This window comes from Primulina huaijiensis, chromosome 9 (genome assembly GCF_012295235.1).
Source record: "Primulina huaijiensis isolate GDHJ02 chromosome 9, ASM1229523v2, whole genome shotgun sequence".
NCBI classification, from domain to species: domain Eukaryota; kingdom Viridiplantae; phylum Streptophyta; class Magnoliopsida; order Lamiales; family Gesneriaceae; genus Primulina; species Primulina huaijiensis.
This window is the reverse complement of record NC_133314.1, coordinates 17,202,879-17,334,068: the sequence shown is the minus strand read 5'-3', so window position 1 is coordinate 17,334,068 and position 131,190 is coordinate 17,202,879. Positions and strand designations below refer to the sequence as shown.

Here is a 131,190-nt window from a genome sequence, read left to right as displayed (position 1 = left end):
TTATGTTCCTGATTTTGGTACATGTTTAGAATATGACTTTTTATTGATATTGATTCATGTTTCGGATTATGATACATGCGATGAATACTTTATTCATGTTTTGATTAGGATGCATGTTATGAATATCTTTTATATGCTGTTACATTGATTATATGATTGCATGTATACATGGTTTATACTGAGAATATAATTCTCACCGGAGTTATCCGGCTGTTGTCTTGTTTGTATGTGTGCATGACAACAGGTGGGACAGGATCAGGGTCAAGAAGAGAACGAGGCTGGACTAGATAGCGTGGAGATCCGGGCTCAGAATTAAATTAGGATTCAACACTGATATGTAGTTGGACCTAGTTGAATTATTATAGACAATACAAGATTTGTATGTTTATGTTTAATATGTATTTCAGATCGATTTACATTACGTTTCCGCTTTGTATTTTTAAAAAAAAATTTAGACCCTGTTTATTATAGTTGATTAATTAGTCCCAATGACGATTAAGAACATGATTAGTGTCCCGGTCCCCACAACTACTATCACTCATAGACACTTAAACCAACACAATGCATCTTGCAATGTCCGATTGGGCTATAATAATGTCTTGTTTGGTACTCCAATTATCCAACAGGAGTAATCCGGCAAGACATNTTGTCTTGTTTGTATGTGTGCATGACAACAGGTGGGACAGGATCAGGGTCAAGAAGAGAACGAGGCTGGACTAGATAGCGTGGAGATCCGGGCTCAGAATTAAATTAGGATTCAACACTGATATGTAGTTGGACCTAGTTGAATTATTATAGACAATACAAGATTTGTATGTTTATGTTTAATATGTATTTCAGATCGATTTACATTACGTTTCCGCTTTGTATTTTTAAAAAAAAATTTAGACCCTGTTTATTATAGTTGATTAATTAGTCCCAATGACGATTAAGAACATGATTAGTGTCCCGGTCCCCACAACTACTATCACTCATAGACACTTAAACCAACACAATGCATCTTGCAATGTCCGATTGGGCTATAATAATGTCTTGTTTGGTACTCCAATTATCCAACAGGAGTAATCCGGCAAGACATTATCCAGTTGAGCATTCATATAATCCAATCTTGATAGATCTGATTGTAGAAGACAATGCGGCTATATTTCTTGAACTTCGGTCTGATACCTGTAAATACATAGAAAGACACCTGGATCCTATAAGTGTTTCTTGTCACAAAAATCAAGAAATTACAATCTAACAATTTTTTTTTGGTGATGACAAAACTATGTCCCACACTCAAATATAATGCAGTATCACAATATAAAAATCTATTACACCCACATAACCTATATTAATGTTTGTTGCTGCTTCTACTTCCATCAACACTTCCACCACCATTGTCTATGCTATTGTGATATTCAAGAATTTTCTTCCTCCGGTCTTCCTCAGCTTTTCTCTTGTACTCTTCCTGCTTCTTCTTACCATCCTATGGTTTTATCTCTAGTTGTTTATTCTCTATTTCCCTATTTTTGACATCACCATGCTGCATATAATCAAGCGTTTCCTGCAGGTGGCTGCCAAAGTGTGGCGCCCCAAACCTCGCCACGTAATCATACAACATGCGACGTCATATGCATAAAAAAAATTTTCTTTTCAACGAATTAATAATATAATGCATATACGATAAAATAGTGCAATCACCACACTATCTACGTCAATGCAGCAGAAACAGTATAATAAATACACACATACAACTCAAATAAAACAATAAACTATATTTTCTCTATCTACTATCAACTACAAGACTGTTTGACTAGACACACCTACTCCTTCACCACTATCCTGTCTCACAGCATAGTCCTGTAACCTGTCCAACAGAAACAGCCCCCAAAGAGTGAGCATACACAACAATCATCATCTTAATACATAACAGTTATATTATCAACAATATAAAATATAACTGGAATGATAACAGAAATACTCCATTTGCTGTCTCTGGACAATCAAACCACCAACGATATCAACGTCATCACTCCCATACTACTGTAACAACAACATCGACGATACGTCGCACCCCAACACCGGCGACAGCAATATCGTCGAACGCATAACATCAACGATACGTCGCACCCCTACTCCGGCGACAGCAATATCGTTGAACGAATAACATCGACGATACGTCGCACCCCAACACCGGCGACAGCAATATCGTCGAACGAACAACATCAACGTGATGTCTCCCAACAAACGACAGCCAACAATATCAACGATAATAAACAACAACAGATATAATATCAAATCACCCAATACCAGTAATTTATCATCGTTCAACGCAATAGTATTCATCAATACTAAACAATAACAACATATGCTCGTACGTCAACACGTACCTGATAATCGAGTATATATAAAATCTGGCTATTTCTTTGATCCCGAGGCTTGTGATGTATCTAAATAATTCAACAACAATTATCAGATCATTGTCACCGTATCAACACAATTATAACAACCTCAATATAGCACAGCAAATAGCCCAACAACAATTAATTCAACAAAATCTACAACTCGATTATAAATTCTTATCGTTCAACAATTAATATTTCGGTGTATTTTATTTCACCATACTAACATCAAATACACCCTAATTAATTAACTTCAAATAATAGGCTATTTTACAACATCCGTCAAATTAGGAAAACTTTATATCAACATGTAGCCTATACTTCGTAGAGTCCGAATATATAATCAGAATTAATAACAACTTACAAACAACTCTCCAATCTCAATCCAACGATTAAAAATCCCTAATTATAATAAATTAGGAATAATTCAAAATAACACCACTATAATCATCTCTACTTCGTTAAAATCATACACTATTCAACAATCTTCAATTTCTGTACGATTTAACAATTTATCGGATTTATTCCAAAAATCGACGAATTTCAAACATCACCAAAACTATAAAATTTATACCTCAAATCGAAGACCTCGTGTCAACGATCCCAGAACTGAAGTCGGTTCGTCGATTGGATAAACCGATAAGTCGCACGATCGAAAAGAAAATTCAAAACTGTATTTTTCTCTCTCTCTCGTTCCTGCCTCTGTCTCTCGTCAATCTCAATCATTTTGGTGGAAATTCAATGAATTCCACCGACTCAACATTTATTTATTTTTTGTTATTATTATTTTTATTTTTAATATTATAATATATTATATTATATTAATAAAATAATATATTACATTTATAAAATATTAAACATTTTAACACCGGTATATCTTTTTAGACCAGTCAAACGATCAAATATTCCAAAACTCAAAACATGAAACTTCTATATCTTTGAGTTTTCCACGGTATATCCAAATTTCAAATCATTTGGACTTCATATGAGCAAGATCTGTCATTAATTACAATTTTACCCTTAAAATTAATTGAATATTTTTCAATTTATATATGAAAATACCATCATATTATTTTATAGTTGTAATATCACGTACATTACAAAAAGTAGATTGAACACTGTCGATTTGGGCCTCAATCTTATGTTGAGCCTAAGTTATTTGAATAGAGAAAGTTGCAGAGGTATTATTGTTGTGAGTCTTTAGAGCAGCTATCTAGTCAAAACATGAGGCCATAGGCTCATTATGGACAACAAAATCATCAAATAATTTTTTTAGAAGTTTCCAAAATTAAAGGATCTTACGATATATCATACTAAAATTTGGGATAGAATATAAATAATAATAAAATTTTAATATCAAAAATAAAATATTTTTATTATTTTATATTTAATTTATGAGAATTGATATTTACACTCTATTTTATGTTATCTACACTCTACTTCATGTGTAAAAATATGTATCAAATTTATTCACAAATAAAGTGCAAATAACAACAAATGAAGGTGAAATATCGACTCCCTTAATTTATATAAGATAAATTATGTATTAAAATTTCTTATATATTAACATTTTTAGTAGTTAACAACAAAAGTGTGTATTTGTTTTTTTAAGGGTAAATCAAAATTATATAGAATAAGGAAAGATATTATAAGGATAAGTTTGCCTAAAAATAAATTAATTAGGAAAGATACAGCGTTATTATCATTTTTGGAGTGTAAATAACACTTCCATATTTTTAAACCAAAGAAATTGTAACAATAATTTATTTTTGGTAGAAATTTAGAATTATTATTTTTAGTTGTATATTATGTATATAATTAAACTCTTTGAGTTTGGAGGAAAAAAAATTAGTATTGTCCATCGGGTCAACTTGTGGTAAGTCGTGTTGATCTGCCAACCAACCCGTGAGCCAGCCCACCTCCTGATTGTTTAAGAAATCCTCAACCCAATCCACTTATATTGGTTGGAGAGTTGGGTCAACCCGACGAACTCAATCCATATTGACGTTCTAGAAAAAAAATCTATGTATACATACATGTAAAAAAATATCTTTATTCATAAAATATAATTAAAAAAATTTATTTTTATTCTCATGAAATTTCTAAATTGCAATGACATTTATTGTGAGGTATATGATTACGTGATTATTATTTATTACAAGGTATAAGATTACATAATCAATAAATATTATTATGTATAATATTGAATGTTTACGAATTATTTAGTATTCTTTGTTTTTAAATTTCAATAATCCATTACAAGGAATTGAAATTTGTCCATCTTTAATGTAAAAAGTCAAAGTAAAGTATAATTAATCATATATATATATATGATTAATCCAAAAATACTACGTAACATCCACTTTTTTTTTTAAAGATGACTTATATATTGGGATGATATTTTGAGGGAATGGTACAAGGCATGATTACAGCAACATCACCCGACAACAGTCAAAGGAAATCAAATTTAAGATCGTTCACTTCGAATAAATTTTATATAAAATCCCATTTTTTCTTTTAAAGAAACCAAAAGTTCAAAATATCATGGCAAAGCTATTGGCCTCTTTCTTGGTTGCTATTGTGTTCTTCGCCACCGTCTCCGGTAAACAGATTTTAACTTTTACCTTTTATTTTAACGCGATCTTGAGATACTCGATGTATAAAAGGTTAGAACGAGAGAAAAAAAATTAAAAATGTTGTTTTTTTTTTTGGTAGGTTGTTTGGGTGGAGAGTGCAAGGTAGATATGGAGTATGATCAATGCTTGGTTGATGGATGCAACGACACTTGCAACAAATACACGCCTCCTGGTCTTTTGATATCCGCTCAATGTCTCAAAGCTCAGAATCACACCGATGTCTATTTCTGTAGGTGTTTAATCAGATGTCCTCCTTAGTTTTGAGATCACCACACGTCTTATAGATGGACGATCGTGGATCGTCCTATCCGCATGATGTTTTGTTCAATCATATTATTGCAATAATTTTATCATATAATTTTCTCTTTCCTTTTTTCGATTCGAATGAACACCAAACAACAGAAGGCTTATAGTTAATATGACAACAATGTCTCAAATTTGAGTGACTGGTTGTTACGTCGTTATGTTACTTAAAAACTCGACCTAGATTTGTAGTCTAAATGTTGGATTGATTATTATATTTCTATTATAATTCTTAGTATTTACATTCTAATTAGAAAATCATTGTAATATAAAATTAAAAAGATTTAGGGTTGACAACTTATTTGGTTAGGGTAAAGGATTGAGGGTTGCTTTTTTTATTATTATTAAAAATCATTATGATAAGTGAGAAATAAAATAAAATTTTGGATTATTCAGAAAACAGAAACAAATTTGAAATTTTACGAAACCATAAAAGACAAGTGTAATCATGCATTGGTAGTAGCAAAATTAAATATATTATTTCTTTCAATATACTTGTCGTAATACAAGTACCGATTGAGGTAAAGAATAAGTTTTACAAAAATTGAATTTAAAAATAATTATGAGATATTTTTAAATTTATTATCTCTCTATTATATATATATATAAGCAGAATTGTCGACAATATTTAGTAAATTCCCGCCAAAATTTTTGCTAAATTAGGAAATAAAAAAAAGAGAAAAAGTATTTCCTAATATATTTAATAATATTAAATTTTTTAATAACAATAAAATGGGTTGTCTTTTCAAAATTTCTTTTCGAAGTTCCCATACTTATTGGATAACACAATTTGAAATATTTGATAAATTGATAATTAATATGTAATTAATTAAAGTGTGAAAATTAATAAAATTGTCGTAAAACATATTGAATTCTTTTTCAAATTTCAGTTTTAAAATTGAATTTTTTGAAAATATAAATTTCACTTTTAATTTCAAATTTAAATCAAAATATCTTGAAAAAATAAATAACATTCAAAAATTTGACATCAGTTTCATCACACAATTTAATACCTTGGTTTCATCACATGGTTCATACGAACAAAGTTGTGCTGAATATAATTTGATTGGAAACAATTAATTTTAAAAATGATAATTCTAAAAAAAGAAATATATATCATTAATCTCGAAATAGGTGAACTGCAATAAATGATTGAAAACAATTAATTTATGCGATTTTTATTGATATTTTTGTAATAAAGAATTATATATTTTCTTTTTAAAAAAAATTCAAATGTGAATTGAAGAAATTTGAAAATATAAACTTCAATTATTGTTTGAATTGATTATATCAATTTTTTTTATTAGTTTAAATTTGAATTTAATTCATTTTAATATCAATTTAAATGTAATCTATGAATTATGTGTTTTTTTATGTTTTTTATTCAAACTGAAACTGAACTCAATTGAAAACATAAACTACTTTTAAATCATTCAAAAATATTTTTAGCGTTTAAACTCTGATTAGTTTGTTGACACGATCTACCAGCATATTGAAAGAACAGAAATTCAAGTTTAAAATCTATTTTTCATTATCAAAATTTTTTTCTTATTTTTTTCATATATTTTATTTTTTGATTTAAGGGTATTATTTATATTTCTTATATTTTATATAGTTCACACGCGCACACACATATATATAAACAAAGTTTTTTCAATATCTGGAAAGTTTTTCGTCAAAAATAATATGTTATAAAAAATATCATTATTAATATATTCGCATACCGTATTAATATTTGAAACAAATAGGAAATAAATACGCAAGTAAATGTAAATTATTTTCAATTTATTTTTTAAAATCAAATTTAAATTTGATGTTTGTTGAAATTATAAATTACATTTAAGTATATGCATTGATTATATCATTCTATTTAATTTCGATTATGGTCTTAAATTTTGTGTTACTTTTATAGAATTTATGTTTACTACTTTCTATCATATTAAATAAAATATAAAAGCTTTTATATAATATTGTGTTTTTCAATTTTGTTAAAATAGTGTCTGTAAATTGTTGTTATTATTGTTATGTATCTTAATAGAACTTTAAATTATGTATTTTAATAGAAATTCAATGTAAATATTTTTAACAAGTCCAAAAAATAATTACTTTTTTAGTCAAAATTTATTCATATAATAAATGACAAAAAATTTAAATTTTTAAAAAATGTTTATTTATTCTTTAAAATTTTGATAAACAAAATAATATAAGATTTTTTAAATATTTTTCTATTCTTTTTATTTATAGCAGTTCCACTTAACCAAGATAATAAGTCAATTTAACAACAAAATATTGTTATCATCATTTGAGCGTTATTTTTAATGACATTAATATTTTGATATAATATTTTTGATAATAACATTTAAAATTTAAATATATTCATTATATTAAATCAATAATTTTAAATAATCATTCAAACACTAATACTTACTAATTTTAATCATTAATTATATAAAATAACAATCTCGCACGGGTGAAATACTAGTAAATACTTATATCACGCTAGCTAAGCGGTGAACTCCGAATTAACCCAAGGGTAGCTAGGAGGGTGAGAGCATATTGCAAATTTAGACCACAAACAACTTTAGTATTGATCTCAAAAGAGAGTCTGAGTTAGTAGAATATATGAACAATTATCAATTGTTATGAGTTTGATTTCTTCTGTCTAACAATTTCTCGAACGAGCTTGTTGCATGAAGCTTGTCCAATGCAGTTTACTTATTTTGTGTGATTTGCAGTCTATTGAACTAGCCCACCGAATTGTAGAAACTCTGGATTATCATGTCATAAAAGATAATAAATACATACAGAAAATTAGCAACTTGATATTTTTACGGTTAATATTATTTTAAAAATCATGGTTTCAATTTTTTTTAAAATAAAAACAATAGCGAGTTTGAATTTAATTGGATGGTTCAATTGGATTATTATTATTATTATTACAAAATGCACTAGTTTGTTAGTTATTATTAAAATTGATAATAATACATTAAAAAACACTAATTAATTTGGATCTTTTTCAAGATTTATCAAAAACTGAATATTTTTTTAAAGGATGATTTTATACACAGAAAGATGGTTTTGGATTCATTTGATTTCTCCGAAGCGCCTGCCCAAATAAAAATGGTGTCCCTCTCCATCTCCCGTTACTTACAATTCCCTCCTATTTGTCTTTTCTCAAACACATCAATATTTAGTACTTTTCCAATGTATTGTTCTCTCTTACATGCAAAAACATGTCTTGCAACAATGATAATATTATTGCAAGAGATTTTATAAATAAAGTTGGCAATAATGGGGTTCAAAATAGTCACAAAAGTTACCAATCAAGCTCCTCGTCGGAAACCGATACTAATCACGGTCGAGAGGACTCGAGACCCTTGGATCTTTTTCCAAGAAACCATGTCCCCAAAGTAAAACTTCTCATCCAAAAATCGACCAACGGAAAATCAAGAAAAGATCGAAAGGGATCCATGTCTTTTACAATTTCCCCTGGATTAATTCACAACTCGTGTTCTCGACCCGTTTTGAATCTGGAGCAAAAGCTTCTTCCCAGAATAAGGTGTGGTGATGCAAATCTTTTCCCATCAGTGGACAAATCTCAAGCAGCACAACTGACAATATTTTACCAAGGGACTGCCAATGTGTATGATAATGTCTCCTCTGATAAGGTAATCACATTCTATAAATCTCCTGGTTTTTGTTTTGTAAAAGATGATCGACAAACACACCGAGAGTTACTTGTTTTTCTATTGGCATTTATGATAATGTCTTACTTTGTTTTAGGCAAAGGCAATAATGGTGTTGGCTGGTGAAAGTTCCGTATCAGCTCCTGTGGTTAAAAATGAAGCTGAGATCAATTTGCCAAACACAATCCTACCATCTTTTTCCATCTTACAATCAAGTAATACCCATTTCCCAGCTCATTTTAATCTCGATAAAAATGCCGTCTGATCTTCAAAATCTGTAATGTTCATATTGTTTTCCCGACCCGACGCTTACGTGTATCGAATTATTTTAGAACGAATGGTTGTTGTTTTGTAAATTCTTCGATTTTTAAAGTAAAATTAAGGTAGATAAATTGAATTGGACATATATATGTTTGTGTGTGTGAGTGATTTATGATAAATTGAATTGGTGGCACTCACCTTTTTTGTGGTTATATTCAGATCTTGCAATTGCTACAAGGAACTCGTTGAGGGTATTCTTTGACAGACGCCGAGACAGGTGCAGTGAAATTACCTTTACTCAACATTCTAATATATAATAAAAATTTGCTGCCCGTTTTTATTTTTTGAATTTGAATTATTCATAAATTTAACGGGAATTTGCAAAATTGCTACCGAATTTCGCAGGATGAAGTGAAAAGTTGGCAATGGTACTTCCTCCCCTGACCCCCCACAAGGATGATTTTGTCAGCAAGCAAAAATTTCTTTACAAGCAAAAATTTTCTTAATTTGTACGAAAACATGTATAAATTCATATATATGGGACGGGACGAAGGGAGAAATATAGATCGTATAGAATGGAGGAGACTCTTGTCGACCTTCAGCGATTAAGAGATCCAATCAAAATCAAGTATGTACAAGTTTGGAGGTAAACAAATAAGAAACTGGGGTAAACACTCCAAATGGTGTTACCTTCTCACAACCTATTCGGTTTTCTGCTGTCACGAGATGAGGCATAAGAACTTAGTGTGGCCGGTTAATCCCCATGAACAACCCACGCTCATATCCGTGTGGCTGCCTATAGATGATCTAAAAGACACGTCTGAAAGACATTATCATCGGCTATAACTTTTAATATAGTATCTTATACTCGATCCAGCAGCCTCTATCAGACATCACCATTTCCCATCATTAATATATCATCGTCTAATAGATATCGTTGTCACTTAAAGTATATCTATTCTTGTCGTCTTTCTTTTCGCCTCCCGTCGAAGAAGTAGCTGATCCTTTCCTACGCTCGACGAATCGAGTTCTAATTGGTTTACCCCTTCTCAAAACCAGATTCATGAGACTAATATACTTATTTCTCATCAGCATTAACGGGTGCATTCCAACCAACATATTCTTTCTGTATTCCTCTCTCAAAAACACAGTCTGTGTCTTTATCTTATTTGAAACATAAAAAATCCCTGGAAAATGCACCAACGCCCTCTTTAACCTCAGTCGTCCGAACCCCAAAAACTCTCCTAAACAAAAGATATTATTTCTTTCTGTTTTCCTCGACACCAGCAAGCTCAGCAGCTCATGAATCACTGCCACCGCCCACTTCTCCGCCTGATCGCTACTCGGAATCAAATGGAATGCATTTTCATATGGTGAAATGTACGGCAACTTTTGCCATTCATCCAACCATGCCATCACTTTCTTCTCCAAATCAAATCCTCTTGGTAAATTCATCGAAAACTTGGTCCTCGTACCAATTTCACCATTTTCTCGGGATCTCTTTTCCATCAGAGGAACAGCCAAATCATCTCTCCAAGAAACAAGTTCTAACCCAAGTACAAGGCTACCACTCGAATCCCGAAAGCCCATATCGCAAAGGCTAAAATAGTCAGGAAACTCCAGTAACAGCGTCGACAAATAATCATGGGGTAATCCCAGATCGTATTTAAACATATCGATCATATAGAGAGGAAGCTTTCCAGCCCTCGCAAGCATCAAAAGCCTGACCAGCCTTTCCGCTACGTCTTTGCGATAATGCGGTGTATTAAGTATCAATATTTCGTCGTGATGAAGGGAGAGCAATCTGGGGGTGAGTTTAACATGTGGAAGGGAGTTTGATTTGTGAGGGGGGAGAAATATTTTGAAAATTAGTGGGTATTTTAGGAAGAATTTCCTAGCGGAGGTGGGGATTTGGAGGTCGGGCCTCAAAGGGGAGACAGATGAAAGCGGCAGAGTTTGGGAAGGCTGGGAGAGGATGAGATTTTTGAGTGAGAGCAAGGGTTTCAGGTTTTTCTCCCTCTCAACGGCGGTGTCGAGGTAAGGATCGCGGACCCATTTGATTCTCGCGTTTACGAAGGTGCGGATGTGACGGGGGCGGCGGCGGAGGTGGCCGCGGGCAGCATTTTGGAGTGGAAGCATTGGTTTGGAAAATGATTTCCCGATGATGGTACCCAACTCAAACGCCCCACAACGGTAACAGCACGAGTTCAAGCAAAGACATTAACACGGTTCGGTTCGATTGTTAAAAAACCCGATCTTTATTTATAACATTCCATTATGGTTTCGGTTACAGTTTATCAATCAGTGGTCATGGTCGTGGTTGTGGTCCTGGTCGTGGTCCTGGTCGTGGTTTTAGTTTTAGTCGTAGTTAAACAATAATTACAGTCACGGTTCGATCTTTCATTTTAAAAATAAATTAAAAAAATGAGGAAGAATAACCTAGAAAATCTTCGAATAAGCTTTTATCGACGGATTAGTAATAAAATATCAAAAAATAAAATACGCATGAAATATTTGTTATACTTATATATATTTCACAAATACTCATATGATATCATATCACAAATCAATTTTGTGAGACGAATTTTCTTATTTAACTCATCAAAAAATATTAATTTTTACGTAAAAAAATATTGCTTTTCATTACATTTATATTAATCAAGTCGATCCGTCTCACAAATATAGAAAAATAAAAGCATATAGACATACTCTATAAAATTTTATAATATCCTATGATGCACAACGAATCTATCTACAAAATTAATTAGAATACTAGAGGTTGGATATTCATGTCCAGAATTCCACATCTACACATGTTTTTTTTTTATATAGAAAATTAAAAAGAAAACAAAAAACTATTCAGGCCGGCGTTTAAAAAACTTCGGTTAATCTCGCAAAGATGATATATTGTTTCACAAAGTTTTATTACGTTTCTGAACCGAAAATATTTTTTTATGAAAAATTGTATAAAATTCGAATAAAATAAGAATACTTATTTAAAAATATAATACACTAATTGAAAACTAGTTCGTTTTTATTATATCATAATTTTGTAGATTCTTAATATAATAATTTTATATTAATTTTAAATTTTTTTTTTTCAGAACTCTGATATTTATATATCTAACTATAATTTTATTTATTTCTTGATTTAAAATAATTAATTATAATAAAAATTTAAATTTGCGCTAAATCCATTTATTCTTGTGAAATTTTAGGAAAAAACTATTTGGGTACTATAGATTCACTCGATTTCATCTAAAATGAAGATTAATTTCAAAAGTCAAATGTATTTAGCATATTTTTTTCCCATTTTTCAAGGCATAGAGCTTTCATAAAACTAGATTATGCAACTTTAGATGTAGATTTCAAAAAAGATCAACCTTTTATAAATGATAAGTTGTGTCACTATTTCATTTGAAATGATTTATATATGGTTGATAAGTTTTGAAATATTTATAATAGTTTATGTATAATTGATTAATTTTGAAAGATTTATAATATTTATAATTGTTTATGTATGTGGTTAATGAATTTTAAAATTTGTATTTATAATTATTTATGTATGTTTTTTTTTTAAATTTTTTTATTTTGACGGGTTGGCTCGCCTAACCCATAACCCATAGCAGGTTGGTTGGGGTTTTCTCAACCCGTCTAATTGGCGAGCTGGCCTTCTCTCCCTGTTTGACGGGGGTATTTTTTTTAACTTCTGTCAACATTTTTTTTAAAAAAATGACATTGAGGAGGTAATTTTCTTAAAAAAAAGATTGATCGAAGTTATTTAACCAATTTTCTCTTGTTTGACGTCGGGCCGAGACCGAGCATAAATGTGAAATATTGCCCTATGAATTTGTGTTTCAAATCGCAGTACTTGTTTCAGCTAAATCTGTGACATGTTCTAATTTTCAGTTGTATAGAAATGAATTAAATCAGTGGATTTGCAAGCTCACGAATTGACATGTACATTGTTTTACATTTGATAAAATTTTAAATTTATCATATCTATTTTTTTCTCAAAAAAAAAAACTTTACGTTTTGTCCGGAACATCTTTTAATGCATTTTACTAACCAATTAAATATTTCACGCAATAAAAGCAATATAAAAATGTTAAACGATATCTATTGGTTCGAATACAAATAATTTGATTATCATTAATCCATATTTCAAATTCAAGCTAATGAAGAAGATATTATTAAAGAGCATCTCATATAATGAATATGTTCTATATCGACTCTAAATTAGTTTCTCGATCCAGTTGAATTAATATTTTTTAGATAAAAAAATATTTTTACTGTGAAAAGTAACTTTTTTTCCCCAAATACTATATATATTTTAGAGACCAAAAATAATTTAACTCATTCAAATATAAAATCAAATTAAATTAATATTTTATGATAACAAAGAAAAAGATTGGTACAACTGAAGAAACAATGATGTATCAATAAGTTGAAGGGGTATTTTTTTTAACATCGGACAATTTTTTTTAAGAAAATAACTATCTCATATATACTTGAAGATGTTATTTTTTTAAAAAATAAATAATCGTTGATATTTAACTAATTTTGAATCACTTGTCTAGAAGCAGACGTGTCATATTGTGATTTGTCATAAAGTTTTCGTTCCGATGGGCCAACTCTACCTTGAAACAAACTTCCAACCAAGCTCAGTTTCCATTTTCCTTGGCGAATACGTACTATTTTTTTAGTTGAACTTGTGGGGAAGATCGAAAAGCACTGATTTTTTATATATAATAATCCTATGGCAATGGAATCCTTCGCTGATGTTGAGGCGGCGATATCGCCGTACGAGGCGTTGCTCCGGGCGGCGATATCGGTGCCAATTTCTCACTATTTTTGGGCAATTTTCTTGATCGCAATTGTATTTCTGTATCGATTTTTGGAGATTCATATACTCCAAGATTTATTGTCCGGATTCAAGGGACAGCCTGTGACTTTGACTTTCAATCCTTTATCGGAAGTCTATCACGATGTAGTTTCCAAGTGTCGGATTCTTCATGGAAGGTAAGTCTACACATTTGGTTGTATTTCAGTTCAAATCCTGCGTGTTAGTTAAACCTCTAACTCGTTGTTTCGTGTTTAGTTTTGATTTTCGGATTTATTGATTTTTTTATATGTTTATTGATATTGAGGTAATATTTTTGTTTGTTTGTTTGTTTTCCAATGTGGATGATTGTAAACAGGTATTTATCTACTCCATGGTTGTGTAGTCCCCATCTGCAGACTCTGTTTATACATTATTTAGGGAATCCTCCCTTTGTCAATTATAGAAGGTGAGGTTTTGTTCTTGAATTCAGTGTTTTAAACTGATCAAATCACCTAGCTTTTGATTAGAAGCATTCTATTTTTTGTTTATAAGTACAATAGAGTTTTTGCACAACAAACATCACAGTATCGAATAGTTCAGCATATTTTTTAAACGAAGTAGCACTAATCTGATGCAGTGTCCAGACAGCTTTTTATTACTTCTGATGGTGGGACTATTGCTTTGGATTGGGTGAAGAATCCTGAAGGTAGCGGTTTCTTGCTTGGTCATCTTTGATTGTTGTGGTATGAAGTGTGTGGTTTTTCCAAATGTACATTGTTTGCTCAAAGAAATGACATTCATTATGTTAGAGTAAGCTGATTTGAGCTTAAACTCTATTCCCATAAGGATTTAAAATGAACTTAACCTTTGAAAATTACAAGTTTCTTACTACTTCTTTATTGATATTTAGGATGTAATATAGATATCCAGAAGAACATGAGAAAAGTCTACTCTAGATGGCTACAGAAAGCATTAACCTTTGGTTTAACCTTATTAGTTTTCTCTAACCGACAGAAAGGGAGTGGGAGATTTATGTAACTCTGTCTATTGGTATTGAAGTAATTTCTCAAAGTTTAGTAGTTCATACTCTCCTTGTTTTAGTTGATTCAAGATAAGGGCCTTCAATCCTAACTGCTTGAGTGTACTTTTATCAGATTTCAAGTGACCATATTTTTACCTACAATTTTTTCAGTGGTTTCAGCAAATGTATGTACTTGATCAATTAATATGCTGCATCAGACTTTAAAGATGCATTAGATCGATAGATTGCTAACTTACATTGTCTGACATCCCAATAAATTATATATTTCTGCAAGTTAAAGTTTTTTGGGTTTTTGTGTATTGCATATATCACATCCCAGTTACATAAAATTTAAACTAATTTTGTCATTTTCTCTTTAGTTAAGAAACTAGCCATTCAAGAAAATAATGAGGTGCAGCAAGATAATAAGAATCCCCTTATTATCATCATTCCAGGCTTAACAAGTGATTCAGATTCTGCTGTAAGTTATTTAGCTTTTTACAACCATGGTAATGTTCTATTTGCTTGAAATATTATGTTTGTAATCCGAAAACTGAAACCTGGTTTGCTTTTCTTATTTAGTCTTCCTCCCAAAACCATGATGCCAGTTTTCTAAGTTTACTTTGTCAGAGAGAAAAAAGTTTCTTTGAAGGTCTATTCGTTTTTATCTTTAGTTAGAGAGGAAAAATAGCATTTTTCAGATTTAGGTGGGATCCTCATTTATCCCGTGTCTCTGTTTTCCTGGCATATAATATGTAATTATGTATTGTACAGTATGTCAAGCATTTGGCTTTCAAGATGGCTAAGCATGACTGGGATGTTGTTGTGACCAATCACAGAGGACTTGGAGGTGTATCAATAACTGTGAGTATACATCCTAGTAAATGTTTCAATTAATATCTGATACAATTGGCTTTGGATAGGGATATCCTTTTTTAGTGTGAGTTTTGTGAATTTTTTTCAACTTGTATTGTTGCTTGATTAGTTGAATCAACAAATATTATGTATGGAAGATGGGTAAGATGCAAAGGAACGAAGATGACGGAACAAGTTCATTTAACTCTATCTAGTTTTCTAGGGTATCCACCATTGAAGCTGATTTTGGGCAGATTAACGTAATTAATTCGTAAGGAAATTGCATCTAAAAATATCACTCCTATTCCTCGATGTGCTTGACTTTTGCATTAATGAATTTTATACTTTACTAGTGCTCTGAGATTTACTTGTGACAATGAAACTGCTATGAATTGCTTGCAACAGTCTGATTGCTTCTATAGTGCTGGGTGGACAGAGGACGTACGAAAAATTATTGACCATCTCCATTGTCAATTCCCTGAAGCTCCTCTATTTGTCGTTGGCACTAGCATTGGTGCTAATATTCTGGTATGAGAAATCATCATGATTTATTAAATTTCCTGGTTGAGATGCATTTATAATTCTCTCATTTTGGTCATGTTAATATTGTGAAAGTACATATTTAAACATATATGTCTGTTTATTTTTTTCCCTGAGGAAGATTATCAAGTTTTTTTGGACCATCAACCATGCGTCCATGCCTTAGTACTGAGATGGAGAGAGAACTAGACATTTGGAAATATGGCTGCAGATTTTTGCCTATCTAGAGGCTCTTAGATTAGAATGATTAATATGCATTCTGGATACTTATTATGCTTAGATTGGAATACTAATTAGTACACATTCTGAATATTTTTGCTATACAACCACCAGGGTACCCGGTTTAATTCTTTCTTAGTTCTCTCTCTAATTTTGACTTCATGTTTGAGGTGGAAGCTGGCCAGCGAGATTCATCATTTCATCTTTATGCATGTTCATATTTTTCCTTTGTTTCGGGTTGATTTTTCAGGTTAAATATCTTGGCGAGATTGTGGGTTACTGTCCCAATCATTGGAGATTCATCAGTATGCATGTTCATATTTTTGCCTTTGTTTTGAGTTGATGTTTCAGGTTAAATATCTTGGTGAGGATGGGGTTAATGTCCCAATTATTGGAGCCGCAGCCGTCTGTTCTCCTTGGGACCCTCTGGTTGGTGCCTTTCAAATATCTTTCCTGCTACCATTTCCTTGACTTGGAACTTGGATCTCTTAAAGTAACTTTTGAATGGGAAATTGAGAATATCCATCATCAATAGATTTTCCAGACATTCTTTCCTTTTTCTAAAATCTCTGTAACAGGTTTGCTTTTTATATTTGTCTTCAAACTTTTTAGAAATTAGGTTGGTTATACGAACAACCTTGATTTAACATTTGGAAAAAAAAAATCCCAAAGTTTGGTTGTTCTCACCCTGGAATCTAGACTTGATTACAATTTTATTTGCACCCCTTGTTAAGCTTGAAACAATTTCCCCTTGATTGTGCACCCATAACTATGTTAAATTTAATCGGTTTTTGATATAGCTAATTGAAAAAGTTGGATGCCCCTCTAACAACTGCTTTCTTTGTTGGCTTGTATGGTGCGTTATTTGGTGCTCTTACAGGAATCTGTTTTCCAGATTTGTGACAGGTTTATGAACCGAAGACTTATACAAAGGTTCTACAATAAAGCTTTGGCCATTGGCTTGAAAGATTACGCAAATTTGTGAGTCTCTTGTACTTTCTTTAATTTTGTTTCAAAACTACATGCATTGATGGCCGCCCTGCATAAATAAAATTTTGTAGTTCGAGAATTACCAAATTCTCCTGAATTTTCCTTGACTAAGTCAGTTAGGAAACTTGATTTAAACATGAAATTTTGTAGGCACGAGGCTGTCCTATCTCGTCTGTCAAACTGGGAAGGTGTTAAAAAGGTAATGTATGTTCTTGCGACTGATTTGTCATTTTTGCGCACCAGAAGTTGGTCTAAAAATAATTTAAAGTTTCCTGTCATTCCAAACTTCATTTCTCATTTTAGGAACCATATGCTACCTTTTTCAGACTGATTTTTTAAGGCCTCACTTCCTTCAAGTTTCTATTTGACATGGCTGATCTTGTCAAGAAACTTTTCAGTGATATGTAGCAGATGATTGTATGCGATCAAACTTGATGAAATTCTGCCAATTAAATGTAATTTACTCTTCTGATTTTCAGTCACGTTCTGTTCGGGACTTCGATGATTGTGCAACTCGAGTTCTTGGTAATTTTGAGGTAATGATGCTTGGCTTCTTCATATGTCTGATGTACAATGATCGACTCGTTTCTTTTTCAGACAGTGGATACGTATTATAGGCGTTGTGCCAGTGCTAATTTCGTGGGAAGTGTAGCGGTACCCCTTCTATGCATTAGCTCTTTAGACGATCCGGTTTGTACAAGTGAAGCAATTCCACGGGATGAGTGCCGGTACGTAATTTACATGAGATTTTTTTTATCAATTTGTAGTAAGATTGGATCCAAATTTTGTGAGTTATTTTGAACTCTGTCAAGTGATTGTGATGATTCAAATCACCCATATTAGATGTGGCAGTCATTCAAGAAACAGTAACCAAAACCAAGTTCGAGTTGTTATTTTATGTCCTGAAGCTATTGGTTTCTCTTACGTTTTCCATACACAAGCTTGATGTTTTCAGATATGTTCCTAAGTGGGAGATTCTATTTTTAATTGAGAATGAGAGATAGTTATAACTGAACCGGCATTTATGAACCAAACTAAAACAGGACAAAATCTTGCCAGATAAAAGGAAAAAAGCAGATGCCTCACCACTTTGACTGGAAATACAATAGACAAATTTCTCAATAAGCAATATATATATTTCTGGCAACTTTAAGGATACAGGTTTCATAGTTGCTTTCATCTAGGAAATCTTGTATTGGAATGAGTGTCACAGTTGAACCACTATTTTGCCAGCATTCACTTTGTTTTTTCTGGCAGTAAAGAGAATGGATTTCATAGTGTTTAACATAGTCCTTGAGTTTAATTTCAAGGAAAAGGTTGTCCCTAAGCAGATGGCAGTGTTCTACTGACTTGAATATTTATAGTTTTCTGTTATTTTATTTGTTGAGAAGGCTTGTGGTTGTGATAATAAATCAAATAATGAAATTTTCAGGTTAAATAGCAATATAGTATTGGCTACTACACGGCATGGTGGACACTTACCATACTTTGAAGGGCTAACAGCAAAAAGTGTCTGGTAAACAACGCTCTCATACTGTAATTTGGCATTTTAATGAATTTAATGCTAGAATCTCTACATATATTATTCTATTTCCCCAGCTTCATCTTTTTTCTTTTTGCGAAATCAGTGTTACCAATGTGCAGTCGACGTTTGCTATGACCGCCTTTTAGTTCGTTTTGCATGTTATTTGGACTGACGCATGTTTCATGTTATTTGGACTGACATAAAAAAACACATAATACAGTGAGATGTAGCACATACATATATCGAATGTGAAAGAAACCAGGATACTGTAGCATGAAATATTTTATGAAAAATTAATCACACGCAATTTCATCGTTTTCTTTCGTAGGTGGGTGAGGGCTGTTGAGGAATTTTTCAGTGTTCTACAATCCAGCCCACTGAGCCATCGCAAAAAAGAGGTAAAACCAACAATAGCTCATTAATATTTGCTACACAAGATTTTCTTTTTTACCTTTTTTGCTTGACATTGAATATTCTGGTAGACTACCAGTAGCTTAAAAAGACCAATGCTTTCTCAAATCACGATTGTGGTCTGAAAGCAAGATCGAGAGAAGGAACCAATTCCTTGCACTATCGCATAACGATTTTGTCTTTAATTTAGAGTAACTAGTTGAAAAAACATTGTAGAAACTACACACCTTAAACATGTCAAGTATATATTATATAAGATAATTCTTGCACACTTCGATGATCTATCATAGACACTGATACTTTATCGCCCATCTCACTATTAAACATGCAACTACCATTCTGCCACAAATTGTAGCATCACGTACACGTTCAGGTTTTACAGACGGCTGAACTTTTTTTACAACTTGTGCAGATGCCAGATTCTTCCTTCAACAGTCCAATTCGATCATCTATAGATCACGCCCCATTTGTACATATTGTGGAGGATGGCATTGTTACTGCGGTAGGCGATGAAGTTAATTTAGGAGTTCAACGTCTAGATAATGCGGATCAAAACAAGACCCAAGATATGTTTTTTATCGAAGAAAAGCAAACTTCAGGGCTCGACCACACTCAGCCCCTAGACACGAAACATGTTGGTCCTGTCAAGAAATCATTGAATCAGATTTCTTGTCAGAACCGGAAATCTCTGTGGCTGCTTGGATACATTGCAATCGTCACCACTTGGCCACTTGTGGGCTCAGCTCTTGCAATCTTCTTCAGGAAAAAGTTTCAGAATCGACTCTCCTTAGCAACATTTCGACGGTAAGACTTTCACTTGTCACTGCAACTTTTGCTGGTCCAATGACCAACAATGTGGCAGTTGTCAGTTAGGACGTTCCAAACGTCATATCACTCTGTTTTATGTATGTGATGAGACATGCAAATTTTTTAAAAATATTGTATGTTATTTGTTACTCATTTAGCAGACACAAATGATACGACTATAGAGTCAGGACAAGTCTATGTATGGACTTGATAATATCGTACAATAACATGTATTCAGAATTCATGAGTCATGTAACGGATGGAAATAATAATGCATCTACGAGCAAAATTTTAATCCTCTCAGAGATTTTGTATATACTATTTGTTGGTTTGTCTTTTATGTACTATTTTTTGGTTTTTGTCTTTTGAGTCTGTGTGCTTGATTTCCTTTACAACACTGGAAGTTTTTTTTTAGGAATTGCTAATCATCACGAAAATAAGATGGAAAAGAGGAAATTAATAGCACAAATGTTTTAAATATAATTATATTTTCCCATTTTTTCCTTCGACGCAATCAAACTTAGTACATTATTTTAAGAATAATCTTTGTTTTTTTTAAACTTTTTTATGCCAATTCCTAGTTGAAAGTTGGAGGGGCTTCTCCACTACCACCGCCAACGTCACCACCACCACCACCATAGTCTCCACCTCCTCCACCTGCATCGCCACCTCCTGTGTCGCCCCCGCCACCACCTCCTCCACCTGTATCACCTCTGGCGCCGCCACCCCCTCCGCCATACTCACCACCTCCACCACTACCGCCGCCTCCACCGCCTCCACCAGATCCACATTCTTTGGAACACATGCACCGTAGGAACCACTCTTCACATTTGCCAAATAGAAAACCTTCCTCCTCGCAAATTGCTTTACAGTTTGGCTTGCCCTGGATTCGAGCAAATCTTCACCAACCCCAAAAATCAAAGCAAGAAAAACACAAATAAAAATACATGTAATAATAATAGCTTTTAATAATCCACATTATGATGTTTATGTTACGAAACTAAAGAAAACAATGCATGAGGATTCAAAACTTGCTGTATAAAGGATCACAGTTTTTTGTCAACTATACTGCACTAACCAAGAAAATCACTTGCAATTTTGAACTCAAATGCCGGGAATGAGACCAACTCATCTCTTCCTTTGATCCTAATACACACGGATTTCTTCATATTAGAACTAATGCTACATTCAAAAACCAAGTGGTAATGTTGAACGAAGACAACCTCGTACCAATGTTTAAGGTACACAACTAGTGACGTACAAGTAACATCTTCCCTTATTTGAAAGAGAAGTAAACCAAATAATCAAGAGGGTAAAAATGACACCAACTTGCATGAGGATATAATACCTAAGCTGGAACCTAGGATCTAACCAGCCCTACTCATCTTCATTTTCGGCATGGCTTTCTTCATTTGGCGAGCATGCTCTTTTGCCTCCTTCTTCCGAAGAGCCTCAGCACTTAGCTTTGCTTCAGCCTCCTCCAACTTCTTTCTTTGGTCGGCTTTCTTTTTCTGTAATGCTTCTTGCCTGGCATTCTGAATCTCTTTATAAATTTCTTGGGCAACTTTGGCTCTTGCTACTTCTGTTTTAGCTCGAGCCTGAAACACGGTTGCAGTTCAGAAAGTGATCGGCTACATCATACTGCTTAAATGTTCCAACTGTGTAGATGGATAATTTTACTTACATGTGAGCTGAGCTTATATCGGCCAACTAGATCAATGTAATAGGGAACAAGTGCAACCAAACGAGTCATGTCAGCCATATGATTAGCATCAGGAAGAGCAAACTTAAACACCAGCATCTTCTTGCTCGAGCCAATTTGTTGATCAGTAAAATACATCGAGATGAACAACTTTCCAAATTTCTCAAAAGCCTTCTCACCAAAAACCTTCAGAAATCCCAAAAATTATCATGACACATCCCCAAGGAAAAACAGGGTAAAGCTGTCAAAAGAATACTGAATTCGTTTTTCATAGTGACAACAGAATAGCATGAAATTCTTTGTAAACTAGATGGAGAAATAAAAAAATAAAAGAAATTATAGAGCTTCTTTCAGGTAATAGATCAATGTCAACGTCACAAATCAAACAGCCAAGTCCAGAGAATGAAGGTGGATTACACAGAATGTGACTCTGGAGCCTTAATGAAATGTCCAGAATGCAGAAGATGTCACTTGGGCAAACTAAGCCTGTAGTGGAAGGGAGAAAGAGAACCAAACAACTTCAATTTGCTCTGTCCCCTCAACAGTTTCAAAGCAGTTTAAAATTTTGGTTTTCCAAACTTGGCATGAGTTTGGTCGTACACGTTTTTTGATCCCCCGAAAATTTAAATTGCAGTATCTCCTCCCCATCCATCCTAAATTAGACCAATATAGCTTACCAAGGACAAAAGGTGACAATTCAAAGTTCAAACTCAAAAAGATGGCAACTGATTCCCCACAGGCCCCCACAAGATAAGACCATTATAAGTTAACAGGAGCAGAATGAAGTCCATTGTTTTCTAATACCCCTGTTATAAAAGAGCTCCACATATACCAATTTTTACTTAGTTTTCAACTGACAACTCTCTGCATCCACAGGAGGCTTCCAGTAGTTTCCGCCTCACACAGATGATATACAATAAGCAACATATACCAAATTGCAGTAGACTTCACCTTTTGTCTCCAGTTTCTTGCCAACTATTACTCCCTTACATACCTTAAAATATGTGTTGGAATAGGAATCATTTTTTTAATCCGTTCAAGATTGAGAATAATGGATCAATTGCCAATATCTCAACCAGGTAGCATATATACCTAGAACTAGCTAGTAGGATCATCGAAATAAAGAAGAATACAGCTAATAACAAAAACAGATGGTCCACTCTTTCGTGTTTCTTCATAAGCATATCTACATCTAGGATAATCACAGATTCCACAACCCAAAGTTCAACCAAGGTACAACAAACCCAAAATTTACTTTGAGAAACTTGAAACGGGGACCAACGAATCCAACTAAAAAAAGTAACATAAAAATTAAAGAAACATTTAAAAAGTTTGGGATTTCAAAACGAGCAATAATACGCGTATAACCAAATTTGTACAACACAAAAAATTCTATTTATCAAAATCTAATGATAATTTCAATACAAAATTATCGGTATACCATATTTTTATTTTAACTTTAGCATTATTCTTTCAAAACACCAGAAGAACGAAGTTTTAGAGCCAGTTTTCACATGTGGGAAAGTAATATGTTGACTAAACTTGTGCCAAATAACTCTTAGTCCAAACAAATCAATAACAGTCTCCCCAGCGAGTTCTGTATTCCCACCACCAATTCATTTTAGTTGTCTGATTTCACCACAAAAAAACAGCACACCTAAAACAGTTCCACTCATCATTTTCCTCAAAACCTTATAGGACCCTCATGTCAGGTACTCACTAAAACCGTATCCTATGGACCTCCAAACTATACAGGCATTAAGAATCACAATTGTTCGTAAATTTCATTAGGTTTAAAATCCTAGCACGAAAAAGTAAATTCATGCCCCGAGTTGGACCCATCAGGGGTAACCCCAACTGATTTTGGGGGCGAACCATGCAAATACATATCAAACCTTACATTGTTTCGGTATTTCATTTCACACACACTAAGTGCATAAAAGGCCGCAAGTAAGATCAACACATTACCTGATCCAGAACAACATCATTGATCAAATCCCCAGCAACCTCCTTCGACTCCGAAACAACCTGCAACTCCTCAGTTATCCACTTCTTCCCACTGGGAGGCGCCACCAACCCAGCAAACTTCTGCAAGTCCTTCATCTCCTTCTGCATTGTCTTTGCCAATTTCTTCCTCGCCAAGGCAAAAACCACATGATCCATAGCATCATCATTCATATAAACCTCAAACGTGATCTCATCCTTGCAAGGCACAACCATGTTATACAACTTTGATATCAAATCATGTCTACTCTTAAGCTCCATGGTGGCTAGCAGTCCGGAGCAGAACCTCCTACCGCTGGCATAGAACTTAAATACATTCTGCCCTTCCTGCAACAAAAGGGGAGAATCATCTGTCTCCCCAACTCCCAACAAGCTAAAGTTTTTTTCAAAAACCGAGTCCCTAGACGCAAATTTACTCGCCCACGCCAACGCCAGATTCTCATTTTCTCTTTTTCCAGTAAAATAATTTATCGTAAACATGATCAAAAACGAAACACACGCAATCTCAACCGTATAATAACTCAACTTCTTCGGAAATTTCACATCCGATTTATTGGAGTTCCCTGTATTCTCGGGATGACCCACATCAGAATCAGCGCCAGTAGAAGAAGACTCGGGTTTCACATCACTCTCCTGAGGTGGAACCAAATCCTCAGGAATCCCTTCAAATTCATCTTCATCCCAGTACTCAAACGACGACGTTGAAGGGGACTTCACGGAATTCGAACTTGGGTTGTGGTCTTGTTGAATCTGGGATTCAGGTGGGCCATGGTGGGACTCCGGAGTGGAAGTGGACAGGGAGATAGGCGGCGGAGATGAACGAAGTGGTAGAACAACTTGTTCCTGATCGGAGTCTTCGAGTGGGAAATCGTCATCATCGGCGTCGAAGCCTTCAAAGTGGGGGTGGGAGGCGGCGGCGGCGGCGGACAGGTTGTGGAGGAGGAGGGAAAAGATGGAGAGCAGAGCGAATAGATAGAGGAAGGCGTCGCCTCTGGGGTGGATGAGAGAAAGCGGAGAGATGAAGAGAGAAGAAACGGATCTCGAATTCGCCATTGTTGGATTGCTGTATTGATTGTTTGCTATGATACGAGGATTTTGCCTTATATTTGCAGCCGCACACTGCCTAGTAATTAGTACGCTTAAAAAAATGTCGAATTTTCATTATGTCTTGAATTACTTATATTTTTTAATTATTTATTTTTTTCGCAAAAACTTGTGTGAGACGGTCTCATGAGTTGTATTTTGTGAGACAGATCTCTTATTTGGGTCATCTATGAAAAATATTACTTTTTATACTAAGAATATTACTTTTATTGTGAATATCGGTAAGGTAAAGATTTGTGAGACCGTTTCACAAGAGACCTACTCTATTTTTTTTTAATCAGAGATGTAATTAATTATTTTTTATTAAAATTTATAATTATAATTTCAAACAAAAGTACATATCCGATAATTGTCATTAGATAACATTATTTTGAAAAAAATTACTAAAATTTATATTAAAAAACATAATTATAAAATATAATTGATTCAACGACTGAAACATTATCACACATCAATACATACGATACTAAAATTTATATTTTGCCTCATAATATTATACTAGTAAAAGATGCACATGTGTTGCATGTGTTGTTATTATTATTAATTTGATCAAATAATATTAAGAGTGGGTCTCATGTGAGACCGTCTCACGGATCTTAATCTGTGAGACGGGTCAACCCTACTCATATTCACAATAAAAAATAATACTCTTAGCATAAAAAGTAATACTTTTTCATGGATGACCCAAATAAGAGATCCGTCTCACAAATACGACCCGTGAGACCATCTCACACAAGTTTTTGTCTAATATTAAATAATTAACACGAAATTATTTTCAATTTAGAAGAGTTATTCGACTTAAAAAAGAAGTTTTATTTAGATTTTTATCTCCGTAAAATATGGGGTGACTTGAAGAGTTTTTTTAATAAGATAAGAAAGGTAATTATGAAATTAAATATTTTGATGTCTTCTAAATTAGTTACTCTAAAGATCTCATACTTAATAATATAGTATAGTTAAGCCAAATGCATGTATATTCATATTCAATAAATTAGTATCATATCTCTAATATACATCATTTGAACTAACGGATTCATACACCCGATGCGTGATCCGTACAAAAATAAAAAAAAATAATTTTTAAAAAGTAATTAAAATTAAAGTTATCAAATTTTAAAATTAAAACGAATATAAATATGAAATAAGATTTGTAAAATATGCAATTGAATGATTGAAATATATTTGAAATTATGAAAAAACTTTACCAACGTACGAAAAATTGATTAGTATAATGAATTTGAATTTAATTAATAGTATAGATTATATATTAAATGATTATAACATTGATAATTTAATAATTTTTTATAAAATTTATAATATACTAGGTAGGAGCACCTCAATTCTTGAGGAATCTTATCTAGGTTTGTAGTACAACATATGAGTATTTATATTTTTCTCCAGAGTAATTAGCCAGGTGTTCGTATTTATGTAGGCCTTATTTAATAATTTAATTTTAAAAGCTTGAAATATTATGAGCATAGTGATTTTTATTTTCTTTTATATATGTAGTCATACAGTTAGTATTTCAAGTTGGTACTGTGCTTAACAAAGTAAAAAATATGAAAAAATAAGGAATTTAAAAAAGTGAAAATAGTTAGGAAAAAGATTGAGTTGGTGTTCAAATGGGAAAATTTTAAGAACATGTCTCAAATTAGACATAAAGTATTCGTTCATTTTAAAATCTAATCAGGGATCTACTCCATAAATAAGTTATCATAAACTCGAAAATAGAGTGTTTATATTTAAATCATGGTAGTGGTTGTAAGAGTGCCAAACTTAATGACATGATTTACGTTAATGGATTTACGAACGTGGTAATTTTAACTTAAATGTTAGTTGTAGTTTGAGTTATTAAACAATGGATAAGAGCATTTAAAATCTTAGTGTAATAAAAGAAATTTGAAAACTTGTTAATGTGGACATGATTTCAATAGATTTAATTTTTTTTTATTTGAGAATTTAGTTGACGTATTTATGAATTTTGTAACTTCGAGGTTTTAAGATATTTAAACATGTGAGTTAATTTAATTCACAAGACAACTGAATAGATAAATACAACGAGAGACTAATAAAAGAAATTAAAGTATATAAATAAAAATTGTTTGAAACTCGTATTAAGAAGAAAGAGCTTGTAAGTAATATGTAAGAAAAGATATTAATAGGGAGGTGGTTGATGTGCTATGAGGAAAATAAAAAGTAAATACACAGAAATATACGTTGATTTGATCAAGCATAATCTAAAACTTATAATACGTTTACACACACGGACTACGACTAAGTATTTTCGATACTATAAGATAAATGTTTTACTATTCATTTAATGTACATGGTTGATTCCATGTTAAGCACTCTTCATGAGATGATAGCCCATACTGGGTTGGATTAAAATCTTCTTATTAGTTCTTCAAGTTATTTCAAAATTAGATAGTTGTATTGACATTGTACACAGTCGATACATGTACAATAATGATTGTTTTCCATTGAATTTGGTTTATATATTGAATCTGTAGTTAGCAAATGATGGACATTGACAAATTATAACATAACAAGTATGTTAAGCCTTAGGTAATTAAGCATATAAGTATATATAAGGTAAGATATAGGGTGTCAAGCGAATTTTCATATATTATATGAAATGTATTGAGTTATAGATAATTTATAATAAATGGCTTGGTTGTTTTTGTCGATTGCAATAAAAGCATATTAGTAACTTGTAACTGTTGGCAGGCGACAAATTACAAGCTATAATTTTTACTTAGAAACATGAGTCACCGCAGCATTTGGTGTATTTTTGACACATGTGATGTTCAAAAAAAGCTAGTCATCATTTGTTCGTGTCACGTGTTAATGAAATGAACATTGTTATAAACGATAGTATAATTTTGAAATCGTATGTATGTCTTCGTAATGAAAAGAATTTATGCACTTAGCTAAATTTAAAAATAACAATACATGTGTGGTTAATAAGAAAGGGATGGATGACAGACTACGAACTCGGGAATAAGCTACAAATACTATAATTCGTAAATATTTTATATAAAGAATGCATCAGTAATTAGTTACGAATAAAGGGAAAAGAAGATATTATTGTCATGTATTTTAGGAAAACAAAGTATTTTAGAGGGAAAAACGTGTCAATATGACTTTATATCATCTGGTTGAATAGTTTAATGTTTATTTATGTATAGAGATAAATATGGATTATAGTTTAAGGAATATTAATTGATATTTTTATGTTATAAGAAGCATTAATTAGAATGATTGAAAAAATTGGTAAATTTTATATATAATTAGTAATAATATATAATTTTCTAAGGTAGATTTTTGAGTTAATAGTTTTAATATAATATTACGTATATGAAAATATATAGATTTATTTAGTTTGTATACTTTGAAGATTTGAAGTTGGGAAAGTTGCACATCTACGCGCACACGCACGCACACACACACACACATATGGTATTCTGCGAAAAGTTTGTTGATTTATCCAAAAATTGATTTAGCTAACAACGTAGAATATCACGATTATTATTTTTTTGTTTGGAGCTAAATTCATTTTTTGTATATTCGTTTTTACATTTTTTCATGACCGTAGTAATGCAATTATTATCTCGGCTTGAAATTACGCGTAAAGAAATAAGTATTAAAAGAGTGGAAGGTGTTTGTGGAGGTAGAAATAACAAAAATACATGTTGATTTGAAGTAAAAATTGAAGTTACAAAGTTATTTTATATTTGACATGAAATATATGCCTGAGTTAAAACACTTATTCAATGACAATAATATACGTGGGATATCACAAATTTGCAAATAGAGTATTAATATTGAATGAATGATAACAAGTATAAGATTCCCATGTTTAACGATATTTATGTTGGTTGATTTATGAACGTCTTCGGTTTTTGACATTTGAAAATATCAAATGTGATTTAATCTATTGGATATTAAAGCTAATAACTACTGAAAGAAATTAATGAATCAAAGTAAGAGTAAGAAACGTTAAATAAATAGCCAAGTATGTTGGATAATACGTTAATAAGGTAATAGTGTCTTTACTAACTCTATCTACAATTTGATTCTGTCGCACATACATTGTTGGTACCTATTTTTATTTCAATATCGATCGTATAAGTTAGGAAATGAGAATATTATCATTTTTAAAATTAGATATTTTAAAATGATTAATAACTGTCTACAAACTTTAGAGAAAATTAAAAATAGTAGAATTATATAAATTTTTATTCAATGAATACAACAGTTATTAGTTATGAGTCGAAGGAATAAAGATATTTATGTTATGTAAATAAAATCAATAAAGTCTTATAGAGGACAAAAAACATGTTAATATGAAATCATATTATCTAAGTGAGTACTTTAATATTTACTTTTTTTTATATATATGTTAATATATTTTATAGCCTAAGTTATATTAACTAGTATTTTTTATTTTAAGAAAATTAATTAGAAACGTAAAAACACTTGACAAACGTTAGATATGATAAACAATAATATGTAATAGCAAACTTTAGATATCATAAACAATAATATGTAATTATTTAATATAGCTTTATGGGTCGATAGCTTCACTACAATGTTATATTTGGTTTTGTTAGTTAATGGATTTAGTTGTGGAATTACTTATAATTTAAAACTATGTTATACAGTTAAATATTTATTAAAAGCAAGTGCCAAGAACCCGTTTAAAATTCGAGCTAACACACGTAAAAAAAAAATTAGTTCGTGGGAGTTTTGGAAGCGAAAGTTAAGTGAGCTGTCGAAATTTATGAATATTTTTAAATAGGTCAGGTGGAATGCAAAATAAAAGTCGTGGAGCATAAAAAGGTAAAAATTCATTCGAGAAAGAAAGTATAGATTTCATTTTTGGAATCATGAGAGCCAGTTAACAATATGACTTTTCTTTTGCTGACAACATTCAAGTAACGAGAAGCACAGACGTCCGTGTTCACAAGGAATTTAATATAAGGACAAGCCAATGGTAAACAACAATATAATCGCGTACATTTTAACAAGTGTAAACTTGCCACAAGTAAAAATAAGTATTGGCACATAGGTAGGAAGAAATTTATTATTGAAGAACACGAAGCTCGCGCGTAATTCTCCAAAGGTATGAAGAAGTTAGCAATAGAAGATAACTATCGCTTGTACACCGTAAATCATTCTTGCTAAAGTCCAGCTTTCGGAGAATCTCCAATGTTGCAAGTCCAGATAGTTCATTAGTAATCATGTCAAGGTTAAAGAAATCCTAGACAAGAACAAGGCAAGAGCTGGCCGAAGAAATTAGAAAGAGTAAGAGAACCGAGGTGAAAACATTACAAGGAAGCTAACAACCCAAAACGAAGTAGCTGTGAAAGGCATACACGTAGAACAAGAACAAAAGAAGAAGAAACACAAGAATCAGGGGTAAAATATATATATAAAAAAAGGGGACAAAGTAAAAGCAGTAGAAGCTTACCAATGGCGGGAGGGGAAAGGCGGGCAGCAGAGATAAGAGCGAGAAGCTGAAAGAAGAAGAAGTCCGCCGCCGACGAACCGACCAAACCTTTTTTTCTGGACCTTGCTCGCTGCAATGGGGCAAAGACAAAAACCAAGGCAAGGTAAAAGGGCAAGGAACAATGTCAAAGAGAGCAAATCAAACGAACAAAAAACAGAACAAGGAAGCGAACCAACCAAAGACGAAGCAACTCTAAAAAACAGGCAACCAACACAAGAGAAGAGGAAGAACAAACCCAAGATTTCAAGATAAGCTCGCGGGAAAAAGGGAAAGAAAGCAAACACAGTAGAATCTCACCAATCTGTACAAGCCTTTTTTTTTTCTGGGATCTGTTTGCTGTAACCGAGGCAAAACGAGAACCAAGGCAAGAAAAACAAAGGAGGACGAGGGATATGAAGAGACGAACAAACAGCTGTGCAACCGGAAGCTACGGGTGTGGTGGAGAGAAGAACACATCCCACCTGATATCGTCCTGGGCTGTGGTGTGGTGGAAGAGACACGTGTTTAGGGGTGTAACCTGGTACCGTGACTAAACTGATCATTTCACTCAACTTCACGCTTTAATATAAGTGTATAATATATATATATATATATATATATATATATATAACTCTTCGATCCGATTGGTGGAAAAAATAAGTGTATACTTATGCTAATGATCTCGATATATTGAATATTAGTAATAAAATATAGTTTTCTGTACAGTAAAATTTTGTGTGAAAACATATAACTACGTAGAAATATTTTCACTCAAGTTATGTGTTATTTGTTTTATTTTTTTTCTATTTTTATGAATTATGAAAATCAATAAATAGTTAGGTTCTCGTAAGTCGTGGCTGACATATCACACCAACGTAACTAATTTAAGCAAATGAGTTGTGTATTCACTTTTTGACAGAATAAATTTAATGTGAAAATTTCACAAATATCTTATTCGTTCCATGAATCAACACCTAATTATATTTATAATAAAATAAAAATATTTTTGATATTAAAAATAATATTTTTTATATCAAAAAATTGACATGTAAAACTGGTTTACATGAGTTTTTGTGTTTAAAAAATTACATTAATTGTTGATTGACAGTCCATAATAAATTGATATATCTTTTTTGACTCAAAATTTGAGAGATCTTAAAACTCTAGAATTTTTGAGAGATCTTAAAACTCTAGAATTTTTCATATACTTTACATTTTCATTTTAAATTTTTCGTTGACAAAAAAAGGTAGATTTTGAGTATATAATTTCCAATTAATCAACTGCATACTGAAATGTGAAACGGGCACAGCACATAAGCTCATCTGAAATATGTCAGAAAAATTAAAAATTTTCCCTTTTGTCAAAATAATAAATGCAAAATTTTATTTTTATCAAAATAATACGTGAGATACATTAAAATTTTCACAAAATGAGAAAATTCATATTTTATTAAATTTCTCTCAAGGAAAAATTACAAAGGGATGAGTTATCGAAATTGAAATATGATTTACGAGGTAGGCTGGGAGGGTTTTTTAGGTCCTTCAATAATTATATCAATACTCCATCACTCCTAAGCTAGCTGCAAATTGTGAAATACTTGATAATATTTCTAGTTTAAAAACTAAACAAACTTACCAACTCAACTACTCAAGGCATAAAAGTCGAATCGTTTATTTGCGGATCTACCAAATAGGCTATGTTCCTTATTCTTGAGTGAATCTAATGTAGGGTATCCCAGGATTATTCCATCCTTTCAGAGATGAATGATGTCTGAAAGGGACAACAACCTATTCTTATGTATCAAACGATTTTGTAACAGAAATAACACTGCTTACTTTGAGTCATCTTGCTTAAATCTGCAACAGATGAGGATTGAACAAAGTCAAGGGATCGGTTTATCCTCTTCCAGGAACAAGTGAATAATAGATCTCATAACTTCATTATCCGCCATGGACGAATTCTGCAGAAACAGAAAGGGAATTAGTGGAAAATCATTGATTCAAATACAATCTCCCAAAATTCGTCTCAAATAATCACCAAACTTTTTTTTGAAACCATTCGTTACCAAACTTCATCTTCATACTTATGGTTAAAAAACGAATGACTCGTCGTTCAAAAGTTCATCACTGGCAGACTTTAAGTTGGAAAATTGGCACAAGTACTAGAAAAGATACCGACAACAAATAATATTATGAACAAGACAATGTCAGTAAAAGGTAAACTTTTTTATGAAGTTCAACTGGGCTGGAATATTCTATGAGTGACTGGTGCATGGGCATGAGCATGAGCTACGGCTCATGTTGGACCATCCTAACAACCCATGACCAGTAGTGGCGCATGGGAATGGGCCAAGGCCCATGTTGGTTCAGCCTAATGGCTCATGATCGTTACAAAAAAAGTGCACTTTCTAGCAAAGCAATACATATATGTGCGGAGGATGGAAATTAGGTCTAGCCATAAATCATATTAGGATGTCTTGGAAAGGAGGTTCAAGGTCAAGTGAACATTCGGCATCATTTGCAACTAGAAGGATCATATAGCAATGCACAAATATGGTACCTGTGGATTACTAATGAGCCCCTTTAGAATAGAATGTAGAGTTGAGCGAAGTTCTTTGAAGAGGACCGCAGTTTGAGCCGGCGCTTCCATTGTCAGCCAATTATCTACAATGATTCGTCCAGTCTGTAATATCAAGAGAAGACACCATTACAAACCATTAGTAAATTAGTGTACATAAGAAACAACAATGAAATCCCAATAAAATCCTTGAGTTAAAGAAAAAAGATACCACATGCTGAACACTTATTGATCCCCCAAACAACAAAATAGAGTAGGGGGAAACAATTGTTGTGTCTCGCAGGAATACTTTCTTGGTCTCTACCTGAAATTATGATTTATAAGAAGGTTATACATATAATTGTAAAAACAAAATTCCCTTAGAAAAATCAGTGTAAATTTTTCTCCATCGGAAAATATGATTTATAAGAGGGTTTATAAATCAATGTAGAAAAAAATTTCCCTTCTATTTTTTCTTTTATTTATTTCTTTCATTAATTTTGTTTTACAGTAAAAAATTTATGTTCTTTGGTGGGCAGTGGGTTGGGGTGTCAGCATCCATCCACAGAGTCAAAAAGCACGAACCTTTTCGAGAAAGACAAGAAATGGATATTCAAATGCTTTCTGGTTACTGTTAACAGAAGAAGGGTGTATGTGAACTTCTCTTTTTCCATCATAGCATACTGGACGACCTATTGCATTGCTTCCTTCAATTTTGGCCACATTAGGATAGAGACCCGCACAAATTATTGCCTGAATATGTAACTTGAGGATCAGAAGAGCCAAAAAAATTTCCACAGTCCATGAAAGAAAAGACATCATAAGTTTTGGTTTTTCAACTTTGTCTATTTACAATTGTTCTAACTGCCAATTAATGTTGGATGGTGGGTCAATACTTATCCATAACATCTACAGGCTAATACAAAATCTATCAGGTTTGACCGCTTTTTCTAGTAAACCATGCATTGACTCCTTCACAGGGTATTGAATAATGACACTCTCATTTCTTGTGTAGGTAAACTCGATGACATGAGATAAGATAACTAAAAATGTAACACACACTATTGTGTTATAGTAGTGTCAGGTAAGTTAAAATAACATGATGATGGATGTGATCCAATAATTCCTGGGCAGGCATAAATCACAAGTCAACCGCTAACAAGACATCGGAAGCAAATCTACTGACAAAGAAGAAAATACATTAATAATGCACTCTAACTATGATGTTTAAGCAGATTTTGAGACCCAATGGCACATGATAATCAAGTTGATGGAACTTGAGGATGGCGAAATAATTTTACCTTTACTACAACAAAATGACTTGAGTGTTTATTGAATGGTTGTGAGAAATCTGAAAGCCAACTGTCGAGTTTTTCTTTCTTTTTACGGCCAAACTGCTTCGGAAAAAATATACTAAATTAAATGCAAGCTGGAATGCAAAGTTTTCAGAACAAAAGTCAATGTCAGAAATACGGGGAAATATCGGTCTCACCAAAAGAACTCGTACAGTCATCAAGATCTTTACACATCAAATGTTTTATCAATTTACCTGGGACCCTGGTGTCAGATCTGATAACCCAAAATAATATGCAAAAGACTCCAAACAAATATGGGAATCAATTTTTTGTGGCCAAAGTCCCAGGATTAGAAAAATAACTACGGGATTTCCACAGGTAGCATTCCAGTAAGGAAAATTACTAACACAGATCAACAAAATCTCTGCTGAAATTTTCGAACCAATGTGAAAATGGGTGTTCGAAACATGATACTTTTCTGTCATCAAATATGACAAATATAATTGTTATATATTGTCTCAGTCAAAATTAAATGGAAAGTCATTAAACTCAGGAAAACAAGCATCATGAAGAAATGTCTACGAATTACTGCCAGAAGGTCAGAATTCCATGCACTCATATTGTGTGAATCATGATATCTAAGTTGACAAAAATCTGTCTTCCGAACTGTCTTCATTCCATCCTTCAACCACTTTTCAAAAGAATCAAGATCCAAATGAATCAAGATAGAACACAAATTAATGCTAATAACAGTTTCTCTGGCTTTTCTAGATTATCTGCAACAGCAGGTAAATAAGACTAGATAAGAATATATTTTTAATCGCTTGTACACAAGATTTTTTTCTCAGTTTGGAGTTGTGTGTTCGTTATTACTCAGTAACTGAAATATATAATCATGCAGAGTGTTCATTACAGTTATCCGAGGGAAAAATAATCTCTAGTACAGAAAGCAAACACATGAATGAATCCCAAGAATTGACAACCATGGCTTGTCTTGGTAACTTAAACAAAAGTACCTGATAATCTCTTGGAATATTTATCAGCCCAATGTCAGCAAGCAACGTACCAAATTGTATTCTCATATCCCTAGAATAATAGCATGCTAGTTTAAATGCAACATTCACTTTATATTCCTAGAAGATGTAAGTTAAGCTATTTTTATATTTATGCAAGCTTTTTATAGCACAAATCTTAAGAGAGACTCTCAACTACAAGTTCCAGAGAGAATATAATTAACCATGGTTGTATACAAGTCAATACCAACAGGAGACAGACATTATACCTTATCATGTACATGACAGAGCTGCTTAAGAAATGTGAACTGCAAAATTTTTGAGCTGCTTGAACTCCATGCTGAAAAACATTACAAGTTATCACCTTCATAATTTATGTGAAATAAATAAGGACCTCCCATAAACTGAGATAGCAACAACCACAGTACGAATAAGACCATAGATGTTCAATCTATAGAGAAGCGACAAGGCAAAAAGGTAAAGTTGAAATTAATCATGTCGGGTGGTATGATTTACTAATTTTAAGTGGATTCCCTTATCAAACCAACAATTACATAAATATGAAAAAACTGCTGGCGTCTCCCAAAACATGGGGGATCTCCACCAATTTTGGGCAGCTAGAATATTTAAATTAGATTGGCAAACCAAACCAGCTAGCGAAAGAATATATTTTAGAAGTTTTATCACATCTTTAGGCCAACAATCAGGCACTGTATACCATTAAAATGATAGTTTCAATTCAAAGTGTTGAAACATTTACAAAAGCAATATAGCCACCAAACTGGCCTAGTAACAAGAATGCTGCATGCAAGAACTCAATTTGTTGTCATGTAACTATGAAATTGGGAAAAATAAATCAAAGCTTAGTATGGTGGTGGGCCAAACGGAATAACAGATATGCCCTTCGGCAATATATAGACAGACCAACCTCAGTCAGAATTTTATCCCATTTTTGATACGCAATCAGCATGACTAGATGATCTGAATGCCGGATAGTGTCAACTGGAACAGCCGTATCACCTACCTTATCAGTCAGCAAAGCCAATTTTGCTTTATCAACATTTTCTCTCTGCAAATTGTTTTGTGTACATTACGTTGTAAATTCATTCCCTCAATGAACTCAAGGAAAAATCTACAGAGCCTTAAAATAACTACCTCATCTCTTGGATGTACAAATGGTGACTTGTAACTCAAAAAAGCTGAAATGGTAAGAATTGGTGACAAACAACTAAATATTCCGCCATATAACATCATCTGCAATTCAAACAAGAACACAAGATTAAGGCTTCCAAAAAATTTTAATGCATAGCAGAGCATCCAATGGGTGTTTACCATATAAAAAACAAAGGGAAAACCATCCATCAGCCTCTTTTTCACAAAGGGAAGAAAGTGATATGAGGAAATCAAACTGCCAATAATTCTTAAACTAAACTAACCAATCAAAGTGTGAAGACCATTTAAAAAAATTACCTAGGCACTATGAAAATGTTGAAATGTCATGACAAAAAACACTAGGTAAAAATTGATGTTTAAAGATGGGACACCTAACCCACGTTCTGCTGTCAACAGCTCGCTCTTGCTAAACTATACCTATATGAATGAACTCTGGGGGTACTTGAACTTCGTGCTCGAGTGGATTTCATCTATACCAAATCGCAAACAAGAAAAGCATATTTAGAGAGAACTTAAGTGAGATTCTCATCTTGTATTCCCTCCACCCCCATCCACGAAAATAGAAACCTCCCCCTCATCTATTTCGGTCCTAGCTAGGGTGGAGGGAATACAAGATGAGAATCTCGCTTAAGTTCTCTCTAAATATGCTTTTCTTGTTTGCGATTTGGTATAGATGAAATCCACTCGAGCATGAAAATAGAAACCTCCCCCTCATCTATTTCGGTCCTAGCTCAACTGTAATTTCATCTACAACCAATAATTCTTTTTAGGGCAGCTGATGGGACAGTAAAATTTGGAAGTAAACATTGTCGATATTGGAGTTTGTTCGATGCACGGGAGTGCAAAAATATGTTTGCCGTCTCAGATACAGTCACTGGTAGTACAGTATTGGGGTTTCTCATGTCCGAAATTGAGGAAAAACTGATGCCTGTGATATGATAGAAACATGAGTTGTGCTGCACAAAATAAGTTTTCCTCATTCAGTATATATTTCAGGTGATTGTAAAATCGGGTTGCACTCGGTGAACAGCCATATGTAACGAAACTCCGATGGGAGTCATGGGACAATGGTGAAGGAAAAATTGGCTTGATTCAGCTGCGTTCAGCGTGAACAAATTCTCAACCCGTCGACTAATATTCAGTACCATAACTCTCTATGTTAATTCATTGAACAATTCATCTACCTAATGATCCAACTAACAGGTAAATTCATATCACAGTCAAATACTTTACCAAAAGTTACCACTGAAAACTAAAGCACCAGCATGGCACATAAAATCAATCTGTCATCTTTTCCTTGAATCTGGCAAGATGACACTTCAATATTGAATTCTTAAGATTTTGGGTAGTATTAAAAAGAAGTTTGATTATGCATGCCTTTCCAATCAGTACATCGACTGGGAGTCTCGCCAGATGATGGCCAAGAGGTGTCAACTCTTCATTTCCTTCAATGGCCCCAACCTATGGAGATAGTTCAACTTCAGCATGACAATTGAAGCACAGAAATCAAATGCCATAAAGACAAATTATAGGAAGTTTTTCCCCGGCGTGAACGATAAGAAAAAATAACTCTACAACATTAGATGATATCAAATATCATTACCATAAACTTAGCCTGAAACCATGCGTAGGTAAGGAAAAAATATGTTTGGGTGAAGTCGGAAAAATCTCTGTTCATAGTTCTGAAAAACATTGGTAGGTGCAATGAAATAAGTGTTATGTTATAATAAAATCCCAAGATAGTAGGTTAGCGATTACACTAGTTGCAATGTATTTTTGCATTTGCATCAATTTAGTAGATATTCTAGGATTTGATCACTAGATTCAGGGGAATTAGTTGTTCCAACTATTCTTATATAGATACTGTGTATTTTGATTGTAACAAATTTAAGGAATCATCCACTTAGAATGGCAAGTTTATAACTGGTTATTTCACCAAAATCTAGGGAAGGTGAATCTGGTTACATGGAGAAGCAAAAAACAATAAGTAGTTACCTAAATAGTGCATAAACAAAATATAGCTAACAAAATATAGAGCTATAGCAAGGGGAACATGCGAGCTAATTTTGGATACAGAGACTGAAGACGAACTTGAATGTGGCTTCGAAACAGGTCCATTAATATATTAAGTGATAGTACACCAACAATCACATGTTCCACAATCCAGTCAAATTAAGATGCAAAATATAATATTTTAGCCAGGATTTCATCAAAATTAAAATAGAAAAAGAAAACCTGCAACTTGCCCAACTTCCAACTGTGTTTTGAGATGTAGATTTTCTTACAAAGACATAAAAGTGGATTTGATCCTTGTGGAAACAAGACCGGAATAACTAATTTGTACTCAATGGTTTGAGGGAGAGTTTTTGGAAATTCGGGAAAAAAGACCTATGATAATATGTTAGGTAGTCGATTATCCATAACTTATTTCCGTATCTAAATCAATTAGTAGATATTTGGGATTCCGTGCACATATTCAAGGATTTTGGCTATTTCCTATAATCCAATAAAGCATTGGACAAAGACAGGTTTCTGTCTGGGGTCTAAATAGTGGTAAAAATGAATTTAATAATAAAAAAATTGTTTTCCAAAATTGAAATCAAGCATTCTCTATCCAGTATTATGACATGTATGGACCTGAAAATTTTAATGCAAGTTACTTCAAAATTGAAGATGGAAGAAGTCTGTTAACCTACAGAGACATGCATGATTTGGTTTCATACTCTTATTTATCTTTCAGAACATGTGATGTTGCTCTTCCATTCTCTATATATATATATGGGTGATGTGCATATATGTATCTAATATTAAAAGGTGCCAAAAATCAGCAATTTCAGTTTTGTTTATCAATTGAATCAAGGCCTTGTAATCAGCCCTAGAGAAGTAAAACTGTGCCTTCGCTAACATATTGGTCATTCTGGCCTCAATTCAGAAAAAATGGAAAACAATTACCTCATACAGAGAAGAAATTGCCGAGGCAATGGCCTCTTCCCTGGGAGGTTCCAAAGCCTGAAAATGGTAATTTGGACCAAATAAACTTAGTGACAAAAGGCACATGCTGTTAGATTAGAACTTTGCAACAAAATCTAAAAGATGAGTAAACAAACAACTGGTTTATAGTACAATATTAGAAGTCACCTCAAGTAAAAATTGCTTTATGCCACCAAGAGAGAGAATCTTTACTTGCAGACACAACTCAACCAATGGCATTCGCTTCATCTCTGGTATCTAGATTGCCAAAACACATTAACACACATTCGGAATAAATTTGGTCAAAGTGAGTCAAGTACAGTAACATAATCTACATAGATACTCGTCCATTTATTTATTCTTTCTTACTAGAACAGTCATTACCTGATATGGGCGCATTAACTTTTCATATCTATGGCGAGTATACAAACAAAAGCAAATTCCCGGCTTCACGCGTCCAGCTCTTCCTCGCCTTTGCCTAGCATTTGCTTGAGATATCCAATCTTCCACCATGCTTGATAGTTTCTTTTTGCATCAATCACAGTACGTAGTGTATGTATTGAGAGATAGATATCAAAAGTTACGCAAATTCAACATATTTCCAAATCAACAATTCATACACACTCACAGAGGTCATAACATATCCTAGATAAAAAGGAGTCAGCAGTTGTAAAAGAAAATTAACTAATATTATATGGAACATTATTACACTTGTGTAATTTAAATGTTGTCACTTCATAGAGCATCTTTTTGCACCCCATTGTATACCTAGATAGATCTAGGTTTCTAGGATGGTTACATCACTTTCCAACAACCGTAATAAAGTTTTCGAAACATTATGAATTGTCGCTTCCTGTTACGGTATTCCCCAAAAGGAGGAAAATTACAACTAACACCAGAACAAACCCGGTGACTTTTGAGACAAAGGACCATGTAAAATATCTAGCATTCATTAGTGGAAAATAGTGGTGGCTGAAACCGCTTTGTTCCACCAAATCAAGAAACCCCTCGATCAGCATAAAAAAGTCATTTCATATTCTATTTTTAAGAAGATAAAAGATCCTAGTTCAGTTTCTAACCATCCAACAAAGGCCAACAGAACATTGAAGTTAACAAGAAAAGTACGTTCTGGAATGTGCATCAGTGATGCAATGTAGTAACTAGCTTAAGTAACAAGGAAAACACATTCTGGAACGTGTATCAATGATACAATGAGGTAACTAGCTTAACTACCATAATGCAAGATCAAATTATAGTATTCTCTCACTTGAAAACTGAAAAGCTTCTTCTTTTGGTGAAATATTCTTAAGCATATAATAACCAAATAAGAATTCATCCAAACTGCAAGTTTGTTAGGACAATTCGTCACAAAAAACATAACTTATTTCTAAAGGAAATACATGAAGACATGAACAGACCTTTTGAGGATTATAGTGATACTCCTTATGCTTTCCACAATCTACCACATACACCACGTCATCTACAGTTATACTCGTTTCTGCAATATTTGTGGCAATTATAACCTGGAAATAAGAGCAAAAGAAAATATTCAGTATAATGAATATATTTTACACATAAAACGAGATCACTCTTATAAAACACTGAGCAGAAGATCCATGTCTCTCATTTCCCACTGATATTTTATGAACAAGATAACAGCAAAAACACTAAGCATACCTCTTTCAAAACCACAATACTCAGGCACCATGCATTAGTATAAACTACTATTTCTAACGATTAGGGGTGGGCATTCGAGTATGAGTACCCGACACCTAACCCAACCTGATCGGGTGCCCGCTGTTTATAAAAAAAAATTAAGTAGCCCTAAACTAATTCAATCTATTTGGTCGTTATATTTTCTGCCACTAGTTTGTATCAATCGGCAAAATAATGATGAATGGTAGGTATGCATTATTTATGAGGAAAAAAGTAAGGTCATATTTTGCAGTGGAAAAAATGGAATCGACATCGTGAATTCAGATGATGAAATTGCGCAGAAATCTCTTGCGTTCAGACAAGGAAGAACACCTATAATTAGGTGCATAAATTCACCTCATTTCTCTTCTCATTCTCAGTTCTTTTCTCTCATGTCATAGAATTTGAGTGCTTAGTTCTATAATATTTGTGAGGTGTTAGAGAGTGTGTGTTCTCTTTGAAAACACAGTAAGTAAATGTACACTATAAAATATTATAATGAAATTATTTTCATCTTACCCGTGGTTTTTACCCTGATATTTTTAGGGGGTTTTCCATGTAAATCTCGGTGTCCAGTTTTATACTTTATTTTCATATTATTATCTAAAGATGCCGCACTTAGGACCAACAAATGGCCCAATCATGGTGGAACCACGCGGAGTTTCAAGGTTGGGAGGGATATAGATTTATGAGGAAACTCGAGGCAATGAAGGGTGAAATTAGAAGATAGAATGAAGAGCTTTATGGGAGAGTGGAAATGAAATCAGCAGAGTTAACAAATAAAATCAGCAGACTGGACGAATTAGAGAGTAAGGGTCGGGGATCGGAAGATGTATCGAATGAAAGAAAACAAACGAAATTTTTGTTAGAAGAGATGATATGTCGAAAGAATCAAATCAACTATCAAAAAAGCAAGGCCAAATGGATTACAGAGGGGGATCAAAACACAAAATTTTTCCATTCACTTTTAAACCAACGGAAGAGTAAGACTACCATTGATAGGATGGAAAGAAATGATGGTTCGATTACGACTGATGAGGATGAAATTGTTTCCATTATTCTTCAGTTCTTTAAGGATTTGTACAGCTTGACAGACGCGAGGTGTTGGGGTATTGAAGGAGTGGAGTGGTGTCCCATTGAAGGAGATTTAAGTCGAGAGTTAGAAAAACAATTTTCGGAAGACGAGGTCAAGCACGCAGTCTTTCAATGTGACGGTTGTAAGAGTCCAGGGGCCGACGGATTTACTTTGGCTTTTTTTCAAGAGTGTTGGGATATAGTCAAACAAGATCTAATGAAGGTTTTTGATGAGTTCTTTAACAGCGGAATCATAAATGGAACAACTAATGAAACATATATTTGTTTGATACGAAAGAAAATTGAATCGAACAAAGTTAAGGATTTTAGACCAATAAACCTCACAACAAGTTTGTATAAGATAATAGCAAAAGTCTTAACAGCAAGGATTAAGACTGTGATAGCAGATACTATATCCGAATCTCAGAATGCTTTCGTTAAGGGAAGACAAATCCTAGACTGTGGTCTTATAGCGAACGAACTGCTCGAGAAGGGAAGGAGAAAGAAAAAGAGAGGATGGGTTTTGAAGGTGGATTTCGAAAAGGCTTACGACAATGTGAACTGGGATTTTCTGGATTTTGTTTTGATGAAAAAAGGGTTTGGAAGAAGATGGAGAAATTGGATCAAAGGATGTGTGTCGAATGTCTCATTTTCTGTAATGATTAATGGGAGGCCGAGAGGAAAATTTAGGGCGTATAAAGGGCTTAGACAAGGAGACCCATTGTCTCATTTTTTGTTCAATTTGGTAGTGGATGTGCTGGGGATATTGATTGACAAAGCCAAGGAAATGAATCTCATAAGGGGGATCGAGGTGGGTAGAAACAAGATAGAGATATCTCACATTCAGCTTGCGGACGATACACTTTTCTTTGTCAGGAATGAACTATGAAGATCATATTAGGTTCTTGGTGCAAGTGGTGAGATCATTTTGTGAAATGTCTGGATTCAAAATCAATTGAGAAAAGAGTGTTTTGCTGGGTATATACCGTGAACAAGGAGAAGTAGAAATATTAGCACAACAATTGGGATGTGGTAAGGAGATATGGCCGATTAAGTAATTGGGAGTGCCTTTGGGTGGAAATCCGTTACAAGCCTCGTTCTGGGATCTCCTTGTGGCTAAGATGTCGAAAAAATTGGCAAGTTCGAAGAAAACTTTCTTGTCAAGAGGTGGAAGATTAACATTGATATCATCGGTTTTAAATTCGATTCCGATATATTATATGTCTTTATTTAGGGTGCCTAAAGGTATAGTGGAAACAATGAAGAAGATTTCAAGAAACTTTTTATGGGACGGTGCGGATGGAGATGTACATAATCACTTGGTCGTGTGGGATCATGTGTGCAAACCGAAGGAGAAAGAGGGATTGGGTATTGGGAATATTATATTGAGAAACAAGGCCATGTTAGGAAAGTGGTGGTGGAGATTTTTTGTGGAAGATGGGACATTGTGGAAGAAAATCATTGTAAGCAAATATGGGTTACAAGAAAATGGGTGGGATGCGGGGTTGGAAAAAAACGTCACGTTCAGGTGCCCATGGAAGTTTATTTCCCGATTGTACCTGACTTTTAAGCAGAGAGTTTCAATTAAGGTGAGACAAGGAAACAAGGCTAGATTTTGAGAGGATAGATGGTGGGGGAATTTCCTTTTAAAGATCTTTTATTTCAGTTATCTACAATTCACAATCTACCTATATTACATTTTGTCCGTTTTGATTATGTCAAGTCTACCCAATCCTGGGATTTTCATTTTAGAAGGGATGTGAGAGATGAAGAGATTGCTCAGTTGTCTGAGTTATTATGTGTGTTAGACTCGATTAGGTTAGTTGAATGGGTAGATGATTTTCTTGAGTGGATGAGGGATTCTTCGGGTATTTTTTTTGTCAGATCTTTCTTCAAGTCATTTTTCACACATTCTCATTTTCCAGTTTTTCCTCTTTTCCATGTTATTTGGAAAGTTCCCATTCCAAAAAAGATTCAGCTATTTTCTTGGATAGCAACTCAGGGTAAGCTACCGACCTCGGAGATGATTCAAAAAAGATGGCCCGCAATTGCTTTGTGTCCAAACTGGTGTGTGCTGTGTAGAAATGAAACAGAGACTCAGGATCATATGCTCATCCATTGTCCATTCACGATCTCATTATGGGCTAGAGCTTTGCAAGAGTTTCGATTGGTTTGGGTTATACCTAAGTCAACAAAGGAACTATTCTCTATGGATTTAGGACAACTAACTGGTATCAGGAGAAGAATTTTTTGGCAAGTTGTGGTTCATTGTATTTGCTGGATCGTATGGTTGGAAAAAAATCGTAGAATTTTTTATGACAATGAAGAAACTACAGAAATATGCTCGGAAAAAATTAAGATCAAAATTGCAATGTGGATCGGCACTCATAAAGACTTCAAGAATGTCTCGATATTAGATTTATTGAGAGATTGGGATTATGTGTATCGTTAAGATAACATTGATATTGTGAGCTTCATGATGAAAGTGGATCACTAGTCCACTGATGTACTCTTTCTTATATTATTATTAATAAAATATCGTTTCTTATAAAAAAAAAAAAAGGGAAATGACGGGTGAAGGAAAGTGGAATAGATGAATGATAATGCTGTTGTCAATACACTTGACTATAGCAGACGAAGTACGTTCAAGTATCTCTGAGATAAAAACGACAAAAATTATCTGGGATACTCTGACAAAAATGTACGAAGTCAAGTCACTACACAACAAGATTTTCTTAAAGAGAAGACTTTATACTATTCGGATTACGGAATCCTCATTAATGACCGATCATATCAACAATCTAAATACTCTATTTGCCCAACTCACATCTATATGGCATAAAATAAAAGAAAAAAAACGTGCGGAGCTTCTACTTCAAAGTCTACCATATTCATATGATCAACTTATCATCAATTTAACCAAAAATATCCTCACAGACTTTTAAACTTCGACGATGTCTTAACTGCGGTTCTCAGAGAAGAAATTCAATGCAATAATAAGGAAGAAAGTTGGTAACTTCAAAGCAGACAGAGGCTTTACTGATGATAAGATGGAGATGCCAAAGACGATATAGATCAAAGTCAAGAAGTAAGACGAAAAATATTTACTGCTTTAAATGTGGTGGTAAAAGGGCACTTCAAGAAATAGTGTATGAGTATTGAGTAGGGTTCTCAAGGCCCAGGGGAATGTGGCCAGTACCTCATACCGTGGTGAAATATTATTCAGGAAAGCAGCAACAGTTGAAGAAGGCAGACACAAATTTGTGACACATGGATTATGGATTCAGGTGCGATGTGGCATATGACATCTCAGAGAGAATGGTTTGATCAGTATGAATCAATCTCAGGAGGATCCGTATTCATGAAAAATGATCATGCTTTGGAAATCATTGGAGTCGGTACTATCAAAATAAAAATGTTTGATTACACCATTCGCACCATATAGGATGTACGACATGTGAAAAGGCTGACGAAAATCTTTGGTCCTTGGACCAATTGGACGATATTGAGTGCAAAACTCGTATCGAGAACGAGATCATGAAAATTGTGAAGGGTGCGCTTGTGGTTATGAAGGTGGAAAAAGTTGCTACAAATCTGTATGTACTTTTGGAAGAAACACACAAAGAAGCGGAACTAGATATTGCACCGATTGATTCAGGAAAAGAATTAATTGCGTTATGACACAAAAGTTTGGCCATATATTAAAACGAGGGTTGGAAATTCTTTTAGAACGGAAGTTGTTGTCGCGTCTTACAAAAGTGTCACTAGCCTTTTGTGAGCATTGTGTTACCAGTAAACAACACTGATTAAAGTTTGACACTTCTACTGCCAAAAGCAAAAGCATATTGGAGCTGATTCATTCGGATGTTTGGCAAGCACCGGTTGTGTCCCTAGGAGGAGCGAGATACTTTGTCTCGCTCCTTGATGATTTCTCTAGGAGATATTGGCTGTATCCAATCAAGAAGAAATCAAATATTTTCCAGATCTTCAAAGATTTAAAAGCACGAGTTGAACTTGATTCTGAAAAGAAAATCAAGTGTTTGAAGACTGACAATGAAGGAGAATATACAAGTGATGAATTTGATGTATTTTGTCAACATGAGGGCATCAAAAGATAGTTCACGACGGCTTACGCACCTCAACAGAATGGATTGGCAGAGCGGATGAACAGAACTTTGTTGGGCAGAACAATAGCCATGTTGAGAACTGGGGGTTTGGCCAAGTCATTTTGGGAAGAAGCAGTCAAAACCAGTTGTTACATCATCAATCGTTCTCCTTCAGTGGTGATTAATCTGAAGACTCGGATGTAGATGTGGACTGGGAAGCCGACTGATTATTCTCATTTGCATACATTTGGAAGTCCTTGTACGTTTTGTACAATGAGCAAGAAAGATCGAAGTAGGATTCAAAATCAAGAAAATGTATATTTTTGGATTATGTTGATGGAGTAAAAGAGTTTCGCTTGTGAATCCTACTGTCCACAAGCTTGTCATCAGCAGATATGTTATCTTGGAGAAATATAAAGTAAAAAGAGACAAAGACACAATGAATTCAGAAACTACAATAATTCAGGTGGAAAAGAAGACATGCGAAGATCAAATTTCTAGTGAAGCATTACCAGAGCACGAGGAACAAGAACATGTTGAGTCTGAGGTTTTCAAAGTGAGGCAGTTAACTCGAGAGAGAAGACCACCGAGTTGGCTTTCAGATTGTGTCACTGAAAGCAATATTGAGCTTGTTACACTACCACAAGGGAGGAAAGTTCATTGATAACAGATGAGTCAACAAGATCAAGCGTGATGGCACGTGCTAGATTGGGGGCAAAAAAGTATGCTCAGAAAGAAGACATTGATTTCAGTGAGATATTTTCTCCTGTAGTTCAACTTACAACAGTCGGAAGGTGTTTGACCTACATCTAGAACAATTTCTTCATGGAGATCTTGAAGAAGAAATTTATGTGCTCCAGCAAGAAGGTTTTGCGGAAAAAGTCAAAGAGAACTTGGTTTACAGGTTGAACAAATCTTTGTACGATCTCAAACAGACATCGAGCTGTTGGTACAAGAGATTTGATTCCTATATCATGAGTCTTGTACACAACAGACTTAGTGCAGACCCTCGTACATATTTCAAGAGGTCTGATGATGATTATATCATTTTGCTGTTATATGTGGAAAACATGTTGGTAACAGGTCCAAGAATTAAGGCACAGTTGGCTAGGGAATTTTATATGAAGGACTTAACTGACAATCAAGATACTAAGGATAGAAGTTTACCGAGACAAGAGTAATAGAAAAATTTGGCTTTCCCATAACAAATATTTGAAGAAAGTCTTGCAACGTTTCAACATGCAAGATAGTAAGTCAATCTCAACCCCTCTTCCTGTTAATTTCAAGTAATCCTCCGAAATGTGTCATAATAGTAAAGCACAGAGGATGGAGATGTCTCGAGTACCATATGCATCAGCAGTGAGAAGTTTGGTGTTCGCCATGATTTGTACAAGACCGGACATTGCTCAAGCAATGAGAGCTGTTAGTCGGTATATGGCGAATCTTGGACGAGAGCATTGGAGTACTGTTAAGACGATCCTTAGATATATTAAGGGAATGGTGCATTATATGATGGAAGATCAGATTTTTCACTCAGACGATGTGTCAGATTCAGATTATGCACGTGATCCTGGTAAGAGAAAATCTACTACTAGTTATGTTTACAAATGCAGAAGGAGCAATAAGCTGAGTTTCAAACTGCAAATAGTTATGGTGTTACCTACGATAGAGGCAGAATATATGACAACCACTCAAACTTGCAAGGATGCAATATAGATTAAAATGTTATTGGAGGAGATTGGACACAAACAAGAGAAGGTTCCTTTGTTTTGTGACAGTAAGAGTGTCTTGCACATGGCAAGAAATCCAGCTTTTTATTCCAGGGCTAAACACATTGGAGTTCAATTTCACTTTGTTTGAGAAGTAATAGAAGAAGGAAGTGTGAATATGCAGAAAATTAATACAACGGACAATGTAACTGATTTTTTGACCAAGCCAGTGAACACATATGAGTTTGAATGATATAGATTCTCAAGTGGTCTAGCAGAAATGTAAGCAGCGGAGAATGACAAAATAGAAAAGATGTGTGGAGATATGTTTTATTCTCGATCAAATCTTCAAGTGAGAGAAATGTCGACAAAATAATGATGAATGGTAGGTATGCATTAATTTTGAGGAAAAAGTCGGGTCATATTTTGCAACAGAAAAAACGGAATTGGCATCGGGAATTCAGAAGATGGAATTGTACAAAAATTTCTTGTGTTCAGACGAGGAAGACCACCTATAAATAGGTGCATAAATTCACTTTATTCTTCATCCATTCTCAGTTATTTTATTTCATCTCATAGCATTTGAGTACTCAGTTCTATAATATTTGTGAGGTGTTTGTTCTCATGTATAAAGAGAATGTGTGTACTATTTGAATACACAGTGAGTAGTCATACATCATAAAATATTATAATTGAATTATTTTCATCTTGCCCATGGTTTTTACCATGATAATTTTTAGGGGTTTTCCACGTAAATCTCGGTGTCCAGTTTTATACTTTATTTTCATGTTATTATATAAAGATGTCATACCTGAGACCAATAATATCATGCTTCTACTTCAAAAGGCATTGGAAATATTTGAATAAATTCAAACAAAATAGATGTTGCAACGTCGGTTGTTGACAGGGCTTTATGTCATAATTCATATCTTGATTCTTGACTTTGTTTCTGTATTCATTCTACCAAATAGATATATCTACTTAACTGATGCAGTGGGCTAGTGTTTTGAATGTTTTAAGTAAACCTCTTGTTTTTATAAAGAATGATATGAATGGATTTGGCCACAAGTATTACTCCCAATAACACTGTTATTGTTGTGTGCTGCTTCGGAACGGTATATGCTGTTTTCACAAAGGGCCGTAAATGTTATCCCAAGATTTTCAATAATCATTCGTTGTGCATAAAAAGAATGGTTTAAGATTCTGTCCTAAAAAACAAGAATGTGTTTATGGGGTACCTGATCATGGGTGCCCAAATCATTTATTGGGATATAATTAGTCGGACATTTTTTTCCCCAACACGATATGTCGGGTGCCCAATTAAATTTACCAGAACCCGACAAAATCCGATCCACGCCATCCCTATTGACAACAGGGATATTTTCAAATAAAATGGCACAAGTACAGACAAGAAGTCTAAAACGCCACGTCTCGAACAAATATCTATCACAGCACAAGAAGGCAGACCAATATTACACATATTTTTCATTTTTTAAGATTATCAAAATGAAGGAAAACGAAAGATAAAGATTGTAACAGTTTTAAAAGTAAAGTCACATAATCAGTATATGTAACAGAAATAAAACTCACGACACAAGGAAAGCTAAAAAAAAATAACAGCGGAAAGATTTACCTTGCGAAGGTTATCAGGAGGTTTCTGAAACACTTTCTTTTGATCCTCATGTGCTATAGATGAATGTAAAGGAAGAAGCCATTCGGATGAATTTCCCCCAAATTGGCGAGAAGCAGCAAGTTTTTCAAGTAACATATTTATTTCAGCAACTCCCTATCATATTGTAAAATATTATAGCAACTTACGTTTAAATCAAACAATAAGCATGCCACAAAAGTAAATTACACATCAATGGCCCCTACCGGCAAAAAGACTAGTATGGCCCCCTCTGCGTGAGTTTTGTCAACGTGGCAGACAAGATCCTCAAGAAGATCATAATCAATAACATCTTCGTTCAAATTTCTCTGAAAACATGATTGTGAACAGGTAATGCATAAAAATTAATAAAAAATGTTAAATATTTAACCTTGACAATGAGAAACATACCAAATTCTGGCAAGTTTTTTCATTGTAATTTAGATAATTACTTTGAATATAATATGGATTGACAGATTCTTCAGAAAGTAAGGACTCATCACCCCATCCAGATAGGACAAGGTTTTTCTTCCCTCTTTTGTTGCCAACAGGAGCATTCTGCAATAATAATGCAATAACAGTTGAACCAATAAGCTAAAATTAGACAATGCACATGAAATGTAACCACAGGTGGTTAAGACACAAGTATCAAATTTATTAGTAAATTAGCTGGTTCCTTAGCTCTAGGAGTTAATTTCTGATATAACAAAAATGCATAAAACTCATATTTGTAGATTAAGAATTACAATTACCAATTTCTTCTATCCAGTGTTTGAGATTGTTTGTCTCCTAATGTTAGTTTTCAATAATAACCCAATCAAAATTGTACCTTGCCTTTTGCAGATATTCCATAGTTTATAGAGGCCGGAGAATCTGAAGCAAGATGGTAGTTCAAGTTTTCATGTATATCTTCAAGAAACAGGGTCGACACAGGATGAGTTCGCCCTTGCACGGTAATTACTGGGCAATCACCAAAATAGCGGGAAAACAAGTGTGAATCAACAGTTGCAGACCTAACACAGAAAAAAATAAAGATAAATTAAGTATATCATAAAAACACAGACCAAAACACCTCACATTCACCATAGAAAATGTAAATTGTAAATGCTACCAGCATACATAAGAATAACTTTCAAGTTCGATTTGCTGCTAGCATGTTGCTTGTCAATCAGATTCTTCAAAATAATAAGCAGAAAATCCCCCTGTTACAGCAAAAGAATTTACAAAATTTAGATCAAAATCTTCTCAGGACACTTTCATGTTCCCAATAATAATGATGAATACAAATTAATAATTGTTGCACCGCGTAATGACTTTATTTTTTAAGAGGACATGTAGGATCGAACGCTTGCCACTTTACCAAAAGTTAAAGCTGGTGGTAACGGTGCAACTCAAATCTTTTAAATTGTACACCAGTCCATGCGTCATGGTCTGATTACTCTACTCAGCAGAGGCAATTATTGCACCTCTACATAACAAATCTTAAATGTTTTGTGAGTATGCTAATCTAAAAATATAAATTTTAAGAATTTAGCAATCTTAATTGAATATTATGACACTTACATCTAGCATTCTTAAATGAATTTTAAGGCAAGACAAGAAAGGTGATCAACTATTTTTAGGACTTCATATTGTAGTAATAAAAATTAACAGAAAGTAGGGTGGGAGAAAATACCCGATACTTGCTCACACACCAAGATGACATGGGAGTTTCAAAGAATTAATTTAATCTCTGACTGTTCTTTCACTTAGAAATAGATTGGTTTCATGGTTCCTCATTTGACAAAAATTCTAAATAGCAGTGTAAAGGATAACAGGCAGGATTTTATATTTCTAAGCACATGTGGACCCATATGACCACATATTGTTAAATCAAGCCTATTAAATTTTAGACAGACAAAGCATGACAATCTTTAAAACTTACAGGTAAGATTGGTTTTATTTCCGGTGTGCTGGTTGTTCTCAGAAAATGAGTTTTCAGATGGTGGATTGGGTAATGATATGAATGTTCGTTTTGGGTTTTGGATATTTTTAGAGGGAAAGAATTATTGTAGCAAATCAAAATGTGTTATTTTCTATGTCTTGTAATTGATTTTTCATAATATAAATTGTAACTGGCATAGTATTGTAAAATAATAATAATAATAGAATTTTTTTGGAATAGATTAAATTTTGAATGTAGATAATTAAAATTGTAACTGGCATAGTATTGTAAAATAATATAATAATAGAATCTTTTTTGGAATAGATGAAATTTGAATAAAAAAATATCGATCAAATCGATGATGCAACAATGCATTTTTTGAAAAGAAAATGAAAATGGTTTTGTTTTTGTTTTTCAAAAATGGGAAATTGATTTTGAAAACAAAACCAAACTTAGCCATACATGTTATAAAGCATCAATGTCTGAAGTTAGTACGATGAAGGAAAAAGATAAGCAATACATAATTGCTACCATTTAGTAAATACATCATGCTATTTTCTACGGTATTGACATCCGGTGCTTGCAAAAATTATTATTCAAATTGACAAATTATATGAGCACGCATATTCTGCTAATAATTATTGACATAGAATCCCCAAGACAAACAAGACCAAACAATTTTGTACTCACCAAAAGAGATCGCTCATGTACTTCATCAACAATTACATGACTAACACCAGACAAGTCTTTATTTCCCTGAGAGTTCAACTCAAAATATGTAAGAGAGATGAAAAAAAACTGAACGTTCATGTAATTTGAAATGACATTTTTTCGTTGCTTAAATTAAATTTTTTTAGTGTGCATTTAGATTGATGGATTAGCAACAATGGTTTCAAGGTTTTTGAACAGAACTTGCTTTCATTATTTCATGGATGCATTTGAAATTCATTTTAAAAATCATTTTATAAATCAAATCCTTCCACAAAATCAAATCCAACAATCCAAACGTAGCCTTAAGGTATCTAATTACATCTGAAAATAACTGAATGTATACAAATGTACACTATTGCCTAATGAATACACTGGACGTACCGATAAAATCCTGAGAAGAATGCCAGTTGTACAGAACAGAAGCCTCGTTTGCTCAGTCCTAAAGCAGCAAAACTAATTGTAAGAAAAAGAAAAGGTGATCCAGAAGCTGAAACAGATAATGTATATGTACAATTGCATCTGACCATAATTAAATAGGTTTTTTGGTGAGATAAGTGGCAATTTTTTTATTTAAATTGTACATCACCAAATGAACAAAAATTTCACGACATTACACAATTGGTTCCGTGCCAACATCGTGAAAAGCTCTAGAATACACACCCACGGTTGGAACAAAAGTAAAATTTAAGCAAAATACATATCCATTGGAATTAAATTTTAATGATGTAGCAACCGAGGACTGGCAGTGTTATCATGTGTTCATGTGCATGTGACACTTGCCAGTCCAAAACCTTCATGTGAGTACAACCATTAATGAGTGCTGAATTAGCAAATGCCATATAGTTATTTTTCAACTGCCAAAACCCTCAATAGAACTCTTGGGCAAATAAAAAATAAAAGACACAGACAAAAAGGAAAGAAAAAAAGTAAACAACTAGAAAAGAAGTGTTTTAGGTAATATTCATTCTTTCCATCACATGATATTTCCTATAAGGCTATAATTACTTTTGGTTTGGTAAATCTAGAATATCTACAAGCTTATACATCCATAAACCAGAAACAACCATGTCAGGTTTACAAGCAATAATGCTTTCAGTAAATACATTTTCTGATGCACATGATCACATCATCTCTTGCCAACACAAATATATCACATGCTCATCAAAACTTTCAATGGCGAACATCGGTTAAGTGAAGGGACTTCATCACCCGATAAAAAATGATCTATCATATTCCACCAAGCTACAATCACAAACAAATTTAATTTTATAATTCAGACAGTATTTTAATTTTTACCATCCAGATTATCCATTTCAGCTCAACATGAATAAATCTTTATTAAAACATGCTAGACGACTAGTATACACTATTAGAATTTTTATCGCACTCTTGTACAAAGCAAAAATCTTTCCAACCAAACTTATAGAAGAACCCAAATCAAAAGCACTTCCCAATCAATAAAACCAGCTTTCTCACCCAGTGCATAAGACAAGCATACAATATTTATGAGGTTCAGTTGATTGGTTATTTGTAAATTTAAATAGATCTGCCTTCAATTCTATATCGTTTCTTTTGTATAGACCATGGTATCATTTTGGCAACCATCAAACCCCATCCATTTGTTGCTAATTGGTCATATACCAACCGCCTCTATGTAAATATTCAAACAAGCATATTAAAAATAAATTGCAAAAGACAAAAAACTGCCGGCAATCTCAGTGATGTATGATCAGTCAAGCCCAGTCAAAAACAAAACAAAAGTTTGCCAGTGTTTGCAAAATCGCCAAGGAGATTCCAGTGTATCTAATAATTTAAATGCAAAGAAAATGATAAAATTCATAACATACTACCCTAAGAATGTCTGAGGAAAATCGCCAAAAAAAATTAGCTTACTGAAAATGATGACAAGCATTTAGCAAATCCAAAAGGATGAAAAATAAGGGGAAGAATTAGGATGTGAGCCTCACATTCAGAGTATTACAATATGTGTTGCCAAAGGAATATTTTCTACTTCATTTAACAGGAAGCCATATAATTATGGAAAGTGTACTTCATAAAAGGACAACAACAAACCTTGCACTATCAAGACGGACCTGATACCCAACCAAACAATCATTCGATCCTGGAGAAGATTCATAACGCTCATCAGCAACTCTTTCAGCAACAGAAATAGCCTGAAAACCAGAGTATCTTCAGTCCAACATTTTCAATTCTCTCAATGACAAACTTGAAAAGCAATATATTTGTACAACTGTCGATGCTATACACCTATGTGGCACGGACACTCCTAAAATTTTTTTTTCACGGACGGCAAAATCGGTATCATTGACTTTTTTGTATGTTTGACCAGTCGGATACACCATGGACACGGTTAGGATACGTCATGGACACAGCGGGAACAAGTTTTTGGATACGTTTCGAAAAAAAATTGGAATTTTTTTTTGTTGTCTTTTCTTTTTAAATCACTGCTCCGAAGTTATACAATATATATTTTTACATAAATATGTATATATATTTCTACAATATATATATATAGTCTTGTTTTGGGCGCCAGCTGTCAGCTGTGCTGTCTTTTTTTTTATTTTTATTTTTAAAAAAAAATAAAACAAAATCAACATAACAGGCCATTAATATAAACCCAAAAATTTCCAGGTACCACACCTCACGCTCCAGAAGAAAATAAAAAAAACACACCCCACGCTCAGAAGCTTGAATTGAGCGCAAAATTGGAGATCTCGGCCGTGCTCTTTCCGGTCATCTTCGAAGGTAAATGTTGTGCATTCTAAAATCAGAAGGTAAATCTTTGCGTGAAAAATCAAACACTCAAGCTGTCGGATATAAAAATCGGGTTCGGTGGCTGTCCTATAAATCTTGATGTATTTTCGATTTTTTTTATTTTTTATTTATAATCTTGAATTGACATTGAATTGTGGCCTGATTACACGTATCTTATCTATTTTCCGTTGTTAAAATTTGGCTGCATTCTGGGAATTTAATTAATTAATGACTCAAGCAGATTATCTTATTTTCCACGAGTTAGCCAGCATATCATTAAATTAATTTTTCGAATTTTGCATCAATTTTTTGGCGACTAAATAAAATATCTAGTCACTTGAAGAATATTGCCTTAAATTTTAATGTGCAATATCTATTCAATCGGCAATTGTTCTTTCATTGAATCCAACTACTTGTTATTACAAACATTCCAATCGGCAGCTATATATTGAACCGGCTAATAATTCTTAAAATGAACATTTGACATTTTCGATTTTTGTAAAAAAAAGAATTTTAATATTTCAAATTGGCTATTAAAAATTTAATGATCTTAAAGGGAAGATCTGACATTTTCTAATTCGATTGAAGGTGCAATTTGAAGCCTCTTCTTCTTGCAATGTTTTGTGAAATTCGATTTAGAATTGTATATATTTGATGGATTTGTTTTGTGACTACATATGTTTACCGTTAGTTAGGTGTGCAATCCATTGCTTGGATTGCAATATTATACATTTGGAAAAATTGAATGGTAAGAATTCTTTTGTCCCATGCAATTTTTTTTTACGTGTGATTACATGCTTGGATTGAAATATTATACATTTGGAAAAATTGAATGGTAAGAATTCTTTTGTCCCATGCAATTTTTTTTTACGTGTGATTACATGCTTGGATTGAAATATTATACATATTCTAGTTCCGACTCATTTTGCTATGCACAGGACCAGAATCATTACTGATTCAGACAATAGATTTATTCGGTGTTTTTGGGCGGATCCTGTATCAAGGAGGGCATACACTGCATTTGGTGATGTAGTGGTGTTTGATACAACGTATAACACCAACAAATATGGGATGATTTTCGCACCATTTGTAGGAGATAATCATCATCATCAGACCATTGTTTTTGGTTGTGGATTTTTGAGTGGTGAAAAAACTGATTCTTTTGTTTGGTTGCTTAATAAGTTTCTAGAAGCCATGCCTAACGGTGCACCAAACTTGATCATAACTGACCAGGATCCTGCTATAACGAAAGCCATAGCTGAAGTTTCCCCTGAAACAATACATCGATAGTGTTTGTGGCACATTCTAAACAAATTCCCAAATAAATTGAACTCGGTGACTTTCCGTGACCACTATCAAAGCATAAAAAATGCCATTGTACATTCTACGACATCTATTGAATTTGAGAGATAATGGGAAGAGGTTATGAATTGTGCTAACTTGGTAGAAAATGATTGGTTGTCATTGATGTATGAGTTGCGACATAAGTGGGTGCCGGCTTATTTCAACCATGTATTTTCTGCAGGAATGTCAAGTAGTCAGAGGTCTGCAAGTTCACATGCATTTTTCAAGTGGTAAGTCTGTAGCAAGACTTCATTGATGGATTTTATAATTCGTTTCAATAAGGCACTTAGACACCAAAGACACAATGAGTTAGTTGCCGATCATACTGATATGAACGAGCGGCCAAAGGTTAAATCGAACTGGCCAATGGAATTGCAAATGGTGAATGCATACACGAAAAACAAATGGTTGGAGTTTCAAAATGAAATTAGTCTGAGTCATGGTTATTATGTGCAACAACCATCTATCAGAATTGAGTTTGGGGTTTACAATGTCATTAATTTTCAAGGTTCATCTTCTGCCAAACATAGGCTGGTTACGCATGACATACAAAGAGACGATATATCATGTAGTTGCATGAAATTTCAATTTGAGGGTATTCTGTGCAGGCATATGTTAGCATTTTTTCGTATCAACCAAGTGTTCCACTTACCTAATAAGTATATACTGAAACGGTGGACAAAAGATGCAAAGATTGGCAGAAGAAGAACCTTGAAAATTAATGACATTGTAAACCCCAAACTCAATTCTGATAGATGGTTGTTGCACATAATAACCATGACTCAGACTAATTTCATTTTGAAACTCCAACCATTTGTTTTTCGTGTATGCATTCACCATTTGCAATTCCATTGGCCAGTTCGATTTAACCTTTGGCGGCTCGTTCATATCAGTATGTTCGGCAACTAACTCATTGTGTCTTTGGTGTCTAAGTGCCTTATTGAAACGAATTATAAAATCCATCAATGAGTTCTTGCTACAGACGTACCTCTTGAAAAATGCATGTGAACTTTCAGACCTCTGACTACTTGACATTCCTGCAGAAAATACATGGTTGAAATAAGCCGGCACCCACTTATGTCGCAACTCATACATCAATGACAGCCAATCATTTTCTACCAAGTTAGCACAATTCATAACCTCTTCCCATTATCTCTCAAATTCAATAGATGTCGTAGAATGTACAATGGCATTTTTTATGCTTTGATAGTGGTCACGGAAAGTCACCGGGTTCAATTTATCTGGGAATTTGTTTAGAATGTGCCACAAACACTATCGATGTATTGTTTCAGGGGAAACTTCAGCTATGGCTTTCGTTATAGCAGGATCCTGGTCAGTTATGATCAAGTTTGGTGCACCGTTAGGCATGGCTTCTAGAAACTTATTAAGCAACCAAACAAAAGAATCAGTTTTTTCACCACTCAAAAATCCACAACCAAAAACAATGGTCTGATGATGATGATTAACTCTTACAAATGGTGCGAAAATCATCCCATATTTGTTGGTGTTATACGTTGTATCAAACACCACTACATCACCAAATGCAGTGTATGCCCTCCTTGATACAGGATCCGCCCAAAAACACCGAATAAATCTATTGTCTGAATCAGTAATGATTCTGGTCCTGTGCATAGCAAAATGAGTTGGAACTAGAACAAGTATAAGATTTCAATCCAAGCATGTAATCACACGTAAAAAAAAATTGCATGGGACAAAAGAATTCTTACCATTCAATTTTTCCAAATGTATAATATTTCAATCCAAGCATGTAATCACACGTAAAAAAGAATTGCATGGGACAAAAGAATTCTTACCATTCAATTTTTCCAAATGTATAATATTGCAATCCAAGCAATGGATTGCACACCTAACTAACGGTAAACATATGTAGTCACACAACAAATCCATCAAATATATACAATTCTAAATCGAATTTCACAAAACATTGCAAGAAGAAGAGGCTTCAAATTGCACCTTCCATCGAATTAGAAAATGTCAGATCTTCCCTTTAAGATTATTAAATTTTTAATAGTCAATTTGAAATATTAAATTCTTTTTTTTTTTTCAAAAATCGAAAATGTCAAATTTTCCTTTTAAGAATTCTTAGCCGGTTCAATATATAGCTGACGATTGAAATGTTTGTAATAACAAGTAGTTGGATTCAATGAAAGAACAATTGCCGATTGAATAGATATTGCACATTAAAATTTAAGGCAATATTCTTCAAGAAACTAGATATTTTATTAAGTCGCAAAAAAATTGATGCAAAATTCGAAAAATTAATTTAATGATATGCTGGCTAGGTCGTGGAAAATAAGATAATCTGCTTGAGTCATTAATTAATTAAATTCCCAGAATGCAGCCAAATTTTAACAACGGAAAATAGTTAAGATACGTGTAATCAGGCCACAATTCAATGTCAATTCAAGATTATAAACAAAAAATCGAAAATATATCAAGATTTATAGGACAGCCACCGAACCCGATTTTTATATTCGACAGCTTGAGTGTTTGATTTTTCACGCACAAGATTTACCTTCAAAATCCGAAATTCCCAAAATCGGAGGAAGAAGAAATTTTCTTTTATTTTCTTCTGGAGCGTGAGGTGTGGTAGCTGGAAATTTTTGGGCGTATATTAATGGCCTGTTATGTTGATTTTGTTTATACATAATATTTATATATATTTTAATAATTGTCGTATCCTAACCGTATCGTGTCGTATATTTTCAAAATTTTCCGTATCGCCGTATCCGTAACTAATTCGATACGATACCCGTACCCGTATCCATGCAACATAGTTATACACGGACCAATGCCTAGTCGAATTATGGTTCTTCACATGGTTCGAAATCAATATGGAATAATTTTATGCCCAAATTAGCAACTGAGTTATATGACTAACCGCAATCCTCCTGGGCTGAGTGCATATTACATTACAGAAACCCCCACGTTCTGCTTCAATCATATCATCCAATATGTACTGTGGAACCTACATAACCGACACAATATACAACATCCCTGGGTAAAAACATGCAATGACTAAAGCATAAACTTACTGAAAGAGTTAAATTAGAGGGATAATTTTAATGAATCTCAAACCTGAGTTGTTTTTCCACAGCCTGTTTCCCCAGAAATAACCACAACATTATTTTCTTCAAGTGAATGCAAAATGTCACCTCTTAACTCAGCAATAGGGAGGCTCAACCTTGATTTCAACAACTCCTACTCAGAAGAACATTGGCACATCAACAGCGAAGACAAGATGCAACTCCTACTCATCACAAATTTTCTGGACAGCGGGACACTAACCTTGTACTTCATTATTTCCTTCTTACGCTGTTGTTCCTTCTTAAGATGCAAGCTTACAGCAAGCATGTTCCTGTTCATGCCTGTATGTGAAAAACATGAGAATGAGGAAAGCATCAACAAAGGATTTCAAGAGCTGAAAAAAAAAAACTTGCACATACTGGCTAAATTAACTACATTTAGAATAATTTTACTGTCTAAACGGATTGATCAGCCTTCCTCTTCAAACACACAACTTAATGTTTAATGTAAACGAAAAAAACGTTGATTGACATATGATGACCATTACGATCAGCGCCAGTAGTAGCTTCAACAATACGTGGCATTTGAATCTTCTCGTGAAGAGCACTATTTGCGCCATCAGCCTTAATGATGGAATCGACTTTTTCATCACTCAACAATGCATCCACAAAACCAGCCCTTCGATGTTCCTGGCTGTAGTTTTCTTTTCCCCACATTTCTCCTGAAAATTTTAAGGTGGATGATTTCAAAAAATCATCAAAGATAGTCCTTGAAAAAGGTGACAGAAAGATTACTCTTAACGAGGCATAAGTTTTAACCAAGACATATTCGTTGTTGTCATTCGTCAACTCAAAGCAAAAATCAGATGCAAGGTAATCACCTTCTTTCAGTCTCAGTACAAATAAAGCATATGGCTCTGAAAGTGCTAAGTGAACAGGCAGATCTGGAAACAGATAATGGAGTGCATAAGCTGCGACTCTGTTTTGTGCATCCTAAAGAGAAAACAGTTAATATGATCCTTTCAAAATAATTAAGTAGGCAAAACATATTCAGATGTCCAACGGTAAACATATAAAACAAATCAAACTATCACATGAAGTTTCCAAATTGACCATTCCAACAAAAACAAGTAAGATATCAAGGGCTTGGGGTACTTCTGAATCAAGTTTGGAGATCCAGATGATCCACTCCTGAAGTAAATTAGTAACAGAAAGACGCTTGTGAGCCCTCGTTAAATTGATTAACATTTTTTAAGAAAATAAGCCAAGTCTTCTGCTTCTTCCCATATTTCTAAGGCTCATCTTCATAACAGAAGTTGGTAAGTGTTATGGTATTTTCTCAATTCCTGTGCATATATTTCTTTCTCAGAGAAGACATGAGATAGAATCAGGAGAAAATTTTCATTCTGCATATCATCTTTGGTTACCAAAATGAGGAAGTAGAAAAACCTGGACATAACCACTACAATTGAAGTGGCCATAGATTTCTCGGGTTTTGAAGAAAACCAACGGGATTATCCAGATATTAAGTTGGTAGCAAGAGATAGAGATACAGAAAAATCATCTTCTTCAATGTGAAGCGGTAAGTGTAAGGAATGATTGAGTGCCGTGATTTCACATTAATACTTTAAAAGATACATAAAAACAATTGACTCCTTCCAAAATTATATCCCTAATCAACTCATAATCTCGTTCTGAGCTTCTGTTAGAACATACTGCATGCATATATGCAGGTTTCTTTCATTAATATAACAACAGAAGGCATTATAAACTAGGTTCTAGTCAAGACGCGTTATCAGCGTGTTAACTAATATCAGATTCCAGATATCTGAATGAAAAAGAAACCAAACCACACAGTCCAACCGGAGCTTGCAGTGAATTTGATCTCCTAGTGTTGTTTCCATGACCGTTTGGCCAATCTAAATTGGTCTGTTATGTGATATTTTATCATATTGATATAGGGATCAATTCTCAGGCACGATATCTTAGGTTTATGGAAAAATGCACACACTAGCACACCAAAAGAACAGATCCGTTCCTTATGTACTGAGCCTTCCATTAAGATCAGATGCATTTTACTATTTGGATAGGAAAAATCAGGATTTACCTCAGGTGTATTAAAAGTTTCATCCTGATTTGGAAGCTGGATAGTTGTTAGCCCTCCAGCTTTCCTGCTCTTACCCCTGCCACTAGCTTTCCGCAATATACTGACAGAGTAACCAGACTTATGTCCTTCACCAAGAATTTTTTCATATTTTGGTGCTTCCCATTCAGATCTTTGACAAAGCTGGTGAAGAACAGCCTTTGGAATCTTTGGTAGATCGCCCTAGAGTTAAAAGTCGTGCAATGAGGGATTAAAAAACCGTCACATTACAAAAAAAAAATACAACACCAAAATCAGAGATAAACTAATTAGTTAGAGAGGAGATGGAAATGACAGTGAGAGGGCGAAGGAGAATTGATCAGAGAGACACATACAGTGTACAGAATGATGAAATCAGCATTATTTATATGTATTATGATTCGAAAAAATGAATAAGAAACAAAATACCTCTTACAGTCATAAGCCTATTTCAGATAGGAAATACGAATTATTAATTTTAATTTCAAAGTACTCAACAATTATTATGATGACTACCTCCATAGATGACAGATTACCTTCTTCCAGATTCCTTCCATTTTCTCCAAGTTCTTTCCGCTACAAAGCTCTTTTAATTTTTCTTTCTTTTGAAGTTTCAAAACTTCAGTAGGCAAAACCTCCTCACATGCATCGTCTTCCAGAAAGAAATTACCAAGCTCTACATCACCTGATTCCCTTTCTGATGCAGCTTCATCTAGTGTTGGAATACCCATACCCAAGGAAACATTGTTGGTTGGGTAATCCTGTGAGCCAGAGTTAACCACTCCCTTATGATCAACTTCAGCTACAAACATGGTAGAGGGTGAGTCTGCTTTCATATCACATTCAGCAACAGCAGCATCGTGATAGTTGTCTGAGGGAGCAGAATCAGAAAGTGCATCCACAGACATAAGATGGTAAGAACTTTCAAATCTAGATTCCAACACATCAACTGATAACCCTGAATAGTAATTTACATCCAAGTTATCAAAATCATGCACTCAGAATAGATCAATAAATGAGAAATGTAAGCCATACACAACAAAATTTTGGTTACCTGAGGCCAACATTTCCTGCTTGAGTTTTCGAATAACTAGGCCTGCTCCTTCCTGGCTTTTTTTATCTCCTCTTGCTTTGGCATTTATTGCTTCCATCCTGGCAGCATTATATTCATCAGCAATAGACTCGAAGTTTCTCTTTGGCTCCTGGTCCTACCAATTGCACATGACAAAAAAAATGCTAAAAAATGAAACTTGTTTTGCAGTTGGTCATAAACATAAGAACCGAAGAAATGTGAATACCAGGTTACAACGTCTTAAGGTTCAATCATGCCTTAATTAAGAACATCAAAATAGCTATAGACTTTTAAAGAGAAGATCAACTAAGCATCCAACCAAAAATATAGTTTGGCGAAGATCTGATTCACCTTGATCACACCAAAAATATAATGATTATATGTGACAAAACAGCATGTACAAAATTTGAAAACTCGAGATAAGACAAGCAGCACTATAATACATACATATTTGCAATCAATTTCTACCAAGCTTAATTGCATAAAAAATAGGTGCATCACTTAAGTATGTTTGTTATCAAACAGCTAACAAGATAATTATGGTTAGTAGTTAGTGCGATCACGATAATTTGCAATACAATGATGGAAGTACCTTCTTTGACAAGCCATCATCCACTAGATCAGTTTCCCAAGAATCATAATCATCCTGCAAACAGAAATTGTCATAAATCTTCCCTATGGCAGAAAAAATAACATTAAATTTTCTAGTCAGTTAATATCTCGGCATAATGAGACTAGATGAAAATTGAAAACCCAATTCTTTTAACAAAAAGAAGATGAGAAAATCCTTATTTCTGAAAAAATACTAACAGATTGACATATTATTTTCCACATTATTTGGCAGCAAAAGGTTTATTGCAGATTAAAAGATATTTTAGAGATAAAGTTGCTGAAGGCAATTATCTCATACAGTTTTGTTGAAGATATCAAATCTTATTTGATGAATGGGATAGAGTTCTTTTGTATGTAAACTTTGTATTTAAATAGATGATTAGGATGTTATCTTATCTAGACTTAGGGAAGTAGATGAATAAGTGACTATAAGTTATCCCGTAGATTCTTCCTCTTTTTTTGTAACATAATAAATAAAACGTTTTCCTTTCTCCCACATTGTTCTCATCTCAAACTACATAGTATCAGAGACGGTGGTGATCCATGGTTAAATACGGCATGGCATCATCGGACCACTCCTCCTCCTTAACAGAGGTCACCTCTCCTACAGTCCAAATGTCACCCATCAGCCTTTCCGACAACATTGCTATTCCCATTACAAACCACAAATTGAATGGGCATAATTACCTCCAATGGTCCTAGTCTGTAATGATGCTTATCTGCGGCAAAAAGGAAAGACGATTTCCTCTCCAGAGTGGCTGACTGGCCCAAAAAAGACGACCCAGGCTTCAAAGTATGGCGATCTACGAACAATATGGTGATGTCTTGGCTAATTAGTTCAATGACAACTGAGATTGGTGAGAATTTTTCACTTGTCCGACGACAAGAAATATTTGAGATGTTGCGAGTGACACAAACTCTTGCAAAGAAAATACATCGGAGTTGTTCGAAGCGGAAAGTCACCTTCACAACCTTAATCAAGGCAATGGACCTGTCACAGAGTATTTCACATCCCTAACCCGTACCTGGCAACAATTGGATTTATTTGAGGCCCACGATTGGAAGTGTCCAGAAATTATCTTGGCTTGGGATTGAAAACGAGACGAAAAAGTAACCTACCGAGTTGAGAATTTCTACCGTATGGTTTCTATACTGTGAGGTTTTACTACCGATTTTTTTTCAGGTATGGCCTTTTTGGCATATGGTCTGAAATTTACAGTAAAGTTTCATAAACCGCAGATTTATTCTTATATATTGCATCAAATTGTGCACTTCTCATTTTATTTATCACATTATAATTCATATTTAATTTCTGGATTTATCGATTCCTGACTTGTTACTAATCGGCTATTACTGATTGAATGACTGAAAGAATGACTAGAGCCCTGGACAACGGTCTATATACCGGATTGCTAGTCCAGTGGACAATGCGTGTTCGGCCCGGAAATGTGAGTCCAATGAACAACAAGTTTAAGACTTGGTATATGGTTCATCCGAACAACGTGATTTCAGTCCGGAAATATGAGTTCACTTTGGCTCGTAAATGATCGGTTGCACGAATCCTAATTGAGTACGTAGGGAAAAGCGTTACACCGAATATTGGTTGGGCCACCTCTTTAGCCCACGATATTCACTTCAGAGTCCCAATCAATCACTGCACTTTACTTGGCAAGTTATTTTGTGACGATACGTTACTACTAATACCTGTCATCTTATATTGAAATATTGCACTGACATATTATCGTTTGATTTTATAACTATATATAAGCCCAGTTTATTTCCTCATTAAGTCCTCGATGACTTAACCTATGTTTTCTTTTTATTTATTGTAAATTCCAGATATAGGATTTCAGGACTCTCAATAAGATGAAAATTGAGAATGAAAATGTTGGCTTAGCAAACCGTGACTTTTCTATTGAATTTGTATTTTTGTTATCTTTTGTAAAGTAACGGCTACTGTAAGTTAAAGTAATAATAATGATATTACAATTCGGAGCCTCACATAACGCACGTTTGGTTGCAAAAAGATACACACAATCATATGCAATTGATTATCAGAGACCATCGCACCAGTGGCTAGACTGAATACTGTCTGAGTTCTCTTGTCAGTTGCGGGCGAATTTAGAGTGGTCTTTATACCACCTTGATGTCAAGAATGCATTCTTTAATGGGAATCTCGAAGAGAAAATCTATTTGGAAATCCCACCTGGTTTTGACACCGAGTATACAACCAACAAAGTATGCAGATTAAAGAAGTCCATGTATGGCCTAAAGCAGTCACCACGAGCCTGGTTCAATCGATTCACAAATGTTATGAAAGAAGATGACTACACTCAGTGCCAAGCTGATCATACCTTGCTCGTCAAACACTCAGAAAAAGGTAAAATCTCAATTCTCATTGTTTATTTGATGGTATTGTTCTAACAGAAAACCATGAAAAGGAAATAACACATGTAAAGGCTTTGCTCTCGAGAGAATTTGAGATGAAGGATCTTGGAAATCTAAGATACTTTATGGGGATGGAATAGTCAGATCATCAATTGGGACTGCCACATCACAAAGAAAATATGTTTTGGACTTTTTAAAAGAAACATGAATGCTAGGGAGCAAATCAGTTGACGGCATGGATTCAAATGTAAAACTTGGAGTGAGGAAAGACTGTCCATTAGTTGACAAAAGAAGATATCAAAGGACAGTTGGAAAATTGATCTACCTTTGACACACAACCTGATATTGGTTTTGTTGTAAGTGTCATTAGTCAATTCATGAATAACTCAACAAAAGACCACATGGAAGCAGTGTAACTAGTCTTGAGGTATCTGAAAGAAAACCCTGGAAAAAGGGCTCTTTTTCATAAAATCTCCTATCAGAAACATCAAGGTTTATTGTGATGCAAATTGGGCAGGTTTTCGCAAACAGACAGTCGCTCTACATCAGGCTATTGTACATTTGTGTGGGAAATCTAGTAACCTGGAAAACCAAGAAGCAACCAGTAGTAGCACGCAGAAGCTGAATATCGAGCATTGGCCCATGGAATAAGTGAAGGAATGTGGCTTAGACGACTACTCAATTAATGGAGTCTCGAAAACAGTAATCCAGTTTAGACGACTACTCAGTTAATTGAGTCTCGAAAACAGTAACCCATTGGAAGTGATGTGTGACAATCAAGCAACAATCAGCATATCAAAAAATCCAGTCCATCATGATCGTACCAAGCATATTGAAGTGGATTGACATTTATTGAATAAAAAGATCGAGGGAGGAATCATTGATCTCAGTTACATCTCTACTCATTTACAAGTTGCAGACATTCTAACTAAAGCCCTTCATCGACCAATTTTTGAAGATCTGAGTTCCAAGCTAGGCATGTCCAACATATACGACTCAGCTTGAGGGAGAATGTTAAAGATATCTAATTTTATCTAATGAATGGGATAAATTTCTTTTGTATTTAAACTTTGTGTTTAGATGATTAGGATATTATCTTATTAGGTGGGGGAATTCTTCCTTCCGGATCTTTATTCGTCTTTATGTTAGCTTTCTTCGGTTCATAATATGCATATATCTCATTTTGTTTTACTTGATAATGTGTCCTCTTCCCCATCATGGGACTTGCATTTTCGGAGGGTTTTGAGGAATGAGGAATTGTGTGAGTTGAGTGCATTATTAGGAGATTTAAATAGAATCATGTTGATTGAAGAGGTAGATGATGTCCAAGTGTGGGGTGGGAATCCGTCAGGCCTCTTTCAATCAAATCTTTCTTTGAGTCTTTCATTTCGAGCAGTAGCTTTCTCGCTTTTCCATTTTACAAGCTCCAGTTCCAACAAAGATTCAAGTATTCTCGTAGACAACGGTTCTGGGTAAGCTATCGACCTCGGAGATGATGCAAAAGAGATGGTTCACGTGTGCTCTATGCTCAAATTGGTATGTGTTGTGTCGGAATGAAAGGGAGACTCAGGATCATATGTCGATTCATTGTACGTTCACAAGTGGGTCGAGGGTGAGAGTTTTAGAATAATCGAGATCGGTTTGGGTGGTGCCGAAATCAACGCAAGATTTATTCGATATAGATCTTGGACAATTTCTTGGCAAGAGAGGCATAATTTTTTGGAAAGTGATAGTTTATAACATATGTTGGTTTGTGTAGATAGAGAGAAATAGATGAATTTTTGACAACATTGAAGATACGAGAAAAAAGTGCTGAAAAAAGATCAAAATATCTACTTGGATTGGATTTCATGTAAACTTTTAGAATTTCTCAATCTCAGATTTATTGAGAGATAGAGCTTGTGTATTATTAATAGGGCTACTAAGGTCTTGTCTAGCATTTTGTAGTTGTTGAATTACTAGTCCACTTATTGTAATTAAATTAAAGCTATTAAGTATTTAATAACATATCATTTTTTATAATTAAAAAAAAAAGTATATTATTTTATCTAGATGTAGGGAATAGATGAATAAGTGACTCTATAAGTTCTCCAGTAGATCTCTTCTTTTTTTTTTTGTAACAAAATCAATAAAACGTTTTCCTTTCTCCCATGTTGTTCTCATCTCAAACTACAAGTTTAAATCTGACTGGAACATCGAGCAATATTTTTAACAGAAAAACAGAAGCAAGTCTCCAGTTTTACACAAACCCAAGCATATATATGTGACTCAAATGCAAGCAGTTAGATATGGGTAACACCATAGATGCTACCAAAGGTAAAACAGATCTTGACAATTTATTCGAAAGAAAATAAATTAATTAATTAAAGTCCTCAGCTATTTCGTGCAGAAAATAAACTTAATACTCTGGTTAAATCTATTTGCTTGCTGTAGAATTAAAATCCCCAAATTCAAAGATAAAAACATAATGAAAGAGGGGTAAAAACAAATAAATTTATTGTAATTATTATTTTTGTAAAATGTATGATGGATTGTGAAAGGCTGGACAAGGCAAGAATTTCCAATAAAAACAGGCCAACACCTTTGGCACAATGTATGTGCGAGCATTTCATCTTTCACATGTCCCCAGCTTATGTAAATCCACATGCATTTTAGATCTTTGATTTTTGCATTGATAGTTTCTTATCCAAAGTGAAAAGATTAATATAATGCAAAATTTCCAAAATAAATAATCTGAAAATTCTTCTGGTAGTGACTCATCCTTGGCATGCTATGCAGATACCTCTTCATGTAGTTCCATATACCGACGAATCCAATCTGCTTGCGAATGCTGAAAGGACTCCAGCGTTTCATCACCTTTTCGTCCCTTAATTTTAACGACTTCTAAAGCTTCATCAGCTATAATTTCTGGTGACTCCATCGATGAAACCCAATCTTCACGAGCGGTGGAAACCACTCCAACTGAACCTGCTCAGAATGTTCGTTGAGACGGTTGTGCACAATAGGAGATCAGAATTAATCGGCAATCTATGTAATTACAAGTACCTCTACTTTGGTGCGAAGAAGTGCCACTAGAAAACCTCAGTGGGAGCTCATTCCCAGGAATATTTAAGCACAACCAGTCTAAAGCAGACTCATATGTTGCACTCTCCTGATTAATGTAGACAAGACACGAAGAAAATGTTCAGATATCAAAATCCGCAAGGGAAAAGGTTTTGACCACTAATTGCAATATAAATACTACAATCATAATTAATCACCCGTAGCAAAGAATAACTCTCGTGGTAATTAGAACTTAGAAGGAAGTCAAGGAACCACCATGGAGAATCACAACACCTAATATAAGTATTTGCCTACTTATCAAAACAATTGGCAGTCCACAAAGCTTGAAGCCGTAAACATCAAATACTTAGGCAAATGCTTCTTCTGATTTCTGATAATTTATTAATCAAGACATCTTGGTGGGGTTTTCCTAGGACTCAGTACCAGAAGAAACAAGTTAATAACTAACTTTGGCACAAGCTAGGCAGCAATCACTCCGGACTCCGGAGTATATAAGTATCACTCTCAGGAGAAGTAACCAAGACGAATTGCAAAATAGGACATGTATTGTCTAAAAGAAAGCATTTCAATTCTAGTGCAATGGCTCTCCATCGAAGTGTGGCATGTTTTACTCAAAGAACTTTAATTCAAAAATAAAACAAAAGGAAGCTAATCATTATTCTACTATGTACATTTGACAGTTGATCTTCATGATTGAAAACCAATTCTTTCTGAAAATTATACCACCAAATAACATAGAATGCAAGAAGAACAGCTTTAAAAGTGCTGGTACGCTCCCCCCTAAGATGTCGGGACATCAAGCGCAGCTACATTCCAGGGACAACAAGAGAGAGAGATTTATTTAGTCTAAGTTCGTACTTTGCATGCGTAATATCTGGACACGCAACGTACTGTTCCAACCGGATTCCGTCAAAATTGAAATAGGCATTTATGGTTCTGGGTAAGCACTAGGCACCACACCAACCTTGAGACTGGAGAGAGCAAGTTCAATCTGATCATCTTTAAAACCCTCACAAGACAGCTTCTCGTATATCAAACCGAGCCTTTTCGCCTTCTTTTCTTTAGAGAGATGGTCTTCTACCGGCGCTGGAGAAGGCGATGAGCGGCCAGAGTTTATGAGGAGGCGTCGGAGGCGGTTCTCGTTCTCCGTCGACAGCTGAAGCTTCGGACCAGCGGATGGAGTAGGCTTCCCCTTTGATGACGTCTTCTGGTTTTGATGTTTTTTCTTCGGTGCCATCGATGGGTATGATTCTTTCCCGGCGGAAGCGTGGTCCGACTACGGTTTATGTAGCAGCCGGTCGCCGTAGTTCACGTCCACGGATTGGGCTGTTTTGTTACTTATCCGGATAAAATTAAATTTTTTATCTTGTAATTTATAAATTTTTTATTTTTGTTTTGTTATCGATAAGTCAAGGTATTAGTTCACTGATGAAAAATGACTAAAATCAGGGGAAAAAAACAGTGCAAGTTATTATCCACAAATAATTATAGATTGATGGCACGATTATTTGATCACATCACAGAACCTTTGTAGTTTGTTCAAACTTTCCAAGATTCAAGAAAACCAAATACATATTATACAGTAAAATAAATTATACGAAAAGAAACTAAGCATACAAATCAAAGAAACAGTAGAAAAAATACACATCAAAACAAAGCGTAGACTTGTTTTCAGTTCCAATGCAAATGAGAAGATGAATGAAGAGAGCTATACATGCTCTTTGATGTCCTTTTTTTGCCAGAGAAAAGACCTCCAACAAAAGGGATAATAGGCTTCTTTTTCACTACTTTCTTCCCCCAAAACAAGCCTTCATTCTGCCCCACATTCAAAATCTGTCTCAAACTTTGTGAACTTGTTCTTCTTTCCCTCTTCTCCACTTGATCATCCCTTGTGATCACATCCCCTACACCTCGAACCAAGTCCACTGGTGCCAGCTTCGACATACTCTGATGGAGCTCAGCATTCAACATCGCCAATGCCACCTCCGTGTCGGATTCTTTTTCCTTGAGCAACTTAAGCTCCGCCTTCGTCTCCTCCAGTTCCGCCTCGAGCTTCTTCACGGTGTCCGAGAGAGTCATGTTTTGGCCGTAACTAGGGGACGAGTGTCTAGTCCATGTTTCTTCGTATACTTTCTGACCTGGCGTAAAAAACGGTGCTTCTTTCTCAGGGAAAGAGAATGGCTTCTTGGAGGAGTAAATCTCTCCTACCAAGAACCGCTCCCCAAACACTGCCACTGCCTCCTTAACAGAGCGAAAAGGCCGCGAAGTGTCCACGTTGGAGCGATAATCGACATGATTTTCATCGACGTTGTAGAATTCTTCCATATGAATGCGACCAAAATCGGTCCTGTAGAGTTGAAGATACACAAACGACCCATCTGGTTTGTTTATATAGGAATAATGTGAAGAAGTTTTCTTTGCTTGTAAGACAGACAAATTTCGAGGGGCTTCTATGGTATAGGAAGTACTGTTGGCTGGTGAGAAATGAGATACAGTGATTTGAAGGTTAAGCAAATAAAATATTTCATTGGAGTTGTATGAAGCAGACTACTCAACTACCCAAGTATATCGTGTGACCATCAATTTTAAAGTAGTTAAAATTCCTTCAATCATCACACCTTTTGAAAATACTAATCAGTTTGGCAATACTAATCAGTTTGGCAGGGGGACGTCGCAAATTATCAGTAAACTCAGATGATCCATCGAATATGTTATTGTTGGGTAATCGATTTTCTTGTGTCCAAAATACAGCGAAAGTTTTTTTTAAAAAATTATTTGACATTCAAATAATGTCATTGGACACTCGTATGATTCAAACAATAAAAACATTCGTAGGGTGTTAGTAAATTTACCTTTAGTGAATTTACCATTCGGCACACCAACTATTCCGAGATTAGTGGATATAGATCTTGTAGTATTCCTTACAAATGATCCAGTGCTTGTGTGACCCTCAATGATTCAGGGATACAGCTAGACGTGAGTTCACAACTCTTTGTGATTCAGGACATTTTCATTTATTCAGACTTACCCTAATTTGTCACATTCAATGCATCTATATTTGATCATGAGAATGTCAGAAATCATTTTTTGATTAAATTCATCGAATCATGGTAAGAGCGTCTAGTAGCATCGCTCAATGATTCCCTAGGTATCACTGATAGTGCCTACAAAAATCAATCAGTTATGATTAACGTACAGTACGATTCCTTCATCTCATATATCCCGATCAAATCTGCAACCATTGGTTCATCAAGGGTTGCATATCAGATTCAATAGCTATGTGATACATTCATGAAATATTCATAGTTTCATCGTGTGTACAACTAGAGAACGATTGTCCTTAATGTATATCTTATACTCTAACCAGAGATTTCATGCACTACTATTTCGTTAGATCACACAGGATATTCACACTCATATGTGAGCGGTGAATTCCCGACTATAATACATTGGCTCCTACACATGTCACAATTGCACCCAGGCTCGCCACCTTGTGACCCTCGCAGAGTCGGTAAATTAGTCAAAGCACAATTCCAAGTATGTAGAGCTTCGATGTTGTCATGGATCGTAAAGACTAATGATGTACAATTTCCTCTCGATGAATGATAACCACTTGGAAAGTCCGATGGAGGGTTGTTCGATACAATCATCACATGATTACACATCTGCATGATTGGACATCTATGTACCCTTATCATGAAACACAGTACACAACATCACATATACTGGTCTCAAACTCAAGTGACATTTATCATTATTTTTAGGCGACTGAATCGACTATGAACAAACTTAGAATATATAGTGTTTACAAATGAATTTCAAGATCGAGTTACGATTCATTTGTATTAAAGTATAATTAAGGACTTGATATATGTCAATTGCATCTGTATACAGATAAAATAAAACGAGACAATGAAATATTAATTATATTAAAATAAAGACTGTTAATTACAAATGAGTCAATAAATTACTTAGTCAAACGTTGACTTATTGAGCATCTATTCTAACAATTATATCATAAAATCTTTCATCGAGACTGATTGGAAAAGTAGTGATCGATGAGTAAAGATCGTGTCTTATAGTAGGGATTAGTGGTGTTAATCCTCTTAGTGGAATGGGAAAGAAAACATCAATTCCTCTTATTTTGCCTTCCAACGTTAAGGTATTGTTGGACCCGTCACATGATTCTTGACCCTGCAGTGACACTCGGAATCTCAATTTGGAATAAGTTCGAGTTTGAGACTAAAATATCATTTTCTGTTTGTCACAAGTGGATTCAATATATATTTATGATAGAAAATAATATTTTTTGAGATAAAAAAAATTACGTTTTACAATCAAATCAGTATATATTACAATCGTTTCTTAAAACATAACTAAAAAATATATTTTTAAAGTGAAAAAAGTTAAATTAGAGATCTTTCTGTTTTTTGACATGTGAATCTAAGGGTGTGCAATCGGTCTATTCGGTTACCGATCGAACCGAATAGACCTATAACCGATTTAACCGATTTTATTTTCAAATAACCGAACCGATCGAAATATTCATAGAAATCGAATTAACCGAATCGATTTTAAATCGGTTATTTCGGTTACCGACCGAAATAACCGATATTTTTTAAAAAAAGGCGAATTTTAACAAAAAAAACAAAAAAAACAATGGAGATCTTATAAATTTTAAGAAACATTGAACAAAAAATACTAATATTTAAAAGAAATATTGAAGATAAAATTATTGCATGAATGAGCTTCTTTTTAATATATGAAAAATTGGGTTTACTTCTAATATATTTTTAATGTCCACATACAACTTAAATTAATATATATACTAATTCGGTTTAACCGAATTTTTAAAATTAAAACCAAAACCGAACCGAATTAACCGATTTTCTAAAATTTCAAAACCGAACTTCTGAATTAACCGAACCGAATTTCCGAATTAATTCGGTTCGATCGATTAATTCGGTTTAACCCAAATTTTGCACACACATATGTGAATCTGTAAATGCTACACAAAATCATTCTAAAATGCTTTAAAAAAATGCTTTAAATTCTAATAAACAATAATATAATAATAAATAAATAAATAAAAACTATGCTATTTAAATAAGCATTTTAATTTGTGTGTGTCATACACAAGCACAAGCAAGATGCCAAAACTACCAGAAATAATTATAATATAATAATTCTGACAAATAAACCAAATCAGAGTCAGAAATTTCAACAGCATATCGATTCGCGATGCACGCAGCCATGGCCATGAATCCTCCCCTCTGTTCGATCCATTCCAGGCTCCATCAAACCTTAGAGACCACCTCCTCCTCGTCAGCATCTTCGTCCACGACAACCGCCGCCGCCGCCGCCGCCGCCGCCGTTCTATTTCGTGGCTCTGTCCCGCCGCCAGCAGAGGTCAGCTTGTTACTTTCTATTTTTTTGTGATTTATATTTCCGATGAATCGGTATGGGTTGTTTTCGAACTTTTTTACTGAGGTGATGGTGGTTGATTTGATTTTGCAGGTTTCGAGTTTCTTCGGGTCTCGAGTCCCGCTTTCGGGGAGGCTCAATCAGGTGCGGCGGGCGTCAGTGGGTGGTTTGCGGAAGATTGGTGAGTGTTTTTGCTTTCTTTGATTACTGTAGGAGCATCGGTTGCTTGGAATTGATGACTTCGCTGATCATAAATTAGATGATTGATTATGGGAAGTGAATTATAAAATTAGCCAAATTTGTTATGGTCAAATTAATTTAGCTACAGTATTAGTTCCGCGTTTGACTAGGAATTGGAAATTGATTTGTATATAGTTGATACACACACGAACTGTCTGGGGCATGGGTTTTTTAGAAATTTTTACGCTTTCGGATTATATTATATTGTATCGTTCCACCAAAAGAACTGTCATATAGGGAAAAAATTGTTGAGTTAAGGTTCTTTTAGGTACCTGATAATGAGTTAACGTTCTTTTTGGTACCTGATAATGAAATCACCTGCTTTGTTTGTGCATGACTGGCCCTATATGCAAATTTATAGCCTGCTTCTGGTAGTTGAATTTTTGATGACTTTCGTGTGCATCAAGTAGGGTGGGGTTGGCAGACGCCCACTCCGCTGAAACTGTTGCTTTGCCTGCTGACTGTCCAGTTAAAGTTCCGGAGTTGTATATTTCGCGCAGGTGTAAAAGCAGTTGCCATTCCTGAATCAGCCGTGGAACTACCACTCACGACGGATAATGTCGAGAGTGTGTTAGATGAAATCAGACCTTACCTCATAGCTGATGGAGGCAATGTTGCATTACATGAAATTGATGGAAATGTCGTAAAACTGAAATTACAAGGTGCGTGTGGTTCATGTCCTAGTTCTACCATGACAATGAAAATGGGCATTGAGCGTCGGCTTATGGAAAAGATTCCTGAAGTAGTTGCTGTTGAGGCAATACCTGATAAAGAAACTGGCCTTGAGTTGAATGAAGAAAACATAGAGAAGGTAAAATTCTTGTTTTTTGTGCTCTATATCCTTGGATGTTTTTTGTTTAGTTATTTTTCAGCTACTAAGAAATGCTTTGGCGGTATTGATTGTTTAATTTTTACTGGATTTCGACTCTCTGCTTTTTACATTATTTGTCAAGCTCACTATAATTTCATCTTCTTTGGTTGAATTTTATCACATGAATATGCTCTTAGTTATTCTTAGATCTGGGGTGTGATAAGTGATTTTTATGGTAACAACAATGCAAATGATATCCTTGCGCATGCCTTAATGCAATGTTAATTTACCATGTTTTCTTATTTGACTATTAAATCCACTAGGGGTTTCGTGCATGCTTCATAATTTTGCATAAATAGCAGTTTTTTATGACATTAATTCCAGAATCTTCCTCTTGAGAGTTGATTCCATGTTTCCTCGTACCATCTATTTTGATCGACGTGCAAGAGAAATGATTGACCTAATTTTGTACATTGTGACAAACTTTCTACAGGTACTTGAAGAAATAAGACCGTACCTCATTGGGGCAGCGGGCGGAGATTTGGAGCTAGTTGCCATTGATGAACCGATAATTAAGGTACGAATTACTGGTCCTGCAGCTGGTGTCATGACCGTTCGGGTGGCTGTGACTCAGAAACTTCGAGAAAAAATTCCTGCCATTGCAGCTGTTCAACTTTTGTCGTAAATCTATCACTTGAAGATCTCTTTATACCAAGTTTTTCTCAAGACCCATAGATTTCATTCTGGGATGGATGCTGACTGGAAGGTCAATCTTTTATATAAGAATCATACCATACGTCTGAGTTGTACCATTTAGATGCAGCACACTTTGTTAAATGCTGCACTGATATGTATACATCGTGCCATTATCTACATCAGGAATTTGTGCTTAAATAAACATATTCAACAGGTGATTCGCAAGTTTGGATCTTGTTTTTTTACCTGTAGTAAAAATGGGGAATGCCGCAACGCTTACATTTTAATTCTTAAATTTTTATATTTTTTTGTCTGCGCGCATACTCGGTAACTTGTGTAAGTTATGGACTCTCGGCAGCCTTTCTTTTCGTTACCTGTCTTTTTAACAACGCAGGAGTGGTTCGTTCTTTTCCGGTACTCATTGGAGAATGAATCTTGCCATTACTGATTTCGTTGCGTAGACGCCAAATGAAAAAGTTGTATTCCGAAACGATATTCCATGCGTACAAAAAAATCGAGTAACACCACTATTATCAAACATCAGGACTCCCAAAAAAGGAAAAAGAAAAATAGGAGGCACCGTTCTAGATCAATACTGATGCTTTCTTTCTTTAAAAAAAAAAATCATCCAATTCGATGTATGAATTCCAGACCTTTCTTTAATCAAGGAACAGTCATTTGATAGTAACTACCTTTCATAGTAACTACCAAGTACTCTTGAATTGATAACTTGGCATGCAGTCAGAACTCACAAGTCATATCACTAAACAGAAACTCATAGTTCAAATAACTCACAGTAAAAATGTGGTTAACGAGATCGCAAATAATTCGGATAACAAAGTTGTCTACAAGAATAGTCGATTCCAACTGAGGAACACTGGTCGGCAAGAGCATTTTTACATTTCCAAGGAAGGGAGATAGGCGAATAAAATCTTGAATTACATAATGTAAATCGAAACACATGATCGTCCCGGAATACGTTTGGCCAGACTGATAAATGACGCAAACTCAAGTAGCAAAAAATGCTCTGGCATAGACATTTTCCTAGATTTTCAACCCTTCTTTTAACCCATTCTAAGATCTTTTGTCACGAGTGTTCGTCAACTTAAAACATCTCCCCCATCTATACTCAAAAAACAAATGATGATACACAATTTAGATGGAAAATCTATCTAGACTGCTTTCACGTGTGGTGTTTAATGACAGTAGAGCTTGATCAAAGAATCCGCCCCAGCAGTAAACAACCAGGGTTGCCTTGGATGGAACTTGCAGTCCAAGACACCTGCAGAAGTGACAACCACAAGTTGTTCAAGAAAAAATAAATATTCTAATACCAATCACAAATAATTTATGGAAACAAACTTTCTAATACCACAAAGGGTGAGGTACATCTCGTGGGCTAATTACAAATCGAGCTGAATTTTGTCCGAGGCACACCCATATATTTCAGGATACTGACTGTGATCAGCCAACATGATGTATATATAAATTGGTAAAGCTAAGGATTGTATGGGCACAATTCTATGTAGGATTGATTCAGAAAAGAAACTAGTTCTTATATTACTGCAAAAAAACAAAGCAGCAGATTTAAAAAATTAGTTACCTCTTCCATCAGCACTGGCATGCCCTCGAAGAATCTCTAAGGGGACAATTAATGGATTCTGATTCAGATCTGAATAAACCATTCCATGAAATATATATGCGGTGCAATCATCAGAGCATGTGGCAAATAAAGGGTAGGAGCGATGGTAAGCCACCCCAGTAACGTCCTTTGAATGACACCTGCAAATTTAGGCCAATGCTATAATGGTAGAAGACTACCCAAAACTTTGAAAGTACATAAAGTAGGAGTAGCTATAGTTGGGAAATAGTTTAAATTCTCATTCTGGCTTCTTTCCAGAAAGGGGAAAAATGGAATCAAAAGAGTAAGTGAATAACAACACCTTTCTTAGGTTCCGGCTTTCACAGAACAAAATAAGGATTTTGGCCAGTGACCTAAGTGATCTAAATCATAGTTGTAAAAAGTGTGCGCCTAGGCGCGTAACCACCCAGGCGCCGACCTTGCAATAGGCGAGCCCAGACCTAAATTATCTAAATTATAGTTGTAAAAAGTGTGCGCCTAGGCGCAAGACACAGCCAGACGCACCCTAGGGTTACCCAGGCGCCGACCTTGCAAGAGGCGTGCGCCCAGGCGCAAGGCTTTCCTGAGGCGATAAAAAGCATGATTCCATATTTCACAAGCCCAGTTTCTCTATTTTTTAACAAAAATGGCTGCAAAGCTTAGAGCCAAAGCTGGTTTAGAAAAAAGAAGTCATCATAAACCCTAAAAAAATAAGAAGCAAGAAATCAACGATCAAAGCCCAGTTATCTTCTATTATGTTTTGAAAAACTAAAAAAAATAAAAATTCAAAGCCCCACATCAGCAAGCATCCTGAAGAAGAAAAAGCGCAACAACGACAATGAAGGCTCTCCAAATCATCAACAAACAATGAATCATTTTTATCGATGAATTAGACTTCTGAAAAGCTTAATTATTTCAATAATAACATTTTTGTCATATAATGATATAGTACATAAATAGGTTTTTTTAAAATTAATAGTGTGACTTGCTTCAATAAGACACGCACCTCGCCTTGCACCTCTAATAACTACGATCTAAATCTTGAGAGATAAAAGGCATAATGGTAACTTGCAGCTAGATATGCACTCAGATGAAAACTTTACAAGGCCCTTTGTAAAAATCCCAATCTCCATAACAATGACTGAATATAAGTGCCATACAGGTAAAAATATTAACTAAGGGTATTACATAAACCTGTCAACTTTAAATATTTTACTTTTTTTTGCTTTTACAACCTAAAGCCAGAAGATAGTGACGTGTATTACCAAATTGTTTTGATTTACTACCACATTGTTTTGATTTAGTGTGGAATTTTAATTAACGATATTTTAAATTACCGTTTTTATAGCCAGATAGATAACTCCACGACTTGATATCAAGCAATATTATTACAAAAACTTCAAGAGTATCAATAAAAACTTCAACTCTTTAAACAAATTCAAACTAACTTTCATGATATTCTTACTAAATTTTAAGAATATTAATTTATGGAGCTACATACCTGAGAACTCTGTAAGGTCGAGACGAAAGGTCCATGTCAAACCAGCACAATTTTCCATCTTTACTTCCCACAATGACATTATCACCTGCAAACCATGAGAAACAAATGTTAAAATTGTACCCTAAACTCTAGTCCCATATAATGCATCAATGATGTTGCAAGCCGAAAAGCATTCACAATATAAAGAATGAGAAGGAGATAAGGATGTACCAGCAGGGTGGATAGAAATGGAAGAAATTTCACGGACTCCAGCATCAAGCTTTTTAACAAGTTTTTGCTTTAACAGATCATATACACGCACATTCTTCTTTGTTGCAGTAAAAATTATGGATCGAGTTGGATGAAAAGCAGTTGACACTGGAATTCCTTTTGTCTTGAATGGGATTCGTTGAGTAAGTTTTTTGGACAGCTGGTGAATCAATACTGATCTTGATTCACGTTCAACTAAGTTAAGAAATTATTATGGCCAAAAGTGATATATATATTTATATATTCACAGTTACATCATTATCTCAAATCCCGAAAAGAACAGAAAAATCCATATTCAAGAAGCAACTAGCTCACTAAGGATGCATTGCCAACTTGCTGCAGAATGCAATCAAGAAACTTCTTCAGAGTGCATATTTCCTCCACACCACTGCAGCCATTCCCTTCAATAAGGTGATTACTGGCATTTGAATTTGTAATTATAATTTTTCCCAAGGAACTGAAGGCTTCCTTTGGAGACAGCATTCCAAAAGTTTCACTCCACCCCTTCACATCAAGATATTTGTGCCACACCCGACACAGTGAAATGAAGCCTTACCAGAGTATGCCATCAAAATATTGAAAGCCAACAGTTTTACATAATGACCAAACAAGAAGAAAGGACAGGAAGATTCTAGTTAATAAAAAATTGGTCAGTAAGATGTACTAAAAAATTCATAGTTAGAAAAAGGATATCAGATGGCGCGAGTGTGGACAAATAGTCTCCTTTGCGATGCCATTCCACTTTGGTTACAGCCTACAATCCACAGCATTTAATTTAAAGAATATTAAACAGAATTTTGTTATCCAAATCTAAGTTGAATGTCAGAGCAATATAACACGTGAATTACCTTAAAGTGCTTCAACCTGATTCCACCATGCTTATCATCTTGACACCATTCAACAATGGATGCACTTATATCTGGGAAAGAACAAAATGTGCATGTCAAAATTGTAAGGTTGCATAAAAACCAAAGTTTCTTACTCGACAGACCATTATCATTAGTTGTTTTTTGGGGCTCAAAATGGAGAAGCTCTTCGGTATTTTCCTGTTCTTCATCATTTCCTACTCTGGTGTTCAAGAGAAATACGTCGTGTCCCCTGTAAAACATCAGGAACTCATAAATACAGAAACAAACATTTAAAATCAATGAAACTAAAATCTCATTTATTGCTCTTACACTGCCACTGCTAATATAGAAAGAGCGGGCAGAGGATTCAATGCAACTTCCTCGATTGCATCACCTAGATCCCAGATCCGAAGACACCTTCCAGTTTCAACTTCCCAAATACGAACAGTTCCATCCTTAGAACCTGCATGATGACAAGTTAGAATACACCATGTATCTTGTGCATTCTTAAAGTTTGAACAAGAAAATGACAAACCAGAAGCAATCCATTGTCCTGTGGGTTCTGTAGAAATGGACGTGACAGGACCCTTGTGTCCCTTGTACTCAAGATAACGTGTTGTTGGATAAGGTTTAAGGTCTTTCCGGCTAGGCAACTTTGGTTTCAAGGACTCGGGATCAATGTTAATCTGGAAAAATTGACTGCAAAGTAAGTTGCTATAAACTAGAGGTTTTTTGCTAAGATTTTAAACCAAAGAAAGAATCAGTTTGAAGAATTTTGAAAAAACATTCTTTGCATACATACACGTTTTTTGCGAACTCGTGGGCATAAATAAAGATCCAAACAACGATCAAAAGTTTCTTGGACAGCTTTTTCATATGCGGGAACCCCTCTCAAGGACTTGAACCTAAATTTTCAGACAAACAATAATTTAAAATTTCTAACTCAGAAAACATAAAAGTAAAGGGATACAAATAAAAGAAAAATAATTGAAATGAAGAATACTGTTTAGGAATATATTTAGGTCGATCTTCCTCAAACATAAGCTGGTAAGAATTTACTTCTTCTTGTGTTGGAATGTATTCAAGAGAAGGATTATATGATTCATCGTGACCTGAAATAATAATTTTGATTAGAAGCAAAAATATATATCTAAATGATAATTAGGGAAAAGCTGTAAATTTTTAATCATGCAATAAACTAATAAGAATGTCAGATTTTTCATATCCCAAGCCATATCTATCAGAGATATACCTGGCAATTTAGGTTTTGGCGCAGGTATATAAGCCAATCCCTGTCTGTCAGCAGTGGAATCATCATCCCACAAAGCATAAAACCGAGGCTTTTCCTTAGGTTTGTCATCAAATTTAATCAATCCCTTCCGAATGGCACGGACATACCGTAGAACCTGTAAGTTCAAAAAAATGATGGACTCAACTTAAGCATAAATGCCACAGTTCCACTGAGATCTCAACTAATGAACTTCATCTGTCACTCTAAAATACCCACTGAGCATGTCCACAGATTAGGATATTAAACCTAAGTGAAGAGAAAACATACGACCATCTAAAACCATTTGAATAAACAAAGCACAGATTGGGTAATTATGCTTGTATTATAAATGTCATTTGAAATTTGAAAGGGTGTTTTAATTTTTGGAAAGATATTTGGGGGAAAAACTTCCAAAATGAAATAGGAAAAAATCATTACAAGATAAACCAACTACAGCCTTATCATCTCACCGTGTATTTGATCCCATTCCACATCAGAAATTTATTAAACAAGCCAAAGAATTAGCAAATAATAGAGGGGCAGGCACGTGCAAAAGATTAATTTGTTACCATCTGGCCAGTAGTTCATATAAAAAAAAAAGAGAAACGCGAAAAAATTCAGCCAGAGACATGATGTTTATATTATGATACAGCAGCAAATTCCATGGCTAATTACCGTTCTACTTTCCCACTTGGAACGAATGAAACGCCTCTTTGGTTCTGGTGCGTTAGAGATTGGATGCTTAGCACCGTCCCAAGCAAACCAATCCACATAAGGCTGCGGCAAAGAGAATAACCATAAGAAGTTTCTCTTGGTAAAGAGAGAAATTAATGCATAATCTACAGAAGATTTGCAAGTCCAAAAATAATATAAATATAAAAATTATAAAATGGGGCAAGGACGCACAGCATATGGATCAAACTCCGCATGTGGTGCCTTTCCTTTTAATAATCTGCTAACAAGTTTGGTCTCCGCTTTCGTCAATTCCACTTCTTCGTCATTATATTCATCATATATCTTACGCCTGAACACAATAAACCAAAGTATCAGTTGAAAGTTGATCAAGCATCAGCAATCCAAACAAGTAAATCTTCCATACACAATCGAATGAATAATAAGAAACTCCGATACAAACAATAAACTTATTTAAAGTTAAGAACCCACCAATTCTTTGAGTCATCAGCACTTGCAAGAAAGGAATCCAATTTACTTTGTCTCTCCTTTTTCTTGATCTTCTTTCCAGATAGATCGTATCCAATATGTTCCTCATCCTTGTACCATTTCAGTGGAACATCTCCAATAGTGTTACGAGGCGCAACCTGATTTTGTCCAAAAAAGAAAAGGAAACAGCGTTCAACAACTAAAAATATTTATACAGCAAAGAAAAATAACAAGTAAAATGACGCAATTCACACTCTATATACAACCATTAACCATGTCAATAAGTCAATTGAAAAAGACAACAAATAACCGAAAGATGTTAAATGAATGAGAGGATGCAACTAAATTGGTTTTATCTAGCACACACATCAAAGTTCGTCTAAAATGATCAAGAAGTATAAAACTAAATTATGAAATCAACCTCGTCTTCTGACGAATCACTCTCTTCAAGTACTTCACGGGAGTTTTCGCTTTCATCAAGCTTGCCTTCACCATCATTATTGTCATTATCACTGGCACTACCTCCACTTCCATGGCCATCATCATCACTACCAGCCCTAGGATTGTCACCATCACCAGAGTAAATATCTTCCTGTCATTACCAAAATCAGATCAACATAAATATAATATAAAACCCAAAATATGCAACAAAAAGAGATGAACCCTTCGCCTTTTTTAAACAAAAAACGCACAGCATCTGCGCAAACATATCCTTATTTATTTATTATAACTGATAAGTCACAATTTCTTTCATAAATTAATGTACAAACAACTAAGTGAACATTTTTCAATCAAAAATTAATCACACAGACGTCTAATACTGTTGTATAAGGAATAACCATGAGATGAAATGGGTATCGTTCACATAAAATTAAACATCCATATTCCTCAAACCCTGTGCTAGAATAAGCTCATTATAAAATGGGACACCTATGCAAAAGAAAGAAAAAAAGGTAAATGGTTTAAAAGTCAGCAGGCAGGCAAAGAAGAGTTGTGATCATAAATTTCAAATTAAGATTTTCGAGTATATAAGGAAGTACAGCAGCTTTTTTGAGCTAAACTTGTACAAGTCTTTATTAAATTTAGCGAGAAGTATAACAGAACTGAGAGAGAAATCCAAGCAAGAACATTGAAGCTAATATGAAGAGAGAAAGAGGCAGCAGAAATTTCTAATTATTCTACATCTTTACAGCTCTAGGTAAAACTTACAGTTGAATTATGAAATTCCTAACTTCACTATCCATTCACCAACCCATAGGCTCTAAACGAAAAGCGATTGAGATGGGACAAACAGACAAATAACAGAAATAAATTTTGCACACAAACATATATTTATCCAATTTCAGAACATTAAACAAAAGCACAAAGGGAGTGGCTATTTTAGGGTGCACTTTGGAAAAAATAATAAATAAAAACATGTTCCCTTGTGTTTATTTCTAGGATGTGGCTATTTATTGTTTTTATAACATAAAATGTCTTCTGTATTCGTCATTTTTTTTCACAAAATCACCCCTTTCATATAACTCGAATTAGAAATTGAAAAACTATTGTAATTCATGAAAATCAATTTAACACCGAAAATAAAACTAGCACAGAAATAAACCCTGGCCCTTGAATTATAGCTATTATCATTTTTAGTTTAATATTTGATAACCATGCCTTTTACTTTATATTTTAAATTTTAAATTATTTTAATACTTCCATTAAATAGATTTTCTTATGATTTTTTTATGACTAAATAAGCATGTTATTGATCTTATTCTTTATTTCAATTAATAATTAATATAAAATATTTATAAACATCTTAACATCAGCATCTATTTTTTAGCAATAGGAATTGCTAATGATTTTATTAAAACAAAATCTATTTACCAATATCATTTATTCTTTTTCAATCATAACCATCAAGGAATCTTTAACTAAAACAACCCCTTTTTCTTCTACTTAAAATAAGATTTTTGCTATGAAACATCCGCATGTTTATTTGTTTCTTGAGGGGAAAAAAATATAATTCCCCAAACGTAAAACCAAGAAAGAGAAACACGAAACAGATAACATAAAAATTGTGACAAAAGTTGTACACTCAATTGAACTCGTCGTTCACAAAAACACAAGAGTGTGAACGAATATGCACTAATATATCTTGAGTTTCAGTCGAGGCTCTTCCATGTGGAGAACACAAAGAAGTTTTAGTTTTAAAGTCTTTTTAAACACATACGCTGCACAATTATTGTAAACAAATACTGCAAATGAGGAGCAAAAATGTTCAACAAAAGACTTCATAATTTGCAAGTTCACTGATAATTGCAAGCTGTTGGTGCCAAAAATATCTGTTTGCATCTGAAAGTTATCAAAACAACTGTACAGTAATTTTTACATATCCAAGACTCGAGATTTATCGTTAGAATTTAAACCACAAAGTAAACAACGGAGAATATTGATTGGGAGGAAAGCAAATACAAATCAAAACCAAGGGAATTACCACGTACCTCATCCTCAGAGAATTGGCTACGCTCTGACACAGGTTCACTTGCGGTGAATTCACCCTCGGGTAGACTCTACAAAAAATAAAAACAAATCACAATCGCAAAAAATGTAACTTCTTACAAATGGAAATATCACCTTCAATTTAGTTTCACACAGGATATCATATGAGTGGAACAGAACTAAAAGGTAATATTCAGCAGCACAATAGCCTAGCTTAATAATTACAAATTTAGTTCAAAAAATCTAACTGAAATGCGAATACGATTTAATTCAAAACTTTCGCTCTTTTAGAATCAAATCGAAGGCTTCTTTAAATTTCAATACTGTAGCTAACTGGGACCTCCAGCATTACTGTCTTCGGAATGATAATGATCATCACTCGAATCATGGTCCTTTCAAAATCAATTATTGAATATTCGCATCATACAATAGTAAGCCCCGTGAAGCTCAGTCAGAAATCAAACAACAATAAAATGACCGCAATACTTCGCAAAGCAATTGGTGAAGAATGAATAATACCTCATCATCGTCAACATCATCAGAACTCGAATCAAAAGGCGAATCTTCGGAGCTTTCAGCTGCTGTTTCTTCTGCTTCTTTTATTCTGCTTAGAGTCCCTCCAATGTTTTTATCTTTCAAAATTTCAACTTTCTTCCTTTCTTTCTCATTCTTCGGCTTCTGGGAGCCGATTGCTTCCTTTCGCTCGCTCTTCCCCATTCCACGCGTCTGAGTTCGTATGGTGTGTGCGAATGAAGAAGGGCAGGAAGCCGGGGAGGAATTAGGGTTCTAACTAAGGTTTTAGCAAAGGGCTTGCCCAAATTTGTTTGATTTGGGCCATCAATATTGGAAAACAACATTGGGTTGGCCCAATTTTATGAAAACGGGCCTTGGTGCTAGATAAAGGAGATTTTTCATAATTTTCGTGTAGTTGGTCAAGATCTTAATTATTTATAAATAAAATATATATCACCAAGATCTCTTAATTAATAGCATAGCATAGTACATAATTTACCAAAATTTTGGCATCATATAAGGCAGTAATCTTACGTCACCTCTTCTTCCTTAAGAAAAGTTAATATTAAAATACTTTAATAATTACAAGTGATTTATAATTACCCACTTCAGTATAACTTAACACTATCTAACTGAAGAAAATTGATATATTGTGTCATGTGTAGATTAATTTTTCAAAGAATAAGAAGATTATAAAATATTGGCATAGATATGTGAAAATTATATGTTTCAAGTGTCGTAAACAAATATTCGTATCTGTAGTACGGTAAAAATATTAGATATCTTAATCGAATATTGTACCAGATATTCATTGATCTCTCAAATCATTATATTGTACCTGAAGTATGTTAATAGATTTATATCAAGCATGATAAATTATTTGTGGAGGAAATTGATTACCACCCAAATTATATTTTCGCTGTAACTTAACATAGATGTATCAAAGATCCTGAAGGTCACTGATAGCCGATGAAAAATGACGTGTTTAATAATATTTGGATTTTTGAATCCAATGATGATACTCATTCAATATAGTATGTTATTACATATAAATTGTTTTATAAGAGCTCTAGTACTCCAGTAGAGTAAATATGCATTTTCTTGAAAAAATAACACATTTAATGTTAAGGAAAAAAGTTTTTGTGTGTCTCATAGACAAATAATATCGAAAACAACTAGTTCAACATATATCGAAATAAAATTGGGTGGTACACAAACACTTCTATAGTTTGACACAATTGATTGATTTGTGCATCCCAATTATATCTAATATAAAAAGTTATTGATAGTGCATAAGATATTGATCAAGGAAATAAAAGTTCTTGAACATATCAATAAAAAGATTATTGAATCAATTAACAAGAATATTATAAGATTTTAAGAATTTTTATATATTGAATTATTAAATTTGGTATCATTACCAGTTGTTCAAATGGGACTGAATCCCTATATTTTCTGGAATGAAAAGATAATTATAAATGTGGGTTAACGACTCGCAACCTAATGTTTGCGAAGGTTACTGAGAATAATAATTTTCATAATATACAATCATTTAAAATGATTTGATTGATTGATTATCAAATACCTCCAATCAACTATTAAACTGTTGATTCTGAAAATAATGCGTCATATTTTGGGTATATGATATGTGGCCTACAACAAATATTGTAGACATTATGTCAGCTAATTATCGATGATATTGGTTTTAGCCAAAGTTTATTATTAAAATTATTGATTGTGCAAAAAAAAAAAAAAGATGCATTATATTGAGTGTCTAAGAGAGACTGAAAATATTTTGGAATTTATGTTGAAGTATCTTGAATCAACAACAATGAGATTTTTATGACGTAACATCAATTGTTACTTTAGCAAAGAAATGTTTTCCAACATTGAAGGAGGAACGTGGAAGCTAAATGTATATCAATGAAATATTCTCTTTTTCGATCATTCATAAGGGCAAAAACTTGTGTAAAACGGTCTCACGGGTCGTATTTTATGAGACAGATCTCTAATTTGGGTCATCCATGAAAAAATATTACTTTTTATGCTAAAAATATTACTTTTTATTGTGAATATCGATAGAGTTGACCCGTCTCACAGATAAAGATTTGTGAGACCGTCTCGTAAGAGACCTTCTCATTCATAAGAAATATAAAGTGTATTCGAAGTTCGAAATTTAGTTTTTAAATACATTCTTTGATATAATGTGTTAACACATAAGATATATTATTTAGCTCTTATAATTGTTTCAGTTGAAAAATTTATGTTTTCTTGTCTAGATCATATAAATAAACCTAATTGGTTTTTAAATATAAATATCAATAATCCATTCAAATGAATTTATAGAATAACTCATATGCCAAAATTAAGAAGGTTGATCATCTTGAAGAGACCGTGACATAAATAATAGTAAAAATCTAAAAGAGGTTTAGGTGTCTGGAACATATTAAATAAATTGATGTCATGCAAGAACATATCGTGTTTTACTTGCAAATAAATATAAAATACACCATAAGCGTGGTCGACCAATAAATTCAAAAGAATTTGTACCCTGAAAGTAGAAAAACTCCAGAAGAAGTAATTTTAAATGGTACAGTAAAAGGGATTGATAATTAATGAAAATAATGTTATTCTTGAATAATAACAAACACGTGTAAGAAATGAGATTTCAAAAACTTATTTGTTTTCTAAAAATCATAAGATCAAAGTAATATCGATATTGATAATTATTTTAATCAATATATCTTTTGTCAATATAAAAAATAATAAATGCATAAAACTACAACTTGTAGATATGATAATATGGGCTAACCTCGACCAAAAGTTATCAAAAGGACCCGAAGTCGATTATAAGAAAATGTTTTCACTTGTCATGGATGTGATGATTAAACAATGATAAACATAAAAAAATCCATGAATGATTTGAAGTATCAACTGGAATTATATTCTACCTCCAATATTATATTTTCAATAAAATGACAAAAGTCATTATAATGATTAAGATAATACAGACACATGTAATTTATTCACATTAGTTGATACTTCTGAAGATTTTACTAAAACTGTCAAGTAATTAAAATATAAACATAAGATGAAAAACTTGAAAAAGCTGAAATTCTTTTGAGCTATGAATTCAATATTTCCACAATGAATATATGTTAATTGGTCATAATACATAAAAACTAAAATATTTTTATATGGATATGTTACATCCATTAATGTTGTTTGATAATGATCGAAAGATCTTTTTTCCTGAAATATCATATATAAACATCAATTGAATATAACGTGACTGATATTTTCATAAGAGCATTACTGATATTAAATTTTGAGAAAGTAGCACGCAATATCGGTAAACAACTTAAAGATTTCAAGCGATACTTGCAACAGGGGCCAATCAGACTACATGCATTCTTTATGACTTGTTTATGAATTTTCTCGAGCAGTTAATAAGAAGTAAGAAATATCGTACTTTTTTTCATTCACTAGGTTTTTGTCACATTGATTTTTTTCTAGTAAGGTTTTAATGAGACATATCCATCGTCAAGAGACCATACAAAGAGAAATATCTATTATTGTACTCTTTTTTCTTAGCTTAAGTTTTTCCAAGTGAGTTCTATTGTCAAAGTTTTAATGATGCATCACCTGACTCTTCGTGAAGTTTTCAAGCAACCACGTTGCCAAATAAAATATTCAACGAAGTAGTTGTTGTGTAAATAATTATCTAAGGGGAAGTATTGTAATATGATTATAAATGTAGATGATTATGTGTATATATTTTTATTAAGATTGATATCTCAATCTTTCTATCTATAAATTTATATTATATCATTGTATCATATAAATATGGATTGTCAGTTGTGAATAAAACGAAGTCATTATTTGAACTCACATTTCTCTCACCTCCTCATTTTTCTTATTAATTGTATAATAATTTATACAAACAATATACTATCAATTCACATGATTATATTATATATATATATAATAATAATAAATCAAACAAAAAATATTTTATATTTAATTTTTTTTATAAATTATTTCTTTCTCTTAAAAAAAATTCATTTTTTTAATCCTAAAAATCCAATTTATCAAAATTTGATAATTTTTTAATTTTCTCTTGATAATATTTATATATTTTTATTTATTAAAATCCATTTAATAAATATATTTTTATATGTTCAATTTTTTTTCATGATAAAAGATATGAGTATTTATGTAAATATTATTAATAAAAAAATTTAAAATTAGCAATACAAATTTTTTAATATAAATAAGATATTTTTAATTGTAAATCTAATTTCAAATTACATTTAAATTTTTGCCAAACACCAAAATGGAATTTAATTTCAGGGATTTAAAATCCAAATCCAATTCTAATTTCAATTCCAATTCACATTTTTTATACATCCAAACACATTGTTAATATAAAGAAGTTGGGATGGATTTTAGAACTAGAAGTAATTTCTATATTTTCTCTTTCTCTTATTGTTGTGATCAGGTTGAAATTAAATTTCGAAAATTAAACTATGCTTAGGAGCTTAGAGACGAGTCAATTTGTGAGTTTTTTGTGTGCTTACTTTTTGTAATTTTTTAAACAAATATATTTTCAACCACGTCGAACACAATACGTCGTACAACTAGGGGTGAAGCCATGAATATAGTCGAGAATGGAGAAAATTAATGATATATAATTTTAAAAGAGTCAATAGATATACCTCAAAAACATTTATGCTGAAATTACAATTGTTCTTGACGAGAAGTCATGATTTAAAATCGTTGCATAATAGATTCATTGTTAATTTCATTAAAAATATCTTTACCAATGTACAGAACCAAACAAACATTAAGTCAATCATCTTCCATGCGGTTATGCATTCGATTTTTTATGATATATATTGCAGAAAATGCTCTCTCTACACTCGCGACAGCAACTGACAAAGTCAATGCTAAAGTAACAAGAATATAAACCAAAAGGATAAATCGCATGTCTTTTTTGCTTCTACCATTTTTGTTGGGTGCAATAATTGTCCATACTTGGTAGATCGATCGAACCGTGCTGATTGAGCTGCTGTGCGGTTTAAAAGATTTGAGTGGCACCATTACCACCAGCTATAACTTTTAGTAAAGCGGTAAGCGCTCCGTCCTACAATTAGTATCAGAGCCAATGTCACGGGTTCGATTCTCATTGATTGCAAGGAGTGCAATTATTGGGTGGGAGATTGTTGGGTGCAATAATTGTCCCTACTTGGTAGATCGATCGAACCGTGGTGCTTGAGCTGTTGTGCGGTTTAAAAGATTTGAGTTGCACCATTACCATCAGTTAAAGCTTTTGGTAAAGCGACAACCGCTCGGTCCTACAATTTTTGTAGCAAGATATGCAATCTCATTAATTGCCGAAAATTCAATGTTTGTACGCACATCAATAATGTAATTCTCAAGTTATTTATCAAAGAACACAAGATCATATGCAGAAAAATCTTTAGGATATAATCTAGCAAAATTGATGAGATTTTATTAAGATCAAAAACATGTTTAAAGGGGGTAAATAAACACTTAGATTTATTTGGAAACCTTTAAAATGTTCTTAACAGTTTTTAAGCTATTAGGATGTGTTCTTGAATGACTAGAATTACTGGACCACTTGTTATTAAATAAGTGCGGAAACAACCTGGTTAGGCTAGTGATAGACACAAAAGTTGGCAATTTAACAAGAAAAGATCTGAAGATATTAATAAGCAAAGAGGTAAACTTACATAAGTAACGGACACATAAAGTTTTATGGATGTTCGGAGATAAAATTCGTGTGTCTCCCCTTCTTCCACTTAGGAAGATTTCAACTAAAACATTTTGGTTTTACAACATCTTATAACGACCCACTTCAGTTAATACTTATCACACTACCTAAATTGAAACTATTAGAGATTACTTTACAAGGATTTGATGTTTAAGAACCATAGGTTCACCAGACAACACAATAAATAATGATGATGACCCAACGTCAGCTTTGTAATGACTTGACTTGGTTGAGGTAGCACAAATTGATCCTTGTAGATCTGATATATTCTGATATGAGTGTGCTTTGGTTGAACAGTCAAAAAATAGAAATCGTAAGTGTTCTAAAAAATCTTAAAGTGTGCAAACTGTTGTTTTCTTGAAAGCTTCAGCGATTTGAAATAGTTTCGGTAGTCTCTTTCTTTGACATGTACACATGTACTGCATATTTATAGTAGCTTGGTTGATCGGTCAAAATCTCTTTTTAACGATCATCTATAATGTTTCTCGATAATATGAACATACTCCGTACATATCATTAAATGCTCATTAATGTTCTCTTGAATTCAAGTTCACGCCTTTTACAAAGTTGACATACAATGTCCGAATAGAGTCTGTCATTTCGGAAGTTGTTAGGAAAATGTGTAATCTTTCTGTATTGAGTTTCTATCATAATGGTTCAAAATGCACCATACTTTTGGGAATCATCGATGTTGCATTTGGAAAACAATGGCTTGAACTTGTGCACTCCATTCAATAGTTTGGACCAATTATTTGTTAAAGGAAGTCTTGCAGCTGTAGTTCAATAAAGTCCAATGGTTTGATTTCTAGATCGAGAGGATTGAAATATTGAAATGGCTTGAAAAAATCCTGCGGTTGGATCATAAAATGGCTTGAAGAAATCCAGCGGTTTGAAAACCTTTATTACAATAAAATGAGCGGCTGGATCCTGAAATCACTTGATACTATATATTTTTTCAATGAACAAAACCCAAGGTTAATAGAAAATATTCTAACAATTTTTCTCTTTTTGTGATGACAAAACCAAGCTGCACAGATATAATATTAGTCATAAAAAGATTAAGCTCAGAAAGACGAATTGTATTTTATCGAGATAATGAAATGAAAATTTCACAAGTGAGTAAATTTTAAAACTTATTACCAAAAATCCCCATATTCTACTACTTGAACCGCCACTGCTACCACTCTTCTTTTTCTATCTTCTTCTGACCACATCCTATCTTCTTCGAATTTAGCCCTTTCTGTTTTTTCCGCTCTTCACGCTTTTTATAGTTTTCTAATTCCCCTTTTTTGGTATCACTTTTTTGTATATATTCCAAGATTTTTTACAACTGGCTGTCAATGATGATCTGGATGAGATCTAGTCTTGAGAGAAAAAGGTGGACACATTAAAACCAGCTGATTGTAAATAATTACATTGTGCCAGAGCACATGATACTGGTGACGAAATCGGGTGTCAAAGTGTAAGGATTGGAACAATTTATACAATTGATCTAATTGCTCCTTATTGAAAGTTGGTGCCCCAGAGGAAATGTCTGCGTTATTCTGTTCTTCTTTTCCCGTCAAATAAGATTTTGAATCATCACGTCACTTCAGTTTCAAATTCTTTGGTTTTATTTTGGAGGCTTACCATGTAAATCCCAACAATTCTCTCGAGTATGCCACGGTTTGTTACAATAGTATCACCAAAGTTCTTTTTTATCTTGTCGAGATTTGAGTGTTGGAAAATTTTTTCTTGCTGATCAATGCTAGGACTCTATAGTAGGTGAGACATATTCGTTAATTCAACATCAGTTTCCTACTTTTTCTCGACGTACTTGTGTGAGTACTTCACTCAATTATGGTAGAGGATTTCTGCCCAAGATACGTCCTCTGACTTCGTAAAATTCTTGGTTTAACCCAGCCAAAAACTCATAAAGTCTGTCATTCTCCATTCGTTTATGGAATTTGATACTGTCAGGTTTGCGTTCCCATGATTCTTCATATCAGAGGTCTAACTCTTGCCATAATGTTTTGTAATATTCAATCACTCCTTTCTTACCTTGTCTGGACTGTTTGTTCTTCAACTCAAAAATCTCTGATGGATTTTCCAGATTGGAGTAGGGGTGTTCATTATTCGGATATAACCAAAAAAACCGACCGAATTTTGTAATTCGGTTTTTTTGAATCGATTTTCGGTTTGGTTTTGGATTTAGTTTTTGAAATATTCGGTTTTTCGGTTCGGTTTCGGTTTTAATGTATTGAAAAGCGAAATAACCGAACCGGCCGCATTTTATGTTATATTATTATTTTGTCCCTAGTGTTTCCAGCTTTTATAGATTTTAGTCCAAAACTTTTAGTATTTGTAATATAATTTATTTTCATATCTAACATTTAAAAAACTCAGCCGGCCCTAGCAGTAGCTATTCTTATGCACAGAAAATCAGCGCTTTCTTCCGCTTCTCTTGAGTCTTGACTGTGTTGTTCGTTGTTCGTTGATTTTCAGTTTTCAGGTACTTTTTATGATTTCTCGAATTTTTATGTTTCTTTTTTTTTGGGATGGTGAAGTGGATGATCTTCCTTGTGTGTGTTGGTTGTACGTTCTGGGTTTAAGCCCTCCTGTGTATGTACAAGAACAGTGTACCAAGATCCAAAATGTAGGTGTATCTTTGTCAAGATTTGTAGTTTAGGTGTTTTTTTCGGTGGGCATGTAGTGTTATTGAATCGAAGTACGAAGCACCATTCACATGGGGATACAAAGACAAATTTCGAACTTGGGATGAAGTTTCTTAGCCCATTTTTATTAATAGCTCAGGAACGAGAGAGTGAGGGGAAAACAAATTCAATTATCAGTTACGTTATCCTTTGAAAAAAGAGAAAAACCACCCCACTGTCTATAATATGATGTCTCAAAGAAGTCTCGGTGGTTACATTTTTTTTTTCGGACCTCTTCTTGCTTCGGAGCTTATATTAGGATTTAAGAGTGAATAAAGTAAATAACATTTTCCATGTATAGAGATCTTTGATATGATTTGAATTTTGAACATATGTGTTTATGAGTTTTAAGTTACCATCATCAAGCATTATCTTCAGTAGCTTTTTTTCCTTCATATTTTTTTACTTAATTGCTATGATTTGAATTTTGAATATATGTGTTTATGAATCTAAATTAAATGTTTGAAAAAATTTATGTTTTTTTTTTTTCACTTTATGATATATTATTAATTAAATCGAACAAACCGAACCGTATAAGTCGGTCCATTATATTACCAAATCGAAACCGAACCGAATTACAATTGTTCAGTTTCGGATAACATAATTCAAAAACCGAAAACCAGAAAACCGAACCAAAATTAGATAAATTAAAACTGAACCGACCGATGAACACCCCTAGATTGGAGTAGGTTTCTTGCACAACCTCCCAAACGTCTTTTTGCCGTGGGTAGAAACAAATAAGTCTTACCAGTTGATGGCTTCATGGAGTTTACGAGTCATGCAATGACAGAGAATTTTTTGATTTCCAATTTATTCAGTTTGGATGTCTTTCTTTGGTTCTTGAACTTCTCCCATTAAATAGTTCAATCTCCCCTTGCTGTCAATTACTAATTTAATTGATTGAACCCACTCCAAATAGTTTCTCCTTGAAGTTGTGAATGGTGAATTGAATGGGAGAGTTTTCAAGGCCAGTAGAAATCATACCAGGTGCAACAACTTGTTTCACGATTCCACTTTCCTCCAAAGGCTGTCTAGCTCTGTTCGCTTGATGATCCAACCATTCTCAAATTTTTATGGGCTTAAACACAGGGACGTAATTGGGCATAGGGAATATGATAACACTGAGCCCAAAAAATGATATAATTGGGCTTATACACGAAAAGTGGTCGTGTCAATCATCAAATTGCCACACCACTGTTGTCACAAATTATTGTGTCGCACACTACCACCAGAAAACGACGCACAACTGTGCTGGACAGAAATTACAAAGCCAGTATTGAGAACTGACTCAGATACCATGTGGACAACGCAGAAGAAGACATAATGGCATAAATTAAATTCCTTGGCAAGAAGAACAAGAGTATATGCCTAAATGTTTTTAATGTTTTTTTCTCCATCACTGTCGTTCCAAGTCTACTAATTCATACAAAATATTTTAGCTTAATTTCTAAGCACAATCTCGTAAATAAAAGAACTAAACATATTTATCTCCAAGTGTTTAAGAAATAAATATTTACAAAAAATATGAAAATATTTTTCTTTCTATTTTCAGTCTCTAGCCCAATGAAGAACACCAATGATGTCCATTAATGTAGAACGTTTGATTTCTTGTTTACAAAAGCACAAGAATAATCTACCTAGTAATTGTAGGCATAAATATTAAAGCGCAAATTTTAATACAACAAAGAACACATTTATATCATACATTCATTCCTCAACCAAAAATCTATGCAAGTCACGCAAATAGGTTACATAATTAATGGTACAGCCACCAACCCCCTGAAGTCCTAAAGCAAGTGGAGATGAACTGATTTTCTCCAAATGTTGCAGAACACGAGTTATTAACTGAAACGAGAGACGATAAGAAATTTGTTGATTCTTGGAATTTTCATGATATTGGCTTCCCATTACAGTTGAGGACGACAAAGAAGGCATAGGATACACTGATGCTCTAAAGCCCCAAGTTTGAAAGAAGTTGGTGCCATCTTGGAGTTTCCTCGTCAAAAATGTAGGTCAGAGGAGAAATGAGAACCCCACTGCCTCCAATCTGCACCAGATGATAAATGAGTTGTAAATACCTCCGCCATTTCCCAAAGAGAGAAATTATACTTGAGGCAAACAAATGGGAATCACAAGCAAACTCACAAGTGAAAAGGTTGAGATGAGGCTGTAAAAACACATACACAGCACAAATAGAACATATCTTTGCAGGATAAGATGAGTATAAGGACAGGATCAAAAGAAAATCTTCCCCGGAGCCACAATGCAGAAATAAACATGACAATATGATACTGATGCCAAATGAAGAAGATGAAATGGATGAAAAAACAATCTTAAGATCCCGGTGTAAAATGAAAATACATTAAAAGTGTAGATAAACGTGGAAAAAGAGGTTTTGATGCTAGAAATATTGTCAACTGAAGATGGGATGCAGTTCGTCAATAGGGACAATCCAAGTTCAATCAATCTGCATTTGTTCCAATAAAGCTTATAGAAATGTTCTTCTCAAGACCATAGCAGAAAAGTTACCCACGGCCCCATGCATGAACAAGCACGCATAGATGTAGCAGCAAGAGTAAATTCTCACCGCTCTAAGCTGCTGAACAGACTTGTAAAGAGCTTTCTTTGGTACACAAATAACTATAGCATAATATTCCACTGCTACCTTCCCATCACGCTTGCAAAAAACTGGGCTTATAGTGGGTCCCTGCATACAAAGTAAAACACAAAGAAAGAAGCTTTAGATCTAGAAAAAGAATGCTATCAATTGATGCCCCGTCGGAAGTTATCAACATCACTAAATAGCACACAATATAACAAGTTGGTCTGACCTGCAAACCAGATAGAGAGGTGTGGCTCAGAACTCGCTCAGCCACTTCTTCAGCATTTCTACCCCTCATGTTGGCAGTTACCTGCAATGAGAACCGTCAAGGAACAGAAATAACAAGAAGATTATAGTTGAACATAGAAAGCAACCGATTCATACCGTGAACTGTCCAGCAGCCCTTAAATGTGCCTCCAATCTTTCAATCATTTCATGCGTTACATCAAGCACACCTTTCCGTTGGATCAATGACCTTTTGCTAGCAACAAAAACAGCCTGAAATAGCAAACCAAGGTCAAAAAAGATTCTGAAGCAACAACTATAAATCAATTAGCATAACCATTTCTGAACCAGATACTGAACTTTTGAAGGCACGTATAGATCAGAAATAACATGAGTAATTACCTGGCTTTCCAAAATAATTCCACCTTCAATTTCTTTCAAATTATTCTCTCTTAACGTGGTTCCACTACTCACAAGGTCCACAATAACATCAGCAATCCCCATCTGAAAGAACAGGAAACAATCAGCGATGATTTTCGCAAAGGTGAATGCTTCATGAGAGCAAATATTCAAGAATATAGGGCTGTAATATGATAAAGCATCAAAGCATGAATTAAAAGCTAAAAAAACCATCCAAGCAGAAAAACTTGTATATACTTAGCAACGAACTTGAACAAAAGTTTATTCGAGATAACTGAGCTAATATTATTCCACAATCTGTGCACGTTGGGTGAGAGCTAACTTTCATAGAGTAAATTCTATGGCTGTAGTCAGTAGTTTAAAAAATCAATATATATACAAGACCCAGCATCTTCTTCCCTATGGCATTTCGAACTCATTTCACCCAACAGAAACTTCCACTTATTTGTCTCTTATTTTTACCAAGAAATTTTTTACACCGACCTCACTCATCTCAAGGTTCTTATCTCGACCTTAAATTTTCTGCTGATGGATTGGCATACTGGTATTAACAAGGCTCTCAGATTTGCAGGAATTCTTGGTGAGAAATAATGTTAACATGATGAAACATCTGAAAAATGTCAATGACAAGCAGATAATACATAAGACATTCATAGGATTAGCAAAGTGTCAAAGGATGCACTCCTCCATAATATCTCAATATGGCATAAAACTGCTACAGCTTTTAGTTGTTTGCTGAAGACAAGAACTGGTTTAAGGTGCAAGTCTGTGATGGAAATTGCAAGCAAAGAGTGGCTCCTCTGGTTTGCATTCATTACAAGACTTTATTAAGATGAAAACTGCTTGAACCTATGTCGCACGAATACTCCTAAAGTTTTTACTCTGAATTATCGGACACGGATACGACACGCCGATATGCGTGTCGGATATGGCAAAATCTGTGTCGTTGACTTTTTGTAGGCTTGACCATTCGGATACGTCTTGAACACGGATAGGATACGCCATGGACACGACGGGGATACGTTTCGGGAAAAAGAAATTTGAATTTTATTTTGTTTTTTCCTATTAAATCATTCCTCTAAACTTGTACATTGTATATATTTAAACACACACATATATATACAATATTTAATATTAAATTTATATAAATAAATATATATATATATGATATTTATATATATTTTAATAATTGTTGTATCCTAACTCTGTCGTATCTTATATTTTCAAAATTTGCAGTATCATCGAATCCGTATCGTATTCAATACGATACTCGTATCTGTATCCGTGCAACATAGGCTTGAATTTTTTGGTTAAAACATTCAATACCAATAGTTTTACACAGCTATATGTATTGTCTTACAAATAAACCCTCAATTAAGACGGCTATTGACAACTAGCAGTATCCTATACCATACACTCTAAATGAATAGGTAGAAAACCAGTGCAACTCAGCCAACGCATAACATGATGGCATTTTGTATCAAAGTTCAAACATTATATGAAGCTCTATTTTCTCTAATTGCTCTAATGAGCATTATTTCTAGATGTGAACTTCTAAAAAAAATTATGTTTCATGCTTCGGTTGACGGCTTCTAAAACCTTTCCCAAGGGTTCATGCTCCAGAAAACAAGGTATTCCTTAAATCAGGATCTCGCAACTCAAATTGAGGAGAAAAGTTGTCAATCAGAAGACAAAATATAAAAGTCAAAATTCTTTTAAGGAAGACATAGCATAAGATTTGTGGAACAATATCATTCTTACTGCAGGAGCAGCCTCCAAAGCTCCATCAGCAGTTGAAAAGGTAACATGCTTCAATCCATTTTCTCCCATAAACCTATGACCCAACTGCAAAAATTATTTTAAATAAAACTTTGTCCATAAAAAGATTTTTAAGAATGGAAACCAGGACCAATAATAAATTGTACTCTTTAAATAATACATACATATGTGAAGCCAGTAGCAACTCTCAGAGGTCTCTCAGGTGTCCACTGTGGCATTCGAGCTAGTTCTTCCAAAGAATTTATATTCTCAAATATGCCATACCTGGGAATCTAGCAAAGAGAGAAACACTATACACTCACTATCCAAAAATTCAAAAACAAGGAGTTGCAGATGATCAATTACAATAATAAATAATGACTCACTGCTAGGGATAAACGGCAATCTCCATACTCCAGAGTGTCGTGGACAAGAATGAGGTCTTCACTCCCCTACAAAAGAAAAATATAAATGTTAAAGATCCTGCACAAAATCCTACAAGTTAACAGCCCGAATACACAATTCATTATGTACAAACAATTACCTATAATAAATAGAAAAAATACATATATTTCCAAATACTGGAATTTACTATCGTGTATAACAATCAAATCAGAGTTAGTGCTTGAAAATAATCCAAGTCTTATTCTAGAATGATTACTCCAAAGTAAAAAAAGCCTCAAACTTTTTTTTTTTTATAAGAAACATATTTTATTAATAATAGATTAAGTAAGAGTACAATAGTGGACTAGAGGTCCACTCTCGTCATGAAACAAATGACGATCAAGTGAGTCCTAATGATACACATATTCCCAATTTCTCACTAAATCTAAAATCGAAACATTTTGAAAATCGTGATGATTGCTAATCCACATTGCAATGTTGATCTTTATTTTGTCCCAGCACTTCTCCTTCGATTCTTCTTTTTCCTCGAAAATTCTTCTATTCCTTTCCAGCCAGACCGTCCAGCATATGCAATGCACTACCACGTTCCAAAAAATCCTTCCCCTGGCACCAGTTAGCTGTCCCAAATCCAGGCAGAATAAATCCTTGGTGGACTTTGGCGTCACCCAAATCAACCGAAGCTCTTGCAACGCTCTAGACCACAATGATGTTGTGAATGGGCAATGAATGAGCATATGATCCTGGGTCTCTGTTTCATGTCTACATAGTACACACCAGCTTGGGCACAAAGCAATTGTTGACCATCTTTTTTGAATCATCTCCGAGGTCGGTAGCTTACCCAAAGATGATGACCAAGAAAATAGCTGAACCTTTTTTGGAACTGGAATTTTCCAAATAAAATGGAACAATTGAAACACTGGAAAACGAGTATGTTGGAAAAAAGACTCATAAAAGGATCTAACTGAGAAAATACCCGAAGAATCCCCTCGCCACTCTAGAAAATCATCTACCCCTACGATCAACCTTACCGAATCTAAAATATCTAATAACTCGGCTAACTGAGCAGTCTCTTCATCCCTCACAGCCCTTCTAATATGAAAATCCCATGATTGGGTAGATGTGACATTATCAAAATGAACAAAATATGATATAGGCAGATTGTGAATCGATGATAACTGAAATAATGCTGGAAAAAGATCTTTAAAAGAAGAATCCCCCCACCATCTATCCTCCCAAAACCTAACCTTATTACCTCCTCTCACCTGAATTAATACTCTCTGTTTAAAAGTTGGGTATACTCGGGAAATGAACTTCCATGGGCACCTCAACGTGACGTTTATTGCCAACCCTGCATCCCACCCATTTCTTGTAACCCATATTTACTTACAATTATTTTCTTCCACAATGTACCTTCTTCCACAAAAAATCTCCACCACCACTTACCCAGCAATGACTTGTTTCTCAATATAATATTCCCAACACCCAAACCTCTTTTATCCTTCGGTTTACACACATGGTCCCACGCAACCAAGTGGCAATGAGCATCTCCATCCGCTCCGTCCCATAAAAAGTTTTTTGAAATCTTCTTCATTGATTCCGCTATACCTTTAGGCACTCTGAATAAAGACATATAATATATCGGAATAGAATTCAAAACCGATAATATCAATGTCAATCTCTCACCTCTTGACAAAAAAGCTTTCTTCCAACTTGCCAATTTTTTCGACATCTTTGCCACTACGGGATCCCAAAAAGAAGCTTGTAACGGATTGCCACCCAAAGGCACTCCCAAATACTTAATAGGCCATGTCTCCTTACCACACCCCACTTGTTGTGCCAATAATTCAACATCTCCTTGTTCACGGTGGATACCCAACAAAGCACTCTTTTCCCAATTGATTTTTAAGCCGGACATTTGACAAAACGATCTCACCACTTGAACCAGGAACCTGATATGATCCTCATTTTGCACAAAGAAAAGCGTATCATCCGCAAACTGAATTTGTGATATCTCAATCTTGTCTCTGCCAACTTCGATCCCCCTTATGAGATTCCTTTCCTTCGCTTTATCAATCAATCTCCCCAACACATCCACTACCAAATTGAACAAAAAAGGAGACAATGGATCTCCTTGTCTAAGACCTTTGAACGCCCTAAACTTACCTCTTGGCCTCCCATTGATCAGAATTGAAAATGAAACATTTGACACAACCTTTAATCCAAGATCTCCATTTTCTTCCAAACCCCTTTTTCATCAAAACAAAATTCAAAAAATCCAAATTCACATTATCGTAAGCCTTTTCGAAATCCACCTTCATGACCCATCCTCTCTTTTTCTTTCTTCTCCCCTCTTCTAGCAGTTCATTCGCTATAAGTCCGTAGTCTAAAATTTGTCTCCCTTGAACGAAAGCATTTTGAGATTCGGATATAGTGTCTGCTATCACAATCTTAAGCCTTGCCGTTAGAACTTTTGCTATAATCTTATACAAGCTTGTTGTCAAGCTTATTGGTCTGAAATCCTTCACTTTAATCGATTCAGCTTTCTTTCGTATCAAGCAAATATATGTTTCATTAGTTGCTCCATTTATGATTCCTCTTTGAAAAAATTCATCAAAAACATTCATTATATCGTGTTTGACTATATCCCAGCAATCTTGGAAAAAAGCCAAAGTAAATCCATCGGCCCCCGGACTCTTATTTCCATCGCACTGAAAGACTGCTTGCTTGACCTCGTCTTCTGTAAATGGTTTTTCTAATTCTCTACTTAACTCATCTTCAATTGGGCACCACTCCACTCCTTCAATACCCCAACCTCTCGCATCTGACAAACTGTACAAATCCTTAAAGAACTTTATAATAATGGAAACAATTTCATCATCGTCCGTCGTAATCGAGCCATCAATTCTTTCCAATCTATCAATGGTGGCCTTGCTCTTCCGTTGGTTCATCAATGAGTGAAAAAATTTTGTATTTTGATCCCCCTCTGTAATCCATTTGACTTTGATTTTTTGATTATTGATTTGATTCTTTCGACATATCAACTGTTCTAACACAATTTTGTTTCTTTTCTTTCATTCGATACTTCTTCCGATCCCCGACCCTCAATGTCTAATTCGTCCAATCTACTGATTTTATTTATTAACTCTGCTGTTTTCATTTCGACCCTCCCATAAACCTCTTCATTCCATCTTTTAATTTCACCCTTCATTGCTTTGAGTTTCATCATAAATTTATATCCCTCCCATCCTTGAATTGCCGCATTGTTCCACAGCGATTGAGCCAAATTTTTAAAGCCTGAGTGCCTCGACCACACATTCTCGAATCTGAAGGGCGACGGACCCCACTTATTTTTTTCCAAATCAAGGACCACTGGAAAATGATCCGAGGTGATTCTTGGCAAGATTGTTTGTCGATAACAAGGATAAATTTCAGACCATCCTACCGTGAACATGAATCTGTCTAATCTGCAACATATGGGTGATTCCCTTAAATTCGACCACGTGAACTTTCCATTGAGTAAGGGTGGATCGCACAACTCCAATTCATGAATCAAGGTATCAAAACATAACATGCTTGAGGTCTGTGATCGACTATTAATTTTCTCTTGTAGTGATCTGACTACATTAAAATCTCCTCCCACACACCATCTATCTCCACATAGGACCCGCAACCCAGCCAGTTCATCCCAGAAATGAGTTCTTAATCTAGGTTGACACGGACCGTAGACCGCTGTAAACCACCAATCGTTGTAATCATCCTTTTGAATATGAATTGAAACCGAAAAATCCCCAATCAAGTTATCCTTTACCAATATTATTCTTGGATCCCACATAATAAGAATTCCCCCTGACCGGCCAACTGCAGGTAAAATGATCCACTCCACAAACCTTGACTTCCAAATACTTGCAATAAAACTCCTATCCACCTTCTCTCTTTTAATTTCCTGCAAAACAATTAGATCTGGTCTTTCTTTGGCAAGAACCGCACGTATCAATCCCCTTCGTGTAGCTGAACCCCCCCTAATGTTCCATGAAACAACTTTCATCGATTAACTACAGCAGCCCTGGTACTCTCTGTGCACGTGTAATCAAAACTCTCCACCATCCTTCCTTCCTTCTTCATTTTTAGAAAATTCCACCTTCTCTACACCCATCTTACTCAAACACTCATTTTCAACTTCCCTGTTGAGATCCTTCATCCCCAAACCCACTGTTTGCTTACCTTCAACCATCTCATATTGCGGCCCTATGGAATTGTTTCCCGATGTACCCAACTTTTGTACAGAAGGTATAACTCCCATCCCACTCCTATTCTCTACCTCACCCACCAACCCCCCTATTGAACCTGACAAAGAAATTGAGTGGAAAGAAGATTGATGAGAATAAGAAATATTGGGTAATTTGCAAACCTTGCTCGGAGAATCTTCAAAAAAGTCCCCCAAATCATCGAACTCCAGGGAGCGCATTGTCGACTTATCCGAATGATCAGAAATAAGACTTCCATCTACACTGGATCCACAACCTTCATCTGAGATATCGTCCCTCACTCCTTGATTTAATTTTTCCTCCCAGTTTCCATTATCGCGATCTGGAATGTTTATGTCATCTCCGATGAATGAAATCGTTGAATATTCTCCCTTTCGCACATGAATTGATTCATTATGTGACTTGACATTTTTCCTACGATAGACATGCTCAAACTTCCTTTCTTTGGGACTACTCTCCATCGTTATATCTAGATGGGCTGCTTTTTGTGCCGATAATATGTTCACAGATTCAATCGTCCCTTTCTGAAATTCATTCACAACTTTCAGCTTTATCTTTTTAAGGATCTTGATTTGCTTACCTCGATACCATGGTTCGGAGACGCAACTTCGACCTCCTGAATTTTCTGACATACCCTCGTTCAGCTTATCTGTGGTACGTTTTTTGTTGTCCATCATAGGAATTTCAGCTTTCTGATTTTTTCCAGCAGACTCTTCTTCATATGTTAGGAGCTTAAGTTTGGTGTCATTAGAAACATTTTTTTGACTGTCAGTTGAAGGTGATACATTTGTATCTGTTCCTTTGAATCCTTTTGCGCTACTCCATCCCGCCAATACTCTAGCTCCATCTTTCACCACTTGTGCATAGATCTTTTTTCATAAATATCATATGCTGCTAAATTGACCGAATCCACTATGATGCGAATAATCATAGGGCCTCTTTGAGTTTGGATCTTTAAATTTCTATTAATGAACCCGCCTTCAATTCCCACTACTTTGATTTTTGCTGCCGACAAATCTTTGAGTAGAATTGTGTCTTGACTAATGCTCAATAAACCCCCACACTGGTCACCCCAAGGTATCCCCAATAAACGCACCCAACTATTGCAGCATTCAAAAGTTTCTTCTTCGCTGTTGATTTGTTGACTCCATTTCTCAAATGACAAAATAACTTTATTTTCCAGAAAGCATTTCTTCAATCGCAAATAGAACAAAGCATCCTCTTCATTATGTGGCCACCAAACTGCTTTGTTTGGTTGGAATGGAAACAATTCAATCTTTCTCTGCACCGCCTTCCCAAGGGTAGTACGCACCAAATCCCATGATATATTGACGCAATCCCTTGTAATGATGAGAGCTTTACTCCAATCCTTAGTCACGCATTCCAGTAATTGTTCAAGACTAACATCATCTGTAATCCCCTTATTATTGTACTTCGAACTCAATTTTTCGCGCTGTTGAGCATGTTCCAAAGGCTTCCTTTCATCTGTAATGCGCCTTACATTATCCCTTCGTGTTGTCATGAGTTTGGACAGATTTTGTGCAATCCATTTCCAGCCCCAATCAAATCTCCCACGTGGTATGATGATGCGCTGCGTCTTTCCCCTCCACACAAACTTAGATATTTCTAGATAGCTTCCTCGTCCATTCACAACTTTCTGCATGGATAATACTGCTTCCCTTCCCCTGAATCTCTTAAACTTAGAACATGATTGTGGTTTATTAATATATTCCCACAATCTCGCCAAAATCCAATATAAGCTATCGAAGTCCAGTTCCATCACATAGCTTGCATTTCTCGTGTCACAACCGCTGTATATCCCCTCCTACTCCTGCTTATTAACATTTTAGAGTTGTGGAACAAGCAGGCTTAAGGAATTATAGGAATTATGAATGAAATGGATCCTACATTATGCTACTCCCAATTCAGAAGAGGTCACAGACAGTGGAAGAGAGCACTGCAGCAGGGAAATCAAAATTCAATTCAAGGTGTTTGACCAGGATTCGGGCACCATAAGTATCTAGCATGGGTTTATATAGCAAACAATGAACTAGTAATTCCGGTAAGTCGTTTGCAAGATGTTAGGACATGTTCTGACTAGTCTATCCTGACGGGATTTTTCTGTGCTGTCAGGCAGCAACAGTAGTAGTAATCCACAACATCTGAAACAAATATAACCACCTCTGGCACCGCTACAAATGACGTCAAATAGGGGGAAAAAAAGAAAAAAACAGAAGTAACTTATAACATAGGGAACACATGCATGGATGGTTTTGTTGCATAAATAAATAGCATCAAGAAGTAGAAAATGGGCCGATTTTAACGATAACAACAAAAAATTATGACTGGATAAAGTTATTTATGTAATTATACACAGTATTCCAAAGATTCATCATGTTAGACTACAATCTCCCTATGGACTCCCTCTTACCTGCCCGTACTCTTTAACAGTGTCCAATCCAACAATTCCGAGGTCCAAATCTCCAGATATTAATTTTCTCACGATGTCTTTAGGCCGTTGAAACCAAATTTCCAAATTAGCAATCTGCAATATTACAAAATAGGATAAAATAAAATAAACTACATTGAAGTCATATAAACAAGTACACACTCTTCAGCTGATGACTGCGAGAGGAGTTAAAATTATATAAGACAATACACCACTTCCCTTTGGCATCGCAGAAATATATTCAAGTTCAGTACACAGCAAAACGGTAGCTGTGAATCTTTTGGGAGAACAGGATTAACTGAAAACATTTCGTACAATTGCATAAGCTTTAACTTCAATTGAGTTTCACTACATCAATCAACTACGTCTTGTTGACACTGCCTCATGTAACATAACAAAAATTACCATAATTGAATACAAGATCACTAAGCTACATCCACGTTTTTACTCACAAAAAACACACTAAACTTGAACTCAAAAGTATCAATTATAACTGAATATCATTTTAAGCAAACCTCATCAACGAGGAAAATAAAAGGCACAACAGACTAATCTCATATGAGCAATCAACAAGGATTTTACTTCGGATAATACCTAGAATTTTCTATAGAAATGTCACGCTCGATAGAGAGAGGAAAAAAAGCACCTGAGGCATTTCAGCGACATACTGCCGTGGATTCACCTGCCTCACTGACAATTGACAATCCTTCAGTCCCAACCCAAAAAACAAAACACAAAAAATAAAAATAAAAAAAATCAGTCGACCAACTAAATTCCTCAAAAATATAATCGCAAACAATCATCACTAAGTTCATTAACAACCCAGATTACCTTGAGAAGATCAAGAGTTTCTGTAGCCATTCGACCTTTGCTCGGCAATCCAAGCCGAACCTCATTTCTCTCATAAGACTGCTTATCCTCATTTCCATTAACCACAGCAACTGGAGACGTCGCTGAGCAGCACGAAATGGCCAATTTAGTCGGAAAACAGTAACCTGGAGAAGAGAGCTGCGAGAAAGGTATAATTGAAGCCGTCGGTAGCATAAAAATCGTTCTAAGAGCCGACATTTCTAGAATTTCTTGTACTGCACGCACAGCGAGAGAGAGAGAGTAGACGCGGACTCGTCTGCTGAAGCAAAAGGGATGAAGCGCCGCCGCTTATGCTGTTGGAATACACCTGCCAACAGTATTTGGAGCCCAATGATTCATTAAAAATGTTTTTATTTATTTATTTATATTTTAATGAAAAAAATATCAATAATTCTTTAAAAAATTGTCTTTTGCGAAAATATATTCCTCAGTGCCATTAAGTGGTTTATACTGTATTCAATTTAGGATTTTGATTATTTTTATTGATTTTTTCAAATGATAAACTTTTATAGATTTGATATATTTTTATTGACTTTTATAGATTCTCACAGATTTTTAAACAGATTTATGTGGATTCATGTAAATTTTTTTGCAAGATTTTTATAGACTTTTGTGAAATTTTTTTATATAATTTTATAAATTTTGTACTTAATTATAACATATTATTTTTTATTAATTTCTTTGAAACAATAATTAATTGACATATATAACATATTCAGTTTGAAATAGTTTTTCAATATTTATATTAATAAATAAATATACTTATTTAAAAGTTAAATCATTTAATCTTTATATGTGGGTTTATATGTATGTTTGTAAATTTTTTAAGATACATCAATTGATTAATCTGTAATCTTGTTTTTGAATTGATAATATACATGTGAAAAGAATATTATTTAGCATTGTGTGGATATAATTTTGTATAAAAATATCATAGCTTATATATTAATTAAAAATACTAAAAAGAATTTAAAAAATCATGGTTGTTGTGAGGCTATTCAATTATTAATAGTTAAGCGATATTTTTCGGATCATCTTTTATTATTATTGAATATTACATTAATTTGTATAAGTCATAAATTAAAAATCACAAAATCAATTTTAGAATTCAAAATTTCATATGATATTAAAATAAAAAATTATTAAATGAACAATCAGCCAAAAAATGAAATTTTGAAAAAGAAAGATGAAAATATATATAGAGATACACTTTGAAAATTTGATAGAATAATAGAGATAGATGAGATACGAGAAAACAAGAAGAGAGATGGTGTGAAATGACATAGAGAGAAATAAATAGCTTGTGTATAAGTTAGAAGTTTTAAAAATCCATCCAAATCTTTGGGTTGAATCAAATACAATTTTTGACAATTTATAGTTGTACTTTAAGTTTTAGTGTTTGTATGTTAATAAATTCCATGAAATTATTAAAAGTCAATTGAAAATTTGAATGCCTATAGACTTTGATAGGGTTTTTAAAAGTCAATGTTGAATACCACTTGACTTTTTAAAACTCTATGAAAGTCTATTTTGAATACCACTAGACTTCTATGGAGTATGTAAAAGTCTTAATTGAATACATCTAGACTTTTAAAATCTATAAAAGTCATTAAAAGTCAATAAATCTCCTACATTGAATAATTGTGATATAAGTTATAACACCACTTTTCTTGTTTAAATCAACGCACAATTGAATTATAATGGTCATTTAGGCATGAGAAAAAAGACAGTGTTCATATATTTGAACGCAAAAAAAATATTAATTTTTGAACGAAAATTTTCTAAGTTTTGTGTGTGCGTGCACAGATACACTAAAAATTCCAGTGCGTACGTACTAGCGTTGTATGGTGAGTGGGAATGGTTGATACTTGTGGTACACTCCCACAGATGTTTTGATAATTAATTACTAATCTGAGTTTGTTCTTTTTTATTTCATCATGGTTTCTTATCAAAAAATCTGAACTGTTATATGACGATATTTCTGTTTTGATTAAACCAATGTTTACATGTTTCTTGAAAATAATCTACATATCTTTTTGATCTACTATGTTCATTGGATAGACTGACATATGACAAACTCATATTCCTTGGCTTTTTTAATTTTAAGGCTAACTTGAAGTTGGTTTTCTGTCCCATCATGCATATGGATCTCCATTGTAGGTTTTTTTTTTTTTAATCATTTTCTTGACATCTTATATGGACACTTTTGATTCGAATTCTACATCCTTCTGGTGTAAAGTTATTTTAAGGAATTATATCTCTTCTGTTTGGAGGTTTGGATATACTCTTAATTGAAGCATTGTTTCTCCAAACTGTCTAGAATCCTTCATTTTTTGTTCAAAAGTTTTCCTTCATCATTAGCTTGCTGCGAAATTGGATTGACAATTTTCTGTCAAATACCTCTTTTAGTCTTTGGACTACAACTTTGTGACCATATGGTGTTGTGAATATTAATCTTCTAATCTCATTTTCTTATCTATATGATTTAACCATTTGTCCAACACCTCTAATTAATATTTATGTCATCTTAATCCTTTTACGGAAAATTAAGATTCTCTTGGAGAAATCTCGTCCAACAATCTGAGGTAATTCTTCTTCCAAACATCTTGTTGATGTACAGATTCCTACTCTAGAATCAACATAAGCATCAAAATATTATGCTTTATATTGTGCATATAACATCTCTACTATGATGTATTTCGAAAATGAGCTCGTGTTCATTGGATTTTTTATATTCTATCATCTACCATGAATTTCATTTCATTCTCTAGATGTTTCTAATGTTTGTGTTTCTCGAGAAACTCTAGCCCAAGAACCAATTGATCTGGTTCTTTTACTAGGATTCCTTTGATATGAAATTTTAATTCACCAATATTGATCATTCCTTGGTAAGTTCCCATCATAGGTTGTTCCAAATAGTATATAGTATTATAAAAAAATTGATTTATTAGCGTTGTAATATCAAATGTTATTTTGACTTCTCTCTACCCTTTTAGATATCTAAGCTTTTCTATTGTATAAAAGGTTTTGTGTACTTGTTGGACTTTCTGGACATGTGTTTTTCTTCACATGTGGATTATTATTCTATCTCTTTGAAAATATAGTCTCCATGATTCGAGTCTAATATTTTGATTCTTTTGTAGAATCGGTTTGTCTGAGATCAGAATATTTGTTTCTTGTATTAAATGAAACTCGATTTTTTCTAGATAAATTATATGAGCAACTTTTCCAAATATTTTAGGTATTTCAATAAACTCATTTTTAATAAACAATTATGAGTGATGTGTATTAAATAAAGCACGTGAAATTTGATATATAATAGAATATGATTTATTATCATCTTTCATCAGCTTATTTTCTTTGAAATTTTTGGATATAATGTTAAACACGACTGCAATTTTGACCTGTCAGGTTGTAGGCAATTATTTGGTAAATTACTCCTACAAATTTTCTTGTGTATAGCTTCCCTGAGATTGTTCTCAGTATTGAATCTTGAATATTACTCATTCATTTATCGCATATAGCAATGTCAATAGGTGAATTTAGTCTTTCTTTAAAAGTAGCTTTTATTATAATATGGATTGATCCGATATGAAACCAGGACATAGTTCGTGCTACTTTTATCTTGAATTTTTGCAATTTCTCCTTAATTTTTTGGAAGGAATTAATTGTACCTCCATCCGGTTTCTCGTAAGTTACATTGGGATTGTCATTTTCCTCCTTGAAACTTTATAGATTAGATGATGCTTTCTGTTTCTTAGGCCAATATTTCTTAAGAGATTTTCTACTTGTGCTCCAGAGAATCCTTGATATCTCTGTAGGCTAAGATTTTCCCTCGTTATATTTTGGACCATGTTATGAGATATTGTTGTCTGGATAAAAAAACCACACAAGTCTTCACGTGCTTCGTGTTGAAACACCTCGGCTTCAGTCAGATTCGGATTATGTTTCATCAGATTCTTCCTGACTCAAGATTTCTTCTTCATATATACTATCGTCAGAACGAATATTTCAAACTAGTATACTTGAATTTGATCTTTGTAATAAATCGCTTCTTTAGTACCCAGAATTGGTTCGAAGTGTTTTATCCATTTTCTAGACAGTTACTCGAAATATGATATCTTGATCCACATGTCTAGCATCTACAATCTTTAAAACTTTCACTGACTTGGGTTTGAGCTCTTTTGAAAGTTTTCTTTGTTGGTGTATGCCCCGTGCTTCGAGATGAGTTCGATGATTGGGATAAAATCCTATTTCTGTATGTTTCACTTCTTTGCCTAGATTTGTAAGATCCGACTTTTTGTCTAGACCATAATGTTATTGGTTTCTAAGAACTACTTCCACTTCTGGCATAAGGATGAGATCTAAACCTCTTCATTTTCTGCATTTGTGGCTATTTCCAATGATTTTTGGAATATCATTTTCTCTACAACATAAAGGAGTTAATTTATTAACACCTCTTAAGCGTTTGTAATTTTTTTGTAATGCTGTTTTATGACGCAATTATGTCAATTTTCCTTTGAGAAAAGAGGTTTTCGTGCCAAAGTACGTAGATTACCTGATATATATTCTTTAATTAGCATTTCTATCCAAAGACTTGGTATTTTGTCGAAGAAAGTTGCATTGCTATATTTTATTCAACCCTTGAATTTCATCTATATTTACCGAATAACATAATGTATTCATTCACCAAACAAATGTCATGTAATTCAACACTATACAGAGCTTGAGTATATTTCTTTTTCTTATCTATGTTTTGACTGTTACATTAGTCCACCACTATAAATTGTGCTTTAAATAGGGTAGTCATTTTTTTAGCTTTCTCATCAAAAGATTCTCCGGCTAGGACTGACTCTTTGTTTTCGGCCGAAGTAATGCCCCAAACAATTTTGACTGATCATGTCACATTCATTTCTAAAATTTTAATGAATTCTTCTTTGTTGAGATCAAAAGTGTGCGCTATAATTCTCATAGCTGATATCCAGTCATCTATGAGATCTTATATGCTTTTGAAATTTAGTACATCAAAGTTAAACATAAGCTCATTAGGATGTATTTGTTCTAAAACATATTTTCTATAGGCTGTTTGGTGCAAGAAAATTTGGTTTCTTCTTAATCTTGTTCTCGCTGGGTTTTCTTCTCCATCCACTTGGAAATATATTTGAATATATTTGTATTATGAGATCCTACACTTTTCTTTGGTGGTTCATGGGAAGATGACCAAATTATTGAGGGAGGTTTGCCCCCTGTTGTATTCATTTTCAGATCTACAACTTTGAAATTCACAAAAGACTCTGCAAGGTCTTGAAGATCTTCTAGAACAATAATTTCTATAGTTGTCATCAGTTTAATAATTTTTCTGAGATAGTTTTAATCAGATTGATATTTTGTTTATCAGTTAAAGACAATGATCATTTCTGGCCCAGTAACATCAAAGATATTTTTTATCACTTCGTCAAAATTGAAGAGTTTAAACTAAAATTTAAGGTTATAATGAGTAAATCTTAAGTTAAAACTTGAATTGAGAATATTTTTTCTTCTTATTTTACCCTAAAATTAATATCATTTTAGATATTGTGTTCTTTAAAAGCATACACAAAACTCTCTAACAGATGAAATAAATGTGTGTGAAGTTTTATAACATAGAAGTGAAATGTGTTTGATTTTTTTTAAATGATGTAATTAGCATATTAATAATTTTAAGTAGTGTTTACAAATAACTTAAAAAAATGATTACGAATTTTTTCTTTACAAATTTACAAAACTTGATAAATAAAAAATCTATAATCACTTTTATAAACGTTTGAAAACACTGCCTTATAGATTATTTATTGATAGTACTACCTTATAGATTTTTATGCAGGTTAGATAACACTTTTCAAAAGCATATTGGTTCAATTAGTCCCCAGAGAGAATCATAAAAATTAATTTTAATAAATTTGTAGTTCTTCTATAACTATCCTATCTTATCAAAATTTTAAAATATATAAATAAATTTTCATATTTATCTAAACTTTAAAATTTTTTAAACGATCTTGTAAGTCTCCACATAAAATTTTGGAGAAATTGGTTAAATAAACTCGATCAATTCTTTTTTTTTTTTTTAAAAAATGATCTTTTCAGGTGTATTTTCACTTGAAGAGGTAATTTTCTTAAAAAAAGAGTGGACTGAAATACATCAGAGGTCATTTTCTTAAAAAAAGAGTTATAAAAAAAAACTCTAAAATTTTAGCATAGAAACATGAATAAAAGAAACAAAAAATAGAATTTTATGGGTTGCTAGTAACATATAAAAACTCTGTATTGTTATGAAGCTGATCAAACAATTCGACAAAGATTGAAGCTTTGACGCAAAAGATCACACAATCAAGTCGACCAGCTACAAATACTGAGCTGGGGTAGCCCGAAAGGCTCATGAATCTTGAAGGCAAATAATATTCCTTTTTTCCATGGATGCGAGAATAAGAAATTTGATGGGCAACACGCCAAAGTTAAAGCAGGCTTCATCACTGTGGCTGGAGGGTTTCAGGGAAGCTTGCTGTCTTCATCGTGTCATCATCTACTGTCTCAGGTTCCGAGGAAAAGTCCCAATTTTGTCCACAGTTTAGCTGCAACCAAAAGTATATATATCAACCATGTTTGACGCTTCTGTTCATCTTTTTGTTTGTTGGGCTTTTGATTTTGAAGGTCTAAAGAACTTGCCATCCGGACCGGGCAGTGTTTCCTTTTGAATGGTTTCATTTTCTTGGGAAGGTATCTTCACGCGCCCCATAGTTTTTGTGTTTTTTAGTTTTTGCCAGTGGGATCCTGGAATTCGAGAGGGTTGATTTTGTATGTGCTGGGTGTGGATTGTGCTTGTGGATAAAATTTACAGTTTAGTTTGATTTGTTTCACTCGAGAGACCGAAGCACTTCATACTAGCCCTATTTCTGGCCATCATTGCTTTGAAAACAAGTGTGCCCCTCATGATGTTTCTTGAATCTCTCTTAACCATTTTGAGTCACCCTCATTTTGCTGATTTGTGAATTTTAAAATATTGCAGTATATTGGTTTTAAGATCAGTTGTCATTCCAACTATTGGATGGTTATTGCCTGATGGATACCCGCACATTTACCTGGAAGAACCATGTTGGGGTATTTTCGGATTCTATTCCTACTTACGATTTGGACTGATCCAACTCTTCTATGTGAGTGCTGCATTTCACATTATATCAGTTGATACATTGTCTATTTTAAGTGTCGTTGGGGAAAAGTTGTTATACTCGCCTGTTATTTTTCATGTTTCATGTGATTCTCATTGTCTTCTGATATTTTAAAGCCATTGGATCTCTGAGCAGAATACATCAAGGCCTTAAAAAACTCCAGGATTTTTTAGTTTTCTTCTTGTTATAATTTTTTTTCGTGTGCATGGTTCATCCGACAAAGAAAATGTACTATGTGTTGTTTATGAACGATAATGAGTAAACCTTTGCAATGTCTGCATCTTCAACGTTTGATATTAACAGCTAAGCTCCAAAAGATAATAGATTGGAAATGAGCTTAGTTTATAAACCGATATTCTTCGACATTTGTATATCTAAGACTAGGATATAATTAATGTGTCTCACCACATGATAAAGTCATGCTAAGAGATCGTTTAGAGCAAATCTCTCTTCTGTTGTTTGCTTTACAATTTGTGTGGGTGTAACTAATTTCAGTCTTCAATCTACAATATAACTGATACATTTTGAGATCTTATTTTCAGCTGGGTTGATTTTTAGTAGTTTATCAAATATATATTCATTTGTTTTAATGAAAGACTAAGGAAGAAACATTTATGTTTTCCAAATTTTCCCATGAGAATATATATATATATATATATATATATTTGAGTTGATGTGGCAATTTTTGCAGGTAATTTGGTTCTATCCGATGTACATATTCAGCTTTATTCTTAGCACCATCTGGTATTTATTTATTTCATGATCTTGTTTATTTACCTTCTCTTTGTTCTTTCTTTGTCTATTTGTCATGATCAAATATCACACGCATATTCCCTGCTGACACACTAGCAGTTGGCAACCATCAAATTGTGTAGCAATGTTACTGTTTATAACCGAAGATGACATATTCTATCACATCAAGTTCTCTTTCCACTATAGTTGTTTACTTGCAAAAACTATTGAAAAATATTGGGAAAATAATCTCGAAGTTTCTTAAAAAGTATTTGTGGAAGGTCAGGTCAAGTGTACGACCTAATTCATCATTTCTGGCTTATGGCTGGTGTTGTGCCAATTAATACTTAGAATACCCTGCCCTATAATTATGGACTGCATTAGAATGTCATGGAAAGTAGTCAAAAACCTATATTTTTCTTCACTTTTCCGTTTCGATAGCCTGACTTTTTATTTTATATATTATTGAATGAATCCTTGTTACTTGCTTTAGGGAAACTTTTTACCTCCACCGCATCCAATTTTTTGTGCTGCTTTCCATGTTGGGATATCTTAATGATATATAGCTTGAAACAGGACTTAACGTCAACTCTCTAATCATGTATTTGGTTGAAACTAGTTCATAGGCGGTATTCAAATAAAGGAGAGACTTGCTATTATTAGAAAACCAGTTTGCTCATAGTTTTGCGAGACTTAGAACTTCAACATGGTATAATGGTTTCCTCTCCTTCACAATCACACACTGCACACTGTGAAGCTTTTCAAGGGCGTTAACCGATAGTATCTTTGCTGAAACCGGGATCACAGGCCTAATGAATTGCACAACTCCTTAGGACTAGGGGCTAACCAAAGAATTAGGAGTTTAGGCTGAGGGTGATGCGAGCGAAACTGGGTGTGGAGTGGCAACTCAATAGATTTTGGTGGGGTCTAAACCTGATTATTTGAGAAGGCGTTCATAAAATTTCAGAACTTTCCTTTTGAGAGGATGCAATCACTACCACGTCCCTGCTATGGAAGACACAGCTGGATAATTTAACACTCTCCTTGTTATTGTCACCAAAAGAGTTATGTATTCTTTGGGAGCTACCGGTTATCATCTTGATGAGAGTATACACATATTCAAACGGATTGGAAAAACCTTTATTAGAATACTGTATGGAAAAACCTTTATTAGAATACTGTATGACAATAATAATATATTTTTTAGGATTTTAAAATACAACCTGAAATAGATTGCTGAGATCTTACGGATATTTTATGGTTTCTTTACTAAATATTTTACTAAAAGCTTCAAATGATTATATGTCCATGAACGAGGCAAGCGACCAAGATGCCAAAAACCTTCATATGTTCGTCTAGACGCTATTTTCTTTAATTAAATGGTATTTAGCTCATATATCTAAACAGTGCTTGGTATTTTGTTCATTAGTTCCTGTTATGTTGTGATCCAGGTACAATGACATTGCAAAGTATGGTTTTTTTGCCATTGAGAAGCACCAAACTTCTGGTTCTAGGTCATCTGTCCAGAAGGACGCACGTGATTCTTTGACCAAAACTAACAGTGATACAGCAACTGACATAGAGGGGTATGTTTCAATTTTTTTGTTTTAACCCTCGAAAAATTACATTTGTCAATAAAACTTCTATGATATCTTCAGGATATAAATATACTTGTCCATTCTTCAACTGATGCGATCTTTTGTCCTAGCTTAATGATTGGGATAGCCGAACAGATCTATTCAATACTGCTGTTGAGTTTCTTCTTCCTACAAGTAAAGTAAAATTTTCATATCATCTTCTGTTAATTCGATTTCAACTGGAATTGATAATTATAATCTTATATTTGAAGGTATATGTTACTGGATTCGTCCCATACATTGGAAAGGCCCTTAATTTTCTGCTCCTTTCTTGGATGTATGCTTATTATTGTTTTGAGTGAGTGGTCATGTTCCATGCTATATTTTCTTTTATAGTATTTGATTCTCTATAGGCTGAAAATTTGTTCACCAACATACTTTTTTATAGGTATAAATGGAATTATTCTGGTTTGAGTTTGGACAAACGGCTGGACTTCTTCGAATCCAACTGGCCATTTTTTGCCGGTTTTGGTAAATAATCTTTTGGCAACATAAGCCTTTAGTTTTTACAATTTTATATGGTTCACTGGACCTTTTGGACTCGTTTATCCTATTTCATCAACTTGGTATTTATTATTTGATCTACTTTAACCATAAGCAAGAATAGGTGATTAGAAATACAAAATATTTCATAGCTATGTTGATATTTTATTTATAAAATACTGGGACTGAATATTCAGGAAGCCCGTGTGTCCTGGCAGTATTCTTTCTCTCTCCCCTTGTGAGCTATGGGGTTATGGCGACACTCTATCCATTAGTAAGTGCCGATTCCTCGTTGTTTGTATCTTGCATGTGTTCCTTACCAATACATTTTTTATGCACCCTCCTGTTTTGGTGAAACTTTTATGCATTTGGTTAGTAAACTATTTCTATCTAGCATTATTCGTAAAAATTTGTTTTTGGAATTCAACTATTCTGAATGCTTGAGAAGAATTGAGGTTATCTTGTTGAATATGTCATCGATATACAAAATGTGACAGATTTCTTCACGCCATGTTTCAATTTCTATTCTAGTCACCAAACTTCTATGTATTTCAGTATTTTGGTAGAATGGCCTTTTACGCTGGCCTAGTTCAGAGATTGGTGAATTTATGCGAACGAGGAAAAGTCTTAGGCTATTGAGAATAAATGATTGGAAGTTCGTCGATTCTCAATTTTACTCAGCTTTGTCTGCAGTTTTCCTGATCAGTTTGGTATTTTCTTGGTCAACCAGCCTGGTGTAGAAATGCGGACAAATTGAATCGAGTTAAACAACACTTGCTTTTTCATAGTTGAGTACAAGCAAAAATTTCATTAGATAGCTCGAAACTCAAAAGATGAAATATTTTATTACTTGTATTCTGCTCAACTTAAAATTAGAATCTGGGCTCGATTTGTTTGTTTCAAATTCAATTATCGGCTTTTTTAATATTTAAGTTCCCAAATAAAGACTCAAGCTTGTGAGCTCGCTTAATTTTAATATTTAAATATTATTAGGAAATGCACGTGAGCTATCAATCAATTGGTTTAAATTCCAATTGGAAATAAATTCAAGTATGTTTGAGCTCAATTTGAGTTCATTAATTTCAGATAATATTCTGTCTTGCTCAATCATGATGACCTCCAATCTGGTGTGGTATTGCTCTAGCATAGATTGTAGAGCCACTGCAATTTCACTGTTCATTCTCCGAGGTACATGATGAGGATGAGCTGAGTAATGAACTTTTAATGAATTAATCCAATGTGAAAGATTTATCTTAGATTGAACATAAAGAAAATTGTCTTGTTTTATATGCCAGCAGTCTCTGGTATTTTGGTCGCATGATGTTATATTACTTGGTGTTATGATACCTTTTATCTGTTGACAGTGGTAGTAATTCTGTACCCTTTGTCTAGTTTGTTTTGACTGCCACAGGCTCGGAAGCAGACAAAGTCATTTCTTCTCAAAGAATGAAATGGAAAGGTGCAGGATTGGGAAGGGTTCCGATATTTGTTTCTGCTAATTACTTGTCGTAAGTTATGCTTTTCACTCTATCTGTTTCTCACATTAGAACTTGCTTTTTATTCGGTTTGTTAGTATTAAAAGTTGTGAGAAATTGTATGTTATGGACTTAAACTGCAAGCGGATCGTATACAAATTCGTTGGAAAGTGAAATGACATCTTTGACATGGTAAATCATGTTGGAAACAATCTTGTTGCTATAAGGAATTTATACAAGGGGGCTGATTGGTTTAATTTTTTTCCGTCAAGAGGGGAAAAAGTATTATCATTTGAAAACATATAGATTAAAGTTGGAGATTTGATTTGTCTACGGTAGGCAGTTGTTCTTACTAGCTTCCTGGTAGCCTTTGTCCTGATACTTGTGAACTTGCTTAAAATGCGTGGATACGATCTTTTCAAAGCGAGTGTTGAGCATATTATGCCACAAGTCCAAGAGGAGAGAGTATCTCAATCTTTTAAACTCGACCTACAATTTGTGGTGCAGCCATTGCAAGACATTTAACAGTATCACAATCTTCTCTGCTCAACCTACAATTTCTGATTCCTCCATGAGTTTCTGGCTTGTTTCAAATATTAAGCTGTGTTTGGTTCCTGAAAATGTTTTCAATCCTTGATGCTCTGTACTATAGGTTGAAAGTGTTGTCTCTCTTCCCTGTCAAGCATCGCCCGCAGGAAGTGCACGATCAGTAAACACTCCAGTCATCAGTTGCGTTTGACTTATCCACATGGCTTGTCTCGTTTGCTTCTTGTTGAAGGTTGCCATTAAGGTTCAGGATTCTTTGTGAAGTTCTGCTGTTTCTTGCTGATTGAAATACCCCAGAGATCATTGGCGATGAAAGCAGATCCTCCTCCATTTGTATTATATATATTTATGTACATAAAAATAAGAACTGGTCTTGTGTATTCTTTGGGGGAATTCAAATGTCTTATATAGAAATATCGTTCTATACAATGAAATGTCTGGGCTATTTTGTTTTTAATAAAGATGTTTTTTTTATTAAATAAATAGTTGATCAATGTTATTTTACTAATTTTTCGTGAAATATTTATGTTAATTACACCCCAATTTATGTTGTTATTTCACTTGATGTATAATTTTTTTTTTCACATGATAAAGTGAACAAATTTTTTGGCCTAGAAATTTTGATGACGTCAAAATTATGTTGCACTTTAGTTTCAATTTTCAATAGTTGATGTTTCATTAATTGATTGAATTTTTTGGTATCAAATTTAATTTGAATAAGTTTTTGATAATTTTTATAGATTTATTTTTTCCACAGCTAGCAAAATACTATAAATATAATAGGGTTTTTTTTAATAAAAAAGCCATAAATATTAGTGCAGGTTTTGTGTTATTTAATTATCAATAAATGGTCGATTTACGTAATTTAATAATTAAATTAAGGCAAAACTTTGTGTGAGACGGTCTCACGGATCATAATATGTGAGACAGATCTCTTATTTGGGTCATCCATGAAAAAGTATTACTTTTTATTGTGAATATCGGTATGGTTGACCCATCTCACATATAAAGATTCGTAAGACCGTCTCACAAGAGACCTACTATTAAATTAAAGTGTATTTTTTTTAATGAAAAACCTTTTATTTATCATGACATAATTAGATTATTGTAATCGTACGTATACATCGATATGTAGTATAATAAAATTTTATAAAAAAAATTACGGAGAAAAAGATTGAATATTTTAAAATATTATATTAATCATAAAATGAATTTTTCCTTCTTTTGTAATTTCATATCACTTTTATCAATGAAAGATTATTCATCGATACAAGATTAATCAACCAAGAAGAAAATTCCCCGTTTATTAACAAAAAAGCGTTGAAGAAAAAATAACAAATTGCGCTAAAAAATAAACGATAAAATTGGCCGACTGTCTACACTGCGAGGATCCCTAAACGGGTGCGTTCATTATGCATGAGGAATGCAGACCTTAAAAATGAGTTCAAGCATTGAAAAAATAATAATTTCAATATGCTATACTACTTCGTGCCATTCAGATTTCCGAAGTTGGGACGATAATTGTTCAAGTTCATGTATTATATTTATGTTCATAAGTTTAATCTGGTATGAGAGCACATATCAACCATAATGTGTTGGATTGTTTTTATTGGTCATTCGCTAATATCTTGTAAACTTTACGTTCCAGTTGTTTATTCATAGGCTTAATGGGGTGTGTTAGATATCTCTCATCAATTGAATTAATTTCTTGACAGTTGTTAAATTATGAACTTGAGCCTAACTTCATCTTAAAATCTAACTCATGAGAGATGATTGTCCATGTCTATATATACAACTCTAAGAACGTAATTCAGCCGTTGTGGAACAACTAACAAAAAAAATCAGGTAAGTTTTCTCAGAAAATGTAAAGGAATATGAAGCTGATCTGTTTGATTTAGCGGAGTTCTGTCCGGAACTGGTTCTCAGATTGAACTATATCCGACATAAATGTTGAATATGATTGAGTTGTTTGAAAACGAATCTGAACTATCTGATACAACAATATATCTAATGTTTGTATCATTTTGCCTTGTAAATAATATATAGAAAGCAAAATAAATTAATGATTTCAATTATGTTTTAATCCAGATCAATATGATTTCAGTTTCAGATTCTGTTATACTCTTAATCCGAAAAAATCCAATCCGGTATGATTAATCCTATAAGATTGATTTGAGAAGCAAGAAGAGCAGTCCGTACCACAAGCTGTGCGACCATTGCATCATTCGCTGGGCTTTGACAGGCCGATTCCGTCGAAGTTTTCTCAAGTTATATTATCTCATAATCCGGAACCGAAATAAATTTCATCCAATCTTGTAATATCTCTAGATGATCCTTATGGATTTTGGTAAATAAATTTTTGAATATTTGTCAATTATTTATATTTTGAATATTTGTCAATTATTTATACATTTATCCCTGTCAAAATAAACAATTTTTGAAATTGAATCATCATATCCAGTATAAGTCAAATGACATTCAAACAAAACGTCATTATACATAATGAAAGGTGATATGATAAGTTGAGTAAATTTTCAATAGTTGGTGGCCCACTCGTTTTATTGAGATATATTCCTACTTAATTTGAGAAGTCTTAACCTAAAAATGATTTAAATAATTTAAGAAAAAAGGGAAAATAATTGATGAGATAAACAAAATAAAATGTAAATAAGAGTAAAGACTTTAAAACTCCACGGAGAGAGTGGTGGTTTTCGACAACACAATTCAATGTGGGTCATCAACACATGCTAATTAATTGGCCAATTTTTTTTTTTTTTAGGGAGAGGAAGGTTGCTTAAAGGACCAAATCGAGCAGAACCTGATATTTTACTGGATTAATTCGGTACCATTATATCATAATTTGGAACGATTTAATTCGGTCCGATCCGGTCTAGTGAAATTACATTTGAGAGTTTGTTTGTACGAATTTTAAAAATAATTTAACGGACACAAAATAATAATAATAAGTTTTAAGTTTGCTCGTGTTTTTTTTTTAAAGTTCTCGTACTAGCTTTGTTGAAACATTTTAGTTTTGATGATGTACCTGTTAAACTCAGTAGCCGATAAAATTCAGCAGATAGATCGTTCACTTCTGATATATTAGCAACAATCATTTAGGAGCACTACTGAATATCAGCAACAATCAATTATGAGCATTCAATTTACCTCGTACTTATAGCATAAAATTAGCATATTGAGCATTCAAAATGCTAGCACTCTATTTAAGGAAAACAACTTCTGACTGATAGACAGATCGTGTCAAGCATTTAATGTTGTCTTCTACTTTTGGAGCATATCAAATTATATTTGATATATTAGACAAGTGTATTAATTATCATGACTCGACCAATTTATAGTTGTTCAAATTCGAACATTTTATGATCATCTATATAAGGTTATTTCTTATCTTCAGCAAGATACAAACTTATGTGATCATTTTCTTACAAATCAGAAGCATTCTTGAAATTATCAGAAGCAAAACCCTCAAGTTCATATCAGATATCATATTGTGCTACTTCGTACTCACTATAATCTTACTTGTATTTCATCATTTGAATAAGTCGTTGTAACTAACAGAAAGAGTCTTTTTGTTCATTAGCATGTTTATATTGTGAAAAGAATTGTTACTAAGAGTTTCAGTAGACACTGTTAAGTCTTATTGAAGTGGTGTTTACAAAAACTATAAATATCAAAGTTTTTTAGTGGATACCTTGTAGAAACAGACGAAGGGGAGACGTAGAAGATATTCATCATTCAAACTTCAAGAAACAAGTATTGTGTTCTTATTATTACTGTCATTACTGTTCACAAAGTTCAGTAGCCTCATTTCGCATTACACAATGTCTTCTGATCTTTGAAGGTCGAGATCAGATTTCTACTACTAAAACCAATGGATGTTACCCTTTCATTGAAAAGAAGAAAATAGCTTTTTGTTTCATTCACCATTCATCTAAAGCACATCTCGATCTTAACAAATGGTATCAGATAAGGTTTTCTCAACCTCTGAACCCATACATTCAAAAACGTTGACATCATTCAGAAAAACTCAACACTCGCTGTGACAAAAGACATTACACAAGACCCTTGAAAAAAATGTATTTAGTAAGATCAAGATATGTGCCACTGCAAAAGAAATATGAGACAAGCCGATTAAACTCAGTTAGGGAGACGATCAAACAAAAGAAAACAAACTCAAATTAGCCATGCAAAAGTATGAAAATATCAATATCTTTGAATGACTTTGATGAGATATTTAGTAGCATCGTCATTGAATTAGCTGCTGTTGGAAAAGAGTACACAAATAGAAAAGTTGCACTCAAGGTGCTGAGATTTCTGCCAAGGGAATGAGATGTAAAAACAATTACAATGAGAGAATCAAAATACCTAAACAAGTTGGAACTGCATGACTTGTTTGTTCATCTAAAGGAATACGAGTACCACTGTTAATGTCATAAGTTCAAGTTGGTATTTAGACGGTGGATGTTTAAGACACATGACTAGTCAAGACAAATTATTATCAAAATTCAACAATTGTGGTTTACCTAAAATCAAATTTGGAGACAATTATAAAGGTAAAATTGTGGTTAAAGGTAAGATTATCCACAAAAATATTGTTACGAATGATGTGCTGTTAGTTGAAAATTTGAGTCGCAACTTGATTAACATTAGTCAATTTTGTGACAATTGTTATATGGTAGAATTTCACAAGCACACATGCATGATCAAAGATTCTGATTGCAATGTTCTTTTGCAAGAAATTAGAAATTGAAATACTTATAAAATAAACTGGGATTACATTCATCATGTTAGTGCTACATGCTTTGTTGCTTCTCAATCTGAAAAACATTGGTTATGTCATAAACCTTGAATCATTTGAACTTTAGATCGATCAATAACTTGCTTAAATCAAATCTAGTTGAAGGTTTACCGGAGATATAATTTTTAAAGAACCATGTATACTAAGCTTGTCAATTAGGTAAGTAGGTAAGATCTAGATTTATGAATAAAGGTAGTAAATTGACATCTCGTAGCTTGAAATTATTGCATATGAATTTATTTGGACTCATACCCGTAGGGAACTTAGTGAAAATTAAGTATACTTTGGTTATTATTGATGATTTTTCTAGATTTACATGAGTTATATTCTTGAGTGGTAAAGATCATACATACTCTCAATTGATTAAATTTTTTAATATGTTCAAAATGAAACATTTGTTTCAATTATTAGAATCAAAAGTGATCATGATACTGAATTTACAAACAAAAGTTCATAAGAATATTTAATAGAATAGGAAATTCAGCGTGAATTTTCAATAGCCAGTACTTCTTAACAAAATGGTATTGCTAAGTAAATATATGTATGTAGCTTTTATTTCTCATTTAGAACCTAAAAATATTGATGGGGCTCCTTGTTGATTCTACTTGGATAGATGCCATGAATGAAGAGTTAAATCAGTTCAAAAAGTACTTTGATTCGCTGAGTTCGGTGAGATTATTTCTGCACTTATTCCAAAAATTTTATTCTGCACTCAGCAGATCGAGATTAGATCATTGCTGCTAACACCTTTGTTGAGCACAATATAGTTTTCAGCAAGAAAATTTATAAGGTATTTATTCACCCTCCACTCTAAACACCGTAGCCGATCCTAACAGTTATTTTTAAATTGGGCATTCTTGACAATAATTTAGTGTATTAAACTATAATTTACACTCATAATTCAAATAACAATTGTAGTTTATTAGAAAATAAGATACATTCTTGATTGTATAAATAACGTATATTCTTGATGAATAATAGTATTGATGCTGTTGATTAAATTTCTGATGAAGTTAGCATTGATGAATAAATGAATGATCAGTACTGCATATATACAAAATTAAATGATTATTTAAAAAATATTTTCTTGATAAAGTTTCATTACTATTTTGACTCGAAATAAATTTATTAAACAAATAATAATTCTTGTTAAATTTAAGATTTCAACATAAATTTTTTTTTAATATTTTTTAAAAGGTGCCTTTTCATAAAACTAATAAGTTGAACAAATACATTTAAATTATTAACATATTTATTTGACTTTTTTTATTATTAAATAAATAATATAAAGATAATTTAAAATATGCTATATTTCAATATATTAAAGATTAAAATGATTTTTTTTAAAAAAATATATACAATAAATTTGTTAAAAAAATAATGAGGGCGTTTCATTATTTTTTTTAGAAATTAATGAAGAATGCTGAATTTTTTAACTTATGTGTTAAAAATAGGAAAATTAATTGAGAAGTTTTTCATTATTTGCAGAAGAATGTTTTGAAGCTTATAATTTAATGCGTAAAAATTGGATTTATAATGGTGAACAAGATGTCACATGCCAAACACGTGATAACAAAAAAAACTGAGTGATGCTACATGTACATCCATATTTGTACAACATAAAAAATTCAATGCGAAAATTCAATTTATCAAAATCTCACTATATATTGAATACAAAATATAGCGATTGTCAAAATCTCACTACATATTGAATATAAAATCTCGCGATATAACAGTAAAATCTCGCGATATAATGATTGTAAATATCGATGTAACGATATATTTGTTGTACCTATAACATTATTCCTGAATCAAATAAGAACTGAATCAAAAGTTTTGATTTGACAGAGAAATTTTAGTGAAAGTTCCCTTTATTCAATTCGTTAATGCCGGTAAAGAATTAGAAATATATTATTTTAGAATTGATGTTTTTGATATATTTATTTATGTGTGTGTTTTTTTTTTTAAAAATCATTATAAAAATGTTGCAAAGTGGGAATGTTTATAAAACTAGTACAATCTGAATTCAAAATTTTCTTTAAAAAATCAAAAAAAAAATTTACGGATTCAGAGAATTTGTGGCACTCTGTCACGGATTCGAAGAAGAATATGTGACAATCAGACTTTGGATGTTCAAATTTGAAGGCTATAAAAACCTCGCAAATGTTAATTCACGAATTTCTTCCGAAGTTTTGAAGGTGCGTTACTTTAATTCTTTTGTTATCAAGTAGCATTTTGTTTTTTTAGGTAGTTCATCGGTAATTAATTTATTTTTATTTTTATTGAAATAATTTTGTTTCGTAAAATAATTTTTAATTTAGTTAGGTGGTAATATTATTTGTTGATTTTATCACCAATTTCGTACGAACGGGTCTTAAAAGTAATTTTATTATTTTTGTTGATAATATTTACATTATTTTTTTATATTTAGTGTGTTATTATTATGAAAACACCAAAACATATTTTCATCGAACTTATTATTTTAAAAAAAAATTTATAGAGTAAAAATTTATTTCTCATCTAATTATTGTTTAGTGTATAATAGCATTTTTTTATGATTAAAACTAATATTTTGGTATATTAATAAGTTGCGAAATGTGAAAGGAAAATTTATGATTTGTTAATATCATTTAATAAAATATTTTACTCGAATTATCAAATCAAATTTTAAAAAATTGCATCGAATTTTTTTTAATTTAATAATTTTAATAAACTGACAATTTTTTATGATTATTGAGCGGTAAAGTAAAAACTAGTTTGTATAATATATTTATTTCAGTTATTATTTGAGAAATTTAGGAAATAATATAGTTTAAATATTTTTTGGTAAAAAATAATCCATTAAGTTGTAGTATTTAAAAAATGTAGTTTAAGATTATTAAATTATACAAGACTGTATTATTCTGAAATATTTAGCAAACAAGACTATTTTTAAAAACAGTTTCTTTAGATGAGCAATAATAATTTTTTTAGAAAAATGGCTTTTACTATATTTATTAATCATAATTAGAAATAAACGTAAATATATTTTATCCGATAAATATAAATAATTTTAATATATGATATAATATATGATATTTTTGAATATATTATTATCTAATAAACTTTTTAAATTTATGATATTGAAAAATCATGCTATATATGTTTTAAAGTGGAAGAATGATTACTCGCATATAATATGAACGATATATTACTTATAGATTTTATTTTAATATATTCTACAACTCGATTTTAAATTTAAAATAAATTTTATCGACCTAATAAATTTTGCATAGGATAATTATAATAACAATATTAAACATCTTTTTAATATTGTTTTTATTACTCTTTAGTTAATATTAATATGATATAGTATCATATACTATAATAATATAATAAACTAATATTCGTTTATTGATATTAGTATGTTTTAAAGTGGAAAAATTATTAGCTATAGATTTTTTTAAATATATACTTATAACTTGACTTGAATTTTTAAAAAAGTTTAAAAATTGTCATTGAACCAATTAATTTTGGCATAAGGTAATACTAATAACAATACTAAATCTCTTTTAGTATTTTTTGTATTATTCGTTAGTTAATATTAGTTAATATTATTATCATATAGTCTCATCCCACTACAATAATATTACAAACTAATATTTTTTAGTTAATATTAGTATCATAGACTATAATAATATTATAAACTAATTACTGTATGTCTCTCCCGAATGATTGTTTATAGAAGAAATAACAAGTAAATACCACTTACGTAATGAGAATTATTAGTTATTATTAAAACAAAGTATTCACTATTAACACAATCATCAATTCATCAACATCTACATTTTATTAATTACAGCTGAGAAAAAAATAATTTTATTCAGTATAAAATATGTGATTACATAACTTTTGCTAAAAATTAAAATATTTGTTCTATCTTGATTTTATTTTTTGCAAGATGGATGAAAATACGGATAATGTGTTGTATTTACGGGGTAGACACATTTCAAAACGTATCAACGCTGAAAACATGGATGCACTCATACCTCCACGCATATCGGACAAATGTATATGGAGATTTCATAATACAGGAATTCACATTCGTGTCTGCCTATGTCTAGCACGCATGAGTTTTTACGTTGTCATTTAGCGTGGCCCTATTAAAAATTTTGATAATCACTTGCATACAACTATAGATAAGAGATGACGTCGTGAAACAAACATATTCCACCTTACAATGGGAGAGGTTACAATCACCCTACAAGACATTACACTTATTTGGGGGGTTAAATATTGATGTTATGCTAATCATTGGTTTAGTTACTGCGTATCACAAACATATGTTACAGCAGTGATGTGCAACTTGGTTGGGTTTTATACCTTATATCTTCTCATATTAAATGTGCACACCTTTGTTTGACCGTTTTGCGAGACCACTGCCTAAATAATATGATTAATGATCACAACACAAAAGGGGACATTGCACAATATTCTCGTTGTGTGGCATTAATGATCATTGGGGATTGTATGCATCCGGACTTGGAAAGTTCTACTGTGAAACTTATATATTTGCAGTTTCTCGAGGACATAGAAAGAGTGAATATGTACAGCTGAGGTTCTGCTGTGTTGGCATATCTTTATAGAAAGTTGTGCAACACATCAATAGGTGTAAAAGTGGACCTGTGTAGCCTGTTTAGATACTGTAGTTATGTTTGCACTTCTAGACTCATGATATTTAATCCATTTAATATGTTTTGAGGTGACAATTTATGTTGTATGTTATTGCAGAATTGGACTTGGTCTATAAATACTCTTCTTTGCCCAGATAGACTACAACAAGTATCTATGTCAGCAGAGCAGACTGCAGATGTGCTTCAGGGTCTATCATTCCCAATATACGGTGCAAATTACTAATTAGATATATTAATTTCTAATATTATTTTGTTATGTATTTTTAATGACCTATATCATGTACTTATTCAAATCGTAGGTGAAGACATGGATTCTCATGGATATACATGGCCCATCGTTTGGTTTCTATCACAAGAGATATGCTTGACATGATGGTAGAAGAGCATATAGCCAAATTCATTAGTTCTTTAAATCAATGATTGCTTCAAAATATAATCAACATGTTATATGAGCAACCTGATAATTCTTTTTTATTTTATTTTCTATAGTTGATATGGATCGTTTATGATATAGAATCACATGAGATAGCTATATTGCTTGAAGGAAACATAATTCACCTATTTCGATCAGCATGTGCGTTGATCAATTTTGATATAGTTGATATGCATAAACAAGAGAGGTGTCTTCAACAATTTGGAATGCGTCAGGGTATCCCCACCTGCTACTAACTTTGATAATTTCCATAAATTGACGCAATAGGGGCGGAAAAAATGTGATTGAGCGGCGTATCACAAACATTTTGTATATATGTAGAACGACATATATAATTTTGTGATTAATGGGGAATATGTCATACATGGTACACCCGGTATCACAATGGAGTATATTGGTTGGTATCATCATATTTCATATATATTTCTCTCTCCAACAGCGGTACCTTCTAATCGTCCTTGACAAACTGTTTCGAACCGCACAATAACTTACTGCGTATTATTGTATCTTATTTTAATGTTTTTATTTCAATTTGATGTATTTAAGGCAAGATTTGATTTGATATTACTCGTATCATTATCATTATCGGTTTTTTTTGAAAAAAATTATAATTACATTATATGCAATGGAGAACAATTATTAAGAACTGTATAATTTTTTTGAAAAAATTATAATTATATTAATCAATTCAATTTTTTCAAGTAAAAAATTGTACACTACGTCGCTGTAGATGTTTTACCTCTCACATTGTCTCTCCCTTGATAATACTTAGTCCATCTCATTTCTTATGTGTGTCCTGCGATCTCTACCAACCTATTTCTTTTCTCGACGAACGGTATTGTGTTGTAATTGGAATAAAGGTTCATCCCAATATTGTTCATTATGAACATGGTAGAATCTTCCATCATATGTGTTCACATATTCGCTCAGTGTAAATCATGGTTGTACAAGTTGTGTAGAATATAATCCAAACCATTTTGCTGCACATATAACATGTGAACAAGGAATTCAAAATATTGTCAATTTGCCACATGTACAATCATGTGTAGAAATGTTAACTGTAACGCCCCGAAAATTTAAAGGTCCACGCGAACCACATTCACGCAAATTATTAAATTCCTTGTATTTTAATTAATTGTTTTAATTGCATTAATTAATTATGTTGTGCATATTTACATGTTTAAAATATATTTTTCTACACGGTTGCATTAAAATATATTTTTAAAGGTTTTTCGAGTTGCGATCGAGGAACGGAGACCGATGGCTGAAAAAATGTAAAATATTTTTATAAAATAATTGTTTTTAATTATTTAAATTATGGGTGTTTTTTTTTTTTATCATTTTTGAAAATATGGGGTTTTGAGGTGATTTTATACGCCGGGACGTAAATTTTATCGGTGTTGGACTTTCAAATAAAATACGAGCTTTCGGGCAACCCGACTAATAAATTCACAAATCTATTTAAACAAAAAATTTGTAATTATTTTTATTAAATCCTAAGTAGGACTATTGGGCTTAATTTTGAAGCTTAAAAGGCCTAAATCCTATTTAGTTGTTTAATTAGTATTTAAAGTATTTATTAAACAAAAAAAACCCTACACAATTCAAGTAAACACACGGCCACTTTCTGATTTTTGGCACACCAAAACTCTTTCTCAAAACATCACACGGCACACACCTCTAAATTCACGAGAAAGTTGCAAAATTTCAAAGGAAAATTCAGCCAAGGGTTCGTGTCATCGTTCTTCGCAATCGTCAACGTAAATTCGTGCGTAAATTACGCAAAGACACGCCATAATTCTTCCTTTTCTCATCTTTCACACCAT

General features: G+C 33.5%; 9 protein-coding genes and 1 long non-coding RNA gene across 17 annotated transcripts; 3 read left to right on the top strand and 7 right to left on the bottom strand.

The window, feature by feature from the left end:
• Window positions 1-9,834: 9,834 nt before the first annotated feature.
• On the bottom strand, window positions 9,835-11,479 carry LOC140984763 (protein WHAT'S THIS FACTOR 9, mitochondrial). The gene has a single exon (XM_073452379.1). It carries the CDS (start codon window positions 11,407-11,409, stop codon window positions 10,195-10,197), a length of 1,215 nt encoding a protein of 404 aa, XP_073308480.1. The 5' UTR covers window positions 11,410-11,479; the 3' UTR covers window positions 9,835-10,194.
• A 2,437-nt stretch (window positions 11,480-13,916) lies between these two features.
• Window positions 13,917-20,777, top strand: LOC140984828 (embryogenesis-associated protein EMB8-like). The gene is made up of 14 exons (XM_073452480.1): window positions 13,917-14,292; window positions 14,472-14,561; window positions 14,740-14,801; window positions 15,497-15,597; window positions 15,891-15,980; window positions 16,377-16,499; window positions 17,082-17,159; window positions 17,626-17,711; window positions 17,871-17,919; window positions 18,200-18,256; window positions 18,318-18,448; window positions 19,153-19,236; window positions 19,574-19,643; window positions 20,069-20,777. The coding sequence occupies exons 1-14, from the start codon at window positions 14,030-14,032 to the stop codon at window positions 20,462-20,464; spliced, it is 1,680 nt and encodes a 559-aa protein (XP_073308581.1). The 5' UTR covers window positions 13,917-14,029; the 3' UTR covers window positions 20,465-20,777.
• Window positions 20,778-21,401: 624 nt separating this feature from the next.
• LOC140984829 (uncharacterized protein At5g49945-like) lies at window positions 21,402-25,280 on the bottom strand. Its single transcript, XM_073452481.1, has 3 exons — window positions 24,134-25,280; window positions 22,148-22,351; window positions 21,402-22,061 (listed from the first exon to the last, which is right to left on the bottom strand). Exons 1-3 carry the CDS (start codon window positions 25,220-25,222, stop codon window positions 21,831-21,833), a joined length of 1,524 nt encoding a protein of 507 aa, XP_073308582.1. The 5' UTR covers window positions 25,223-25,280; the 3' UTR covers window positions 21,402-21,830.
• Window positions 25,281-30,156: 4,876 nt separating this feature from the next.
• LOC140983730 (uncharacterized) lies at window positions 30,157-31,316 on the bottom strand. Its single transcript, XR_012176498.1, has 3 exons — window positions 31,083-31,316; window positions 30,747-30,855; window positions 30,157-30,558 (listed from the first exon to the last, which is right to left on the bottom strand). It is a non-coding gene; the product is annotated as an uncharacterized lncRNA (long non-coding RNA).
• A 1,096-nt stretch (window positions 31,317-32,412) lies between these two features.
• On the bottom strand, window positions 32,413-70,399 carry LOC140983729 (DExH-box ATP-dependent RNA helicase DExH7, chloroplastic). Of its 4 annotated transcripts, none has more exons than XM_073450842.1 (34): window positions 70,027-70,399; window positions 69,045-69,150; window positions 68,782-68,966; window positions 63,592-63,645; window positions 62,982-63,135; window positions 62,464-62,885; window positions 61,913-62,131; window positions 60,687-60,798; window positions 60,348-60,527; window positions 60,068-60,147; window positions 59,858-59,980; window positions 59,661-59,747; window positions 54,713-54,813; window positions 53,021-53,078; window positions 52,619-52,684; window positions 51,124-51,206; window positions 50,834-51,017; window positions 50,416-50,562; window positions 50,232-50,333; window positions 49,990-50,142; window positions 41,191-41,295; window positions 40,157-40,297; window positions 39,941-40,030; window positions 39,755-39,811; window positions 38,180-38,263; window positions 36,785-36,883; window positions 36,558-36,698; window positions 35,899-35,969; window positions 35,633-35,702; window positions 34,623-34,718; window positions 33,907-34,074; window positions 33,554-33,646; window positions 33,325-33,447; window positions 32,413-32,725 (listed from the first exon to the last, which is right to left on the bottom strand). In XM_073450842.1, the coding sequence occupies exons 1-34, from the start codon at window positions 70,297-70,299 to the stop codon at window positions 32,648-32,650; spliced, it is 4,305 nt and encodes a 1,434-aa protein (XP_073306943.1). In that variant the 5' UTR covers window positions 70,300-70,399; the 3' UTR covers window positions 32,413-32,647. The 4 variants fall into 4 exon arrangements, with proteins under 4 accessions (XP_073306943.1, XP_073306946.1, XP_073306944.1 ...); XM_073450845.1 differs by having other exon boundaries at window positions 34,623-34,715; window positions 60,354-60,527; XM_073450843.1 differs by having other exon boundaries at window positions 34,623-34,715; window positions 70,027-70,398.
• Window positions 70,400-70,545: 146 nt separating this feature from the next.
• LOC140985237 (WEB family protein At1g75720-like) lies at window positions 70,546-71,579 on the bottom strand. The gene has a single exon (XM_073453030.1). It carries the CDS (start codon window positions 71,385-71,387, stop codon window positions 70,734-70,736), a length of 654 nt encoding a protein of 217 aa, XP_073309131.1. The 5' UTR covers window positions 71,388-71,579; the 3' UTR covers window positions 70,546-70,733.
• A 2,638-nt stretch (window positions 71,580-74,217) lies between these two features.
• LOC140984030 (nifU-like protein 2, chloroplastic) lies at window positions 74,218-76,542 on the top strand. The gene is made up of 4 exons (XM_073451184.1): window positions 74,218-74,471; window positions 74,580-74,667; window positions 75,227-75,537; window positions 76,031-76,542. Exons 1-4 carry the CDS (start codon window positions 74,304-74,306, stop codon window positions 76,220-76,222), a joined length of 759 nt encoding a protein of 252 aa, XP_073307285.1. The 5' UTR covers window positions 74,218-74,303; the 3' UTR covers window positions 76,223-76,542.
• A 494-nt stretch (window positions 76,543-77,036) lies between these two features.
• Window positions 77,037-86,147, bottom strand: LOC140984454 (ribosome biogenesis protein BOP1 homolog). Of its 4 annotated transcripts, none has more exons than XM_073451875.1 (18): window positions 85,890-86,147; window positions 85,373-85,441; window positions 83,305-83,475; window positions 82,887-83,041; window positions 82,629-82,746; window positions 82,398-82,499; window positions 81,705-81,858; window positions 81,456-81,564; window positions 81,255-81,357; window positions 80,988-81,138; window positions 80,783-80,915; window positions 80,587-80,702; window positions 80,453-80,523; window positions 80,298-80,358; window positions 79,566-79,793; window positions 79,356-79,440; window positions 77,837-78,015; window positions 77,037-77,515 (listed from the first exon to the last, which is right to left on the bottom strand). In XM_073451875.1, the coding sequence occupies exons 1-18, from the start codon at window positions 86,085-86,087 to the stop codon at window positions 77,430-77,432; spliced, it is 2,289 nt and encodes a 762-aa protein (XP_073307976.1). In that variant the 5' UTR covers window positions 86,088-86,147; the 3' UTR covers window positions 77,037-77,429. The 4 variants fall into 4 exon arrangements, with proteins under 4 accessions (XP_073307976.1, XP_073307978.1, XP_073307979.1 ...); XM_073451877.1 differs by having other exon boundaries at window positions 80,453-80,524; window positions 80,603-80,702; XM_073451876.1 differs by having other exon boundaries at window positions 77,038-77,515; window positions 80,596-80,702.
• Window positions 86,148-96,030: 9,883 nt separating this feature from the next.
• On the bottom strand, window positions 96,031-107,677 carry LOC140984979 (ATP phosphoribosyltransferase 2, chloroplastic-like). The gene is made up of 11 exons (XM_073452692.1): window positions 107,329-107,677; window positions 107,144-107,203; window positions 106,480-106,593; window positions 99,765-99,830; window positions 99,564-99,671; window positions 99,382-99,465; window positions 97,603-97,704; window positions 97,360-97,473; window positions 97,205-97,285; window positions 96,961-97,080; window positions 96,031-96,420 (listed from the first exon to the last, which is right to left on the bottom strand). The coding sequence occupies exons 1-11, from the start codon at window positions 107,563-107,565 to the stop codon at window positions 96,325-96,327; spliced, it is 1,182 nt and encodes a 393-aa protein (XP_073308793.1). The 5' UTR covers window positions 107,566-107,677; the 3' UTR covers window positions 96,031-96,324.
• A 5,963-nt stretch (window positions 107,678-113,640) lies between these two features.
• Window positions 113,641-119,897, top strand: LOC140984671 (protein EI24 homolog). Of its 2 annotated transcripts, none has more exons than XM_073452217.1 (11): window positions 113,641-113,938; window positions 114,055-114,120; window positions 114,410-114,554; window positions 115,261-115,313; window positions 116,753-116,887; window positions 117,010-117,073; window positions 117,151-117,215; window positions 117,327-117,409; window positions 117,619-117,695; window positions 118,814-118,929; window positions 119,549-119,897. In XM_073452217.1, the coding sequence occupies exons 1-11, from the start codon at window positions 113,817-113,819 to the stop codon at window positions 119,607-119,609; spliced, it is 987 nt and encodes a 328-aa protein (XP_073308318.1). In that variant the 5' UTR covers window positions 113,641-113,816; the 3' UTR covers window positions 119,610-119,897. The 2 variants fall into 2 exon arrangements, with proteins under 2 accessions (XP_073308318.1, XP_073308317.1); XM_073452216.1 differs by having other exon boundaries at window positions 113,642-113,938; window positions 117,151-117,236.
• Window positions 119,898-131,190: the final 11,293 nt, after the last annotated feature.

Bases quoted from the DNA above. Each gene is read 5' to 3' on its own strand.
- LOC140984454 (XM_073451875.1), bottom strand. From the start codon at position 86,087: ATGGGGAAGAGCGAGCGAAAGGAAGCAATCGGCTCCCAGAAGCCGAAG. The intron at 81,139-81,254 runs GTATGTATGCAA...CAATTTTTCCAG, and splicing joins CACGAGTTCGCAAAAAACGT to ATTAACATTGATCCCGAGTC. The intron at 79,441-79,565 runs GTACATCCTTAT...CATGGTTTGCAG, and splicing joins CATTTCTATCCACCCTGCTG to GTGATAATGTCATTGTGGGA.
- LOC140983729 (XM_073450842.1), bottom strand. From the start codon at position 70,299: ATGGCACCGAAGAAAAAACATCAAAACCAGAAGACGTCATCAAAGGGG. The intron at 50,563-50,833 runs GTACAATTTTGA...TTATTATTGCAG, and splicing joins GAATATCTGCAAAAGGCAAG to AATGCTCCTGTTGGCAACAA. The intron at 34,075-34,622 runs GTAAAATTATTT...TTACATATTCAG, and splicing joins GTCATTTTGTTGTAGTAAAG to GCAATAATTTGTGCGGGTCT.
- LOC140984671 (XM_073452216.1), top strand. From the start codon at position 113,817: ATGGATGCGAGAATAAGAAATTTGATGGGCAACACGCCAAAGTTAAAG. The intron at 114,121-114,409 runs GTATCTTCACGC...AAAATATTGCAG, and splicing joins GGTTTCATTTTCTTGGGAAG to TATATTGGTTTTAAGATCAG. The intron at 115,314-116,752 runs GTATTTATTTAT...GTTGTGATCCAG, and splicing joins TTTATTCTTAGCACCATCTG to GTACAATGACATTGCAAAGT.
- LOC140984828 (XM_073452480.1), top strand. From the start codon at position 14,030: ATGGCAATGGAATCCTTCGCTGATGTTGAGGCGGCGATATCGCCGTAC. The intron at 17,160-17,625 runs GTTGGTGCCTTT...TCTGTTTTCCAG, and splicing joins GTTCTCCTTGGGACCCTCTG to ATTTGTGACAGGTTTATGAA. The intron at 17,920-18,199 runs GTAATGTATGTT...TCTGATTTTCAG, and splicing joins ACTGGGAAGGTGTTAAAAAG to TCACGTTCTGTTCGGGACTT.
- LOC140984829 (XM_073452481.1), bottom strand. From the start codon at position 25,222: ATGGCGAATTCGAGATCCGTTTCTTCTCTCTTCATCTCTCCGCTTTCT. The intron at 22,352-24,133 runs GTAATGTGTTGA...GGATTTCTGAAG, and splicing joins ATGATGTTGTTCTGGATCAG to GTTTTTGGTGAGAAGGCTTT. The intron at 22,062-22,147 runs GTAAGTAAAATT...ACCGTGTTTCAG, and splicing joins GATATAAGCTCAGCTCACAT to GCTCGAGCTAAAACAGAAGT.
- LOC140984979 (XM_073452692.1), bottom strand. From the start codon at position 107,565: ATGTCGGCTCTTAGAACGATTTTTATGCTACCGACGGCTTCAATTATA. The intron at 99,831-106,479 runs GTAAGAGGGAGT...TTTCTTTTGTAG, and splicing joins CTGTTAAAGAGTACGGGCAG to GGGAGTGAAGACCTCATTCT. The intron at 97,081-97,204 runs GTCAGACCAACT...CTTTGTATGCAG, and splicing joins CCTCTCTATCTGGTTTGCAG to GGACCCACTATAAGCCCAGT.
- LOC140984763 (XM_073452379.1), bottom strand. From the start codon at position 11,409: ATGCTTCCACTCCAAAATGCTGCCCGCGGCCACCTCCGCCGCCGCCCC.
- LOC140985237 (XM_073453030.1), bottom strand. From the start codon at position 71,387: ATGGAAGAATTCTACAACGTCGATGAAAATCATGTCGATTATCGCTCC.
- LOC140984030 (XM_073451184.1), top strand. From the start codon at position 74,304: ATGCACGCAGCCATGGCCATGAATCCTCCCCTCTGTTCGATCCATTCC. The intron at 74,668-75,226 runs GTGAGTGTTTTT...TATTTCGCGCAG, and splicing joins GGGTGGTTTGCGGAAGATTG to GTGTAAAAGCAGTTGCCATT. The intron at 75,538-76,030 runs GTAAAATTCTTG...AACTTTCTACAG, and splicing joins ATGAAGAAAACATAGAGAAG to GTACTTGAAGAAATAAGACC.